This window comes from Zootoca vivipara, chromosome 6 (assembly GCF_965207765.1).
Source record: "Zootoca vivipara chromosome 6, rZooViv2.hap1.1, whole genome shotgun sequence".
In the NCBI taxonomy this organism is placed as follows: Eukaryota; Metazoa; Chordata; class Lepidosauria; order Squamata; family Lacertidae; genus Zootoca; species Zootoca vivipara.
Window position 1 is genome coordinate 47,063,630 of NC_142589.1, and position 144,179 is coordinate 47,207,808.

The window sequence follows — 144,179 nt, forward strand, 5'->3', positions numbered from 1 at the left end:
CCTTAGTCTCTGTGTTGCCTTTGTACTGAGACTCAGAGGGGAGAATTGTATGAGGGAATGGAATTAGTCAGTCCTGCCTGTCATTGGCTCTGCCTCCTGCTTGGTATCTTTGCCTTCCCCCCTACCAGTCTCAGGGGGCGGCAGCCACCACTGAGATGGAGCAAGGGTCTGAGTCAGGATAAGGACGTTTCCAAAGTTCTGTTTTGAGGATGGGAGGAAGCAGTGGTTGTGAGGTATAAGAGGGAGGTTTGTTTGTTTACTGTGGGTGGTATTCAGTGCTAGTCCTACTCAGAGTAAACCTGCTGCAGTTAATGGACATAACAGGTTTAATAATTTCAGTGGGTCTACTCTGCATAGGATTTTGTTGAATACAACCCACTGGACCTTGCAACTAACATGGTTATGAACTGACTATTGATATCAAGTTTGGTCACTCTTCGGCACCACTGCTCCAGGCAAGAGCCACCCACCACCTTTCCCCCTGATGCTGCTCCTATGCCTTTAGCAGAATTTCTTCCAGAAGTCTGCTTTCATGTACAATTCAAAACAAAGATTTAATTGCATCTTTTGGAAGTCTGACTGAGCATCTTTATGTACAGTAGACTGAAAGCCCATCTCTCTCTCTCTCTCTCTCTCTCTCTCTCTCTCTCTCTCACACACACACACACACACACACACACACACACAACCTTCCCCAACCTAGGATCCTCCAGATGTTTTGGATTACAATCTCCATCCCATCTGCAGTTGAAAACATCAGGAGGGCACCCGGTTGGTGAAAGCTGGTGTAAAGCTCTTTTCCTAAAGCTCATTGATTGTCATCTGTTCCGAAGTTGAAGTTGCATATGCTGTTAGTTACATTTGAGACAATCTGGGAAACTCTCTTACTGGGGGAAAGCCCTTCCTTCTTTAGCAGCAGAGAGAAATCCAGTACTGTACTTGCTTACTTTGTCTCAGGGCATTAATAGCTATGGTAACAAAGTGGCAATGATGGCAACCTTATCCCAGTTACTAGAGTAACAGGAGCCAACATGAAGAGAAACATTGTTTTTTGTTCTCCTTTATTATTATCTATTGCTGAATGTATTTGCCATTGAAACCGTCTTGGTTTCCACCCGTAAAATTGATGCCTTTACATTGTGAGTTTGCATCATAGCTGCCAAGTTATCCCTTTTTTAAGGGATTTTCCCTTATGCTGAATAGGCTTCCTCGCAAGAAAAGGGAAAACTTGGCAGCTATGGTTTGCATCTAACAGGATCCTGACCTAATGCATGTAGCTGGGGCCCATCCCCTTACCTGCTTTGATATTCCTTGCTGGTAGCACCACCTGGCTCAGCGGAAAGGATGTCAACAGCAGCCATCTTCATGGAGCAGGCTGATCCAGAATGGAAGAAAGGGCAGAGCAGCACAAGAACACAAGACAAGCCTTCTGGATCAGGCCAGTGGCCCATCTAGTCCAGCATCCTGTTCTCACACTGGTCAACCTGATGCCTGTGGGAAGCCTGTAAACTACGGTAGACATGAGCACAACAGCGCTCTGCTCACCTGCAATTCCCAGCAACTGGTCTTTAAGAGTCATGATGCCTCTGACATTGGCTAGCAGCTCTTTATAGCCGTGTCCTCCATGGATTTGTCTAATCCCCCTTTAAAGCCATTTAGGTTGGTGGCTATCACTGCCTCCTGTGGGAGTGAGTTCCATAGTTTATGTGTCATGAGAAGTTAACCCTGGATCTCTCTATATAATACCAGCATACCTATGTAGATAATCAGTAATACAGCCTTGGTGGACTGGGTGATATCATTCCCATGTGTGGTATTCAACTAAGTTTTACTCAGAGTAGACCCATTAATTTTAGTGGCTCTGCTCTGAACAAAACAAAACATAATTGACTACTGCCCTAAGAAGCCATAAATATCTCATTCACAGTTTTGGGCTCTGGAAGAGCTTTCATCTGTTAGCTATTCTTGGCAGGGCCTGACCATCCACATGTAATCTAATTAATGCCATGTTCCAAATCAGTGGCTGATTCAGCCAGTGAAGCATCAGCTGAGCTTTGCAGCGAAGGCAGGGCTGTCTGTCTCTGCTGTTCAAAGGCAGACGAGCCTCACCGTTTGGTTCTGATCCTTGTGCAATCTCTGCCCCTTGCTTTCTCTTTAATCTGCCTCTTGCTGTGCAATTCTATGCATGTCTACTCATAGGTAACCTACTCAGTTCAATGGGGTAAACAGATATAGAACTGCAGCCTACCGTAGTAATAAACACACTTACTAAGGAATAACTCCCACTGAGTATTTTAGGATATGTGCCATATAATTGGGGCTGAACAAATGCCAGAAGTTTGGTTTCTAGTTTCTGCAGGCAGCAATTATTTGTGACTAAACAAGTCAGTTCTGCTGAAATGCCAACTCTTTTGGGCCTCCTCCCCCTCCACTGGTAGCGGCCACTCCAGCAGGCTGGCTCAGTGGGAAGCAGGGCCCAAGAACTACTATTTAACTTTTAAGAACTGGCACACAAGTTTGCTTTTCTTTTTGCCCTCTTCCCTCCTGGTCCTGTTTTCCTTGTATGTTGTGTCTTTTAGATGGTAAGCCTACAGGCAGGAACTGCCTTGTTTAACTTGACTGGATGTAAGCCTCTTTGGGAGTCTTTTTGGCTGAAGAGCATTGTACAAATCCTCAGAGTAAACAAATTCATCTGGCTATCCTGGAAGGTCCAGAGGCTGTACAGTGGATTTGAGGTTTGATTGCCTTGGCTGTGAAAGAGACAACAATCTTTCTTAAGCAAGGCTGGAAAATTTTCAAAATATTTGGCAGGAATTTCTTGAGCTATTTTAATAATACTGATAGCTTCCTAAGAAAATGACCAATTACTGTTTTCATGTTTCTGCAGTTGAGGCTGCCCTCTCCCTTTTCTCTTTATTCCCGTGTGTTTTTGATATGTGTGTTTCTGCCACATCACTTCTCGTCGTCATCATCATCATCATCATCATCATCATCCAAAATTGCCATTCATTTGGGGGAGGATGAGATGGAGGGCTTAAAGAGAGGGAAGCGAAGGCAGAAAGAGGGTGGATTTCATCGTGGGCTGTGGGTGAAGGGGGAAAAAGTGGCTATTGTGGCTTGCTTCAGAACTTTATTATTTAGAGAATGGTGTGTGCATGCCTTTGCAATCCTGTGTGTTTTTCTATATAGTATAAGCTTATAGTAATATGGCAGCTGTGCCACCTCTGGAATTACAAAAATGGAAGCCCTAAGCTGAAAAAATTTGAATATTAGTAGTTATCAAAGTGTGTGTTCAGCAATCTTCAGCGTCTTAAACTTCAGATCTGGTGTGATGGCTAAACTGATATATTATAGCCTGTGCTTACCTAACAAGCCACGATCAAACGAAGCCTCTGCTAACAATGAGTTTCCCCCACCAGGCCCACTAATCCTGCTCCCAATGTAGCATTGCTCCAGAGTGATACCACAGCATGGAGAAAGTGAAGAGGGAGAGGTCTCCTCCCCACAATACTAGAACTTGGGGCATCCAATGAAGCGGAAGATTCAAGGCACGGCAAATGGCAAAAACTGTGGATCCCGCTAACATAAGATATAGCGATGTCCACCAACTTGCATGGATTTTAAAAGAGAATTAGACGAATTCATGGTGGAATAAACCTAGCAATGGCTACCAGCCATGATATCTTGTGTTCTACCCCCCCCCCCCCGTGTTGAGAGGCGACGCACCCCTGAATACCAGAATGCTGGGAATCACAAGTGCAGAGACCATGCTATACTCTGGCCCTGCTTGTGGACTTCCCATAATGGGCATCTGGTTGGATTCTGTGAGAACAGGATACTGGACTAAATGGACTTTTAACATTATCCAGCAGGACTCTTCCTGTGTTCTTAGCCATTATTTCGGAAGTTAAATTGCTTTTGAAATGAATGGAGCAAAATAGGTGTTGCCTGCCCTCTGGTCTAAAGAACTTTCCTTCCTTCTGACCATCACCACAGCTGCTGGCAAATTGCTATAGAGGAGGAAAATATCCCTTCCCTGATTTTATTTATTTGCTTTTTTTTAGCTGCCCAAGCACTGCATCTCCCAACCCCCTTCCTCCTCTACTTCCAGCCTCCGAAGCCCCAGGAGGGAAGCTGGCTGTTCTCACAATATTCCAGCTGGGATCAGAACAAGATGCTAATGCCAGCAATATCTCACAAACAAGCCTCATTCTCTCAGAAGCCTTCCAGGCTAACGTTTCTCACCCAAGAAACCAGCTCCTTCAGATGAACAGTCAGGCCTCCAAAAGCATCTCTGAATTCAGGCCAGTTCTCATATATCCAACACCAGTTGCAGTTGCACACTAAACTAGGAGCTTTCTGGCTATCATAAAATATTTGAGGCCTGGCTGCTTGTTTGGCTTCATTTCATTTTCACAGGTATGCTGCTGTGGTATGATGCCCTCACCCTCACAAATCTGTAATTTAAATTGCCGTGTGTGTGTGGACACAGTTCTTAAAGGTTCTTTCGAGAGGCATTGTGCTTTTCTTCACTGAAGTTTCAACACATACTTTCCATCTATCCACTGATGTGTATCACAGTTTCCCCTCACCAATACGATCCTTTGATGAGGCTTTTCTCTTTACTGCTCTGGAAAGACGCTCTCAATATTTGCTAAGACACAACAACACATATACACACAAGACCCATCGGCTATCATTTAGGAGTCATCTTTCCTTTGTTCTCTGCAACAAACGCTTTTGTTTGTTTTCTAGTATTGGTGCCTCTTCCAGTTTCAATCAGCCCTCTCATGTTTTCTTTAAAGGGCATCCCAGGAGGACAGCAAACAGTCCCCTTAGCTTCAGTATATACCCTTGAGCAAGCCGCTTGAGGTAACCAAGATGGTTGTTGGCTTCTCTGTAAACTTCAGGTTGCATTTCCTTGCCTAGAGATCTGCAGGTAGGGTTGCCAGACTCAATAGAGGACAGGACTTCTGTGCCTTTAATTGCCCTGCTCTCTTTTGAGTCTGGAAGCCTTAAAGAGAAACCAGCAGACCCTTTGTTTAATTTCCAAGCAAAGGGGCTGCTGGTTTCTCTTTAAGGTTTCCAGACTCACAAGAGAGCAGGGCAATTAAAGGCACAGAAGTCCTGTCCTCTATTGAGTCTGGCAACCCTATCTGCAGGGGAGACTCTGCTGGAATTTGCACCACCCTCTGAAGTCCATGGGGCAGCAGTGCATGGAATAGCCGCCTCTGGGGCAGCTCCCAGGTAGTGCAAAGCCCCCCCCCCTTCTGAGGTGCATCTGTAAATGTCACCTCATCACTATATTTTGATGTGTGGTCAAGATGCACCTTTTCCCCATAAGCCTTTGTTTGTGGAGGACAAAATCAGAATATCCCTCCCACCACAGAGTTGCTGCTGTCTCTGATTGCTGTTTGATCATAGCTGTCAAGTTCTCCCTTTTTTTAAAGGGAAATTCCCTTATGCTGGTTACAGGTAGGTAGCCGTGTTAGTCTGGCGCAGTCAAAATAAAAATAATAAATCATTCCAGTAGCACCTTAGAGACCCTTATGCTGAACAGGCTTCCTCGCGAGAAAAGGGAATACTTGACAGCTATGTATTTGATTCAGTTTAATTCATAATCTGGTGGTGTATTACTGTAGTCTAGTCCATGGTTTACTTGTATTGAGTTGCATGGACCCACCCTAGGACTGCATGATGAAAAGCAGAATATAGATGCCTGGCAATCAATCAATCAATCAATCAATCAATCAGATGCAGCTATGTACAATCTCAGCAGCTATCCATTCTAAGATAGCTAAGATAAAATTGCCTTATTTAAATGAAGGCAAGTGATAATAAAGTGTTCAAAATCAATTTAAAATTTTGCAGCGTTGAAGACCTCCATGAGGAGAGTGTCAAGAACATCATGGAGACATAATGGAGAGGATAATTGATGAGGAAGAGTGGGAGGAGATTGGGGAGCTGGAATACTCTGGCCTGGGGGAAGATCTGAGCTGACTGGGGTATAGGAATCCACTCTATAATTTCTATGATTCTATGAAAGCTCCTTGTACCTTGGAGCCAGATCTGTCTCCTCTTTGCAGACAAAATATTCACCATATATTGGTATGTATCTGATGATCAATAGTGTAAGATGACAAAATGTCTTTTAAAATTTGTTCACAAACCCTGAAAAGAGAACTTGATGGAGAGAGAGAGAGAGAGAGAGAGAGAGAGAGAGAGAGAGAGAGAGAGAGAGAGAGAGAGAATTCCCAGTTTAGCTCTCAGGCACAGGAACCAGCCATATAATTTATTGCTGCCTGTTGCTGTGGTACATTCTGACTTCCTTATAGGTCAGAACAGACTGGCCGTGGTTTGACCCACTTGCATACAGAACGAAGGTGTGCCCCTTCCATTCAGTACTGTGCAGAATGCCAGGCCCATAACATATTTAGCTTGTTATAACCCACTTAATAAAAGATACACATGCAGGCCAGTGTTGGTGACAGCCCTACAACTAGGGTCAGTCATTGCTCAGGCTGCAAGATGTTCTGGCAAGGAGTTAACGTGAAACAGTTCCAGAAATTTGTGCACCTGGCCTGATCTGGGCTGACATTTGGCTTCATGGCTGCTGCTTGGTCAGGAATATCACAACTGAGTAAGCATCAGGTCGGAATGGGGATAAATTCAATTCAGTTTGCATTTAAAGGCAAACCTACCAAATCCACAATTTCCAAAACAATATGTAAGTCATAACGCAGCCATCTGTTGAAAATTCCCCGTCTCTGAAATTTGCAATGCAGTTCTCCACCCAAATAACGTGTACAAAAATGCATATATCCAAATGGATATATTTGTAAAAACAGCATACAAAAATGCATTGTGCTAGGGGAAATTGTTTCTCAAAAATGTGTATATTAGGTAAAACTGAATACAGAAGTGGGATAAATTTTCATGGGGACTTTAAAAAATAATAATACAAACTGATGTGATGTGGCAATGTGGAGAACTGAAATTAAGAGTGAATGACAAACCAAGAGAAATTGAACTGGATAGATTTGCCCATTCTCTCTCTCTCTCTCTCTCTCTCTCTCTGTGTGTGTGTGTGTGTGTGTGTGTGTGTGTGAGAGAGAGAGAGAGAGAGAGAGAGAGAGAGAGAGAGTATAAGAGGAGAGAGCCCTCCAGGGCAGTCTCGAGCAGGTTGGGCGCCCTGGCGCTGAGGCGCAAAGATCGCTCCGGCGCCCCCGCCCTCGCAGCGCATAGCATGGCTTCTGCGCGGCTTCGCCACGCAGCGCCCCGCCTGCCGGCCCGGCACCCTAACACCCCACAACACCTGGACTCTACCTAGAGCTGGCCCTGGAGTCCTCTTCCCTGCTCTACATCCCTTCTCTAATTTTTTGCTTTTCATTTCTTTTTAAAGTAAGCCTCCTTAAAAAAAGAAAGCTACTGTAGTCTCTACAGCATTAGAGACAGCAGAAATTGTGCCGGCAGTTTGTTAACGCATGCAGTCATTAATAGTACAATCCTACTGACCCACTGTTAGGGGTTATTCGCAAGCAAGCATGCATAGGATGGCAGTGTAGGATATAAACACTCCTCTCACACATGCCAGTGCTCTAGCCAATGTGGGCAAAGGCCTCTGGAAGACTGGCAAGCACTTGGCAAGCTAACATTTTAATTACAATGGAAACACTGTTAAAAATTAAAATGTCATGTTGTCCTGTGATTTCACTTTGAGCACAGACTATCTGTACTTAGCTGCTTCTGACATGCACTGATTTGGACATACCGGTAGGAACAGCCTTAGACAGCCTGCCTTGGGAGCCACATTTAAAGTGTGGATGGCGCAGGGTAGGGGGAGAACCCAGCCAAATCATTTCTATCACCACGGAGAGCACAGTCTGCATTTTTGCCTTCAGGCCTCAAAAATGTCTTGGGAAATTTCTGCTTACAAAGGGCTATCTCCTAGCCTAAGCCCCCAAATATATGCACAAAACAATTCTGGCCTAAGGCCTGGCAGGCACTTTCTTGCTCACATTAAATCCCCACAGATGTCTCTGTAATCCAGCACAGGAGTTCCCAAAGCGGGAGGTGGGGTGGAAGTTTGCTCTGGCTCCTGCTAGTAAATGGATTCTGCATTCTTTGGAACCATCTGTGATGTAGTGTGGGGGGCAGCTGAAGGGTGGGTGGTCTTGCCTTGTGTCAGAATAAGCTTGAGGGTCTCTTCCAATCAAAGCTGCATTTATATCATGATTGTACAGAAGTGAATATAGCTGGGCACAGAAGATATTTCTGTTTCCTGAGAATCTGTGTTTTGATATAGTTTGGTTTTTTAAAACAAACAAACAAACAAAAGTCAAAACCGGCAGCACGACCCCCCCCCCCAAAGTTAAGCATTTCTGAATCACCCTGGTTTCAACCGGGGAGATTTGAGGATGTGTACTTAACTATCCCCTTGAAATCAGTCAGATTCAGGCTGGACTTGCATATACCTGTAATAGATGTACAGTCATGTCCGTTTTCATGTCTGTTTCCCCTGATACTTTTTCAAAATAATTATTTCAGTTATGTTCGGAAAATTAAAACATAAAAATATGTAACCACAATTCACTATATATAATTTTTGGTGCGTTTTTTCTTACAAATGGTGGGGGAATTTAGTGTGGCTCTTGAATTATTATTTTTTTGTAAACCTACCTAATTCTCACTTCCCCAAAACAATGAGAAAACAGTAAGCATCTATTCTTTAAAATCCGCAGTTCTTTGAATTTTGCAAACCAAAAGAAATGCATAAAAATGCACATATTAATGAGAATCATACGGAAATGCACAATCATAGAGGAAAGGGCTTGTTAGGCAAAATGGCAGGAAAGTATGAGTATATTAGGAGAAATGCAAACTAAGATGCTGACATATCTTTGTGAAGACTTTGTTTTTTAAAAAAATTACAAACGGATGTGGAAATGTGGCAAACTGAACTTGAGATTGGAAAAAATGAGGCAAACCAAAATCAACAGATCCACCCATCTCTACTCAAAAGTAAGTAATGTGTTTAGCATTGCAGCCATTTCGACATCAATCAATTTCTTAGTCAATAGACCAGAAATAATAAAACGTACAGTACACAAGAATCTTAGAGCAAAACAGATTGTGAAGTACAACATTAAAAACTATCATACTCATACATATCATAAAAAAATATCATACAATACTCTCAAGTTAATCCTTAAAGATGGTCCTTCCAGTTTAAAGTGCTGAGTTGTTCTCTTGGCCTCCCTGCTGCCGACAGAAATTTTGCCACTGTGTGCTTGTACCTTCCATTAGATATTTAACATAAGATTGAACTGACCTTCCCAGTACAGTGGTACCTCGGGTTACAGACACTTCAGGTTACAGACTCCGCTAACCCAGAAACAGTACCCCAAGTTAAGAACTTTGCTTCAGGATGAGAACAGAAATCACACAGCGGCGGCGCAGCAGCAGTGGGAGGCCCCCATTAGCTAAAGTGGTACCTCAGGTTAAGAACAGTTTCAGGTTAAGAACGGACCTCCAGAATGAATAAAGTTCTTAACCTGAGGTACCACTGTAGTTTGGTCAGCAATCGGTCATTCATCTGCTGCCAAACGCCAGCATAGAAACAAAAGAACATGATCTATAGATTCTACTTACTGATTATTACAGGGGTAGAAACTTTAAGGAATGGGAGGAGGCAACATGCTTGAATTTCTACATGGAAAGCTGACGTTAAAAGCACAGTGGCAGAGGTGGTAAGATACAAATCAAAACAAATATGGCAGCCCTCCGTATCCTATTTCAATTATGAGCACTTATTTGGCATGGGAGTCAGAGGCGATGAGCAGCAGGCACATAGGCCTACCTTTGTTATGGAGCTTGAACAGCTTCCCCAATCAGTGCCCCCTCTTCTTCTTTCTTTCTTTTTTTTATGGCTTTTGCCTTTAATCTTCCTCCAACAACTGTGTAAACCTGGTGGATTAGAGTCTGCAGGAGAGCAAGGCAGCTGTTGCTGTCTCCGGCATTTTTTGCCAAGCAGAAGCATGTCAGAGACGAGAACCACTCGATGCCATTGCCTTGGCGGAATTCGTGGGTACATACAGTTCTGCTGGCTTCCTTTTTAGAACAAGCGCTTGCTGCCCTTGACTCACGTCAGCTAAGCAGGATCAAATAGGACGCTTTGATCAAAAGGTACAAAAAAATGAAGAAGGGAAGAGGTTTCCACAGGTACCATGGCCTGGGTGTGATCATAAAAAGGAAGACGGCGGCTGGATCTCAACACACACACACACACACACACACACACACACACACACACACACGGATATAGCTGTATGTGAAGGAGAGAATCAGCTACATACACACATGCCTTTTGAAGAGCGACTACCTGCTTTGGCATTGGGAGGCAAAAATAATTATGCCATAATCATTTTATCCTCACAATAACCCTGTGGGGTAGGTTAGGCTAGAGGCAGCGAAATTCCCTTCTGAGCAACCTTCCAAGGGGCATATGCCAACGCTGGGCAGGGCCAAAGGCAAAAGTGGGTGGAGCAATGATTGTAAATATATCTTTATGTTGTATGCTAGTTTTACACACACACACACACACACACACACTCCTATATTGTCTATCCAGTCAATCAAGGGGCATTAGCAGAGCTCAAGGGCACATGCCAATCAGGCAAAACCATTTGGGGGGTGAAGGAGGACCAGTGACGGATGTTATCTGGGGAGAGTAAGTCACCTATAAATATTTTGTATTGGTCGACTAAATAATACTAATGAATTTATAGGAAGACAGGCTGTGCACAGTACTGATTGGCTAGAAATAGGTGAGATCACTAACCCCACCCCTCTCTGGGGGCTATGTACCCGGTACTCTGTTTCAACATCGTTGTCATCATCATCATAATCTTCTTCTTCTAAGGCGGGGCTAAATGTACTTGGAGTACTCCAAAAATAAAAATAAAATCAGATGTGGACAGCATGCCTCAAGCATGTTGGGATGACCAAGACAGGGCAAACCAAGGTTCAATTTAATGCCCAGTACACTTGTCAAATGTATTGCAAAGGAGAGGGTAAGATAAGCTTCAGATGCAGGAGAAAGTACCCATGGCAAGTCCTGGTCCTTATGTATTTCTATATACACCCAATTGGTGAGATCTAAAATTAGGTTTACTCTGAGTAGTCCCATTGAAATAACAGACTCCATGGATTTTAATGTGTTTACTCTGAGTATGGTTTCATTGGATACCACCCTATGATATCCTCATAACTTAGGCCCTACTTCAGTATAATATCTTTCATTATTGGATCTTAAGCCACTTATCTCTTGTTACTTTATACTTTCTAGATATGACTGAGTTTTGCTTCCTTGTCCCCCCCCCCTTTGACCCTTTCAAGGTCTCCACTGTTTTATCTTCACCTTATGCAAACTTCTCGGCTGGCACCAGAATAAAGAGCTGCAATTGTTAAGATTGCAGAGAACAGTTCAGTTGATGAAAGGCACTGCAATGATCTAATTTTTTTTATCACAGGTAGATATTTTTCATTTAGATATCATTTGATTAAAGGGGGAGCAGGAACTATCTTCATTAATAATTTTCATTTGCCCACTTCTACTTTTAACTATGGCTGGCCACGGGGAGGGGGGGGGATGTGTCCTGGAAAAAGAGGACATATGGCAACCCTATTTTCTATCCCGTTTCGTTTCGTTTCTCCCTTAATTTTTTTTTACCTCAGTTTCTTGGTTGGAACTTTTGTTTGTGAAGTAGCCAAAGGAGATATTAAAATCCGGGCCTCAATCATTAGGCCCCTTGGTTCTCAAATTGACCTGTACACAGAGCCAGACCCTGTATATTTTTGTCTGCCCCTTAATAATCTCAGAAATATAAAACAGCAGAGAACTTTATGAAGTAATGTCTGCTTTGTGCGGTAGACTGCTAACCCAACAATAAAGAAAGGCAGTGTTTGTTTCATATCAGAAATGTACCAAGTTGTGTGTGAGAGAGAGTGGGGGGAGGTAACAGGACTCAAGTAGGCTAATCTTACCCCCACAACTTCTGAGGAGCTGTTAAACTTCCTAGGGAAGGCCATAAAAAGTGCTTATAAGAGACTCCATGGCCTCTCTGAGGTTTATGTGGGATATATTTTCATCCGGGCTCACCTTGTGGGTAGCCATTATTGCTGTAGGACAAATGTCCCATTGATCAGAAATTTAGTATATATATTTTTAAGAAAAGGTGAAGTCAATAGCTGAGACACTCTGGAGAGTCTGCATTTGACAGCATCTTCTCACATCTCATCTGAACTCTTTAAAATAAAAATAAAAATTATGACTATGAAATCCCATTTTTTTAAAAAAACAAATGGTTCAACTAACAGTAAAGATTTTAATTCTTGAGTGGAGCCAGCTGTTGAGGCAAACCTTCAGTGCTGTATACTTTACCCTCTCTCCCTCTCTCCAAGTTAGCATTATTTACTTGTGCCAGGAGTTTCATGTTTCACCGTTGCACTGGCAATTAGCCAAGGGAATTATTAAAACAACCAGATGTCGCGCATTAAATAAAAGTCACTCATGACCTTCTTTGCTGAACTCCCTTGAATGCTGAATTTCACAACTAATTGGGCAGCATATAGAGAGCTGTTAACAGAAATTGATAAGCAATTAAAATCGAAGGAATTTCAAGAAATAAAAGGGAAGATAACAGATTGGTTACAATATTTTCAGTTAAATGAAGTATTTAAAAATGATAAAAAGAAAGGATTCACCTATGAATTTTCAAATTTCCAGAGAGAAATAGAAAATGATAATAAATTATTATAAAAAATGTATATTGTTGGAATGGGAAACTAAGGATGTTCAGGTCAAGTGTGTTATGATAAAGTGGGCAATAGACGTGGGACTTAATATTCAAATGGCAGACTGGGAAAGACTATGATATAAAATTTACGGCCGGTACCTTATTTAAAGAGAATTATATGAAAATGATGTATAGGTGGTATTTAACACCGGTTAAATTGGCAAAAATGTACAAAACAAGGGAAAATAAGTGTTGGAAATGTAAACAAGCAGAAGGTACGTTTTATCATATGTGGTAGCAATATAAGGTTATCAAAAAAATTCTGGGAAATGATATATAACGAATTGAAAAAAATGTTAAAAATAACCTTTGTTTAAAAACCAGAAGCTTACAGGAACTGATCTACCTAAAGAGTACAAGAACCTGATTATGTACGCAACAACGGCCACTCGAATATTGCTAGTCACCACTAAGGACCATTGGCAAATTCAGTTAATGGAATATGCGGAAAAGTAACTGGGAAACTTAGAAATCAAGATGATAACAAATATAAAAAAGAATGGGAAATGTTTCTTGCATATTTACAAAAGCACTGTAAGGAACTGAATACATTGGCAGGATTTTAAAAACACTTGTAATGTTATGGATAATGTTTAAATTTGGAGGTAAGTAGAGATAAAGACTTTATTGACATGCATAAATGAAGATAATATAAAGGAACCAGGGGAGGGAGTGGAGGGAAGTTGGGGGATTCAAGTAATCCCACAATGTAGATTTAATACTAAGTGTATACACAGTTATTTTAAATGTTTCATTTTATTTCTTTTTCTTTAATGTAATGATTTTGCTTATTGTTAAAATTAATAAAAGTGTGTGTGTGTGTGTGTGTGTGTGTGTATGTGAATTTCACCAGCATCTTTTTAAAATGTTGCTTTGATGCTAGAAAAACTCTGAGCCCCCGAAAGCTGCTATCACACGCTTTCTTCAGATGTTCTGTGCACAGCTCTGAAATCAAAAGGACAAATATTGGGTTGACTGACCTTAAGAGACCAAGCAGATTAGTTATACCCATTGGTTACCAGTAAGTTTAGGTATATAACCTTGGATTTATTGATATATTTCTTATATAAGTTATTCATTTGTAACAGTCAATATTTTGAGTGGGAATGCATAATAGATCAGAGAGGCAGGCTGCTGGCCCGGCTTGAATGAGTGCCCTTGTTGAAGTTGTGAGCTTCCTTGAGGAGAGAGCGAGTTGTCTTCTTTGGCTCCTTGACTAACTGTTGCATCAGAAGTCACTGATAACAGCCTGTCTCATCTGAAGAGATGTGCATCAACCCGGATCCTGTCTGGGCCAAGGAAGATGGAGAAAACAAGGTCATCTTCATTTGGGTAAGGGCAGGAGTTATGGGTTATGGCATGTGAGCATAGATGCTGCATAAGGTGGTCAAAATATATAATTGGACTAGTGTATATGTCATCAGGTTATATCAACCTAAACTGTAACACTTTTCAGTTTAGGCTTCCCATAATACCTTGTCACATATGTATTGTGTACCTAACTGAACCCTGGGATCCTCTTCAGAGGCCCTGTTCTGAGTGCCTCCACCAAATGGAGTGATGCTGGCTATCACCAGAGGGTGGGGGGTTGGCTTTCAATGGCAGCACCCATGTTATGCAACAGGAAGGAAGGCCGACTCTCCTAAGCAGGGATGGGGAACCTGCAGCCTTTCAGAGGCATTGCTGAATTCTAGCTCCCATCAACCCGGAGCATTGGCCATGCTGGCTGAGGCTGGCAGGAGTTGGAGTCCAACAGCATCTGAAGGTTCACAGGTTCCCCCTTCCCAAAACTCTAACAGTACAACCCTAGTCATGTCTGCTCAGAAGCAAGCCTTCCCCTCAACTCAGTAGAATTTGCTTCTGGCTGAATATACAGGTATGGGATTGCGCTGTAAGGTTATTATATACTCTTGGAATACTTCTGGGGTGGGAACTGAGGGCCACATGCCAGTGGTGGGCAGGCAGAGTGCGCAGAGAAACAAATGTGATTTTTAAAATCTTTATACAGTATTCTTGCTTCTACACTTACTCAGATACCTCTCTCTCCATCCTCCATCAAGACAAGCAAGAAACATTATGAGAGTTCGAGGGCACATTCCTGCCTGGCAGAAACACTCAGGGAATGAAGCAGCACAGCCTGGGGAGAGGGGACACAGTCTGGGAAGAGTTCTGAGGGCCAGATAGAGAGACCTGGAGGGGCCACATTTGGCCCCTGAGGCAAGAGGCTTGCTTCCCAGTCTTTGCCTACTTAGCCTTTGAGGGCCTAATTCACCAGTAAGTTTCCTGTTCATTTCAATTGGGTTTTCCTGGCTGCTGGATTGTGCCTTTCGTTTGTTTCTTGCTCTACTTTGCCTGCTCTTCAGAAGGAGTTGTCGAAGCTTAATTACCCCAGGCCATGTTTCCCACAAAGAGCCTGCTTTGGCTGGGTTTCCATTGGCAAAGCTGCCATTCTGACATTTCCAGACTGAAACCGGAGGCCTCCTTAGTGCTTCAGGTGAGATTCTATTGTCAAGCAAAGCCACACCTGTGCCAACCAGGCATTTCCTTTGGAGTAAGAGACTGTTGGAAAGAGTAATAATAATTTCTCACACACCTGAGGGGAAAGTAGTGCTAAATGTTGAGCCTAGCTTTCCTGCAGATAATGGAACTCTAATCTGAAGCTGAGGACACACCCAGCATTGCTTTTGAGTAGCTACCAGTCTATGCATCCCAGGTAAACACAACTTCGTTGATATTCACTAAAGAACAGGAGGGATTTTCCTGTACTGACATCAGAGTCCTGGCACTGGGAGAACTGCTGCAGTCTTTACTGCACACCACATATTGCCTCTGGAATGTGTGATAGATCCAATGTGGCAAAGTCTGGATCAAATGGAGAGGGGGGCCAGTTCAGATGTCACGGGGTGGTTGGGAGATTAGCAAGAGCTAAACTCTACTGTACAGTATATCATATCAAAATGGGTGGAAGAAGAGGCAGCATGCCATAAGTCACGGGTAGCCAATGTGGTGCCCTCTATATGTTGCTGAATTACAACTCTCATCATATCTGATCACTAGCCATGCTGCCTGGGACTGATAGGAATTGGAATCCAATGTCATGTTTATATTCACAAGAGCATCTGTTACTTTTGTTTATACCTCATCAAGACAACAACACTTCTTCTTCTTCTTCCTCGGCGATCACTCGTATCCGAGTAAGATTGTCTTCCATAAACCTGGTTGTAACAATGAGTCCATAAGTGACTGTGGAGGCCAATTCTGGATCCACACATCCTTCCACAGTGGGGACATTGGTTTCCAGGAGGGAGTTGATCATGGTGTGGATTTGCCATGCGTGCCTTCCTCTTAGCACGTTTCTCCCTTGTGTCCTGAGTTCGAGTGTCTTCAAAGCCCATGACACCTTTGGTAAAGGCTGTTCTACAACTGGAGCGCTCGCAGGCCAATGTTTCCCAGTTGTCAGTGTTTATACTACCTTTTTAAAGATTTGCCCTGAGACAGTCTTTAAACCTCTTTTGTTGACCACCAGCATTACACTTTCCATTTTTAAGTAGCAACAACACAGGCTGAAAACAGCCACTCTCCAGTTGAAGCAAAAGGGCTTTTTGTCTGAGACATCCACAACCTAGTTGCATTGGCCAATTTAAATTGTTAACTAACAGCACCAATTCTATCAGACTGCAGAGCAGGGGAGATATTCAGCAAGGCTATTTGCTGAATATTTGACACTCAATTGTCACTTAGTGGTACTATTCCATTCAGACCACCTGAACTGTTTCCACTCCAGCTGGTTGGTTTAAGAGCTTTCACTTTCAGACCCCCCCCCAGCTTGCTTTTCCCTCCTTCCTCATTCTCCTTTCCTCTCCTGTCATGTCTTTTCAGTTGTAAGCCTGAGGGCAGGGACTGTCTTACAATCTTTGTAAGCTACTTGGGGAGCACTTTCAGCAAAAGAGTGGGGTAAAAGCCCACTACCTCAATTCAGTGCTTAGGGCTTAGGTTCTCTCCTAAGAGAGAGAGCAATCAAGTGCTTAGGCCAGGCATCCCCAAACTGTGGCCCTCCAGATGTTTTGGCCTACAACTCCTATGATCCCTAGCTAAAAGGACCAGTGGTCAGGGATGATGGGAATTGTAGTCCAAAACATCTGGAGGGCCGAAGTTTGGGGATGCCTGGCTTAGGCTCTCTCATCTCTCATGGCTTAAAACAATGTTGTTAGAGTTCATCACACCAGTATCTCAGGGTCAGCCTTATCATTAGGCAGAGTGAATCAGCTGCCTTAGGCAGCAGGTGCCTGGGGAGTAGGGTGGGGAGATCGAGTGAGGTGTTGGAGAACAGAGCTGCATGAACTACCGTGTTTCTCTGAAAATAAGACACCGTCTTATATTTATTTTTCCTAAAAAACACACACACTATGGCTTATTTTCAGGGGGTGTCTTATTTTTTTCTCCTCCTGCTGCCACGGCCGGCATTGCTGCTGCGCCTATCACTATGTCTTATTTTTGGGGTATGGCTTATATTCCTTGAGTGCTTAAAAATCCTGCTATGGCTTATTTTATGACTACGTCTTAAAATAGGGAAAACAGGATACATGTCTTGTGCTCTGCAGCCCCTAAGCTAGTCTACTACCATCATTGTACACTGAAGTGTAGTGTACCCTCTCATCATTAGTGCTGAAGTAAGATTCAGCTACAGATTCAGTTGGCTTCTGTACAAGGAGTAAGATGAGGGGATGTGGCATCTCTAGTGGCCAAACAACTTGGGCCAGCCCTACAACATATGCAAAATGGGAAATTGTGGGTTTAAGTTCCGACTATAACCCAGGATTACAAACCATGGTTTGCCAATCAGGGATCTAGCTAGTGCTTAAACTGCACTCTCCTAATTTGGACATAGCAGAAAACTGTGGTTTAATGAATCCTGGGCATACTGCATTAAGATGCCAGAGTTGAGGTGAGACTAGGTGGGGCTGTGGAAGCAGAAGGCTTGTTCCTCTTCCAATAAACTCTTGTTAAAACTGAACCAAACTAAAATATTGAGCTGGACATAGATGATCATGAGGAAAAATCACAACTGGCCTGAAACGGGATGTGGAGAGGGGAGGAAGAGGATGGGTTACTCATCCTGTCCTTTCTAAGTGACAGTCAGGCTATAGTAGTTTTAAACTACAGGGTGGGGAGAAAACTAAATTAAGTCAGATTACTGTGAGACTGTTTCTAATAGCATCAACTTCAGCCTAGCTGTAATCACCTCATTGCTGCATATACAGATCATCACATTCAGCAAATTGAAACAGCTATATTTTAATTAATCTGGTTCTTTTGCTGTTAAATGATATGGCAGCTGTTCTTACAGTTCATATCACATTACACAGTTGGGAATCAACAATGTGATATTTACACTTTTGCTTCTCTTTCGAGCCCAATCACTTTCCTGAGCAATAAACCTGTCCCCTTAAAAAAAGAACAAGATCATTCTAACAATAATATGGAATTTATTTAATATTATTTTTCTAAGTGCAGTGAACAGTTTTTAGATTAATATAAAAAGATGGCTATGGCAGTAATTTTCTTATGCTAAAATACTGTGCATGGTTTAGAAAGCCCACCCTGCCCCCGCCCAAGTCCACACAATGAGGACCACAGTACGGTAAATCACAGGGACAGCTGTTCACACTACTAAAGACCATCCTGTATTTCATTTTAGTGCTATTTTCTTACATTTTAAAACATCTCTTAAAATGAAACCAGCCTGACCCTGAATATAAGCATGATTACTCAAGAGTAACTACAGTACTGAAATAAGCGTATCAGGAAATAAATTAGTCAAAGTACTGGGGTATTATCACTCATCTTCTAATACAGATGGACACTGGAGGACTTTTTTGATGTTAACATCTTCCACCCCAATAGCAATGGCAGTGAAAAGAACAAGATAGTGCCTTAGATTATTAAGTGAGCATAAAACTCACCAACAGTCTGTACTGTTTCAGCCAAGAGTTACATCAGAGAACAATAATGAAAAAAACAGAAATGATTGCAACAAAAGAAAATGTTCACTGTAGCAACAAAATCTACTTATTTATCATACTGCTGAGAAGAGAAAATAGGCTCTCACTTTAGAGGCCTGCCATGGTGAATTCAGTCACTGCTAATAGGATCTCTTGATTATAAGAGCCTGGCAGAAAAATCAATTTTCTGCCATTCAGACCAATTAGCTTTCCCAGCTGGATCTGAAAAATTTGTATGAACTGCCGAAAACTGCAATAAAATAATGTGGCATGTCCTCTATAGAACTATGTACTGCTGCAAGGGCAGAGACTAAAATCATGAGAGATTTTTTGAAAAAGATAATCTAAAATTGCAGTTGGCATCAGTTGCACCTTTAGATTAGAGTAGGGTTAGAAATAAATTTCAGGTAGCACTCAAATGAAAATCTCTATGTAATCATGTCACACCAAGGGACTAATGAAACTCACAGCTGCAACCAGGGGTGTGGGAGAAATTTGTTTGCATTTAAAGGCAAACCTACCTAATTTGCACGTTCCAAAACAATACAAAAATTGAAACAAACCCATTGTTCAAAATGTTCCCTTCTCTGAATTTTGCAGTAACACTTCTTTAGTGAAGCACAAAAAGCGCACATAAAGTGTGCATACAATGCATAAAGTATTGAAAATTGCATACAAAAATGCATTACAGTACATAAAAGAAAGCAACTATTATGAAAGAATCTAAAAATGGCTATAATTTCCCCCTTTCCCAGAAATGGATGAAATTTGTAGGCAAAAGAGCCCCTCCAGAGTGGATTAAGGCTGTGAGATGTTTGTGCAGGGAACATTTCTATGGGGTGGGTGTGTTTAGATACTTTTTATCCAGTATTGGATGCTATTTGCAGACATGTTCCCCTTTCTGAAGGGATTAGACCTGCCTGCCTTCAGAATAAAACATGCAGTGGTTTTTCTGTAAGGATAGACTTTGCCATTTTGAGGTGACTACAATAGAAATCACATAACCACTCCTTGTGTTTTATGGGCAATTAGTCTGAAAACTGATGGCATGAGGGAGGTGCCCATGGATAAGTGGATAATAATAGGCTGACAGTGAACAACAAAACAACTAGGGCCTTACTTAAGGGACAAGCAGGCTTAGCTGAGTGGGAAAATGTACCAGGCTTTAATAAAAAATATTAAAATAAATGTAGACAACAAGAATTCAACATAAATAAATCACAAGTCCCCTGACCCTCAGGGTTCTTTCCAACTATGGTATAAAATTCTATGATTCTATGAAAACCAAAAAAAGGAGGATAAAACTTCAAACAAGCAAAATGAAACTAAAGCCTTCTTCCCTGGGAACTTTAGAAATTCCCTTTGTTAAGGGAATAGGAATTTCCTAACAACTCTCAGACCCTTAACAAACTATCATTCCCAGGATTCTTTGGGGGAAAACCATGGCTATTTAAAGTAGTATGACACTGCTTTAAATATATACCATAGTATAGATGTGGCTTAAGAGAAGTTTGCACAAACATAAGCAACAAGGCAATGAAATGAAAAACAAGCAATTAAAGTAGGCATTTATTTGAAAACAGAAATGGGTATGGATAAAGAACAAATAAATTATATGAAAACCCTGGAACTGAACTGTGGGAGAAAGAAAATGGAACGGCACTACAGTATATTGATCTCTCCTACAGGTTTGCAAACCAACAAGAAGCAAATGAACAGAAACCTGGGGTGGGGCAGAAGAGAGAAGAAATAAAATGAAAACAAATGAACTAAAGTATTAATTGTAATTGTTTGTAAGGAAGCAAAAAGCAATCAGGAAGAACACCAATAGTCCACCACTCTTCTAAACACTCTGCTTTCTCATGCAAAGCTTGCAGAAGAATTAACATATGGAAAACAAATGTTTTTATTTACTTCAACCTCACCCATATCACTGTCATTGGAGTTCCCTGAGAAAATTATTCACTGCAATCAAAACCTAGACTTGCTTGTTAAAACAAAATATTCCACACACTCTGTCCACTGCAGCTCAGAATGCTTCTCTAGTCGGCTTGATTTCACCTTTTAAAAAATGCAGCAATTGCTTTACTTGGAATGGCAGAATGCAGAATTTGGGGGCACTAGAATCCACAGAGGGGGACGCAGCTGGTGCTGTGGTCTAAACCACAGAGCCTAGGGCTTGCTGATCAGAAGGTTGGCGGTTCGAATCCCTGCGAAGGGGTGAGCTCCCGTTGTTCGGTCCCAGCTCCTGCCAACCTAGCAGTTTGAAAGTATGTCAAGTGCAAGTAGATAAATAGGTACCACTTCGGCAGGAAGGGAAATGGCGTTTCCGTGCACTGCTCTGGTTTGCCAGAAGCAGCTTAGTCATGCTGGCCACATGACCTGGAAGCTGTCTGAGGACAAACGCAGGCTCCCTCGGCCTATAGAGCGTGATGAGCACACAACCCCAGAGTCGTCCGCTACTGGACCTAAGGGTCAGGGGTACCTTTACCTTTACCTTTAGAATCCACAGCGCAAGCTGAAACTTTAGGGCGTTTCTGTTTCTGACTTGAGATGCCCCTCACCCAAATCAGCCCATTTTGCCTCATAATTCAGGCTGCAAACAGAGTTGATATACACCTCTACTACATGCAGGCTTTGTGGATTCAATATCAAACCAGCTTTTCTCCCCCTCCCTCACTTTGCTTAACATCCAGCCTGCTGAGGTGTTCTGAAGAACTCAAAAACTCACTCATTAAGTATTTTGTGACAGTTTAGGTGGACCTAATAAAGGTATTGCCTGTCCATGGATTTTGGAATCATCCTTTTGAAATTGCTTGTTGGCAGGCAGAGACAGTTGGGGCTCTTATTTCATCTGGCATAACAGTCAAAAGTTGCCTTGAGGATGTCACTGTATTAAGAAATTCCTCAATGAGAAGTGCAAGTCAACTTCAAATAGTAAAAATAGAGAAATAAATGAAAGGTCCCAGCTACAGTAACACAACTGCAATTTCCCCCTCTTACTGGAAGATGTTCAACATTGCAATAATAATTCTAGACTCTGGAGTTAACGATCTTACAAACACACATACCTTTTAAGATTTATTTTTTCCATTCAATTTATGAATCACTTCCTATTAAACCTCCTAAAGTGATTTAACAATAACAATGTCAACAATAAGAACAATTTCAAATAGATACAAGACTGGGAGGGAACTCTCCACATAAAAGCTTGTTGAAAAAGAATGATCCTCAAAAGGCACTGAAAGAGACAATAGGGAGCGTATTCATTTGCTTCTCTTGAGCAGAAGTCTTGTAAAATCTTGGCTTCTTCCTCCCTCCCTCCTTCTTTCACCTGGGCAGAAAGAAAGGCATTGGAACAATGCACTCCCTTCCTCATGGGGTGCTGGTAGAGAGACTGAGAGTTGCTGGTATTTTACAAGCATCCTGCTGTTCAAGAGAAGCCCCTTTCAAAGCAGACAGGCAAAACCAGCCCCCCAATCCAACCCACCTTTTGTGGGGCTTCTTTTGAGTTTAGCTTGTAGAATACTATGTAGCATCTTCCTCCCCACTTCAAAGAGTGCCTCTTCTTAAAGTTTAAAACATGTTAAGCCAGCCTGGCTGCATTTGGGAACCCTTCTGCTCATTTTGCTGAACATCTGTGTCAAAGTCCCTACTCTGATGGCATCACTAAGTAATCTGTGTCTCCCCCCCCACCTCTGAGATCTTAAGAAAAGGATGCTTGATTAAGCTTCTCTTTCAAGCAGTACTCCCCCCCTCCCCCTCCCTGCTGCCATTATCACTTGTGTTTTTGCCTCATTGGCTCAGGCACACTCCTTCTTTCTACAGTAATTTGTTTAGCACTTAAAATAATCCAAGTGCTTCGAAAAAACGTAAAGTCCCCATCTGGTGATCTGCAGCAGGTCCCTTGAGACACAAGAGTGAAAGGGGGGGGCAGGGAGGACAGAAAGAGAGAATAGCTTTATTTGTACAGCTGCAGGTGAGCTAAGGAAGGTGTCTGAGGGCGGATGCCAACTAAAAATAATAATCCAATTTTAGAACAAAAAGGAAGATCTGCAGAATCATACCAATGGTCCATCTAATCAGTCCAGTGAATTAAAAAAAGGGTAAATTCCATGTTAGGGAGCAGTAGGAAAGGTATTGAAAATAAAAGTCAGTGTCATAATGCCTTCACCCTAAATTATGAAGTACTCTACTTCCCTTTGTCTGTCCTGAACTGTCCCACATTCACCTCCACCTGATGGCCTCATTGGGTTCTAATATTACTTTCTCTACACCCTGCACAATGTTTTGCACTTCTGACATGTTTCCCCTTACCTCTTAATCAAAAAGCAACCAGAATTGTACACAAGTACATTCCAAGTGTGGCTGCAACTTATTGACCTGCAGGGTGCTCTGGGCAGTTCATGGTCCAAATACACGTTCTTTGATGGCATGGGGAGGAAGAAGGCGCCAAATGTGTACTGAGGAATTACTTGATGGCAGAGTTCACAGCGGAAAGGACAGACCTTTTAGTTTATAGGAGGTTTTTGGGATGTTTTCAAGTTTTCGGGGGCTGGGGTTGTTTTGTCTTGCTGTGTTTTGTTATGTTTATTTGTGACTTCATATGTTTTTTTAATTTTATTCACACTTTATTTTATTCACTTTCCAACCACCCTGTAATTTTTTATGAAGAGCTATTAGAATACTTTTAAATAAATAATATGATGTGGTGATCCTGATGAGTTGTTCCAGGTATTTTTTTTTTTAAGAGAGAGTAATAACACTAAACTCAGTCGGACTTACTTCTTGGAAAATAGGATTAGGCCAGTGCTGTCAGCAGGAGCTCAGAAAAGGCACTCTCTATATACTCGGAAGCACCTTCATCTTTTCCCATCGAGGCTTGGCTTGCGTCATATGACCTCAGAATCTAACTAAACGGGCATAAACAATCTGGTGTGCCCGGGGACAGCCTCTAGCGCTGCATTCACAAAACAAGCGAGTTCGCTCCCCAAAAGGGCAAAGTCAGAAGGTCTCTTCAAACCAGGCGTTGTTGGACCACACCTCCCGTCAGGCTCAGTGACCGCGGCGCGACCAGTAGGGATGATGGGAACCGTAGTCCACCAAAACAGCTGAACCCACAATTCCTACTGGTTTCTAGTCACGAGGCGAAAATCTTCTGGCTGTTTTTTTACGTCATCGGGCAAACTGCTTTAGCTTGCGTAGGGAAAGCTGGACGAGAGAAGGGCGAGGGAGGTGCCCAGGGGACAAAAGTCTTTCCCGAAGGGCGGAAGGAGAGGCTGTCGGGTGTGGCTAAGCTAAAAAGCAACGGCTGTGAGAGACAGGCTGCGACGAGGGCGTGACGTAAAAAGGAGGCGGGGCCCGCGCGTGCCTGTAAAGCTAGGGCAGCGGACAGAGCTGGCGGGTGGAGTGAACTTCTCTTTAAGGGCCCAGTCCCTGTGGTTGACAAAGACACTTCCGGCTTCTTATTGCGGTTCGAATCGTCTTGATGAGGGACAAGAGCTGTGGAAGTACATAGGAATCAATGTAAAACGGCAGACAAACAGCAACTCTAAAACAAAAAAACAGTTTTCTTAAGAGGTTGCATTGCTTTGCGGTGATCATCATGCCTCTGTTCCTCTCCATTCTGCGCTCAAAGTACAGCATAGCTGCCAAGTTATCCCTTTTTTAAAGGGATTTTCCCTTATGCTGAATAGGCTTCCTCGCGAGAAAAGGGAAAACTTGGCAGCTATGAAGTACAGTAGAGAAGTTATTTATAGCAGGTTTTATGTTAAATTCTATACTGTACAGTAAATTTAAAGCGCATTTCCCGCCTCCCCAAATAGTCCTTTTCATTTACATTTCTATCCCCATGCTTTTTAGATGGTCCCTTCCCGTAAGCGGGCACACAATCTTCTTTTAATTGATTGTATGTCACTGTAAAAAGGTAAAGGGACCCCTGACCATTAGGTCCAGTCTTGACCGACTCTAGGGTCGCGGCGCTCATCTCGCGTTATTGACCGAGGGAGCCGGCATACAGCTTCCAGATCATGTGGCCAGCATGACAAAGCCCAAATGCTTAGAAAAGTTCCAAAACATACAATGGGATGTGACTGTCAAATTGCAATCCTAAATTCACAAAAACCGTTGAATACATCAAGTGTAATTCTGAGTAAACAAAGAAACAATGTGTACAATGGTTAGAGTTTAAGACTGGGGTATGGAAGACCAGGGTTCAAATCCTTACTTAGGCATGTTGCTCAGATTGCCTCAGTCACTCTCTGTCAGCCTAACACACCCTGTCAGGCTGATGTAGAGGTCCGGAGCAGTCCAAAGCTTGCTCATGATAACGTGTCATTTTAGTAAGTCTTAATAAAGGCATTGCCCAATTGTGGAATCTTTTGTTGTTGACCAACATTCGGCCTTGCTGTTTAGTTTTGAGTAGATATGCATAGTGGGATCAGTGGTGCTGCTAATGCAAGGATCTGGGTGAAAAAGAGTTCTGGACCTGTAACTGAAAGATAGTGCTCTGTGCGGGTAATCAAGCTGTTTGTGTGGCTCTGCAATTTCATTTGGGTCTACAAAAGAGAAACAATAGTTTTATTCCCTACTGCGAATGCTTTAGCGCGCATGTTTATTTTGTCGTTCATCAATGCAATTGTAAAGCCTCGTTGCTGTGATTATTTTGCATACATTCTAACTCTAATTGAATTGCCACTATCCATACTTTTGCATTCCATTTCCCCTCTGACCTCACTGTTTACAACTCCACCCCCCCTGCATTCAACTTCCGTAAGTTTTGAAATGAACGAACCTATGATAGTCGTGTCCATCAATTTCAATGGGACTACTTTGAGCATGGCTAAAGTTGGATGCAATCCAATATAACTACAACAGAGCATTACATTTCATACATCTGCTGAAATTTATGTTCATTTAAGATTGTGCAACCTAGATTTAATCCTAAAAAATTAAATGGATTTATTCCCAGGTTGTTGTTGTTATTTAGTCGTTTCCGACTCTTTGTGACCCCATGGACCAGAGAACGCCAGGCACTCCTGTCTTCCACTGCCTCCCGCAGTTTGGTCAGACTCATGTTGGTAGCTTCGAGAACATGTCTGCAATCCTAATTTGGTGAGCCCCATTGTAGCCAAGAGGCTCTACCTCTGTGTTTGCATATACTGTTGTTTTTAAATAAATGTTTCTTAAATTTTGAGAACACAATCCCAAATAACCAATAGGATATACTAATCAATCAAAGGAAGATGTAAAAAGAAAAGAAAAAACCCAATAAGCCCGCACTGTTAGCGCCCCTGAAAACTCTTCTCTTTTTTTCTTTCGCCAACCAATAAGCGAGCGGAGGGCTCGAAATGGGCGTGGCGCGATGGCGGAGGTGCCGCGTGAGGGGAGTGGGCGTGGCCCGGCGCGCGGAGACCCAGGAGGCGTGGCCTCCGCAGCGGCTCCTAGTCGCCTTTCCCCTCCCCTCCCCCCCTCCGGCACTTGTGAGTGACAGGCGGGAGTTCAGGAGCTGCGAGGACGCGGAGTCGCTGTTGCCGCCACCGCTGCCAGACCGTGGAAGGAGAAGCCGCTTTTTCGCCTCCCGGAGCGCTGCTTCTGCCGCCTCCTCCCCTTCTTCTTCCTCCTCCTCCTCTCCTACGCAGTACTATGAGGCGGCCCTGACGGGGGCCACCGCAGCCCACCCGCCCTGTCTCCCTTCCCCCCCTCCTCGTCCCCCCCTCGCCCCCAGCCCCCTGTCCTCGCCTCAGCCCAGCCCAACGAAGCCCGGCGCGGCGGCGGGGTCTGGGCTCCCCACCCGCCCCCCGATGACTGCGGCAAACTGCGGCGGCGCCAACGACGAGTTTGACTTCAGGCTCATCTTTGGGGAGGACGGGCAGCAGCCGGGCCCGGGGCCGCCGTCGACGACGCCACTGCCACAGCCGCTTGGGCCTGCCGCCGCCTCAGCAGGTGCGTCTCGCGGACCAGGCTGGCTCGCCTGCTGCACTCTCGCTCTGCCGGGGGGTGGGAGGGGGGGTGGGAGGCGGCAGCTTTGCAACTCCTTCCAGCCACTTTGGACTCGACGGGGCTTTGGGGAGGTGCGGCGGGGTAGGGGGAGAAGATTGTCACCAAGTCCTACTCGGAGCAGAGCAGTTGTAATTAACGGACCTGAATTAGTCACGCCCTTTTATTTCGTTGGGACTACTCCGAGCAGGTCTTGGTTGGCTGCAGCCCTTGATTTCCCTACCCCAGTCGCGCTGGCCTTAGGGTTGGTGAGGGGTTTGTGTGTGATGGTGGTCCTACGATTCAGTGCACGTTTAATTTGTCAGGGTTAGTCTCTTTAGGCTGCTGTAACAGAAGCCCCCCATAGTATTCTGGCGGAACTTTGAAGCCTGATAACAAACTTCTCCGAGTAGACGAGTGTAAGGTTACTCAGGAGTAAGGCCCAGTGGTCACAGGGTCGGCGTGAGTAGGATCCGGGGTCACAGGGCGTGGCTGATGTGTATATATTGTGGACGCATGGAGGAGCGAGTAAGCCCCTTTTGGTTCCACTGACTTGATTCTGCGCAAGTGTATGTTAAGTTACTTTGAAGAAAGTGACATTGACCCCAGTGACAGGATTGATGTGCGTAGAATTGGACCATGAGGTCGTGAGTGAGGAACTCTTGAAGGAATAAATTTATTCGAGATTATTTGATAGTGAATCCTATTGGAACCCATTGGATTTACTATACAGTATATGTACTAAATAAGTAAATAAACATGGTCAAATCTGCTTCAGGATCAGTATGCGTAGGATCAAGCTGCATGTCTATTTGGTTCAATTCAGTGACTTAAATATATGCTTGGGGCAGTCCAAAATAAGCCTACATGGGAATAGATCTTGTTAGACCTAGTGGGACATGATTCAAGGTAAGCACACATAGGATTCAGCCATATGTCTGCTGTAAATGCTACACACATTTCACTAGTGAGTAATTGTTATTTATTTAGATAACACTAGCAGGACAGGTGCCTGCTTGGAGGAGCTTACAAACTAAAATTGGGCTCACTTCTGAGTGTAAAAAATGCATACAATTGTATGCACTCAGGGGACTAAGTAGCATTGAACTCTGTAACTATACATAGGATTTGACTCTTATGGTGGCTTCAGTCTTTTGTACACTTTCTTCAAAGCAAGTCCCATTGAACTTTATACTCTTGTTATGGAATTCTGGACATTCTCCCACCCCACTCCAACGGTTTTCTTCCCCACAAATGCTCAAGGACAGATAGATCAGAGAATGAAGCTTGCTTCTGAGTAACCATGAATAAGATTGTTAGTTCTCCAGGTCCTGAATGAGGAAAGAATAATGAATGTTTTGTTTGGGCCCGGAGATCCCAGAAAGTGTTGTGAGATATTGAACTCTTGGTAAGGGAGACTGTATATATCCTGTTTGGAAAGTTCTGTGAAGCTGATAGAAAATAACTTGGGTTGAACATAGTGTATTTTGCACATATGAGGCTGCTGTACAGTATACTGAACTGGTTCATGTAGTCCACTATTGATGCCTCTGACCGGCAGTGGCTCAGGCCAGAGGTTTTCCCCAGCTTTGTCATATGAGATCCTCTTAACTGTCAGGGATTGAACTTAGGACCTCAGCACATGAAAAACACATTGTCTACTATTGAGCTATGAACTCCCTTGTTCTTGGAGGTTCCTGTGGTGTTGAGGCAGCAGGCGCATAATGAGAGAGGTCCTTGAAGGTTGTATCTGGAGTTGTTTTTGCATACGAAAAGGGGTGGTTGGTTGGGGTGCCCAGCTGTAATATTTCATTGATAAAGCAAATTTCAAATGGTCATTAAGTGATATCTGAACTGGGGATTCTGCAGCCAGCTTTTACGAACTGATGTTAAATCAAATTGTCAAACTTTAAGCCTCAAACCAAGAAGCCTACTGGGAGAGCTGGCATTCAGACTATTTTTTGTGATGTGGTGAGTTAGTTCCATAACTTTCTGGGAAGTTACTGGTTTATGATTCTGTTTTCTGGAGGTGTTTGGTTTATTTTTGAGCAGTTTCTTTAAGGTAGTTATGGCAGGTGGGATAACGATGCAATTTAGTGTATTTGGTCTGTAAGAATTATGCAAGTAATGAAAAAAGTGTGGAAGTTTCTATCCTCCAAGAAAAAATATAGAAAAATAAACCACTGAAACACAAAAGAAGGCAACTACAAAACGACCCAACATTCCTCTGGGGGAAACCAACCTGAACAGACTAGTCTGCTATGCCAAAGGTTGTGCAGTAGTGTGAAAATGGAGGAATTGGTGGTGAATCTGTCAAGCTGTTGTCTTAGAGTAAACTGCTTGTGGAAGATAAATACTGTATTTACTTGAGTTTAATGTGCCATCAAATCTAATGCACACCTCAGTTTTCAGAACCTTGAAACCAAAAACATATTTGTTGGCGAATGTAAATGTGCCATCAAATGTAATGTGCAGCTTAATTTTTGCAACGTTATTTGGCCAGAAAAAGCATTAGATTTGAGTAAATATGGGATATTCAAATTACCTTGGCTCTCATTGGTCCTGAAAGCTGCATACTGCTACCTAGAATTGAGGAATCCTGAAGTGCCTTAGAGAAAAAAGTGCAACAGGTCTCAATAGCATGTGCATGATGATTATGAACAAGCTGTGAAAAAGAAAATAAAGAGCAAGTGTATGAAGGAACTGAAACTGGCAGTATTTTGATGAAAGCCCCCGTGAAGATTATGGACATTTTGAGGCACGTTACTTCTAAAGAAGAGCACAGTATAAAATATCCTTTTATCTTGTTTGTACAGTACTGTGTTGTTGAAGAATATTTGTATAACGTGCATAGAACTTGATTATGGGCACAGTCATAGAATCATAGAACTGTAGTGTTGAAAGGTACCCCCAAGGGTCATCTAGTCCAACCCCCTGCAATGCAGGAATCACAGCTAAAGAATCACAGACAGATGGCCATCTAACCTCCCTTTAAAAACTTCCAGTAAAGCAGAGCTCGCCATGTTCTGAGGAAGTTGGTTCCAGTACAGGCAGACTATAAGGTAATCCAGTATTAAACTGTTTAGTGACTTAAAAGTTAATTTGAGCATGGAAATGCATTGCTAGCCACTTATTTTTGTGAAATGAATAACTTACAAATCTCTTAAAACATAGCATAACCACATACCCCCAAGAAAAAAAATGAAGGAAGCAAGGAATAAGGCTAACTCTTTAGGATCTTAGTGAAGATGATACGCAAATAGCACATGGCTATTTTGGGAAGTCTAGTTTTGAAAATGCACTTCATGTTTTTAAAAATGTACTAGAAAAAACTGTTTAAAAGAAGATTGGCAAGTATTGTTGATTCAAATGAGCTACTTCAACATGATTTGTTCATCAGGTTCCACCTATATTTCAGTGTTCTTAATTTTTAATTGACTTGTAAATAGCTGTATTTCTCATAAGAATTCCCATCAGGTGAATAGGCATGAAAGTTTTTCTAATTTGGAATAGTTACTGTTATTAGTTTATTGGTTGTTTTTTTCAGAAAAGTTATTTGCAGGGTAAAAATAAACATTAAAACCAAGAACAAGAATAAAATAAGAACCTAAATTAGAAAGATTGAGTAGAAAGATGAGTAGAAGAGGCAATAAACATATTTATGGAACCCCCAAATTGAGGACCGAAAGCCTGGGTGAATAAGAATATTTTTTCCTGGCATTTAAAAGCAGATAATGATGCTGCCAGACTTGCCTCCCTGAGAAGAGCATTTCTCCAAGCTTCTCCCCTTCATTGAAACCCCATGACGACCCTCTGAGGTTATGCTGAGAGGTAGTAACTGGCCCAGCAAGCTTCATGGCCAAGTGGGGATTTAAACTCAGGTGCTAGTCAGACACTCTAGCCACTATATCACACTGACATTAGCAAGTGGCAAGTGCCATAACTGTCCTTTCCTTCACACTTGCAAAATTCTTTCCTTGTGTTCTTTAAAGTCTTCAGTAAAACTGTACATACTGCCTCCCACTGTGCAGCTCCACTCATGAAGCACCATTGCAAGTAGCACAAAGGCAAATCCTCTGCACTAGCGCCTCATCATTTTGTTTTGCTTAATTTTACTTTAATATATTTCAAGTTTTGTGTTTCCTTTCATTTATAAAAGAGTGCACGTTTGCTGCATGTGTGGACAGGATGTTGTGCATCGGAAGGGAACTTGCAGGAATATGATGTAAAGTTGAGCCATGCCTTGTGGTGAAAGGCTGTGTATCTGCATGCAAGTGATAGAATCAGGAAGTCTTTAAAGATAACTCAAGTGGGACGCTATAGGTCCTGTGTAACTAGATGTTCCTTAATAATTGGATATGAATAGAGGGATTTTAGAGTTGAGATGGACTGTTTTTTAAAATATTCCCTTTCAGCCTGGATAGGTTCCCCAAACACTTTATGGCTAAAATCCATACAAATTACAATTTAATTAGGGACAAGGTGGTAGCATGCGTGTTGGGGGAGCAGTCCTTCGCCCTTAGAAATTGATGCCACAGTCCAGGCCCCAGGTTTTTCCCACCAAAGGAAAATGGTTTAAAAAACTAAAGATTGACTCAGGGACTGGATGATCATAAATTTAAACCCACAGAAGTCTTCCCTCTGTTGATCTTCTTTCTTTATTCGGTAGCTGAGTAAGATTGTCTTCCATGAACACAGTCTTAACAGTGAGTCCATAAGTGACTGTGGAGACCAATTCTGGATCCACACGTACTTCCACATTGGGGACATAGGTTTCCAGGTGGCAGTTGATCATGGTGAGGGTTTGCCAAATGTGCCTTCCTCTTAGCACGTTTCTCCATTTCATCCTACAGTCTTCTAGACCCTGTCATACACCAGTATGTACGGTATATACCAAGCCTTTGACGTTACTTTGCTCTTGTTAAATAGAATGTTCTTACTAAATATGATTTTTGGCTGCAAAATGTGTTTAACTGGCTAAAATCAGGTAGCTATGGTAGTTCATCTGTACAGAATTCAGAGTTATAAAACTAGTATGTGCAGAGACCCATTACTGACAGTACTGCTGAAATGAAGCTGCTAATAAAAAGAGGACTAAGGCTAAAATAGCTTGAACTGTTTATGTATTGACATTTTGTAAAAGTTCAAAGTTATTTATTGGAAGTGCAAGGTTGTTTTTTGGCTGCTCTTTGAGGATTGTGGCAGTTTTAATGGAGGAAGGGGATGAAGAGTTTGACAGGGTAGTATTGTATTTATAAGCTCACACTGCAAGCTTCTTCATATTGTAAATGACTTAAGACTTTTTGTGGATGACTACTTAAAATAAGCCTCACATAATTAATTCCAGTGTTAGTCTGTTCGCACTGATTGTTGCTGCCTTTGTTTGTATCTGTCCATTTGCATTTATGAAAAAAGAAGCGCCATACATAACACACACAATATTACCAAACTTTGTGCAAATAAAGATGCAAAATTTCCTTGAATTCTGAAGATAGGGAGGATAATGGTGGTAGTTTGTTTAAATGCAGATAAGAAAAACAAATCTACAGTAATTGCTTTCAGAATAGCTTGTATTAGGAAAAGTATTCTGGATAGTATTTTGCATACTTACCGTATTAATTTTACTTTGTTCAAATTACTATAGCTATTAATGGTATATATCTTAACTGGCCCTGGTGAAATATGATAGCTTAAAATTTGAGCCTCAAAATGTTTCGCCTCCCGGAGCGCTGCTTCTGCCGCCTCCTCCCCTCAAAACACAGCATGGCTTGCAGGACCAGGCATCAGACTTCCCATACCCCAACCCAAATAATAAGAGACCAATGACTGGTTTTGGGTTAAAACAGGCCACAACTTTATTGAATACAGATGAAAGAGGTTTGGCTTGGGCATCAGGCAAACTAAATACTGTACTTCCTGCCCGCCAACCGGAAGTGATGCATGGTCAATCCAGGCGGGGGTTCCTAAGACTTACATCCAATAGGGTGACCCCCACCGGGATACCGTCTGGGGGAGTGCCTTCGGCCCTGGCCCTGCCAGGGCACACGGACATAGCCACTCCCCCTGGATCCCCAAATATCCCAGCGTTTGTAGGGGCAGGCGGAGACTACAACCTCCTCTCCATCCAAAACAAAGGATTGCCCCAATGCCCAACCAGTTGTGATGATTGCTATGAGGTAGGCAAAACCACTGGGTCAGTATCAATTAGCCCGATGGGCAAATTCCTACCTGGCCCCTGAAATGACTGCCACCACTATAGCCGCAGCAAAGTCATTGACTATCAGCTTAAACCGAGGGTAGTTGGGCGGGGAAACCCGGTGTAGGAACAAACAGGCTGAGCCCCAGGTGCTGGCTGCTTAAATGGGCAAGGGGTGGATACAAGGGAAGCCCACCGTCTGCTCCATCGGCTCCGCCCCTGGCACAGCCCAAGCCCCAGCGTGCATCCCCATTTGCTAAAGCAGGGAGTAGCCCAGGATACGGTTCACAGCCAGTTTGAATTCCCTCGCTGAGGCCCCAGTGAAGCCACCTCCGTCCTACAATGCCGCTGCATGAAAAGGGTGAGTGGGCTTCTTCCCTGGCAGCATAGCAGCAGGAGTAGAGGAGAAAGGAAGCACCCATTGTTTTAGCAATGCTTGTTTACATTAAACCATAATTTATTTTAACAATGGTTTAATGTGACGTACAAACCAGGCCAGTCTGTTGAATGAACAGAAGAAATGGGGCAGATGATGTGGATATCACATTTGTTGTAGGAGTTAAAAGTAACATGCCTTTTCAAGTCCATGTTGTAATATTTTATCAAAGTACTAGCTGGCCCTGCCATGTGTTGCTGTGGATTATTTGTGTGATTTCCCCTACTATGTCTGTGATTGCCCCCTCATCCCCCTCCCTCATCCCTGTGAAACCCCCAACTCTGTCCTGATCCATGACCTATTATGCCCCCTCTTCCCCCCCCCCGGCTTACCCCTGTGATTTCCCTCCTCTCCTCCATCCACCCCCCCCGGGTTATCCCTGTGACCCGTTCATTTTGCACACAATCATTCCCCTGATGCGCATGTTCTGTAAAATTTTGCCCTGTCCCAACCCTGACTCCCCTACCCACGTGTGTTATGTGAAATAACATTTATTCTACCCAAAGGCATGGCCCTGTAAAAGGCCCATATTCAGTTGATTCTATGCTGCAGCCTATTCGCCCCCCCCATCCCCCACCCAGGCAGGCCCCTAAATCCACTCAGCTTAGTCTGCAAAGCCAAGGCGAGATACTGTGGAGAGGGCAGGTTTCATCCCTGTGTCTCCCCCTACCCTGTTCTGACCCATTACCTATCCCTGCCCCCTATTCGCCCCCACCACTGCCGCCCCCAGGCAGGCCCCTACCTCCACTTGGCAATGTTGGGCCTTGTTGCTGCAAAAGGCCTGTTTTCATTTGGTTGCTGTGGAATTTTGTGATGTCATCTGGTGACACGGCTTTTGAGGCAGCAGTGTGCAATCTGCCTTTTTATTGGATTCTGCTGGAGTCTTCAGAGCTTCTGGTGGGGACGTCTAATTTGGGCGCCACTTTTTGTGTTTAATCATTATTTTAGGTGTGAAAGGTGTGGTGGTTTTTTTTTTTGGGGGGGGGAATGCCAGATCCCTCACTGATGGGCATGGAATGTTGTGGTCAAATTTGTTACATTACGGTTCAGCAGTTATGAAGAAAGGCTGTGACCTCCGCGCGTGCAATGCCTACATTTATATATAGAGAGATATTGCTTCTTTTAAATAAACTTTCCCAATTTACTTGAAAGTAATATGGATCTTCTTGAGAGATGAGTTGACTGAGTTGCACTTTTGATAACCCTTTAAACACACACATTGTACATGTTTAGAAAATTACAATAACATATTGCCTTCTGTTACCCTTTTTTTTAAAAAAATAAAGCTGTGACTGTTTGCATATTTAAAACATTTATATCCTGCCTTTTGGCCTCGTAAGCTATATGGTGAAGTATAGAGGATATAATTCTGAGAACAAAATAAATATCATAGCTGTTAACCTAAGCACAAATTAGAAACAGCAGCAAAATTCACAATAGGCATATATATTTTTTAAAAAAATCTGGAAGCTGGTGAGGAGGAGCTGGTGGTGGAATTTAGCATGATGAGGTTTTCTAAGTGAGCAACAGAATCTTTTCTCCTAGTTAATTAGGAGGGAAAGCTTCTTTCATGTGTAACTAAAAAAACTGTGGAGATAATGGCCATAAAAATGTTTTATTTAGTGCCATTTATGTACCTGTCAGTTTACAGAGTAATGTAAGCCAAAAGACGGCTCCTTGTCTCTAAGAGCTCACAATTTAAAAAGGGAGAGGAAGATCAAGAAAGAGTAATAGGATGATTGTGCAGCAATGCAGTTGTTGTTGTTGTTTAGTCGTTTAGTTGTGTCCGACTCTTCGTGACCCCATGGACCATAGCACACCAGGCACTCCTGTCTTGCACTGCCTCCTGTCTTGCAATGCAGTTATATATACTATTTTTTGTGTGGAATGAGAGGTTTCGCAGAAGAGTTGGTTGGGAGGGATTTGAAGGATGGATTCATGCAGGAGGGAAGGCCTGTATGGGAGAATGATATTATTTTAAGTGTTCAGGAGGTCTTTAGGTTGAGGTTTTGCTTCAACGTAGTAATTGGGAGGTATGATAATCATGGGCAGGGATATCTTGGAATATGAAGCTTTTGGAGAGCTTTAAAATTAAGAACAAGAAGTTTGTGCTGGTTGTTGAAGAGGACAAGAAGCCAGTGAAGCAAGCTGAGGCATTGCAAGGTCTAAGTAAGGTGAATAATTTGGCTGCCTTATTCTGGTTACAGGTGGCTGAGTTGTAGTAAAAAGTTAGAAAAGATGGTTGCCTTAATCCAGGTGGCCAGAATGTTCTGGATTGGTCTTGCCAAACAAAGGTTTTGACATGTTATAATAGGTACACTCCAGAGGAAACTTGTGGTATTTGAGTCTTATCTGAGAGGCATGTGGCTATATTTTGCTACCCTAAACAAGTTTGAGATGGTCATCATGACACTACCAAACTTCATGGTGGGGAAAACTGAGTGTTTCTTGAGTAAATGATAAAATAAAATAAAATAAAATCCTACTTGAAGTGGTTTTCTGGAGAAAACCAGTGGAACTTGATTGAGAGAGACTGTAAGACTAAAATGTTGAGCAGGTGCCCAAGAGCTTGGTGTATATAGAATTCTAACTATTTTCTTGCACAACTTGCCTGTTTTGTATCACTTTACAAATACTTAGTAATTTAAACAGGTTTTTCAGTTCAGTTTGTTTATAAATCTGCAGCAGTGAGAGTTTATAAATGGAGAGGAAAACACAGCCATGAAGACATTGGACATTTGGTTAGCTCATCATAATTTACGTAACATATGGAGTTATTTATCTCTTACTTTTTAGTGTTCCTTATTTTGTCTATAATGAATACAGTAAGCTTTCATGTCTTCTCTCAAATCATTGCAGAATAAAAGTTATGTTTATATGAGATAAGGATTGTTTGTGTTTAAAAAACTGTTTGAAAATGAAACAGACAGTTGAGGTTATAATTAAGTGAAGTTATGAGCCAGTTAATAGAATGGTTGGATTTTGGAACTGGTTATTGGGATTCATATCCCAGTTCAGCCTTGAATCTTGGAGCAAGTTATTTCTTCCAAGCTTTGGTTTTTCTAGCTAACAGGACCAGTGGTCAGGGATGGTGGGAATTGAAGTTCAAAAACAGCTGGAGGGCCAAGTTTGGCCATGCCTGCACTAAGCCAAAGGTAAACCATAGAGGAGTGATATGCATAACTTGTAAGCCAAACTATGACTTAGCAAGGTCATGTGATCCACTTTGCTCCTTCCAAGTTCTTTTTAGTGTTGCACTGTACTGAACTAAGCTAAGGTTTGGCTTGACATGTTGGCCAAAAAAGGACTTGTGGCTAAACGTTCACCCCACTCAGTGCCATTTTTCTAGAAAAAGAGGTACCAGAACTCACCATGAACGCCTCCCTTGTTCTCTTTTAATGGCATTGCTACTCACCTGAGAGATGCCAGAACCAGTGAGTTCCGGCTGAAAAAAGCCCTGACCTCACTAATCACGAGCTGTTTGTAGGGGAACTTAAGAGAAATTTGGTGGGAGAGTTGTTGGGATACCCTAGGGGTGGGCATCTTAGCTGAGGTGTTTTTCTTGCTTTTAAAACATGTTGACAAGCACTGTATTTTGCAGGCATGACTTCCAAAATGCTAGCAAAAGGCACCTTTTAAACAATTAAAAATTGGGTAATGTAGTGAAAGCCATACATAATGGAGAATATTCACTTGAGCTTTCTGTTTAAATTTTCATGTTTTCTCTGCACCATAGATGTATAATGAAGGTTTGTGTGTGTGTGTGTGTGTGTGTGTGTGTGTGTGTGTGTGTATGTAACTTCAGAGATATTCATAGCTGCCAAGTCTCCCGCTGAAAAATGCGGGATCAGCAGCGGTGCGGCACTGGAAGTTGCTTCTACGCATGTCAAGATACCATAGTCAAGATGCTGGGTTGGGGTTTCATGTAACACCAAACCATGGTTTAATATTATGTGTGAATCAGGCTAATGTGTAGGTGGTTTCTTTGGACTCATGCTTCTCCTTCCACAACAGTATTTTCTGATAATACTATCTCACATGCAGCACATCCAACTAAGGGAGATGCCGATGTACTTTAATAGTTGTTGGCGCTTGTATCTTCTAAGGCAGTGTTTCCCAACTGGTGGTCCGCGGACCCCCAGGGGTCCGCGAGCTATGCGAGAGGGGTCCGCAAGACTGGGACTCTGGTGAAGCAAGATGGCGGCGCAGAGCTCCTAAACTCGACAAACGTGCTAGCGCCGCCAAATCAGCCCCCAAACAAGCAGAAAGCCACCCAAACCGCAGCCGCTGCTGCGTGGGAGCCGAACCCTTCCCCCGCGTTCTAAGGTATCTTCTAAGGCTATAGTATAGCTTACATTATAAAAACCATTACTTGATCATGCAGTTCAATGTGAGTTTGTCATGTCAGGGCTCAAATGTGTGGAGGAGAGGACAATTTGTTTTTATATGGCAGTTTAATTACTGTGTTAGCTTCTGTGATAATGCCAAAACATTAGGCTTCTGGATTCTTGTCTAGAGACTGTATTGGCATTGTCTAAATTTATTTGATAATGTTTTCCTGTTCCATTCACTCTCATTAGTACAAGAATCTAGAACAGGGGTTCCCAACAAAATTTTCTCGAGGACCCCTCATCGAGCCGCTATTGTGACAAGGACCCCCATTAATTCCTAATCCTAAAATTAAAAAGTGAGAGCCAAATTAAGAGTCTTTTTAGTTACAACAGAGTACTCCATCAGTATACAGTTAGTTTTAATTTTCAGTTCTAGACCACATTTTACCAGCTTCTTTACAAGAATATCATGGGGCACCTTGTCAAAGGCCTTGCTGAAATCAAGATAGGCTATATCCACAGCATTCCCTTCATCTACCAGGCTTGTAATTCTGTCAAAAACACAGGATTTAGCCTGCACTGGTCTTGTTTTGAAATGCAAGTATTGAAATAATGTACAGTTCCAATTTAACCACTGGCTTGTTTAGTTCCCAAATCTTTCAATACTGCTCTTGGCTCAAACACCACCAAAAAAATAAATACATCAACAACATGTACTTGAAATGCATACTGTATTTGGACAGCAAATAACATTTAAAATGTGCATTTTGAGAGAAAGGCCCTTAAAAAAAAATCATGTTTAAATGTGAATTTTCCTGCAGACTTTTAGAGAAAAATCTGCAGGCTAATATGGATGGACTCATGACTTGAACATATACAGAACTGATATTAATGAGAAATATACTTATTTACTTGTCCCTGTTATAGGGAGTAAGGCAATATAGGAAAGAGGTGTGAAAGGCCCCCTAATTTCATTAAATTACCAAGTTTTAACTTGTACTGTTCAGATACTAAACTAAAGCAGTAGCTGTAGAATAAAGGACCCTCACAATCAGCTATCCCAATCCAACTCATGCTTAAGGCCCATTGAAATCAATGAGGTATAAATCTGTCGCAACTCACTTGGCCAAGAATGCACGTGGCGGCGGCGGTCTCAGCGGCTCAGGAGCCCTTCGGGCAGCGCGAACACGCTGGCTGCCCTCAGGAGCTCGGTGGCGCTGCGGCGCGCGCCAATAATGCCTCGCCGGAAGTCCAACAAGAAGCTGGAAAGATTCTCCCGCCGCAGCTGGACTCCGCCCCCTGAGCCCTATTGGCTGGCAGAGGGGTATGATGCGGCGACGGGGAGGGGCTGGTGCAGGGGGCTGACTACGCCCCCCTGCAGATGCGGGAGTCCCAGGCAGCGGGCGCCGGCGGGCGGTGGGCGGGTGGACTCGCGGGGGAAGGGTTCGGCTCCCACGCAGCAGCGGCTGCGGTTTGGGTGGCTTTCTGCTTGTTTGGGGGCTGATTTGGCGACGCTAGCACGTTCGTCGAGTTTAGGAGCTCCGCGCCGCCATCTTGCCTCGCCAGAGTCCCAGTCTTGCGGACCCCTCTCGCATAGCTCGCGGACCCCTGGGGGTCCGCGGACCACCAGTTGGGAAACACTGATCTAGAAAATCGCAGTGAATAACTGAAATACTTGGTGTGACTTTATACAGAATGTTTCTGGTGATGACAGCAAAGCTTTTTGTCATCCTTGAGTTAAGTCTATGATATATGCCAGTTAAAGGATAGCTATAACATTAAATGTGGGATTAATTGTTGAGACTTGTTGGTCATACATAAGATAGGCTTCTGGTTAGTACATTTTTACTGCTGTTGTTTATATCAGGTGTGGGGGAGCATCCAAGTGTTGAATTACAACTTTCTGGCCATCGGCCATGCTTGTTATTGGTGATGGGCGTTATAGTTTAGCAGTATCTGAAGGGCTGAAGGTTCCCCACACCTGGTTTATTTGAAGTCTGCATTAACTTTTGTGCTCAGTGATTCAGTTACTTATATGCACAATACAGGCAGCGAGCGATTTATGTGTGTCTGATATGTGCTCAACTTTGCACAATGCGCAGCATACTGAACTTGGAGATGACCTGAAAACCTCTCAAAAACATCACATGGATAGAACACGGTGAGGGCAGGGATGGGACAGGGCAGCCTTACGCAGGCCCCACTCACATATGGGCATCCAGAATGTAACCCCCATGTAAATTGGTTGCCTGTCTTACATATTGTCTAGGTCAGGCTTTGTTGCTTTAAAAGTTGAATAAGCCTAACTTTACATGCTGGTGTGCCATTACCGACAAAAGGTCATTTGACATGTGTATATACAAACAATGGAAAGCTCAACTTGGCACTGCTCTGACATTGGATTAGTGCAGAGATGATTGTCCTAAAAGGCAGTGTCCCTTAGTTGTGCAATTCCTATATGGACAGCACTTCTTTGTAGCCCAGAGATGGAGAAGCTTTAGGCCAGGGGTGGCTTTGGGCCGGAAGCCCACCGTGCCGATTGTGTGGTGGGCCAGAGGGTGGGGGAGCGCATGGCTGTGCGCGCCCATGCCCATGCGCATGCGCAAATGCTATTTCTGGCACACTCCCAACCTGGAAAGCGTCGGAAATAGCAGAAGCCTCCTCCGACCCGGAAGTACACTGGAAATGATGCTTGCGCATGCGCGCAAGCTATTTCCGTCACTTTTCCGGGTCGGAAGTCGGCAGCCACACTGCACCGTGCCAGTAAGAGCGGGCGGCAGGGGTCCCCGGGGGGCGCATAAAAGAGCCTCGGGGGCCATATGTGGCCCCCAGGCCGTAGTCTGGGGACCCCTGCTTTAGGCCTCCAGATATGGTTGGACTCCAACTCGCATAATTGCTGACAATTGATCATGGTGACTGGTGTTGATGGGTGTTGGGAGTCCCACAATATACAGGAAGCTACAGGTTCCTCGTCCCTGGTGTGGGCCATAGTACGTGAGTGGCAATTTTACATGTGTGTGTGTGTCCCAACATGTGTACACACAGTGGGGAAGGCAGGAAGATTCTGACCAAGTACCGTGTTTCTCCAAAAATAAGACACCGTCTTATATTTATTTTTCCTCAGAAAAACACACGGTGGCTTATTTTCAGGGGATGTCTTATTTTTTTAAATTAAGTATGGTACAGTTAAACTGTTTAAATTAAGTATGGTACAAGGTTAAACTGCCTATCACTATGGCTTATTTTCTGGGTATAGCTTATTTTCGGAGAAACACGGTATATCTGACAGAAGTACCCCACATATAAGGGCATTGGCCCATGGTCTGTATACAAAGTTTCATATTCATTCTCATACAGAATAGCATTCTGTTTTAAGAATTCTACAATGTATTAAGTGGCCTTAAATATACTGTGGATCTGCTGCTGCTGTGTAGATTATGTTCTCTAATGAGAAAACATCAGTTTGTTTAAAAATGCATGAGGTTCGGTGCTCATTTTGTTGTAGCCACATTTTAAACATGCATTTGTCGGCCTTTGTGCTTGAAAGGGTAGCTGTACAAACAAGTTAGACCTTTTTTTGGTCAGGATAGACTAGAAGGAGGAATATTGGAAATCTTGGTCTCAAGCAAAGCTACAGGCACATTTAGCATTTACACTGTACAAGTGAGAAATGTGTCAAACAATGTTGAGCAGTTGTATTGTTTGTTTAGCAGCAGCAATGATGACATTCTGCTGGTATTGTAATTCATGAAATCAACACTATCGTTTGAATCATTTGTTCACAAATGTCTGTTTCACTGAACTGTAAAGTTATAGGCCCTGTTTGGATGTGATGCAAAAGCATATTTTAGCAGTACAAGGGCTTCTTCAACAACAGATTCCTATATTCCTGCTGTTTCTGGTTGGGGCTGCAAGAAAGGGATTGAAAGCATCACCTTCCTAGTTTAAACTAATGCTGGCAGTAATTAATCAAATTATGTACTGTATAGACTTCAACAAAAATATGAAGATAATATTCCCAGCTGATGATATACTTCTAAGCAAAGCTTTTTTAAAAAAAGATGCTGCCCAGCTTTAGTATTGAAGTACTTCTGTTGCCATTTGTGTGCTGAGATCCTTTAAAAGTAAAATGTGAAGAAGTACAGTTAGGCTGCTAGGTTTTTTAAACCATTCTTTGAAAGAACACACGGAGAAAATGAATGTGCATGAATCTGGTACATGTGGTCTGGAAAGGATAGGCTGCTTGTTTTTTGTTTTGTTTTTTAATAGTGAGTATTGTCTGCCTTCAAGGATAGGGCAACTTGTCTAAATAAAATAAGCATACTGAAGGAAGAAGTTTTCTTTCTGTAGAATTCAAATTTTGCAGGAAGCTAACAAACTTGGTGCAATCTGATCTTACCTTTTTATTAATGAATCTGCCTTTTTTTAAAAAAAAAGTTGAATGATTTTTTGTAATTATTTAGTTATGTTATATTAATTTTATCTCCTGTGCTTTTCTTTTACATGGCTCTCTCAGTATTTTGAAATGTTAACTGTTTAGGACACTTTGTTGAAGACGGGTAATGGAATTGCTACAAATGTCAGCATAATGAAATGTTTAAATAGTTTACCAAGTTACAATAACTGCACTTCAATGTCTCTCTCTTTCAGATCTTGAACCTGATGACTGTGCTTCTGTGTGCATCTTCAGTGTAGATCATTCATCATCTGTAAATCATCCTATTTGTATCCCTTGTCATGGATTTCAGTCACATCATTCTCCTTTGTCTTCGCCTACTAGACTGCAGGGTCATAAAAGCTATGAAGGAATGTGTGAAGTACCACAATCAAAGTACAGTGCACTAGGTGGTCCTAAGACATTTGAGTGTCCTAGCATTCAAATTACATCTATTTCTCCTAACTGTCATCAAGGAATAGAAGCCAGTGAAAATGAAATGCACACGAATGGCCCTCAAAATGAATATATGGAAAGGCCTTCAAGGGACCATTTGTATCTTCCTCTTGAGCCATCTTACAGGGATTCGTCCCTTAGCCCAAGTCCTGCCAGCAGCATTTCCTCCCGAAGCTGGTTCTCTGATGCCTCCTCTTGTGAGTCGATTTCTCATATTTATGATGATGTGGATTCAGAACTGAATGAAGCTGCTGCTCGATTTACCCTTGGATCACCTTTGGCATCTCCTGGAGGTTCTCCAAGGGGCTGTCCAGTGGATGAACCCTGGCAACAATCTTATGGATTTGGGCATGCCTTGTCACCTAGACAATCTCCTTGTCATTCTCCTAGGACTAGTATCACAGATGAAAATTGGCTTAGCCCTAGGCCAACCTCAAGACCATCATCACGACCTACATCACCGTGTGGGAAACGGCGACATTCTAGTGCTGAGATCTGTTATGTTGGTTCACTTTCTCCTCACCATTCTCCAACTCCCTCTCCCGGACATTCTCCTAGGGGAAGTATAACTGAAGACACATGGCTAAATTCTTCTCTTCATGGTCTGACTCCTGGCCTTTCACCTTTTCAGTGTTGTGCAGAGACTGACATCCCTCTTAAAACACGAAAGACCTCTGAGGATCAAACTGCCATTATATCAGGAAAAATAGAGCTTTGTTCTGAAGAACAGGGTAGTGTATCACCATCACTTGAAACAGCAATAGATGATAGCTCTGGAGCCCAGCATATGTTAAAAAAAGACTTGTCTGGTGACCAATTTCTTTCTGTTCCTTCACACTTCACCTGGAACAAACCAAAGCCTGGCCATACTCCTATCTTTCGGTAAGTGATTGTGGGAGATGGACTACTTGTGCTGTTGTCTTTATATGTACATATGGCTAGAAGTTGATACACTGTAATACAAGATAGTAAATCTCTTTAGGCAGTTGTATTCCTAAGGTATTTTGTTGTAAACAAATCACCTAGTGCCTGAACATTATATTGCCTCACAATTACAACTAAATTTTTTGTAAATCATTGAATATGTGTAGAGGTAATTTGGCCTAGACACAGGCCTCATTCAAGCATAGTGCTAAGCTATTTTACGTTTCACTACCAGTTTTAACTATTCGAACCTGGATAAACTGTGGTCAAACTTAACTATGGTTTAGGGAAACAAATCAAGTCATGGTTAGTTTATTTCCCATGGATTATTTCCCCAGGCTATGGTGAAAATTAGTTAAGATAAATCAGTTTTGGATTTGGATATAACAATAAATTGCAAACACTTAAAAATGAAAGTCAAAGTTCCTGATCTCTTTGCAGCCTTGCTAGAGAATTAGAGACTAATGAAGAGGACGGGAAGAGACTGCCCGTAGTTTAGTGTTTAAAAAAAGGTAAAGGACCCCTGGACGGTTAAGTCCAGTCAAAGGCAACTGTGGGGTTGCAGTGCTCATCTCGCTTTGAGGCCAAGGGAGCCGGTGTTTGTCCACAGACAGCTTTCCAGGTCATGTGGCCAGCATGACTAAACCGCTTCTGGTGCAACAGAACACTGTGTATCCAAAGCAAACCACAGTGACCTGGTTCACATGACATGGTAAGCCAAACTATGGCTTAGCATGACTATGCAAACATGGACTTCCAGAGAGGAGCTTGCAAATGGACATGCTGGTTGGAGCTGATGGTTCTTGGAGTCCAGCAATATCTGGAGGACCACAGGTTGCCGAATCCTGCTCTGTACCCTTCCAAGCTGTAAACAAGAAAGTACATATGCTGCTGTTATGGTACTACACTCTGTTCTTTGCTAGATGTTCTACAGATGTAGTGTAGAAACAGATAGGAATTTCGCCTCTTATCTCTTCCACTCCCCCTTTTCTCCACCAGAATGTAGCATGTTCAGAATCTTACGATCAAAGTAGGGCACATCCACACCATACATTTAAAGCACATTTAACACATATTTCAAGCACATGGCTTTCCCCAAATAACCCCAGGAACTGTAGTTTATTAAGGGTGTTGGGAATTGTTGCTCTGTGAGGGGTAAACTATAGCTTCCTCAGGATTCTTTTTTTGGGGAACGCCCCCTCCCCCCCATGGTTAACACAGCACCCTTTAGCTCTTTTCAATATTCAGCTGGGGCAGCTACACAAATATATCCAATTAGGGACTTGAAATGACAAGCCCCATTGTTGTTTTGAAAAGTGTTTAGCAGGGCCAGTTCCAGAGATTTCAGTAGTTGGTGTCCAGACATTTTAGTAACTTAGCAAAGTCCAAAACTGCAACACTTTTTCATAAGTCCAGCATGTATGCTGGAATGACCCTGGTTCACAGTATCCTCTCCATCATAGTATTGAATTAGATATCTTCATTTGAAACAGTCTCATACGCATCATATACCATTTTTGCGCAATTTTTAATGTTTGCTCCCTCCTACTAGATGATATGGATTTAAATAGGAATGTTAGTCACATAGAATTCCAACAACTGCCTTCAATCAAAATATTACTCTCTCTTACTCTCACATCCATTACAGGCCCTCTGCAGTGCCCATATCAATGTTTAAATGTAGTCATTTACATTACCACACTTTTCCTTGGTTAGTTGCTCTTTTTCAGATATTTCATCTGGTCCATTGAAATTGATGGACAAGGCTAACTTGGGTACATTAATTTCAGTGAGTTTATCCCAAGTAGAATTTAGTTGGATCTACAGCCCACAGAGTTTATGTTGGGTATGTTGAGCCCACTCTTCTCCTTTAGATCTTCCTGATAGAAAAATGAGAGTGCTTTAAATAATGCCTACCCATTTCCCTTCTTTTATCAGTGCAATGGAACAAATTGGGTATTATTACTTAACATTTGTTTACTAGCCAGATGACAGAAATCAGAAGGCTTTTTTAGATTTACTCTGATTTTGAATTAGCAATTGAACAATACTTACGGTAAATCCTTTTAGGGTTATCAGTCATGGGTTATCAGCCATAGCTATTGGTGACTGCCTAAACAGAAACAAAGCATATCTTAACTGTGTATTGCTCAGTAACATAAGAAACTAAGCTATATTAAATAAACAAAGCCGTCAAATATATTTGTTGACCTGGGAATAAGTGTCCCCATAAATCCAGCAGGTACCTTTGAAGTTATTAGGTGTTAGAAGAATAAACAGTTTGATGTTTACGCACCATCTAATGTATCTTTAAAAATGCAGTTATAGAAGTTAACACAGGTGTGTGTGTTTGCGTGTGGTGTTCTGATTTTCAGTATTTTAGCAGTGGCAAACATTCCGACACCAGTTTAAATATACTTTGGTGCCATTAAGCATTGGCGTGGATCCTGAAACCACAATTGCTTTGCATTTTCCTAGGAACTGGAACCAGAATGACAAACTTACTGGCTGTTGGAGCATCCAAACTTCCCCAAATAAAGCGCCATGTTCAATTACCAATGTAATAGTGGAAGATAACCTACACATACTTGATTCTTCAAAATTGTGTGGTGCAAGGGCAGAGGCAAAAGAGAAAAAAACCCTTGAAATGAACAGTGTAGGCTAAGGCAACATTTGCTATATAAAGGTAAAGGACACCTGACAGTTAAGTTCAGTCGTGAACGACTCTGGGGTTGTGGCGCTCATCTCACTTTACTGGCTGAAGGAGCTTATGTTTGTTCGCAGACAGTTTTTCCGGGTCATGTGGCCAGCATGACTAAGCTGCTTCTGGCGAAACCAGAGCAGCACACGGAAACGCCGTTTACCTTCCTGCAGGAGCGGTACCTATTTATCTACTTGCACTTGACGTACTTTCAAACTGCTAGGTTGGCAGGAGCTGGGACCAAACAACGGGAGCTCACCCCGTCATGGGGATTTGAACTGCCAACCTTCCAATTGGCAAGCCCAAGGCTCAGTGGTTTAGACCACAGCGCCACCCGTGTCCCTATATGTAAAGCATATACCAGTTAATCCTTAGCAACAGATTTCCTGTGTGCTTCTTTGGACTAGTTCCCACTGGGGTAGGTCAAACTGTTGTGGTTTTAGTGCTTCACATGCTGCTTTGGAGATTCTCATGACTAAATACACCCCCATACATGGGTGAAATATCTACCCTTGCGCAGACAGGCAGCATATTGGGGGAAAATTAAGAAAATACCCAGCTGGGACCAAGCAACGGGAGCTCACCACGTCACGGGGATTCGAAATTCCAACCGGCAAGCACTAGGCTCTCTGGTTTAGACCACAGCGCCACCACGATTCCCAACATTTGCTATACTTTGTGTAAATAGGTTTGGGGCAATTGGTGCTGTTTGCCTAAGAGCAGCTAGTAGCCTGACATGCAGTTTGACAAAATAACTTAGGTATAACAATATTGCCCCTTGGAACAGGAAGCCTGTTTCTCAAGGTTAGAACTGTAAAATAGAAAGAGTTTTGTGGCTGATCACTCCACTCTTTGCACACTTGCATGTTAAAAGCAGTACACACTTTCTGCATTAGTTTGGCAATGCTTCTCTTGCTTGATAATCCTTATCCAGTTCTGCCATAGATGCTGGGCACTGGTAACTGCTGTGCTGTCAGACAAACAGTTACCGTAATAACCATAAAGAATTCAATTAATCCTGTCATGTTGTTGTTGTTTAGTCGTTTAGTCGTGTCCGACTCTTCGTGACCCCATGGACCATAGCACGCCAGGCACTCCTGTCTTGCACTGCCTCCCGCAGTTTGGTCAAACTCATGTTCGTAGCTTCGAGAACACTGTCCAACCATCTTGTCCTCTGTCGTCCCCTTCTAGTGCCCTCAATCCTTCCCAACATCAGGGTCTTTTCCAAGGATTCTTCTCTTCTCATGAGGTGGCCAAAGTATTGGAGCCTCAGCTTCACGATCTGTCCTTCCAGGGAGCACTCAGGGCTGATTTCCTTCAGAATGGATAGGTTTGATCTCCTTGCAGTCCATGGGACTCTCAAGAGTCTCCTCCAGCACCATAATTCAAAAAATCCTGTCATAGTCTAGTTGAACTACTGTGTAAGTGTCATTAGTGTTCTAACTAGGCAAATGAGATTCTATGTTCAGGTGCTGGATTTAATGAGTGGTTTCCATTTTTATATGTTATACTTGGACTAGTTTTAGTCGCAAATAATTTTTCTGTCCTCCTGTGAAATAAGGTGTCAGAGTAGATATGCAGCCCATTGGCTAGGTGCCTTGGACCAGTCAGCTGGGTAACTTTGAGGTGGTGGTGTATATTTGTTTTGTTTTTCATAAATGCGATCAATTTAGTGTATCATTCTTAATAGTACATTGACCTCTTACTGCAGGCTTGTCTTGATGGTGGGATATGAGAAATACTAATAAGCAAAAAAAAAAGGTTTTTGGATAATGTTCTCCCTAATGAACATTTTAAAAATCTGCATCTTTTTTCTGATAGTTTGTTTACTCAAAAATACATTGCTAGCAGATATGATTTTTACCTTGGTCCCCTCTTCTTATTTAAAGTTTAGTTCTTATTTTGAGTAAAGCTGACATTTCTTCTGGTATTTTTGTAGGAATTTTCAGTGCGTCATTCTCTTTCCTCTAATGTTAGAGGACAAAATAATGGTGAATAAAGTGTATGCATTTAATTATAATACAGCTGCTATTATTGTCTGCTATTGACAGAGCAGTTGCCATAAAGGGGTGATCTTTCTAATAAGAACTCTCATGATTTCTATCAAGGTTGATAATACTATATTTGTATTATTTATTCATATAAGCCCTTGCAGCTTGGGTGAACAAATTCGCCTATGTTTACAAGAAATGCATGCTTTCCTCCTTGGTTAGAAGGGTTCTGCTTCTAACCTGGAAAAGGCTGCATGGATTGCATTAAGTTAGGAGGACAGCACTTAATTATGGAAGGTGATCTTAAGTAATCCAGACATCTATCAAAGAAAGCTGTACTGTTTTGATGTCTACTGGGAAAGAGGCAGTCTTGGCCATATTCAGTAGGCTAGGGTTTGCAGGTGTCTGCTTATGCTCCAGAGGAAAGCTTAGGCAATCACTGTATTACAAGCAGCAGTCTTTCCATGACTTCAGAAATGTGAGTTTACAGCCTGGCTAATGAATATTTTGGAATACAGTGGTACCTCGACATCCGAAGGTTTTGACTTCTGAAGTCGGCAAACCTGGAAGTTTTTTTGCCGCACGCGTGTTCTGCACCTGTGCAGCAGCGGCGTGTGCGGTCTGCGCATGCACAGAAGTGCAAAATCATGCTTCGCGCATGCGCAAAACGGACGCTTCAACAACCGAAGACTTCGACTTACGAAGAGCGCCGCGGAACGGATCGCCTTCATAAGTCGAGGCACCACTGTAATGCAAAAGTTTATTGTGGGAGGAGGGCTCAATTAGTTATTGGCTTTGTAGTATTATACTTCATTGAAGAATGAATTTCAGATTAAGATTAATGTTAGCATTAATAAGAATTATGGTTCTGAATGCAGGTTTAACTACTCATGATGGCCACATTGTATTTAAATAGTTTAAAGTACATAACTTTTAAATTTGATCCTGCTATGTTTGTTTGATCCTGCTTAAACTTCTGTTTTGTTTTGTTAGCCAGCCAATCTTTTATTTATCTATAATGCTACAATAAAGATAAGTAAGAATCCCTCTGTGGCTGCTAATAACATTTTAAAATGGTTTAAACATCTTGAAAACCCAGTAACAATAGAGAGCCCACATATGCATTCCTTAGACTGAATGATCAGGGTTTTTTAAATATATCTTTTAATGTATTTAAATAAGAACCTAAACTTCAATAACGCATAAGAACAAAAAATAAGAAAAAGGAAAACAACAAAACTGAGTGAAAACGAAATTAAACTTGTACACAAATAGTACAAACTTGGGTTGCTTCATTCACATTCCCTGGAAAACGTTTTATTGGTGTTGGGGTAGTAACATTTTTAAAAATACTTGTTTTATTTTTAAATATCAGGATATTTTCTTTGATCACGTAGTTGGGCTCAAACTGTTCCATTCTTCTGAACAACTCAAGAAGTGATATCTGTCTGAAGTAGGCTTCTCTCATAATTCTTAGTGGGTGAAGTGGTTAATATGAGAGGAAGTGCTGGCTATGATATGTTGGACTAAAAGATATATTTTGGATGGGATGGTTGTTCTCTTTTACCAAGCACACAGCTTTGGGTGCACCATACGTGGAATGGTGAGGGAGGGAGGGGACACCCACCTAGCTAGCCAGATCAGCTGAATTAACCCTGGTAATCAGTGCAGTGAAAGATGTCAAAGCCAGATGGCTCTCGCATCCAACCAAAGGATACAGGGCTTCTGTTAAGGGTTGGTTTTTTGAGTTAAATTTTGCAGAGGAGGGTGGGTGGGTGAGGACTTCTGCATGCAGTGAAGGTTTATGAAAATGCAACAAATGTCACTTTTGCACATGGTAGTCTCTCCTCATGCATACTATGTCCGTTCCATGGTGGCAATTGCCTTATAATTGACCACATTACCCTTGTCTAATGGTGGCTGTATTCTGGTCTCTTTTTGCATGAAATATTTTACTGTATTCAATAGATTTTTATTTTGTTTGATTTTTGCATGCTCTGTACTTTTATTACTGTATTTGTAGTGCTTGCTGCCCTTGGCGATCTTTAGGAATTGAAAGTGCAGGGTGTAAATGTATTAAATAATGAAATCTGTTCACTTCTTGTTTTTAGCACATCTTCGTTGCCTCCCCTAGACTGGCCTTTGCCTACTCAATATGGACAGTGTGAATTGAAAATAGAAGTGCAACCAAAAACTCATCATAGAGCACATTATGAAACAGAAGGCAGTAGAGGAGCAGTAAAAGCATCAACTGGTGGCCATCCTGTAGTGAAGGTAAAAGATGCTAATATAATGTTTTATCTGTGGACTACTCTTGAATGTTAATGAAGATTGTAATAGAGGTGTGTGTTGAATGATAAATGTTTGAAGCATTTTTATCTTGCTCTCCAGCCTAAAAAGAGTCACATGGCAGCTTGCTAAGATCAGTTCCTGCTTTCAGCCTTGCAATCTAAAGGCATGGCACTGATGGAATGGCTGGTTTCAGGTGACAGTTGATGGAGGGAGGAGTCTGATGAAGGTGGCTTCTCAGCAGAGCTGATTAGGACACTATTTCTCTTTTATCCTTCTGAGGTAGCCCAATGAAATTATCTACGTACAGCAGGTCTGGAGAACCTGTGCCCCTCCATATACTGTTGGACTCTATCAGTCCTAGCCAAGACGATCACGAATGCCAGGAGTTGTAGTTCAGCAATCACTGGAGGGCTTCAGTCCCTCCATCTCAGAGCTACAAAAATAAGGTTGACAATCCTTTGTACAAGTATTAGAAAAGCTTTAAATTTTGTTCATCTCTGATTGTGGCAAATGACACAGGAATGAGGTGTGTTTTTTCTGCTCTGGTAGTAGCTTCTGTGCCAATAATGAAGAAAAGTGTTGTTGAAGAGCAGCATTACTGAGGTTTCATGTATAGCTCTCATATTCAGGGTTTTTTTTTAGCCTTAAAGATCCTGTCTCAAGATAGAAAAGAAAATCAGATTGCCAAGAAATTAGTTTTCAGAAAATTACAAGTTATGTTTGATAATAAATGAAACATACATTATGTTTATGCTCTGTTATTTGGGACTTTAGCTTGCTTACCTTGTGGATTGTATATTTAGTCTAGAAATGCGCACAACTAGAAATAGCTAGTTTTACTAGATGTGATAATAGTTGAGTTTGTCCTAAAGACTGAGATGGAAAATGTAGTAGGAGGTACTTCTTTTTGTTATAAACTGTCTGTAGGGCAGGGGCATGCAGGATATCAAGTTCTACAGAATATGCTTGTTGACTACCTTTTTGCATGTTACTGGGACTCACAATTGAGGAGAGTGCTGCTCCACTTAGTTCCTTCTTGTAGGCTTACATGGGCATCTGGTTGACCACTGAGAACAGAATGGTGGATAGGTGAGTCTTTGGCCTGATCCAGCAGGATTCCTATTGAAACTACTTAGGCTTGCTGTCCTATGAGCAGTTTCCTAGCTATAGGATCCACACACCAGTCCAGAAGGCAAGTGTGACTTGACTGTATGCAGGAATTTTGGTAGGAGCAATGACTAACACCTGCTCAACATGTCCTTTTTATAATAATAATAATAATAATAATAATAATAATAATAATAATAATAATAATTTATTTATACCCCGCCCTCCCCAGTCAAAAACCGGGCTCAGGGCGGCTGACACCAACAGAATTACAATAAAACATAAAAACAATTAATTAAAATACAGATTAAAATACAGTATTGAAATTTAAAGTGCAGCCTCATTTCAAGTAGGCCATAAATCCAAGCCATGAGGGAGGAAAAACACAGGGGTCAGGCTGAGTTATATACAGGTTACTCACAACTTACACACATTCAACTCTTGTACATTCAACTTTATGTGCTTAGCATGAATGAATGAGACATAAAGGGAGTGGGTGTCTGGGGGAAATAACTTTGGCACTCCTACCCGCCACTGTACCCAATGTGTTTTGATTATACAGAATTTTGGTTTTATGTGCTACATAACTCCAGCGTAAGTTGAGAATTGTCTGTATAACACAAGTGGGCTTTGAGATGTAATACCATCTACATGAAGAAGCACTGGGATTTTTAAAATTATCAATTCAGGTTGGGAGATGGGAAGGAAGAAATCTCCTAAATTATATAATTTATGTAACAGTTAAATGAGTGGAGCCCAAATAGAACCTTGTTTTACTTCCCTGGATAGAAATATTGAATCTGAAACAGAACCCACAGGTCAAGTTCAAATTTAAACAGTATTAGAATACAGCTCTTACTTTAAAAAAAGCAGCTGTTTATCCAAGTAAAACTCCTTCTTTTTAATCAAGAAGGCAAACACTTCTAGTTGTATTATATATTATTCTGCTTGTTTCAAATACCTCTTCTATTTTAGACTTGCCATATGTATGTAAGACTTTAGCACTAATTAGTAGGTATTGGACTGCTTTGAAAGTAATTTAGGATGTATGAAGCATTTCACCCCATTTGTGTTTTTCATGAAGTTTATACACATACATGTGTTCATGCACATAAGTTCAGTAACTGATACTGAAATGTATGTGATCTATAGGAGCTAATGTAAAGGGATGGCAGCTCCCCATGCAGGAGATACACTGCTATTCCTTATCACAACTGAAACTCAGTTGCTGATCTGTGCAGTCATTGTTCAGTCTCATCTTGTGAAGAGGGAAGAAGTTGGGTGGTCTTCAGTCTGTACAGTTTTAGTTAACTGTGCTGTCATGCTTTCTTGCTCACCAGTTGGTACTGGGCACACCAGTCCTTCCATTCTCCCCTTGCCTTTGTGTGAACTTAAGTTTTCCAGAGAACTTTTATAACTGGACAGCCTATAGATAAATAAAAATGCTGCTGTTCTAAGAGATTTACCCATAGCACTATTGTACTGTTTGTCCACTTTCAAGTGTGCATTATGTGTCCAATTTGAGTGATCATCTCTTCTGTTTCAGTAGTGCAGTTGACTTTCTGAGTTGCTCTTACAGTTTTTGATTGAGAGAGATGCAGTCTTCAAAAAACAGCCTCTGTAAACAAAGTATTGAAGCAGCTTGCCAAAAGTGTAGTTTATGTGGAGTTGGGATTATTGAACTAACTTTGGATAAACTGATAGTTTACAAGGATTTTTCTTGTTTTATAATGGTTATTACAACCAGTTAAGTGTTGCAATGTGAGATTGCTAGAAACCTAAGCACCATGCATCGCCTTTTATAGAATAACATCTTAGCAGGTTGTTTACAACTTTGGTTGTTTACAACTTTTGGTTGTTTACAACTTTTATTTTGAAATAAGTTGGCTTATGTGAAAGGAACATTACTAGGAATCACTTCTATAATTAAGCAAAATAAACTGTGCTGAGCTTGGAGTTCATATGAGAGCCTTTCCACAAAGCTTACATTATTCGCTGGGGGTAGTATTGGGGTATGAATTATAAGGTATTGGAAAGTAATAAGAAATATCAGTCAGGTTGCTCACTGGCAGGGTGGATAAAAATCAATGATTTTTTTAAATAAAATCAAAAAAATCGGATTTTTTTATTTAAATCGATTTTTTTGATTTAAATCTGATTTTTTTAAATAAAATGCTTTTTGAGGAAAATATATTACCATCCAAAGGTTATTCCATCATGAAATAAAGATTAGTTTTTTAATTATGTAGAATAAGGTTGTATATGTTTATTTTTTTGGGTAAATAAATGCCATTAATCCATTCACAATGTCATGCTCTTCCAGAGGTTTTTGTAAGATTTTTTTTTTGAAGAACTTTATTGAGAAAAAAGAAAATCAGAGATACATCCAATTTTCGAAACCAAAAAGAAAGATTATATGTATCTGTATAAAGTGTAAAATTTAAAATATAAGTTACATAACACAACAGAAATATCCTGCGATTCATACGCAATTTTACAAATGAATAAACTCAAAATTTCTCTAAAATTACAATGTGCCAAATATGATCTAAAATAGTTTCTTGTTTCTACATTTGTCAACGCTTCCAATCCTTTCCATTATAACCTTTGCACAGAGGTTTTTGTAAGATTATTGGTCAGATTCTCTGCCTACAAGATATTATCACAGATGCTTGGTTTACTTTTGCAGTTCTCAAAACTGAATTTGACTCAACAGAGATCACATGCCTCTTCTTCACAGCAAAAATGTTATAACATGAACAGAGTTGAGAAAAAGACCTTAATCCTATTGTTCTACAAACCTATGAATACAGAAACAACCCCTTCAGTGCTAAGTTTCAAGAAGTTCAGTGAATAGAATAGAAACAATATTTTTCTGATTGTTTGGAGTGGACAGTATTTAAGTTTTTCATGTGATTTCAATCGACTATTATTTAAATCAAGCCTTACTGACTAGTGATTTAAATCGTGATTTAAATCAGTTTGATTTAAATCAAATCCACCCTGCTCACTGGGTGGCCTTGGACAAGTTGCTGTTTCAGCTAATAAACTTCATGGACTGGTGGTGAGGATAAATGAAGATAACCGAGAGTTTCTTGGAAGATTTGTGGGATACAAATGCATTGAAGATGAGATGAAATTGTTTAGCATTGAATCTATAACATTTCTCACCATAATTACTAAAGGAGCTTTCTCTACTCGTTCATCACAACTTGATTGTCATGTTAGTCTGTTGTGCCTCTCTGTTTCTGATGGCTGTTCTTTCTTCTATTTTCTTTTTTAAATAGAGATCTCCAAGGACTCCATCATTTATTATCCGTTTTTAGGTCCAAACTAGTTATAAAAGTGAGAGATCTGTGAACATATCAGTTGCATTTCAAAACCCTCAATTTCACTCTACAGTATTACTACTGCATTGGTAGTAGGTTTGAATCAGGGTTGTGCAGTGGAGAAAGGGAAGATTAACCCTAACCATGTGTCATCTTTATGTTTTTAAATCCCCTACCAGTTGCTGCTTGCCCCATGAAGAAAACATTAAAATGTCTTGCAGTTCCTCCATTAAGCACAAACTGATCTTGTTCTCTTGTGCCACTCTGTTTTCTTTTCACTCCTTGCATGCAGTTGGGATTTTCCTGAAACTGGCACAACTATATGTGTTTAGAAGTTAGCACTTAATTATGAAATCTCTGGCCTGGTAGCTGGAGAGCTTGCAACAGAATTGATAAGGTGATGTTGATGAAAATGTTGTTTAACATTGGAGCATGGAGCATATTGGCTTGCCTTTTCCAGTCCTTCTATTGTATGTTCTCAAGATGCTTACCCCCAGCACCTTTGAGGCTGTTCTGTATGTCGGTGGTTAAATACAGAATAAACTGCCAATCTGCTAAAGGGGATGGGGAGTCAAAACTAGAAGATACAAAAAATGAACTTTGACTAAAATGACTTTTTAAAGTTTCCCTGTTCAGTTTTCTTTGCTATATACATGCTCATTTTATATTTTTGAATTTTTTTTACAAGTACCAGTTCTGTGCTTGTAGCCCCCCTATCTGGATTGTGTGGGTTATTTTATGCAAGGACCTGTATAAGACGGTAACTTCAGATCTGGAAATTTAAAGGTCTAGCCAAAAGAATTCTAATGCTGCTTAATATGGTAAAATTGTTTCATTACAAAATGTCAGTTACTAATTCAAACAATATGGTCAAAAGTTTAACCTTGTTTTTAAATTTTATTTTTATTGCTTTTCTTAAGTTTAAACAACAGTGTGTGCGCACAAATCACAACATATACAACAGAAACAAATTTTAACTTTGTAATAAAAATCTGCATGCATCTTTGGTTGAAAGCATGTGTGTTCTACATATTTTCAAATATTAAAAATGCATACATACTGATTTTCATAAATTCATCTTGCTCTACATATAAGCAGAGTTATCCACCTGTAACACACTAGTACAATTAGTTTTTTCAGAGGGAAACTATTGTAGGTTATCCTTTGGTGACCTTCTCTCTTCAGCCTTTCAGCTTTAGTTTAACTTAGCATCCACTGACCTTTGCTATGGAAACGATACAGAAACACACAAACAACTTGGCAGAGTTTCCTCCATAAAGCAATGGGTTGTGTGTTACAGTATACAGTTACTAGCGGAGGGTTTTTAGAGGTCAGTAGTGACAGTGTGCTGTAACTTTTTCATTATTTACAACATTCTGTTTGATCCCTTGGGTGAAGAGTATATGATTATGTTTACAAAATGAAAGTGTATGATTGTGTTGAACATGAGTGTATTTAGATTTAACTGGAGCAGATGCTGGTAGTAAATATAAATTTATTTTAAATATGCTGTGCTCCCTTTTGTAATATTACACTTCTAGCTCATCTCCTCTCCCTTCAACCACCAGTTTAATTTACTATCTTTGTGTAAAGGACACGTGGTTGCATATTCAACAGGCTAGCATTGGTGTCAGTAATCTAATTAAACTTAATATTTATGGGATGATTTATCACGGCCTAACTTGTATGAGGATTTTGGATTTTACAAAAGGACAACAATGCAGCTGTCATTCCAAGTAGACACACACATTTTCTTTCTGGAAGACTTTTAAAGGGTGAAATCATGCATGGGTGGATTTGTAGTTCAGGAAGACTTCATGGAACAGAACTATTGTGGGGACATAGGTTGGTGCCTTACACCAGACCAGTTTGTCAATCCTAGGACTGTCTACTCTGACTGGCAATGGCTCTTATGGGTCTCAGCAAAAAGGTCTTGTTCTTTACTTGTTACCTGGTTCTTTTAACTGGAAATAACTGGGACCTTCTCTGTATAAAGTATGTGCTCTGCCACTGAATTATGGTCAAATGTCTCCCAGAAACTTTTATGCTAGGAAAAAGAATCTTGAGACAATATTGATGATAGTTATTCTGGATTTTTAACCCCTCAGCTTCCTCTCCAAGAAGATGTACAATAAAATAGTCTGTACACGATATGGTAACACACAATACAGTTGGAACATCCTCTCTGGCACAACTCTTTATTTATTTATTTATTATTTTATCTATATTTGGACTGGGCGATATCTGGTTTTCAACATCATGAAATATCACCTGCTAACTATGATATATCAATATATCACAATATATATCTGTGGTGGTAGAGGGCCTTGCTGGGCCTCTCTGTGGCGGCAGAGAGTCCCTCCATACCTCCCTGCAGTGGCAGAGGGTGCGTTGTGTTTCCCCGTAGCAGCAGAGGGCCTTGACGATGCTCCCTGCGGTGGTGGAGGGCCTTAAAATTTAAGAAAGTAGTAGATTTAATAAAAATATTAAACTTCCATATAAAATATTTAATATATTTTCAACTAACTTAAGAGTAGTTTAAGTGATTTACTAGTCAAGTTGTATCTGCTTCCCCACTCAGAGGTCTAAGTGGAATCTCTGCATATGTAAGCCCCACTGAGTTAAACTAAACTAACTTTTACTTTCCTGGGAGCAAGCCTCATTGAATTCAGTAGGGCTTGCTTGTGAGTAGACACACATTTTCTTGCACTGCTTACTGAAAAACACCCTCCCCATCATTCTCACATTGTACCCAACCTTCCATTTCAGCATAAGGTAGCCAGCTAAATCTTCTCCCCTCCATTCGCCCCCCTCTACAGAAGAGCCCCCCCCCAAGCCCTCATCTCACCAACCTCTTCCTTTATATCAAAGTAAGTTCAAAGCAAAAATATAGTCTCCTTTAAATAAATAAGCCCTTTTTGATATGGAGGAAAGTTATTTAGGGGAAACCAACAACATAAACACCACCAGAAAATAAACAAACTCTTCCTTTTCTTTTTTCACTGGTGGGGTTGTGAGAGAAGAAAGAAGTGCTTTCCAGTTCATTGTTTAGTTCATTGTTTGCCACTGGATCTTGACTGTCTAGCTGTGGGGGGTTCCTCCTGGATTGTTAGCAGGTTCTGCATAATTGTTGTGGTTTAGTGACCCCATGGACCAGAGCACGTCAGGCACTCCTGTCTTCCACTGCCTCCCACAGCTTGGACAAACTCATGTTCGAGAACACTGTCCAACCATCTCATCCTCTGTCGTCCCCTTCTAGTGCCCTCAATCTTTCCCAACATCAGGGTCTTTTCCAGGGAGTCTTCTCTTCTCAGGAGGTGGCCAAAGTATTGGATCGTCAGCTTCAGGATCTGTCCTTCCAGTGAGCACTCAGGGCTGATTTCCTTCAGAATGGATTGCTTTGCTCTTCTTGCAGTCCATGGGGCTCTCAAGAGTCTCCACCAGCACCATAATTCAAAAGCATAAATTACTTGGCGATCAGCGTTCTTTATGGTCCAGCTCTCACTTCCATACATCACTACTGGGAAAACCATAGCTTTAACTATACGGACCTTTGTCTGCAAGGTGATGTCTCTGCTTTTTAAGATGCTGTCTAGGGTTGTCATTGCTTTTCTCCCAAGAAGCAGGCATCTTTTAATTTTGTGACTGCTGTCACCATCTGCAGTGATCATGGAACCCAAGAAAGTAAAATCTCTCACTGCCTCCATTTCTTCCCCTTCTATTTGCCAGGAGGTGATGGGACCAGTGGCCATGATCTTGGTTTTTTTGCATAATTAGCTGAGTTCTAAGTGGAAAGATACTGGTGAAGCTGAAAGAGTTTGCTGGTTTGTGTGAGGGCTTTTCTTATCTGTTAGGAGGGAGAGAGCAAGCAAAGCTGGATGTACTATGCCAGCAAATAATCTGCAAGGTAAAGTATTGTTCAGCTGAGCTACCCCCTGGGAAGCTGTTAGTGTCCACCTTTTGTTCACCAGTATATTTCCTTGGTGAAACACTTATCACAATGTTATTTCAATACCAGTATTCAGTGATATGGCGATTTATCACACATCCCTAATCTATATATCTGTGTTTTGGGGGTTTTCAGAGCTAGTGCTACAGATGGAAGCAACTGTGTAAACAAAATAGATTTTTAGTATTCTCTTGAAATAACTTTTTTCAAGCAAAATATGGAAAGTGCACATGCAAAGTGTTACGTTGCCATATTGTGAATGCGAGCATAAGTATTATTCACAAGAAAGACCCTAAGCAAAGAACAGGCAGGAATCTGGTACTTTACTTTTAGTTTTGTCTAAAAAAAAGTAGAATCTCAGTTCTGACAACATATTCCTGAAGGAGCATGTGTTCAAGTGAAAGCAGTCTTGGACTTAAATGGTGGAATAATTTTCCTTTCATTTGCTGAGGTAGTGCTCATTAAGTACAGTAGTCAATGCTCTTTCTGTGAAGTTCCTGAAGTTCACTAGAAATTTTTTGAGCATCTGTTGTGCATCAACACAACCTGGAATTCAGTAAGTTCAAAGTGTCTGTGGGAGGGAATATTATTCAAGTGTTCAGTGATACACAGTAGTGTATAGCTGCTTATTTTGGCTGTTTTGAAACACTAATATGGCAGCAAACACTGCAGGATACAAAAGTAGTAAATAAGGGAGAAACATTACAAGACCAACATGGAATTTGTAATCCTGTGTTCTTTCTGGAGGTGCTTCTTTTTACCATCTTCATTTTGCTTCAGCACCATCATGTCAAGAGCTCATCTCCACCCAGATGGTTTATGGAACCTTACTAGCTTACCCTCTGGTCTTCAGGTACAAGTGCTATATTTCAGGTTAGAAAGGGTAAAGGGACCCCTGACCATTAGGTCCAGTCATGACCGACTCTGGGGTTGCGCGCTCATCTCGCATTATTGGCCGAGGGAGCTGGCGTATAGCTTCCAGGTCATGTGGCCATATTTCAGGTCAGTCAATAACAATTTTTTCTCATCCATTTGTGATTAATTGTGGATGAGGAAGCTGTCTTGGTGTGCATTACTGAGACTTGGTGAGTTGGGAAGTGTTAGTCTATCTGGGCTGTTCCTTTTTGGGTACTCAGTGCAAGCATCAGTATAGGCTTGTGAGATCTCTAGGAATTCCATCAGTCATCCTGTTCAGTCATGTGCCAGGCTTGAGTGTTTGCGTCTTGTACTGGGGTCTAGGGATTGATTAGGGATTCTGCTGGTGTATCAGCCACTCTGCTTCCCATTGGTTTCCCTGCCTGAGCTGATGTTGATGGCCCTTGAGTTGATGTTGAGGAAGATTGATCTGGGAAAATTTGCTGAGACCATTATATCCAGCTTGATTGGCACTCATATGAAAGCCTGTGGTACGCTGCATATTATTATTGTTTCAATTGTTTCTGTGTTTCTTGCTAGTTTTAACTTGTGTTTTTGGGGGGGGGGGTTGGGCTTATTGCCTTGTTGTAGTGTTTTTATTCTGAATTGTGTTTACACAAACCACCCAGGGGACCTGGTTGGAAGTGCAATATATAAATGTATTCAATAAATACAAAGCAACATTATTGCAAGGCAACATTTGCATGGGGAGAATCGGTGGACAGAGAATACTGTGGTCTAATTGACCCCAGTGCCATGATTAGTAAAACACTTCTCTTTTTTAAGAATAGGATGATCAAGACATGCAGAACCGTTCTTATTTTGTTGTTCCAGGACAAGTTTATAACTTCTTCCAGCCAGTGTAAATGTTTAAAAATAAAATATTGGAGAATAGTTATACTGAGTTTCCCAAGCACATTGCATTATGTGGCAGTTAATTTAAGATTAGTACAGTTGATACAGCACATTGCTGCTTCCTTAAAATATCCTAGTTTATAACATCGTGTCCCCAACAGCTGTTGGAGTTTGTAGAAAACCCTGCAGTAGTAAGGCCATGCTGGTTCATAAATGTCAAAATGCTGTTTTTGCCTTATTGGGGCCAATTAACATGGGCAACTTTCCTGCCAAGTAGTATCTCTCTTTGCCCGCCTTGCCCATCACTTTGGCGTAGAATCCAGGTGAAATTTAAGCTGGTGAAGAGCACCCCCTCTTGTTTAACCCTCATTTGGCACCTGGATATGGCTTTCTGAATGCTTAATAGGTGAGCCAGACTAGCAGCCTTGGCAGGTGATGTCTCATCTCTTATTCCTGGGATACAGTGATTATGTTCCCCACAACACAATGGGGAGTTATTGTGGGGAGTGATTGTGAATTTTGATTATATTTGATACATTTCTTGATGAGCCAGGAAGTCAAGTCACTAGTTTGGTTTAGGTAAGCTGCTATCATATCTGTTTGGCAGTAAAGTGATATTTAAAGTACTGTAATTCCTCCCTGCTCTGATGACTTTCTGTCGGTTCCCTCACTGCGGGATGTGTGGTTACAGGGAACCAGGCAGAGGGCTTTCTCGGTAGTGGTGCCCACCCTGTGGAACACCCTCCCATCAGATGTCAAGGAAATAAACAAGTATCTGACTTTTAGAAGACATCTGAAGGCAGCCCTGTTTAGGGAAGTTTTTAATGTTTGATGTTTTATCGTGTTTCTAATATTCTGTTGGGAGCCACCAGGGTGGCTGGGGAAACCCAGCCAGATGGGCGGGCTATACATAACAAATTATTTTTATTATTCATGAGTTACAAAGATTGCAATGAATGTATGGGAACTATTTTAAGTGGTGGTAGTAGAATTCATATTTAAAGATATATATATATCTTGAGACAAATTCGAAACCAGTGGACTCCATAATCATGCCTTTTAAATTATTTGGGCTCCTGTAAGTAAATGTATTTATGTTTGACTTACATTCCTAATGCATCAATGTCTGTTTTTTAGAATTTGGGCAAAGCCAATTTCTTTTACAAAACTGGGATTGAGAAGTTACCTTTTTTTCTTTTTTCTTAGCTCCTGGGCTATAGTGAAAAGCCAGTAAACCTACAGATGTTCATTGGGACAGCGGATGATCGTTATCTACGGCCACATGCCTTCTACCAAGTGCATAGAATCACGGGTAAAACAGTTGCTACTGCTAGTCAAGAGATAATTATTGCAAGCACAAAGGTCTTGGAAATTCCACTTCTTCCTGAAAACAATATGTCAGCCAGGTACGTCAAAAGATATGTTCAAGCAGGTCAACATATTGCATTCTAGGTTTCTCAGCCATATTTAGGGAGGTGAAGTTACAAACCTCTTAGGAAATGTGTGTTATCTTCTAATGATGGCTTCTCAACAGTTGCTACATTTTAATTCATTCACAACACACACACACACACACACACACACACACACACACTGTTCACAGGTCAATTGTAAAAAAATACCTCAGAGCGATATACAAAAATTAAAATAGATTGGCTCAGATGTAATGTTCTTGATCTCCAAACCCATGTTTTGGCAGGTTAGGCATGTGCATTCCCTCCCCTCATACACTCAGATTTCCTCCTTCCCTTCCTTGTTTGCACAAGTCATAGTTTGTGTGCAACAGTAGACTATGATTTTCTCAAATTAGGAAGAGAGTATGTGGGATAAAGAAGTCCCTGAGCCTTCACCATGTGGTTTGGAGGGATAGGAATGTTGTATTTGAACTGACTTGGTGAATTTGAGCTTAATCTTACCCTCAAGATTTATTAGTTCAGATGGAAGAAACGTGATACATGAAGGTAACAGTTGCTGAATGTGGCTTGTAACAAGTGCACAATAGCCACCAGCTGTAGTCTGGCACGTGCAATTTTCATGAGCATTACTCATGAGAATTTCATTGGCATATGTTAACTATAGGAACAGTCACCCAAGGTTCTTCCAACTCCTACATTTATCAGAGTGGATCTTAGTGTTGGACAGTTTGTCTACTTCTACCATATACATGTGGTAGACTTTGCCTGTTTAGTGTTTTGCAAACTTAAAAAGTATCCAGTTTCTTCCACGTTTTATAAAATGCATAATTTGCCATTTCAAAATGATCATTTCATGGAAAAATAAGAGATTGTTTTGTTTTTTTGTGTGGCATAGCTGTGGTTGCTTCTAAGGGTTACTCCTGCCGTTTTAAATAGCATTCTTAGTTTCTGCATTTGTTAATGGTACTGGGGTAGAGTATTGAGACTGTATTCCAACATAAGCAAGTAAAGAACAATGTACGTACATGGATGTTGGTTTCATGTCTGACAAGTATTCTATCAGCAAGAAGGAAAATAGGAGTAACTTTATAAAATATGCATACTTGAATTATATAAAAAGAAACACCTGACTTGTACTTTTTCATTCAACTCTCTGTCTCCCATAGTATTGACTGTGCAGGTATTTTGAAACTCCGCAATTCAGACATAGAACTTCGTAAAGGGGAGACAGATATTGGAAGGAAGAATACAAGAGTGCGGCTTGTGTTTCGAGTTCACATCCCACAGCCTAATGGAAAAGTATTGTCCCTTCAAGCTGCTTCAATACCTGTTGAATGCTGTAAGTTTTCTCTCTTTGTGTTGTGTTCCTCCTTGACTACACTTAATAAAATGAAAACTGATTTCATGCAGGATTCGTCCCCTTTTAATGCTAATTTGTAAGAACACATTTTTAAGGTATTATTTTGCTGTTGTGTTGAGTTTTTGCCTTTGTTGGATTAATTGGCTAGATCAGGCTTCCTCAACCTCAGCCCTCCAGATGTTTTTGGCCTAGCTAGCAGGACCAGTTGGTCAGGGATGCTGTAGTCTCAAACATCTGGAGGGCTGAGGTTGAGGAAGCATTACCGTCAAATAGATCCAGGGTTTTGTTTTTGTGTTGGGCTCCTTTAAAAGTTAGTATTGGTAGGAGAACTAAATAGGATTTGCTTCTCTCCCTGCAGTTTTGTGGGCAACAACTTTCTTTTAAAAATGGCATGCATCAAATACTCCAGGCAAACTGCACAATTTCAGAAGTTTGGGTGTAGGGGCTATGGAGTTATGATAAATGAGTGTGGCGGGAGATGGGGAAACTTCAGGTTTGTGTTCTGCTGTATTGGCACCAAAAATCAGAAAGCTGATTAACAGGAGTGGGTTGTGGGGAGGTGGTACAGAGGCAGAAGGATTCAAATGTCTTGCATTTCCAAGGAAATACCCCTAACAGAATTAGGAAATACTACATAATAGACAAGAACAAGGTGATAATTACTTTAACATCCTGATTTGAGAGCCCTGATAAAATCATCCCTCTGATTGGAAGCTAAAGAGCTCTTCTTCTCCCTTATATGGCAAGCTTAGGAAGAAGTGTTTCCATTTTTGCAGATCCACTGCACAGTTTTTTTAACAGTGACATTCCCCTCAATCTGTTTAGAGGTCCCCACTTATGTTTGTAGCATTTCTGACGATTCCCCTTCAGCTAATATAAGCTCTGATTCTATCCCACTTCAATTTTTGATTTGGAATTTGTCCAAATCTGATGCATACCCCCACAAAATAACTTGCATTTTGATATAAACAAATTTGAACCACAATTTCTTATGAAAAACATTATTTCAGTCGTGTAGCATTGTTTTCAACATGGGATTTTCCACCCATTTTAATAGCTTAAGTTGTGTCTCATAGCAGATTTATATAAAATTGGTTCTAATTTATCATTTTCCTTTCATAGATGGGGCATAGGTGACTTGGAAACCAGCTTAGTGATAATGATGTAGGGATAAGTTTCCTCTCCTTTAGGAAAATGAACACTGCATGATTACCAGCACCTATCCACAATAATAATTATGTTTAAATGATGCACACTGTTTTAAACAGTAAATATAGGCTTTGGCTACCTTACCCTCTTAGCCAGGGGTCCCCAAACTTACCCAGCTTTGGGCCGGTTCCTCCAGCGCCAATCATGCGGCGAGCCGGGGAACGTGCTCCCATACGCGTGTGCACTCGCTTTTTCTGGCGCGGCACGGTGCTGGAAGTGGCTTCTGTGCATGCGCAGACATCATTTCCAGTGCACTTCCGGGTCAGCGCAGCACCAGAAATAGCTTGTGCGTGTGTGTATGGGAGTGCATTCCCCTGCCCTCCGGCCCGCGTGTGCACGCAAGCTAATTCTGGCGCCATGCCAACCTGGAGATGGGCAATTGCACCGCGATGTGCCGGTAAGAGCGGGCGGCGGGGGCAGCACAATTGGCTCGCGCAGGTCGCATCCGGCCCCCGGGCCTTAGTTTGGGAACCCCTGCTCTTAGCTATAATTCTAGCATGCTTATGTATATTTGTACAACTTTTTCACAAAGCTCAGAGATCGGCTCAAGAACTTCCTCAGATAGAGAAATACAACATCAACAGTTGCTCAGTAAATGGAGGCCATGAAATGGTTGTTACTGGATCAAACTTCCTTCCAGAATCAAAAATAATATTTCTTGAAAAGGGGCAAGGTGAGTATATAGCACGTTGTGTGTGTGTGTGTGTGTGTGTGTGTGTGTGTGCGTGCGCGCGCATGTGTGTAGTATGCAATTTAATATAGAATGTTTTTTAATATATAAATAACAAAGCTAATACAATATATAATATAACTGCAAGTACTTAGCAATCATTTTAATGATTTTAATGCGAATTTACACACATTTTTTCATAATTTGTTTAATAACACAAGTTTAAGATCATTCTACAAAATTCCACAAAAACACAGAAGCCAATATTATGCAGTTATTTTCCAAAAAACCCCTAAATTATATTTAACCAAAATATCTTTTGAATTCTCAAGTCACGTTACAACTTTTCATCAGCTCTCATTTTGGGAATTGAAAAATTTAACATGCCCTACAACATTTCTCATCAGAAGTGACATTAGAAACTAGTGTAGAGCAACAGCCACTATTTCTGCACATTCTAAGCCTTAGCTGCTTAGAATTATTTCAGAGTTTTCCCTTACCAAGGTGCTGCTTCTTACTTTCCCAGTGATTTTTAACCTGGTAGGATTGCTGTTCTTGGCTTCCGATTCGTCGCGCTGGTGAAGTTGGACGCAGGGACTTCGTGCTCCGAAGTCCCTGGCTTCGTGGAGGGGGGGGAAGTCCGCAGAGCGAGCGGACTCCCCGAAAAAACACCGGGTAGAGAGTCCCGGTGACATAGTGCCCAGCTGTTTGCTCCGGACGCGAATCCTCTGCTGCCCGAGAGCTCAGTAGAGCAATCGAGAGCCAGCGGAGTGGAGTCGCGGGAGCCATTTTTGGGTTTCATCTTACCTCCTTGAAGTGAAGCTCCGAGTCCTCAGCCTGCAAGCGGCGGATTCTTCCAAGGAAATAAAAGACTTCTTCAAAGTAAGTCAAATCTCCATTCGGATCTTAAAATTTTTAAATTTGAAGATAGGAAGAGATTCTAAATTAACGGAAGCCGATCTCTTCCAAATGGACAATCGGGAGGCGCATTAAATATTCCCAAGCCGAAAAGGGAAAACTTCTTTCAAGATTGCGGACCCGAGAGAAAGAAAGACTTTTCCAAACCTCCCCAGCCCCCGGTGTCATTGCCCCTTGAGGTTCAGCAGCAACAAGGGGGAGGACGCTTTGACAGCTGTCAAAAGCTGTCAAATTGTTAAAGGATTAAGAAAGACGATTTTATTCCTGTGAATTGGAAAAATTGATTCAAAAGGTTTTAAAAGGATTTAAGTGGACTGTAAATTTGAAATCTGATGAGGTTAAAGACAAAGGATAAGAACAGCCAAGATGGAGCCGACAACGTGGTAGAGAGGAATTTTCCAGTACCCTTCTGCCCTTATCTCTGGTCTGCCTGTGGTCAAGTGAACTATGAAAACAAAATTCTCTCGAGCTTTCCAGGAGGCTGTGCTGGGATATCTACAAACATGGGAAGATATCTACAAGGAAAGGCAATGCTTCAATCCAACAGAAAAGGAGAATGAGGTGCAAGAGCAAGATTTAGAGGACAATTTTGATTATGAGATTGTGTGTGAGGAGCAACAATTTGAGGACAATTTGGAGACTGATTCAGACCATAAAAAATATGTGTTGGAAGATGAAAAACAAAGATCAGAACAAAGAGATGAGGCCGACAAGGAGAAGCAAAGTGAAGAGAAGATTGATGGAAGTGAAAATCCTGGAGAGACTGAAATGTTGAATGGTGTTAGTGAAGGGAGGGAAAGGCAGAAAGAGGGAGGAGCAGAGGTCTGGAAGTGGATGTGGGAAAGAATTGGTGTGGGGTAAAAATTTTAGTTTAAGGTACTTTTTTTGGTTTATGAACAACGGTGTCGGAATCTTGGCCTGCTAAAGGATATGCTGATCCAATTGGGAGGAGGGACATTGGGGGGGGGGAAGGAGAGATTTTTATAGTTTAAGGTTAAGAGCTTTCTGGAGGGAGTAAAAAGAATGGCTGAGGAAATATGCTTAGAGTTTGTTTTTGAATAATTTTGGTGATCAGGAGGTGTTTGGGTGGAAAACTGCCTGTCTCCCCCTTCTTACTCTTGGTACCCAGTGGCAGGGGGTGCCTTGAGGGGAGAGGGAAGGGTGGAGGGAAACCCAGACACAAAAATGGAACCTTTTGACTGCTGGACTCCTCGGGCTACCCCAGTGGCAGGGGGGGGGGGCTCAGAGGGGGACAGCATGAAGAAGGAGGAGGATTGTGTTAATATTATAAGAATAAGATTCTGAATTGGATTAGAAAACCCGCCATAACTATGTAAAGAGGTTGGGAAATCCAGGAGGAGGAGAGTCGTGGAAGCCATTAATATTTTTCCTTTTTCCTTTTTTTTCCTTTCCTTCCCCCCCCCCTTTTTTATATTTTTGCTTTTTTTTTTTCCTTTTTTCCTTGTTTTTCTTTTTTCCAGTATAGTGAAGAAATAGCTGGGGGATAAGCCAATCCCCAGAGATCCTCCGCCTTTGTCCTCTCAGTGGCAGGGGGGGGATGAGGGGGGAGGAAGGAGGGGGGAGGTCAAACCCAGCTTTAAATGGACCCCTTTGTTCCCCAATACCCATGGGTCTCACTGGTGGCAGAGGTGGGCTTGTGGGTGGAGGGAAAATGAAGGGACAGAGTTTATGTTGTATATTTTGTATGTGTTTTCTTTTTCTAAAATTAATAAAAAATATTTAAAAAAAAAAGGATTGCTGTTCTTTCAGCACGTGAAGGAGCCTTAAGTCTCCCCATCTCCAAGTGTACCCTCTCTTTGCACTCCTCTTTCTTTTCTTTTTTCTTTTTGCAAACTGCAATTGCAGCAGCCACTAGTCTATGAATTAATTATGAGTGTGCCAAAACAACAATTTCCTTCGCTCCCCTATTTCATATTCCTCTTCGAAGCCTACCTTTTCTATGCAGTATTCATCTTTCTGGACTCTTTGCTAGCAGTTAAATCAAGGCTATTCCATGTCAGTACTATGCATAACTCAAAGCCCGGGGATCTCTTGCATTGAGATACATTTGGATTTTAAAATGAAAACTAGTATGAAGGATTTTTACAGTCTGTGTTTTGTATATCATTAATTATTAGACTGCTTTTTTCAGTAATTTGATACTTCAACTAAAATCTTTCTTTTGATAGATGGAAGGCCCCAGTGGGAGGTGGAAGGAAAAATAATTAGAGAAAGGAGTCAAGAGGTGAGCTTTCTTTTAAACGTGGGGAATTATTTTTAAATGTACTGTAGCCCTGTAAGCAGCTTGGCAGACACTTGAGCACAATGTGGGTAGCCATAAATTTTCTCATTTTAGCAGAAAGGTTAAATGTTTAAGTATAACTGATCTACTTCATGTGTGTTTACATATCAGTAGGGGTGCAAAATTGTTTGCAGAATGTAGGAGCTAGCTAGTTTTCCTAGGAGTTGGCTTTGAGAATCGGAGTTAGACCAGAATTGGCCAGTAAGATGAAATTTTATGTTCTTTCTGCAAGGACTTTTAGCCACAGAGAGCCCAGCCATGACTAAGCAGTTGAATTTATGTGCCACTGACATGTCCTGTAGTCTAGATGTTTGGTTAGCAAATGAAAATTCTGGAATATACTTTACATAATTAAAACATAAATATGCTAATTTGTTCTGCATCAAGGAACTGCATTGTAAGAAATTTAAAATCATAGTTAGATTTTCTATGACTTTCAAAGGATACAAAAGAAAGGAGGTGGGGAGGTGGCCTATTGAACTTTCCCAGCGATGGCCATTCTGTAAAAAAGATGCCACCACTTAAAAGTCTCTGCTTGGTAGCCTAACTAATACTACAATACTTTAGGAGAGAAAGTATATGCTTTGCCAGCTGATCTTGGAGAGGACGAGGCTTATTTAGGGGAAGATGTTTTCTATTGCTTTTAATATGCACATTTCATTTAATTTTCATTCAGGCTACAATTGTTCTTGAAGTTCCTCCATACCACAACAAAACAGTTACAGCTACTGTCCAGGTGCAGTTCTATGTTTGCAATGGCAAGAGGAAAAAAAGTCAGTCTCAGCGTTTTACTTACACTCCAGGTACATACCTTCTTTCTAGTATTCAAAATGTTCTTTGATTCAAATTGCAATAGCACTTAACCTGGATTTGGGGTACCTGTTTTTTAAAAATTGTTTTTGCAATTATATTTGGCTATGGCTATTAAAGTGCCTAAATTGGATCTTGATGTTTTGTACAACACTGTATTCTTGGCAGCTGATAAAGGTTGAGAAGTGCATCCAGAGGTATTCTGAAAGCATTAATTGTAGCTCTTGACCCAAGATCAGGGGAGAAACTGTTTACCTTTTGAGCTTGAAGGTTAGAAACAGGAAAAACCCTTCAACATGCAGAATAAATGTGAATGCCAATGCCGGGTGGAAAATATAGTATTTTCACTTTATACAGGTGAAACTTGGAAAATTAGAATATCGTCGAAAAGTGCATTTATTTCAGTAGTGCAACTTAAAAGGTGAAACCAATATATGAGCTAGATGCACGACATGCAAAGCAAGATATGTCAAGCCTTTATTTGTTGTAATTATTTGTCGTTAGGCGGGTCAATTATAAATGGAATGTAATTAATGAAATGTAATAGCAATGTTTATTTTTGTTTGTTTTTGTATTATTGTAATTATTTGTTTTATTACTGTGGAATTTCCAAAAGAAAGCATTTCTAAAAATTAAAAGAAAACTATTTTTTAAAAGTTGCATTACTGAAATAATGCACTTTTCGACGATATTCTAATTTTCCGAGTTTCACCTGTATATATCTCTCCCACTCCTGACAATCTGTCTCAAACCAACCATATAGAGCTTACTCAGATGTATATAGTATTACTGTCTTGAGTTAAACATATCAAGATGTCTAAAACAATAGTAATTGTACACACATTTTGTAAAATTATGCCATCTCACTACACACAGAGATTATTAATTTTGAAAGCAAATTTGTTTATCTTACCATGACCGTTTATGTAAAATAAACAAGCTGTGCTATAAAATGACAATAAAATGAAATAAAATAAATTCCTTCCAGCAGCACCTTAGAGACCAACTAAGTTTATCATTGGTATGAGCTTTTGTGTGCATGCACACTTCTTCAGATATAAAATGACAGTCAGACTGATACAAAAATAATGCTTCCTACACAGAATTTTGACTTTGCATACTGAAATGGCTCTCAGCTTTTAAATTTTTGCATAAAGTGCTTGTAAAAAGTTCTTCATTCTTCACAATTTCCAGTGCTTATAATGTGAAAATCTTTAGGTAGTATAAACCTACATGATCAATAGTTGTGTATATTTCATTCACTACTTTCAACAAAGATCAACTTTCAAAGCAGCTTACAATTAAAATCTATACAAAGACAGCAGAGTTAGATATATGTGGGTGATTATAGCCAAGGAGAGGGGGATGCAGTATTTTCTGGTTCTTGCAGTTGGTAGCAGTTCAGGTTCGCGGCTTTTCTTTCTGACTTCTAACAGCCCAATTAATTCTGTTATTGTTAAGTGTGGCATAGATTCCATCTTGAATATGGGACCTATGCATGCAATCTCTAACATGTACCTTAATAAAGATATATATTGCTTACTGTGGCTGGGAATGACATCTGCATGAGACTCACATGACTTCTCTTGGTCAGGATCGATTATACAGTGGTATCTTGGTTTATGAACTTAATCCGTTCCTGAAGTCTGTTCTTAAACCAAATCCGTTCTTAAACCGAGGCGCGCTTTCCCTAATGAGTCCTCCTGCCGCCAGTGCCCTTCCACTGTTCGGCTTAAGTTCGCAAACCAGAACACTACTTCCAGTTTTGCGGAGTTCGTAAACCGAATAGTTTGTAAACAGAACTGTTTGTAAAGCGAGATACCACTGTATGCATGGCCCTGTACTGCATGGCTCTGCATTGACTTGGGATAAGGTTGCATCTTATGTGACCAAGTTCTGATGTCCATCATTTTATCTGTGAATTTAGTAAATAGTTGGTTTTCTTATTTCACAGTTGTACTAAAGCAAGAGAGCAGAGATGAAATGGATTTGTCTTCAGTTCCATCATTGTCCATGACTCGTTGTACAGGTGTTAAAGGACTATCTCCTCTCCAAACTCAGCTGCCTTCACCAGATCCAGGGCTCTCGCATGATAGTTTACTTTCTACTTCACCTAGGAGCCTTGTATGCCCAGTTCAGCAGACGTACACATCCATGGCATCCTCACCAGTATCTCAGTTGCCACACATCCAGAATAGAAGCATTAGTCCAGGTGAAGAGCATCATGTTTTGTCTCCAGCTGTAGTCCACCAATCTTTTCAGGTAACACCAGCACCTTCTGCGAGGCCTTCCTACCAGCCTATGCAATCTAATGTTATGTTTAATGGACAGTCTGGTCTTCCCATGAACTCTGCTTCCTCCAGCCAAGGATATGATGCAATTTCATTTCAACAAGATGCAGCTGTACCTCCATTGATAAACCTTAGCTGCCAATCTCTACCAACAATGCCCTATCTTTCTTCAAGTCCAGTTTCAGTGTCAACTTCAGCTGCAACAGGAGGGCATCCTTTAGTCCACCCAACTCAATCAGGACAATCGTCACCTCATTTGCAGTCAATGGGATACCATTGTCCAAATCATCTGCAAAGTTCTGTCTCTTCCACAATGACTCAGTCCCTGGGACACCCTTCCACACAGTTGCAACAAGTTACTTACCATTCTTCAAATCCAGGTAACACTTCATCGCCATCCCCAAAACCTTCTCATTCATTGGGCCATTCACCACGATCTGGGCCATCTTCTCCACAATTGCAGCCTATGCCTTACCAGACTCCTAGCTCAGGACCCGCTTCATCTCCTCCTCCAACTGCTGTTGGTCACTCTGGACAGCAGTCCCCACAGGCACACAGCCCAGGCTTGGGTGGAATTCCTGCAGCTTCATCTTTGATGCATCATAACATATGTGACTCATCTCCATTTTCACCAGAGGAATCGGCTGTTAATATTAAACCTGAACCTGAAGATCGAGAGTTGAATTTTCAGACAATAGGGTTGCAAGACATCACTTTGGATGATGGTAAGTGATGTTATAAGTGTAAAGTTGAATGGGGTTTTGCTTTTTTTAAAAAGCAGTATATTGAAAAAGAAAAGGGGGAAAACAGTATAATAAAGGATTACATTTGGAGAGCCTTATACATACACATGACCTGGTTGTTGGCTTTCTTGTTTGTTGTAATATTGGTTGCAGTTATGCAACTGGGGAATGAGTTTTTGAGCATTTAATATGTGTGTTGAAGTCTGCTTTCTCGTGAGTTGTATGCATATCAGTGCTTTTCTATGCACAGAGAACCTCTAGGTTAGGTGGACAGTCATCTCTTGTTAAGTCATTTAATGTTTTAGTGTTTGTGATTTGGTATATTCCTATGCGATAGGAAGTTTAATAATGCCTCACTAAATATGACTTTGTGTCATACTTTGGATGCAAATCAGGTAGTTGAAGAAAGCATTGCTTGCTCCATGTGACAGCCTTTTAGATATTTGGAGATGACTATTGTATCTCCTCTCAATCTTTTTACCAGGCTAAACATACCCAATTCCCTCAACCAGGCCTCATAAGGCTTGGTTTCCAGACCCTTGATCATATTGGTCACCCTCCACTGCATACAGTCCAGCTTGTCAATATCCTTCTTAAACAGTTCATAGAAATAATTGATAAAAGACACTCCTAAATATTTGCAAAGCACAAACAATTTTTGACAACTGGCTGAGTGTCCACAGTGCATAACATGCATCTACTGGTCAAGGATGTTCAAGTCTCCTAGAAAATTTACATACATTTCTCTTTTTAAAAAAAATGATATAAAAGAATACAAATAGTAGAATGAGTCGCACAATTACTTAGACTTTGAAAAGATGCTTGAGAAGATGCTTGAGAATTTTTACATGAAATGTTCCTATTTTAGTGTAACAATATGCAATCTTTGTTAACTGTTCTGAGGTTATGTTAACCTTGATTTATGTTCAGTATAAGATTATGATGACCGCTTGCTAATCTTCTTTCACTTCCTTATCCGTTGTATCTCCCATTACATAAAGCTGTGGATTAGAAAAGCAAGGAATAAGGCTGTGTATTTAGGAGTTTGCTTTGGAACTAGACTATGAGCACATAAGGAGGGCTCATTACTTCACTTTCCCTATCAGCAGTATTCTTGATATACCACTTGAAAAGGATGTTGCCTGATTAGTAAAACCTACATGTCCTGAAGAAGTCTTCATCCAAAATGTGTTGGGCTTTGCAGCATTTTATATAATTTGATAAAGTTAGATTTTAAGCACCATTTTGAATGTCTCAATTTTCTTTGTTGCCATTTTGTTTTTGTGCCTTTTGCTTTTGGTGTTGGGTCCCCACCCTCTTTGGTATTTCAGAATAGCTGAGATGACTCGAATACAAGCCCACCTTCAGTAAGAGGGTAACATGAATCATCCCTTTTCAATTACAGTAAGCCTGCTACTTACGCACATTCAACTTGTGCGCATTCAGCTTTATGTGCTTGGCAAAAAAGTAAATTTTTTTAAAGGTGGCTGGTGTCCAGGGAAAAAGACTTTAGCAATCCCACCTGCCTTGAACCCATATTTTTTTACTATACTGTATGTGGTTTTGGCTTTAGGTGCAATCCCTTGAACATAACTGCCACATAAGTTGAGGGCTTAAAGTGTTTTGGATGCTGCCCTGCTGATGGTGGTTAGGTGACTTGAAGACATTTTGAGGTAGCTCAAGTGTGACTCCAGTGGCTCATCTTGTAACTTGAGTTTCTTGGTTTTAAAGGCTCTGGGGTTTCAGGAGCAGCACAGTTCCCTGGAACTCTAAAAATCGGGCAATTCTGTATAAATTGGGTTTAGGGTCTTGAACTTATAAGAAGATAGTTACAACCGTGTTGGTCTGACGTAGTTGAACCAAAAATAAAAAATTAAATTAAAAAATTTCTCCCAGTAGCACCTTAGAAACCAACTAAGTTTGTCATTGGTATGAGCTTTCATGTGCATGCACACTTCGAAGAAGTGGTCTCTAAGGTGCTACTGGAAGGAATTTTTTTATTTAGTTATAAGAAGATAGTAAGTTTTCCCCAAATTTACTTAAATTTCAAGTGAAAAACTTTCTGTTGCACAATACAGTATTAACCTTTCCAAATTAAAATTGTTCTTCAGGAGCTCTGTTCCAACCTATGGGCATAGAAAAATAATTTGAGTATCAGATGGAGATGTCATAAGTTCCTAACAAAAGCATTTAATTTCAGAATAACATGTAATTGGTCTTCAGATACCAATTTATCTTGTTTGTTTGCTTTTAAATATTAAATCATAGAATTATACTTCTTGAAATCCAAAACTTTAGCCATTTCTAAACCAGGATTACTGGCACATTCATGACTCAGTTGTACTGTATTGTGATTCACTTGTGTCTGAGCAGAGGTTCTACAGTTTGAAGATAGGTTAATGCAGCTTGCCAATAGACTCTTACTTTAAAGATCAAAAGGCAAAGCAGAGCATTCCAGCAATTTTATCAAGTGTCACTTGTCACCTGTTCTGCTTACAACTATACAGCCTCAAAATAATTTCCAAATGGTCAGCAGGTAATCAAGTAGTCCAGAATGCCAAGTTCTCAAGCTACATGTAAACAGGATTCCTTTTTTGCTCTCCCCCACTCTGGAGTATATTGTATAAAATACATACTGCCTAGAAGTTTATAAAACTGAGAGTAATTCTATAAACCCAACAGCTCATAAAATACTAAGAAACACATAATTCCTTCTTCCTGGTACTTCTACTACTGACACAATTTTATCAGATGAACTGCCACCACATGCTTTTTCAGGGACTACTAGTCCCTTCCTTGCATAAAACAACTCTTCTAATGGTGCTTTTAGGAATAAATCCAATATATATTAAAGGCATTTATTCCCTGGTAAATATATGAAGGATTCCAGTCAACAGGATGTCAGGGTTATAGATTATTCACTACTGATTTTATCCCACAGCATAAGAAAAGCCATAGTTTTTCCTTAATATTGGTATTGGTGTTGGCATCACTGTTGTAAGCATTTGCTAAAAATAAATGTCACTTAAGCCAAATATTTGAAGACTCAAATGAAGAGAAACACCAGTAACTTGCATAGAACTATAACACGTCCTGTGTTGTTTATCCAGTATTTAGTCTAGGTTGTCTCCTATTAGGCCATACAGAAATCAATGAACATTACTAACTTAAGTCCACTGATTTTGACTTATAGTAGTTGGATACAAACCACATACATCTGAAAAGTCAAAGCCAAATGTGGATCTCTTAGGGGAACTTCTTATGGTCTTAGAGAGGAATAAAGTGTTAAATAACTAAAGATGTGAATCTGTGCAGAAACATATTCCAGTTAGCTCCCCAAACTGAATAAATGTGGCAAACGTGTGTGCGAGGAGGCTGCAGACTTTGAAACTTTTAGCTGCTGGCTGTAAGATATCCCTAGCTGGTTTAGCTGCTGAGATGTTTTGGATGCGTTTTAGCTCATAATTTTAAACTGTTTAGACCAAAAGACCAGATGGAATATTGGTGGAAGGAGATATAAGAAGGAAAAGGTAGCCCTATAACAGTGGTACATAACTGTTAGACTGTGTGATAGAGGATGCAGGGTGGAATGTAGGAAGCTGCCTTATGCAGTGTCAGACCATTGGCCCATCTAGCTCAGTATTGTCTACACTGAATGGCAACAGGGTCAGTCAGGTGACATTTCCAGTGCTATCTGGAGATGCCAGGGATTGAATCCAGGGCTTTCTGCATTCAAAGTAGTTAGTTGCTCTGCCACTGAGCTATGGTCCTTACTTACCCTTGAGAATAGGGAATGAATATTTGCAGATAACCTTTGTTTTTAATCTAATTATAGTTTGAAAAAGATTGTGTTCACTTTTTTGTTTCATAAACATTACCTTGATTCTCACCGCATTCAATTTCAGTACGCTTTTGTCAACAGAAAAATTAACTGAACACTTAGCAGTAAATGTCTGGCTATCACAGAGTTAAGAATGATGCAATGCATAATTCTAGAAGGCAGAAGCAGTCTAATTCCAAATAATGTTTATTTCTCTGATGTTTAACAGAAACATGCAGATGCAGCCATTGATTTGAAGAGCAGTGTGTTCAATAGTTTGCAGTGCATACAAGGACAGTGTTGTCATTTGTAATATGATAGGATTGACAGTGGACTTTACTGTATTTTATTTCTGTACTAAGGCGGCATTTGAATCAGCATCAAAATTGCATATTTACAAGAATAAAAGTGCAATACATGTAGTCCCCTGTCCTCTTACCAGTAGACTGACTTTTTAACTAATCAGCTTCTAACTTTAGAAATGTGGCAGTATGTTCCAAGTCTCTAAGAATAATAGAATTGTAGTTGGAAGTGACCCCAGGGTCATCTGGTCCAACCCCATGCAATGCAGGAATCCTGGCTACATCCCTTCGTGTGCTCAAACCACCAACTTTCTGGTTAACAGCCAAATGCACTGACCCATTGAGCCACCCAAGGACCTTTGACATAGTAAATTACTAGTTTGAGTTATGATGGGAAGATTTTGCCAGCATACATTCAAACCATTCAAAATTTAATTATTTATTGTAAGCTCTGCAGGTGACATTCCTCAGTACTTTTTGTAGGCTGTTAAACATTGTGCTTCTTTAATTCTTTGGCCATACTGACTTTGTGTGTAGTCCCAAAGCAACTTCCTGGCCAGGCTGCAGAGTGTGTGGCTAAGAAAAGTGGCCAACTCAGCCCCGAAATATTGGCCAACTGCCCATATGAATGAAAGAACAGTTGGTGCAGGAGTAAAGGTAATGAAAGAGGGAGAAAAAGAGACTTTGTCATCTTCTTCGTCACCAATCTCAGTCCTGCCTGTGAATTTTTACAAGCACTTACATTACTACTATTATAATTTCTTAAATGTATTTACCACCCTTTATCCAAGGATCACAGGGCAGTTTATAGTATAAAAACACAAAATGCATAACATTATGACAAACAAAACAGTACCCCAATACATAAAACATTGATTTCTTCCTTTAGCGGTGAGCATTAATTGCATTTCCAAATTTTAAAATCAAGCTGTTGCTATGAAATGTTGGGACTTTGAGCGCAGGACTAGCATAACCTTGCAAAATTAATTTTCAGGGTGATTTAACTAACTCAGAAGCAGTATGGAAAATAATTACCTCATGGGCCACTATACTGTATAAAAGGAACTGCAAGGAGAATCAATCTGTATTAAATCACGTTCTTGACAAATTCACACATTACTTTTTAAAAACAAACTCAAGGCTGTTAGCCCTTGGGGCGCTTTGAAGGCATCTTAGCAGAACTGCTAGGTATTGCCAAAATTGCTTGGAAGCAATGACAAGTAGACAGGGAAGAGCTTTTAGGGTAGGGAATGTGATAGCACGTGCTGCAGCTGAGAACAAATCCATTGAGGCTCAAGCATAGCTTAGACTACTGGAGCATTGTCTGTATCTATTTTAAGAGTTCTGTTTTTCAGAGTGCCTCACTGTGTGCTCTTCTGCATCTGATGGCTGATGCCTACTGACACATCTGGCAGTGTAGCTGGAGAGGGGGGTTGCCACCAATTGAGAGTATTGCTGAGTTGTGTATTTGTTTTGCACAATCATTAGATGTAAGGTGAAGCTAAAAGGGAAAGCTAGCAAGTGCAAGACACATTGAAGCAGCCCCCCCCCATATTTTTTTGCACTCCCATCAGTCTCGGTGTCAGGGACTGGCTGGACACTTAGGAGTGGTGGCTGGATACTGAGGAGTGGGCACTGGGAGAAGCGGGGTTGTAGATTGACTTGGAAGAAGGGACCAGTGGAATGGGGGAGCTTGTAACTGTTAAGAGAGGCAGGAGAGCAGCAGGATCGAAGAGTGAAGAACCAGATGCAGAAGGGGGGAAAGATACGTCAGGCTGGTGTAGTCAAGGGCTTCCACACCACCTCCTCCTGCTGCCCCCACCTCTCTTGCTCTACTGTCTCACAGGACCAGAAGTGGATTGAAGTTGGATTGAAGTGTGACTTTTGTATAAGATTGACTCCATGCCTCTTATTTAGAAATTAAGGCATACCACATGATATAAGTTTCTGAATTCATGCATTGTTTAAACCTACACACCCATTGCCAAAAATTAAACAAAAACAAAAAAACTTTTAAGGAAGACAGCTTGCTTCCAGTTGCATGCAGTTCTCCCCTGCCAAAAAAAAAAATCCATTTAACTTTTTATTACCCAGGGCTTCCTGTTTCCAGTGGTGAGAAATGGCTGACTCCCATATGATCGGACCTCAGCCATGCCGATAATTCAGGGTTGATATGGGGGTAATTAGCCCTGGCAGACTCCCCGGGGTGGGGGAGGACTGTCTTGTAGACCCACAGATTGTCTGAGGTTGTCAGCTTGCATCAAGGTGTTTGTTGGAAGCCGCCCAGAGTGGCAGGGGAAGCCCAGGCAGATGGGCGGGGTATAAATAATAAATTATTATTATATTATTTTTATATGAAATTATATAAATATCATCCAGAATGGAGTTTGGAAAATGTACCACTCAGAAAACAATATTTATGAAAACTGAACAAATATATTAATCCTTTCTTTTTCCTTTCAGTGAATGAAATCATAGGAAGAGATATGTCACAGATCTCGGTGTCCCAAGGAGCAGGGGTGGCTATCCATTCTCCGCATGCATCTTCTGCATCTCTGGAGACAGGACTATCGGATGGAGTTCAGTAGCTACTAAGCTTGTGACTTAGTGATCCAGAAAACTTCGCACTTTTCCTTTGAGTAATGCTTCATCCCCCTCCTTAGATTTACTGTGCTTCCGACTTTGTGGCCTTGATGATCTGGAACAGTGGATCCTTTGCATAGCTGTTCTGGGAGGGTGGGGAAATGGTTATACTTCTAGCTTCCTAGGATGCTGTAAAAATTACTTTGTAAAAATGGACACAAAGAAGCAACCCAAGATACTTTAACCATGAAAAAAATACCAATGAGAAATGCTTGTTTTGTGCATTTAATAGAATACTTTTATATTAAGTGCTTAATTGTATGGAGAAATATAGTTTTGCTCTCAATAAGCACAGTACTGAATGTGGGAATTTTTTTTAAAAAATACACATCTTCATATGCTGCTTTTCCTTAGAGATAATAGGACTGTAATATAAATTTGTATACCTGTTTGAAAGAGAACTTTTTTTATAATGAAATCTTCCAGAGGCACAAAAGTACCTGTCATCTTAAGCCAATGCCTTGGAAGTCTTGCGTATAAAAAAATAGCATTTTCTTTGGACTTTTAGGAAGCAAAGCCAAATGTAGGTCTGTGTTCTTTAGACATTGAAAATCCTTGGTAGGCTGCAAAGAGACCATTCCATCATGGAAATATTGGGATAAAAATGACATTCCAAAATCTAACTTTTATAACTTTATACCCCTTGCTAGCACAGGCCCCTCTCTAAGTGAAACAGGTTTTTCTAGTTCAGAACAGTTTATAAAATGCTAATTTTTAAAGGAGAGAACCAAGATTTTTGGATGCTAAAAAGCCATGGTCTATAAGGAAACCTTTTGGTTGGAATAGTTTTAAGTACGGGTTATCCGCACTGTCTTGAAATCCCTCAGGTAGGGTTTTTCACTTAGCCCATGGTGTGTCTCCCCACCCCAGCCCACCCCTGGACAAATCCAATTCATATCTCTTGTTACTCAGACTTGTTTCTTAAAATATTTTCTTTATAACATTTTGATACTTGCGTTCATGGGGATTCCTCCTTCAAGAAATCTGATTAGTCCCAGTATGTAGTAAAGGAAATGTAACAGGTTTTGATAAATAGTGGAAAACTGTTTAGCCGCTCATGCTCTTAACAGTTGTGCTTAACACTGCTGACAGAGGCAGCTTTTTCTAGTAGTTAACAGCATCAGGGCATACCCACCACGAATTTCTCTCCTGCAAGCGCCATTGAAATTAGTGGGGACTGCCCTTCTGCAACTCCTGTTGTACTTCCAGCAACCCACACCATCAAGGAATCATGTTTAAACTACATTTTGAAATTTCAGATCACTCTGAATAAATAAATAAAAATCATGATTGGAGCTGAAACGTCAGAGTGACACAACTTTGTGTTAGTATTTCATACAAGATGGGCAATTATGGATTCATAATCCAAACATATGATCCAGAATCCCCGTTAGATAGTAAATTTATGTTGCTTTTTGTATGAATATTGAGTTCTTAAAATAAATTGAAAATCCAGCTTATTCAGCTTTGACTAGCCAAATAAGAAAGAGGGACTCTAGATTGCTAAGAGTTTTTGAAAGCAATCAAGTAAAGATTAATCTGGCCTGGCCTGTTGTAAAAACATTCTTCAGTAGCACCTTAAAGACCAACTAAGTTTTTATTTTGGTATGAAAATAAAAACTTAGTTGGTCTTTAAGGTGCTACTGAAGGATTTTTTTTTATTTTACTTCGACCCAGACCAACACGGCTACCTACCTGTAAAAACATTGTAAGTCTTAACTGCATCTGAAGTTTTGATTCCTTCGGTCAGCAGTAATAGGGGCTTTGTACACTCATGTCGGACACCACTAAATGACTAAACAACACACATGTCATTGCAGACATGCTTAAAGCTAACAGAGCTGAAATACCCTGCCATGGGAAGACCCCCAGGATATATGTGCAGAAAGAACATAAGAGCCCATCCAAATCAGGCCATCCTTGTCTGGAAATCTGTTCTAACTCTGGCCCACCAGGTAGGAAGCCCAATGTGTTTTAATCAATTTCCCACATCTCCTGTGAAGAGAGCTTTGTCTTCTTTAAGCCTTCTTTTAGCCACCAAGAGGGCACTGACAGCTAGCCCCAACTGGCAATGTTCTGCTGACTGATTTGTCACTTGGTCTGCCAGTGGCCCACCATTCAGTGTAAAATAAAATACAGTACATTCAGATGTTTTTGCTTATCTTCAGTGGAAACATAATGCCTGTCTTCTACAAAATTCCTAAAGTTTAGAATATATATATTTAACCTTGACAGTCAAAGCAAATACGATTTTGGGGGTTAGAATGTACAATTCAAGAGGGAAGGAAGTGGCCTTCATATGAACAGCTATCTTGAATGCTTTAATTAGGTAGATGTCAAATTGGAGTAGCTCTTAAATTCATCCCTTTCCCCCAGTAAATTTGCTTTTAATTAACTTTTTGAGATATGTATTGTTATTAGACTACTGTTACTAGATTGTCGTATATAAATATTAGAAATCAAAAGGAGCGGTACTGTTATTTGGAAAAGGTAGTCTCTCTGTAGTGTTGCTTTCAAGTAAGTCTGTCTTCTGTTCACATAAGTTAAATAACTTTAAAAGAAGCTTAAGTACAGCTAATTACATGTGTAGCACTTCACTCCTTTTTAAATTGCCTTAGCCTTTTCATGTCTAGTTGGCGACAATTCCTGCATTACAGTTTTCACTCCGTAAGTAGTAATGGGTCTCTAGTAACCAGTGGTTGCAGGGAGATTTCAAGTTTTCAGAGCTTTCTGTACACCATGGGGTTTTATGCTCCTTGGTGGTGTGCGGTATAGCCTCTTCCCTCTCTAAGTCCTCCTGAGTAGTTTTGAATTTATAATTTTCCTAAAATATGGGACCCCAAACAATCCCGTGTTGCTATGCACTAAGTGAGCAATCCACCAAAAGCTGTACCATTACAGCCTCTCTCCATTTCAGCAGGGCTTGCACAGGGGAGCCCCTTGCAAGCAAGCTACTGAAACAAATTGAGATTTTTGCAGCTGTGGAATTGGCGGATGGTTCACAAAATATTCTGATGCCTTTAAATACCTTGATGCCTGTAGATGTAGAACTGCTTTCCTATTTAAAACGAAAACATAGACTTCGGGTACTAAAAATGGTTGTATTTGCCTTGTAAACACTTCAGTGCAAGGGTCTTAATTTTATTTTAATGTTTTGCTTGTGTGATGCTATAGATTTAAAGACTGTTAATCTTGTGTAATGTAGTGGATATAAAAGCACATGATCTCTTTTGGACTATGCAACTTACAATTTTCAGCCGCCGCCGCCTGTGACTGGCACTTTGGCATCTACCTTGGTAGCCTCTCCCGCCTCCAAATCTACACAATTGCTTTCTATGCTGATGTCCAATTTTTTTATAAAAAAAAATTATGGAAAGCATTCATAAAACCACTCTCAACAGAAAGAGTGGAGGCTTTTGTTAATCAAATGAGGAGGCAGTGCATGGCCCATTTGATATGGGCTACTAAAAGCAGTTTTGGCTTCACCAAAGTTTGACCACAATCTGGCACTCATTGTAATAAACTCTTCCTCAGAGAAATGGAACTGCCTTCCTTTGTAAACCAAAGATTAAAGAAGAAGAAGGAAAAAAAGACAAATTTTGTTTGTTTGCAAACAAAACTTTGAAAACTCTATTTTTGATACACAGAATGAATGTCATTCCTTGAGAGGTTTGGAGACTATTCAAATTGAAGTTTTATATTTAACCATGTGGGACAATAATGATTTTAAGACTAAAGGTTACATTCTAGATGTTTACAGAGCCTTGTATTGTAATTTCATGTACATTTTGTGTATTAAACCTTTTGTAAGTTATGATTGCAGTGCTACATGCAGAAATACAAAGGGAAAAACTTGTGTTTTAGGCTCTTGAATCATAGTGTTGAAATAAAGAAGAAAATGCACAAAAATGTGTGTCTCCAATGAGGTGTGTGTACTATTTTGGGAGATTTGGCATGATTTGGCATGTTTTGCATGAGATGAGACTTTTCTCATGACCTCCTTGGTCCTTGGAGGATTTTATATTTTCTCCAGATTCCATTGAGATGCCCAAATCCATTCAACAGTCTCTTGACTGTAGTTCCCTTTCCACAGTACCTGTTCCACACAGTTCCTGTTTCACAAACTGCTGCGTTAACATTTAGATAACCCAGGAGCCACATAGGCTTGCCCGTGATTTAGAGTTCTTTCCAAGCAGTGTTCTGTCTGAAATGCATTTTATGAGAGGCAATAGTTCAACAGTAGAGCTTGTTATTCTGCTTGTAGCATAAGGTTACCAGTTCTGTCTCTGGAATCTTAATTGAAAGAGTCTTTGCCTTAGATTTCAGAGAGCCACAGCTTATCAGAGCTGCAGATTTGTTGCAAGATGGGCAGTATGTTTCTAATAACCCAAGCTAAACTACCTAGTGACAGAAGACTTGCATGTACTGCTAAGGTGCTAGCTGTAAATACAGGATCAGTAGCTTTGAGGTTGGTAGCAGTTGCATCTGTCTATGTGGGGATCCAAACCACATGACCAAGCAAGAGCCCTGACCAATTTAGGATTAGCCGCCTTGACGGTGCCTCTACCTATATGGATGCTCCTGCAGTATAAATAGAGAGGGGTAGTTGGAAGTGCCAATGATTTCATATTAAGCCATGGTGGCTGAGGCTTTCTAAAGATAGCTTGGGGAGGCTTGAACCCTGCTCCACGTTCTTACCATGTAATTAAGAGCTGTAACGCTGGAGCTGCAGATCAATTGACAGGAGGATAATTTGCTAGTGGGTTCAGGCTTTCCTCTCTCTGTAATCTGCTAGTGCTTGTGTGAACTGATGAGGCCAAGAGGTGCCGTAAAATTACTTACCCTCTGTGGAATGAAACTGCGACTCAAGCCCCCTCTCATACCTCTGCTGTGTCACATGAGGCAATTAGTCCATAACTCATTCTAGGCATCATCGCCTTACGATGAAGAGTTGTGACAGAAGCAGTTTGCCCTTCAAGAGCTAACTGGGTAGATGCACTTACTTGCCTTCCTGCACTAGAAGAATTCTTTCACTGGAACCCAGGAGCTAAGGGGTTTGTGTGCTAGCTCTGGGTCTGCAGAACTGGGTCTTTTGTTTGCATGTTTGGTTTAAGAGGTGTGAATTTTTATTCTTTTCTCATTAAATTTTAATCTGTTTTCTGCCTCAAATCTACTCCACAGAGTCTGGAGAGACAGATGGTATTGAGCACTTAGGCTCTGCACCTCGATCCTAAAAGGACCACATAAATTACTAAACGACACTCATCCAAGTTCACACCTTTTCTGAATAACCTATTTTATTCTCTCTGTGTTCCTAAAGTTAAAATGTGTTCATGTTCCAGTTTTATCACCAACATGGTGTCAAATGTTTTTGCATTTCCCTGCTGCTGCTGGTTTGTTTGGATCTCAATTTGGAGGCACAGTTTCTGCTGCTTAGAATTTTCTCAGTTGCATCTCGCTTTTCCTCAAAGCCCAGCTGTCAGGTTTTCTTTTGGGTTTGTTTGTGCACAACATGGAACTATGAATTGCTGCTGCCTTTCTCCAAATAATGTTATCCTTTTATACACCAGTGTGTGCACTTTGAGAATTTGCAGTGCTATATTACTGAGACATTAGGCAAGGTCTCATTTCAGTTGCCTCACAGTCCTGCTTACACACAGGTTTTTAAAAAACACACCACCAACTTAGGCTTTCTGCTCACCCACACTGCATTTTTCAGTACTTCATCATTTTCAGCCCTGTTAAGATAGGACCATCCTAGGCTCTTTACTCATCACTGGTTGAATGCTATGTGTTAATAGCTGTGCAGGTATACAGCTCAACGGTTAGGGATTTGCATTCAGCCAGTGTACAGTATGTGTACACAATAGCTGAGCTTGTGTGTGCATGGTTAGTCACATGTAACGTTCAGTAACGGTGTGCTCAGAAGTGCAGCATCAGTGTGTTGATGGGTGAGCTAAGATTTAAAAATGGGGGCCATTCCCTTGATGATGCCAGCACACCAGAACTTAATCTGAGCAGGAGATGAACTTTTAATAAGCGGAAGAAATGAGAAAACAGGATGGAGCATACCTGCACTATTCAACCAAACTGGCCTTTTGCTGCTTTGAATTCAGTCTCATCCGCCTGCGTTACATAACAGCAAAGCTGTTCCTAAGCCCCTGCTGTTGCTGGTGGCTTGAACATCCTGCAAGCAGTTGTTTTGGCGTTCCTCTAAGTTGGTGGAGCCAGTTTCGCTTTTCCAGTTTTGTGCTGTGTTCCACTTGGCATCTTTTCAAGCTCAAGTGAGCTGTGCTAATATTAATTAGCTGATGGAATCACAGTGGAAATCAGGATGCGGCACGTCAATACTGGGCTTCTCACCACCTGCTTTCCTGGACAGGGACATCCACTGTGCACATACCGTGCAGGGAACACCATCGTTCCCATCCACCCCCGTCACCGCTATTAAATCGGAAAGATACTGTGACCTATTTAGCAGGCAAAGAGTAGTATACAGCATGGCAGTAGCCAATATGCTGCCTTCCAGATGAGGTTGGACTTCCATCATCCCCAGCCAGCATGGGCAATGATTAGGGATGATGGTAGTTGTACGGTAGTTCAATAACATCTGGATGACATCTGGCTACTCCAGTAATAAGAAAAACAGTAAGGCTGCTTGGGAGGGGGAATATGAGGGGAAGAGACCAGCTAAGTTTGGCTGAAGGCTTTTGTTGCCTTCCTTCTCCTCCTAGCCACATTTTTCTGCTCAGCCTCACTGTTACTGAGGGGTAGTTATATTGACTGTTCAGAAGTTTAGAATGTAGAAGAAGAAGCTGTTGCACCAGTTAGACCAGTCTCTCTAAGATGCTCTTAACTGGCCATTTACATGTCCAAAAAGATTGCCCTGTTGTTATAGAGACAAATGGGTGGCTCTTTTCCCACCTCACATGGCTGAATACAATGCCATCCCAGGAAGGAGAGCAATAGAACAAGGGAGGCTGTGTGTGAGTGTTTTTTTGGGGAGGGATTCTGGAAGCTGGGGACACAGAAGCTGGTGTGTTGGACCCCAATATGTGACTTGGGGCTTCCCTAGAAACCTAATGGAGAAGCAAAGATCTTCTGGAGTGTTAGTGCTCTGAGTTCCTCTGTCCTGTGTTCAGGTTGTACACGTGCAAATGAAACCACAAATTATAAAGGCACCACAGTCTCTGTTGACCTTCATTCCAAGGAAACTGAACCCTGGAAAAGAGATATGGAGCCTCTCACTGCTCAGAGATTGGGTTGTGTGCAACAATATACTTAATTAGTAGCTAGTGCGCCCCCCCCCCCCAATGCTTTTTAACATCTATATGAAGCCGCTGGGAGAGATCATCAGTTGGTTTTGGCTGGGTGTTCATCAGTATGCGAATGACCCCCAACTATCTCTCTCTTAAATCAGAACCGGTGAAGGCAGTGAATGTCCTGTGTGAGTGCCTGGAGGATGGATGGCGGCTAACAGATTGAGGTTGAATGCTGACAAGACAGAAGTACTGTTTTGGGGGGACAATGGGCGGGCGGGTGTGGGGAACTCCCTGGTCCTGAATGGGATAACTGCCCTTGAAGGACCAGGTGCGCAGCCTGGGAGTCATTTTGGACTCACAGCTGTCCATGGAGGCACAGGTTAATTCTGTGTCCAGGGCGGCTCTCTACCAGCTCCATCTGGTACGCAGGCTGAGACCCTACCTGCCCGCAGACTGTCTCACCAGAGTGGTGCATGCTCTAGTTATCTCTCGCTTGGACTACTGCAATGCGCTCTATGTGGGGCTACCTTTGAAGGTGACCCGGAAACTGCAATTAATCCAGAATGCGACAGCTAGATTGGTGACTGGGAGTGGCCGCCGAGACCACATAACACCGGTCCTAAGATATCTACATCGGCTCCCAGTACGTTTCCGAGCACAATTCAAAGTCTTGGTGCTGACCTTTAAAGCCCTAAACGGCCTCGGTCCAGTATACCTGAAGGAGCGTCTCCACCCCCATTGCTCAGCCCAGACACTGAGATCCAGCGCCGAGGGCCTTCTGGCGGTTCCTTCACTGTGAGAAGCAAAGCTACAGGGAACCAGGCAGAGGACCTTTTCGGTAGTGGCACCCGCCCTGTGGAACGGCCTCCCATCGGAGGTCAAGGAGATAAACAACTACTTGACATTTAGAAAACACCTAAAGGCAGCCCTGTTTAGGGAAGTTTTTAATCTGTGATATTTTAATGTATTTTGGTATTTGTTGGAAGCCGCCCAGAGTGGTATTTGTTGGAAGCCAGATGGGCGGGGTATAAATAATAATTAATAATAATAAAAGATGTTGCTGAACTACAGCTCCCATTGCCCTCTAACCACTAGTCATGCTGACTCATTGAATGTTGCGCATGAATAACTACAAAAGTGTGCAAGTTTTGTAGTGCATACCCATTTTTGTGTACAACAGATACAGAGGTTGTATACTTGCATGTGAATAATACCCTCTATGACGCTGCTTTAAATGTATAGTGCAGATGGGCATTTATATCTGCAGGAGTGATTGGTTGTTTTTATGTTTCATGAGAAAACAGAAAAGGGGGGATTGCAGAGAGATAAAGCACTGCCTTGTTGTTTAGTCATTTAGTCGTGTCTGACTTCGTGACTCCATGGACTCCTGTCTCCCACTGCCTCCCGCAGTTTGGTCAGACTCATGTTGGTGGCTTCAAGAACACTGTCCAACCATCTCGTCCTCTGTCGTCCCCTTCTCCTTGTGCCCTCCATCTTTCCCAACATCAGGGTCTTTTCCAGGGAGTCTTCTCTTCTCATGAGGTGGCCAAAGTATTGGAGCCTCAGCTTCAGGATCTGTCCTTTCAGTGAGCACTCAGGGCTGATTTCCTTCAGAATGGATAGGTGATCATCTTGCAGTCCATGGGACTGCAAGCGCTGCCTTACCCAACAGAGTATCCCGAGTGAAAGATCCCTGCTTTGCAGGAATTCTATGTACTGCAAAATACACAAACACATATAAACATCCCTCCCCCCTTATTACATGGTTTGGGATCAAATGTGGAACAGTTCCCCCCCCCAGGGCAATGCAGAGGTATCAGGCAGGCCCCGCCTCCTCCTACCCACCTGCTGGGCTCGCCTTCAGCTTCATAGAAGAGCTATTAAAAGCTGGCCAAAGCTGTTTTCGTTTGCCACAGTCTCCCTTGACACCTCTCAGACCTGCCTCTCCCCCTGCACTCCTGCCAGCAGCATCCATTAAATTACTATTTCAAGGATGTAACAAGAGGCTTCATTTATATATTTCCAAGCATTCAGCAAGCTGCTTTCTGTATCGTACATTAGGACAAATGGTACCCATAATAATATAAAATGCTTGGGCACTTGCAAAAAGGCAAGAAATATCCCCCCCCAAAAAAAAACTTTACAATGCTGTGAAAAGTACATTGTGTCCATTGACCCGATAGACTCACAGTAATTAGTGTGATGAGGCAGAGCCAGATTTTAAGGGGGATTTATTTACTGGGTGAAATTCTGCAAATCTGCTGAGATATTTGCATGTGGAGTTAAATCAGATATCCTGCAAGAACTTGATTCTGTTCCTTTTGATGGTGGTCACAACTGAAACAGCCCCACAATGTAATTATAGCTTGCTCTTTACAGTGGATAGAATGGATTCTTGCATTGCAAGAAAAACTGATCCAACACAGCACTTAGTAGACACCTAATCAAGTCTGACTCATTTGAAGGCACTTAGATGACCAGGTGTGGCTGAATAAATGCAGTGAAAACATTGCAGTGAAGCTTTTAATGTTTGAGAAGCTTTTAATGTTTGATTTCTGTATTTTAATGTTTTGTTGGAAGCCGCCCAGAGTGGCTGGGGGAACCCAGCCAGATGGGCGGGGTATAAATAATAATAATAATAATAATAATAATAATAATAATAATAATAATAATTAGAGCGCACTCCACTCAGTTGTATGTCTGGCGTGACCAAAGCTGCCATAGCCCAGAATCCTCTGCAATCCACTAAGGATTCCTCAGCAGAGAAGACAATGTGGAAGGAGTTCCCTGGATGAAGAAAGCTTGAGAATTTCTGCACGGCTTAAGGTGCAACAGTTGGCTGACAGTTAAGAATTGCAAGAGTGAGTAATGTGCTATTTTCATGGAAAGTGTTTAAGTCCAAGTTGATTGCCCCCTAGCATCATCTTCTGCAAAACGTTAAAAGAAAACCCCCTCTCTATTTTAAGACAACTAGCTTTTAAAATAGGAACCAATTTCATAATGTCACATGGCCTTCTTAAAAAAGCATGGATAAATCCCAACCTTTTGCATAGAACATGAGGTCGCAGGCAAATTAATGTTTCCAAAGATAAACCTGAGAAAAGTGTGTCTGTGATAGGATGGCCATGTGTCCTTCATTGCAGAAGAGAGTCCTCTAATTTAATTTTATCTGTTCTTGAAGGACTGTCTAGTCCCAGTTCAGGTTCAAGAGGGTGGGAGCAGAGTTGAAGTTGCCCATTAACAGTGAGCTCCTTAACAGCAGACTGAGCAGGCACAGAGCTCAGCTGGCCACAGAGCCTTACACCTTACAACAGTGAGCACTAGTTCAACTGGAATTAATGTACATTACATACATGGAAATTTAGAAGTAAACACAGTTGCCTATGAACATTTTACCCATCCTTTTTGGAGGCAGCATAAGAAGTGGACATCTTGTGTGGAAACACATTTTCCAAATACACTACGAAGAAATTCAAGTTCAAATTTAATGCAACAGCATTTCTCAGAAAGATGGTGCTTTCCTGCACTTATGACTAAAATGAGGACCAGGCAGAGTGAACGACTGAGCATATATTTTTGGAAGGTCATTACTGTGTTATCATTAGTGGAAGTAATTCTTACTATAAGGCAGGCATCCCCAAACTGCGGCCCTCCAGATGTTTTGGCCTACAACTCCCATGATCCCTAGCTAACAGGACCAGTGGTCAGGGATGATGGGAACTGTAGTCCAAAACATCTGGAGGGCCGAAGTTTGGGGGTGCCTGCTAATAGGCCATAGCGTCTGCTTCAGATTTTGATCCTTGCACTGTCAAATTCAGTGTAAAGGGGACACCTACTGGTAAGATGAGTTTGTGGCACATTTCTTAGGGCTGCCTACTGGAGAACCTGCAGCCTTGTTGATGTTGCTGGACCACAACTCCCATCACCCCAGCCCACATAGTCAATGCTAAGGGATGATGGGAGTTGTAGTGCAACAACATCTGGGGTAGTTACTGTAGAACAGCGCCAACAGGAAACCAGCTTTTTCAGTTTTCCAGAGGAGCAGCTATGTTTGCTGAAATAGACAGAGAGCTTCACAGCACTTGAAAGCAGCTTTCCCCAGCATGGTGCCATCCAGATGTTTTGAACTACAGATCCCACCAACCCTGGTTATTGGCCATGAGGCTGGCCCTGATGGGAGCTGGCATCTAGCAACCACTGGAAGGCCACACATTCTCCATTCCTGCTATAGACAGAACTTTCACATCACCATACCCAGAATGCTTTTGAGCAGATCAGATTTGCACTGAAAAGTCAATCAAAGGCTGAGGAATCCAGTGAGGTAGACACATGCATTGTAGGGGGTTCAACTAGATGACACTTTGGACCCCTTCCAACCCTACAGTTCTATGATTCTAACTGCCCAAAGACAAGTTGAGACAAGCAAGCACAGACCCAGGAGAGTGAAGCTGAAAACACCTGCTAAACATTTAATTGCTTCATATCTGTATTCGTCTCTAAGGTGCTACTGGAAGAAATATAAAATAGAGAGCGGAAGGCAAGTTCATAATGGAAAGGTTGTTGGAAATAAGAACCGCCCAATTCACACTAACTTATTTGTGTCTTTTAAAAGCGATATGCAAATTGTTGACTGTATGGTGAAGGCAACTTGCAGCACCTTTTCAGTGTGACGTCTCTGCAGCTTTCCAATCCAGGGTTAACCAAAATCTAGAGAGAGTTCAAGAAAGCCAGGGTTGTTATTTCCCCCCTGCAAGCATCTTTTTATTTGTTTATTATATAAAGAAGCAGACACCATCATTTGACATGGGAGGGAGAGGCCGATTCTTTCCTTTAAGTACTACTCCAAGTCGTATGCTCTTAGCAAAAAAAAAAGTACCGGTAAGAGCCTCTTGCAAAAATGGGCTCCTTCTGGTTTCTTCTGCTGTTATTGCACATTTTGAGAAAAGTCCTGGATCAAGGCACGGTAAAAACAAAATCATTTAGTGCTTCTACAGTAGATGTTTCAGCACACACTACGAAACATAAAACTATATTCTTTGAACACATATATACACATAAAAAAGAGACATGCACTAATTAGGGTGAGATTTCAACTTCTCTGGTTGCTTCATAATATACAAATAAAGAATAATGTTGTAAACAAATGGCATGCACATAAACTAAAGCAAAATATGCTTTATACAGTATCTGAGAGCTATGGTGCTTAAATAAAACAAAATATAATTTACTAGTCCTCAATGTTTATGTGCCATTCTTGTCCTAGTGAAATTCTTTGCAGTTCTGGATTTTTCTTCGTTTGGTTTACAGGTTGGCAGCTTGAATGTTAGGAGACAGATATGGCTTTATTTCATTTACTTATTTGTGTCATACCCAACAAAATGATACATTTAATTTTTTTTAAAAAAAAGAAACTAAAAAGCTTTTCCTGCAATTTCATTTGGATGCAGCTTTCCAAGTTATTCTGTAGTGGAGTAAAGGAAATAATATAAACATTCAAAACAAAGTGGGTTTTTTTTGCCCAGCCACATTTCAGGAAAACAGGCTTCCGCTAGCCAACTTTCAAGGCAAGGGCAACCCCCCCCCCCCTTCTGCCAACAACAACAATTTTTTTTGCAAGTTTGGATTCAAAATGAAATGAAAATTTGAAGAAATCTATAGGCTTCAGTTTCCTCTCCAAATTGAGACTCAGAAATAAAGTTAAATTAAAAATACATCTATTGTGGTTACAACTGGTGAAGTGCTACAGATTTATCTCCAAATTAAGTGGGGGGTGGGGGGGTTGCATGGCAACGCTGTTGAAATCAAACATCCTAGCACTACTTTTTTGGGGGGGGAGGGGAGGTGTATTTCTGTCCCACTCAGTTGAAGACACTTGCGAGGATTGTTTCCCAGGCACATCAGGAGGAGAAGGCACTTTTGAGTGAGGGAAGACGGTGTTCTTAAAGAAAGGGGTGACTTTTGAGCAGGGATTCTCCTCACTCCTGCCCACCCCACAGAAGGTCCAGCCTCAGTTAGATCAGGCAGAGTTCCACACAGTGTCTTCCCAAGCGGCATCCACTTCTCTCGGCCACGGCTTTCTTTGCCGAGTCCAGGCTGGGGAAAGTGACCAGGGCTTCTCCGCTGGGCTGACCACTGAAGTTGTAAAGCAGGAGGATGGAGTCTCCATGGAGCTGCAAGGATGGAGCAGAAGGGTCAGAGTGGGAAGGTTTGGGCCCTGAGAGATCGAGGAGAGGAGGAGGAGGAGAGAAGAACCACCCCTGGAGAGCCAAGCTCCAACACAGCACCTTGCAACCCCAACCCTCACCGAAAGCAGTCGTCACAGCTCTTGGGGATTATAGGCATCTTGGTAATTGTGACTGGATTCCATCGGGGAAGAAGAGAGCAGTCAATGAGAAACGGGTGGCTGTACCGATGCTATTCTCAAGAACAGAACAGAGAAACCTAGGAAGCTGCCTTATACAGAGTCACACCATTTTGTATCGTCTACAATGGCTGGCAGCCATTCCCCAGGATTTCAGGCCAAGGTCTTTCACAGCTCTACCTGGAAATGTTGGGGGTGGAACCTGGGACCTTCTGTATGCAGAGCAGATGCACTGCTGCTGAGTTACAGCCCTTCCCCAATATGACTTACGCTAAGTCAGGCCGCCTTGTCCAGGGATTGTGAGCTTGTGGCTCTCCAGCTGCTGCTGCTGCTGCTGCTGCTCAATCATCCCTGACCATAAGCCATGCTGGTTGCAGCTGAAAAACAACTAGAGACCAACCTGAAGAGCAGTAAATCCTTTCTAGTTTGGGATAATTCAGTCCTCACTGGTAGTAGGCCTCTGCTTTTCAGGGCAGAAAACTTTCCCAAGCCCACATCTGAGAACTTAAGAAGAGTCTGTTGGATCAGGCCAGTGGCTCATCTAGTCCAGTACCCTGTCCTCACAGATGTCCATGGGACAACTGCAAGCTGCACATGAGCTCAACAGCACTCTGGCACACTTGTGATTCCCAGTAACTGATATTCAGAGGCACGATGCCTCCGACAGTGGAGGCAGAACAGTGCCTTATCCTGCATGAATGTGGCTAATCCTCTTTTAAAGCCATCCATGTTGGTGACCATCACTGCATCCAGTGGCAATGAATTCCATATTTTCACTATGTGCAGTGTGGATTAAATGCTTCTGTTTGTCTGCCCTGAATTTTCCATGACTTCTAATGTTATGTGGTAGAAAAACCTTCCTCCACCCACTTTCTCCATGCCACTCATGTATCCTCTTACTCCTTTTCTCTACACTCAAAAGGTCCAAATGCTCACAGAGGAGTTGTTCCATCCCATTGCTACTTCTGGTTGCCCTTTTCTGAATGTTTTCCAACTCTACAATATCCTTGAGGTGAGAAGACCCACCTGAAATGCACAGTGGCCAGAATCTAGGACTTCAATCTGAGATCAAATGCTTATTGTCTTTATCATGAGCGGCTTTCCCCAGAAGATTTCCTGACCTTCCTTGTGTGAAACTAGGATGATCAGTAAAAGATTAAAATGTGCATGGGCAGACACACATGAATGTGCCAGGTGTCTAGAGATAATGCCTCAAGAGAAATAAATATTCACACAAAAACAGAGGGGGAACCTGGGGTGCTAGGAAGGAACCATCCCACCATCTCTCCCGGAGAAAGGATTTCCCTTTGAACCCATTGTCAGTGCTGATAACTCCTGCAAGAGTTCTCATGTACAAAGCACCACACAATCCTTAGCCATGAAACACAGGCCCTTCCTACTCCAGAGAAGGCAGAACCTGAAGCTGGGGAGAGAGAGGGAGAGGGCGAAAGCTCCATGTCTCCTGCCCATTAGTTTGAGTTACATCCATATTCTAATGGGCTACAGTCCCAAATAAGGCAGAGTTAGCAGTCTTTTTCAGTGACCAAGACTGAACTTGGATTGAAATCCCCAGTTGGTATTCGACAGTAGTCATACTCAGAGTAGACTCAATGAAACTAATGAGCATGTCTTACTACAATAGGTTACAGTAATACTCTAATTTGCTCTGTGTTAGGGCTTAATTGAATACAACCCCAGTGTCCTAAAACAAAGGGCTAGAGATTTTTGAGATTTTCAAAGTATGTTCCAGGGAACCTTTGTGTGTGTGTGTGTACGCATATATTGAAGCTTACTAAGAGCTACTTAATGGGAAAGTTGGTTATGGTAAACACATTTCCCTGAAAAGCATCCTGGCCACATTACTGAGCTTTCCCTTGCAGATGTAGGAGAGTTCTAGATGACTTGCTTCAGAACAGGCCTACCTACTGTCTTTGTGGGCTATCTGTGTATTCTAAAACATGCTTCAGGATGCTCTGCAACAGGTGTGGGGGACTTCAGGTGGTGCTGGACAACAGCTCCCATTATCCCCAGCTAGCATGAATCACAGCCAGGGATGATAAGCGCTAGAATCCAGCTACATCTGGAGAGCCACATGCTCCCCACCCTATACCCTAAAATGTGCACAGCTTACATGGCATAATTAGTCAGTTGGAAAGGCACCACTGAAGGTAGACCACCATTAAATTGGAGTGGAGAAAAAGAAAAAAAGATGGCTATAGTCCTACAATGATGGTGCTCAGATATATCCTGATGTTCCGGCTTGGACACCACATCTTTCTTTAGCACATGCACACACACTCACACACTCAACAAGGTCAACTTAAAACAAGCAAACAAGTGCCTACAATTGAGATTTGACACACAGGCTTATACCTACAAATTTGAACAAGACAGTAGCAAAATATGGGTTTGTCCACACAAGTGGTGGCTTGATGTTATTGGGGAATGAAATCTGATACATGTGTGTTATCCAGTCCCAGAACCCACACATTTAGCAGAGGCCACAACCCACACTGGTTGCCATATTATGTCTGCAGGATCTGAACAGGAGGTTTAATGCACATGGTTGGCTGAAGGATGTGCTCCTCAGCAATAAAGTGAAACAATGACATCTGCAGCATTAAAAATCCCCAGGTGTTTCAGGCAACACAGTTGCCTGGAGGAGAGTCTGATGCCAAATGAAACTCAAACTATATGTAAAGTAAAGGTAAAGGTAAAGGACCCCTGACAGTTAAGTCCAGTCGTGAACAACTCTGAGGTTGCGGTGCTCATCTCGCTTTACTGGCCGAGGGAGCCGCCGCTTGTCTGCAGACAGTTTTTCTGGGTCATGTGGCCAGCATGACTAAGCCGCTTCTAGCGAAACCAGAGCAGCACACAGAAACGCCGTTTACCTTCCCGCTGGAGCAGTACCTATTTATCTACTTGAACTTTGACGTGCTTTTAAACTGCTAGGTTGGCAGGAGCTGGGACCGAACAACGGGAGCTCACCCTGTCACGGGGATTCGAACTGCCAATCTTCCAATTGGCAAGCCCAAGGCTCAGTGGTTTAGACCACAGCGCCACCCGTGTCCCTATATGTAAAGTATATACCAGATTTCCTGTGTGCAGTATTTTAGAAGAGGGAAGAGACATCAATGCTGTGCGCTTCGGTCAAGGGGGTGGGGGACTTGTTGCCCTCCATATGTTGCTGGACTTTAACTCCCATCAGCCCCAGCCCACACAGCCAGTGGTCTTGGATGATGGGAGCTGGAGTCTAGCGACATCTGGAGGATCACAGGTGCCCCCTTGTCCTGCTCTACATATAACCATGGTAAAATGGAAGAACTGGTCATGACCATTGAAACTTGTCCTTCAGTGCCCCAAGTGATAACGTTTTGCCTTCGTTGCCTTACGTCCAAAAGCAGAAAGATCCTGTTACATGCATATATGCCAGAAAGCAGTCAATATGATCATGTTAGCTTAAAACAAGAGAACCCTTAGGGAGTGGAGAGAGAATGCCAAGCAGACATAATCGCCAGCATTCCCCTTCTCCTCCAGAAGTCTCCAGCATCGTTGCCACCATTAGGTTAGTTGATTCATGCCAGGCGCCGAAGCAAGGGAATGTTAGTGAGCAGAGTCCCCACCACAAGCTAGGAAGGGAGGATGCAAGGAGGAAAAAAAACATTTCCCACCATTCCCAGCCGATCATTTTGCCCTCTTTCCAATCACCACCAAAAGGCTCCACCTTCCGCCAATCTGAGCTTACCTTCACTGGAGGTTACAAACACTTACAAACAAACCCAGTCTTTCGGTGCTTGTAACACACTCCTTGCTTGGTCGTTGATCTGAATAAGGCCATTGTAGTCGTCAGGTGCATACTACAGTACAAGTGTGATACATAAGGTCAGCAAGAGAAGGGGCAGGTCATCTTGTTACCAGCAAGCCACACAGACCAGCACTTGCAAACATCACTAGAAAAGGGGTGGGGAGGAGTCATGGCTACAATTGTCAAGGGAAGATACAAGTCAGGCACTGGGTCCACCTAACTCAGTTCTGTCCACTCTATTCCAGCTCCAGTATTTTATGTAGAGAAGGGTTTTAACCCTCACCTGCTACCTGGTCCTTTCAACTGGAGAGACAAGGGATCAAACCTGGGACTTTCTGCATGCAAAGCAAGTGCTATTCTACCCAATAAGCTATGCTGGCTCTTAGAAGGATCTCAGAAGCAAGGGTCTGTCCCAGCACAATGTTTTGAATGGGGATACCAAAGAGCAGCATAGATTCTAAGGCCCTTTGTTTCGTTGGAAAGCCCCTTGTCCCCATGCCTTGGAGGCATCCACCTGAGATGCCAGAATCTATGTAAGCAAAAGCATGGCACAACCTACAGGACACCATCAGAAGTCTAGCTAATGCTTGGGTACCTTTAGATCACACTCCAGGTAGCACTTTTGTTTTTAAAGCCAGCCATAAGCCTCTTTACAAAAGCTGCAACTGTCAGAGATCCAATCTATAATGCTGAGTTAAGCAACAGCATGGCATACTGTGTTACAAGGCCAGAGTGTCCTGGCAAAGCTATAAAATGTATTCTTGGATTGTGACAAATAAGAAACAAAAAAGCTGAATTAAGTCAGGTTAAAAACATTTAAAAAATAGTCCATGGAACTACAGAGCAGAGCTAGTTCCTGAGCTGGGCGACTTGACCATTCAGACCAAGCCCTGGAATTAACGCCAGGTGTTTTGTTTTAGCAAACTATGAACCCTCATTAATGGCCCAGTGTTAAAATGCTACCCCGTGTCATCTGTCAAACACTGCCCAGCACCAATTGTTAAATATTATAAGGGTAATGAAAGCAAACACCAAAATAAAATTTAATTGGATGACAAAAGGTTGATTTCAAAATACAACCTGCGAATAGTTCGCAAAAGTGGACATCAAATCTCAGAGCGGCTTTGGAAGCAAATTGGGAAACACCACTCTAGAATCATAAGAACTAGATGCTCCCCCCCCCCCCCGGGTTCATTTTTCCAAGGCTTCAAGTTTCACACCCAAAGAAAGAAGAACATACAGAAGAGGTTCTCCACTCCTCCTCCTCCCTGCCCTCAATCATATAGACAAAACCATAAACTAGGAGATGATTCTGAAATGCATCAAGAACAAGCCTCTGTGGGAGTCATGCAAGATGTCAGGTTTCTAAAGAAACCCAGAGCAGAGGAGACGTCTTTGTTCAAGCATCTATTTGAAAGAAAACCCTTTATGCCAGAGACATCCACCACAATGAGGTATCCTGTCCTGTAAAGTGGGGACCAGAGCTAGAGAGACAGAGAATGCAAATGCCTCTGGAATTTTGCCATCACTTTGTGTCACTGCCCCCCTCAATCTTTCTGCTTGTCAGAGATATCTGGTCATCATGTCCTATTGGAAAAGCTGACGGGTCAGACACAATAACACCCCTTTTACTTCCTGGGAAGGTGAGGCAATACTAAAGCTCAGTATAGGTTGGAAAAATAATTACATGCACATATATGTGGAAGTAGATAGCTCTCTTTAAGCACTTGTTTATTCATGAGATGACATGGGGAAGGCACTTCACCAGGTGTCATTTTGAAACAAGATAGTGGACCAAAATGCGACTCAGCCATGATTTCATCCTTTTTTCTTTCTTTTTTTTGCATGGGTTCAGCTCTTCTCATTATATCATTGCCAAACTTAACATGAGGAGTCCCAAGGTGAGGTGGCAGTCTTTGTTAGCATTTGGATGCCAGCCACCATTTTTTAAAAAATTATTTTTATTAAAGATTTTCTTGGGTTACAAAGGTAGTGCAATGTCTCATGTATTTCCCCCCCCCCATGCATCATTTTTACACATGTGTAAAATGTGTACCAAAATGTGACCTTGGTGTGACTTCACCCAATTTTCTGTGTGGTGGGTCCAAATTTACCACCTGCACTGTCCATTTAAAAATCACATTTTTGTTTTGTTTCTAAAGATACATGGGCAATGCCAGGCACTCTTCACTAGTGAATAAACAGAACAGACACTATACTATTTTGCTGCAAGGGTGTACTATAACCCTTCCACCAGCCTTACAGAATCAAGCTTCAATACTACTGCAGTGGGAAGTCAGAATTTATGTTTCAGCTTTGTGCACCATGCTACAAACTGCCTTATGCTGCACAGTAAGAACTGTGACACTGTAATGGGCCCAGACAGCAAGCACCCTTGAGAAATGCAGAACAGTGTAATCTAGAGTCGTTTAGCTTCTATGCAAGACGTCACACTTTCAAACTGCCAGGGCAACACCCTTTAAATAACCTCCCCTGCATCCCAACTCGATTCAATCAATCATTCTCCCACTGATCCACACTGGCCAATGGCAGCATTGCCTCCAAATACAGCACTAAGTTCTAAGCATGACAAGCAGTGAGAAGATAATTAAATTAGATGTAGCAGCACAGGGCAAGTTCAGAAACAGATTACAGAATAAGATAAGGAGGAATTCATTTTTTGAGAGACCCTTGAATAGGGCAGGGCTGCTTGAGGAGATTTGGGGAAAGATTATAATGTGTAAGAACACCTGTTTGGCAAGAATGAGGAACTAAAGAAGGATGATGAAAGCACACAAGTATTCTGACATAAGAATGGTTGTTTGGAGGAAACAAAACAGAAAATAACGCACACTGAAAAGAATCAGTTATTCCCATTTTTTTTTAAAAAAAATCATTTTTACAGCTGCAACTTTGAATTGATCAAAAGCATCTGGATAGAATAAAACAGGGGTGGGAAATCTCAGGCCTGGGTGGGAAATCCTCCCAGGTTAGAATGTTTCCTTGATCTCTGACAATGCCTCTTGCATACCTGGAGAATAGAGGGCTGTGCTGAGTGTATGGAGAAACTAGCCAACCATAACAAAGGTTAAAAATAAACCACATTCTTTCTCCATCCACTTTTGCCTCTGGCATGCAGTCACCAGAAGACTGCCCAGAAGGGAATATGGCCCTTGGTTTGAAAATGGTTCCCCATCCCTAGACTTAAAAAGAAAAGAGAGCTGTTCCCAATAAATTCAACATAAGGTTGTTGTCCCCCCCCCCCAATTCAGTGCAAATGTTTTGAAAACACTGAATGGCAAATTTTGTCTTATAAGGCGTTCATCTTTCCTCTCTGCAAGATTTATCCATTTGCAAGCCTTGTCTGTATCATCTTTTCCCCTTTAGAAGAATGGCTGCTCATGTATGCAAACTGAATGATAATATAAAGATGGAATTAGCCCTACATAGTTGATGGGACACCATTTCATTTACATGTATGACTGGCAAATGAAACAACTGTTGGCAATTATAAAAGAAGTGGGACCTGAAAGAAAATGTTGAAGTGTATCCTTTCCAGCTAGAAGGAGTACTCCAGATTCCAAACTGGCCGTTTTCTCCAGAACAAGGCATTCCACTCCCAACCCCCCTTTTTAACAGATACTCAACATTCTGTGGTTACCAAGATACTAAGCCCTTGCGCTATTTTTGTTGGTTGGTGGTTTGTTTGTCTTTGCACCCTTAGGGGTCCCTTCTTCATTTAAAACAAATTTTGTAACTTAAATTCTGCAAATGTTGGGATTGTCCCAGGCATGAAGATTCTTCCTTCTCAGTGGCCCTGGTGCAACTTCCTTCCCGTTCGCCCTCACCAGAACTGAACAGGAGCGATCCACACTGCAACATTTTGCCGCAGGATCAGCTTGATTACTGTGTTTCTCCGGAAAATAAGCCATACCCCCAAAATAAGCCATAGTGATAGTCAGTTTTACCTTGTAGGTTAAACTGTACCATACTTAATTTTTTTAAAAAAAGACATCCCCTGAAAATAAGCCACCGTGTTTTTTTTTGAGGAAAAATAAATATAAGAGGGTGTTTTATTTTTGGAGAAACATGGAAACTGCGGAAACTGCATGGTGCAAGAAGTTCCGGCTGCAGTTCTCAACTGAGAGGCTACCTAGCGACACAGAGGGTGAAGCAAAGGTAGAAACACGACTCACCTGATATCCCTGGAAGAAACTGAGGATTTCCTTCATTCCTGCATTATAGGGCAATCCCTGCATCCGGACAAGGGCACCAGGCTGAGGCAGCATTGGAGTGTGCGAGGCTGAGGCAGCGGCTGCGACTGCTGCTTGGGGTGCTGTGATGTACCCTACTGTGGTTGGGGACACCGGTGGGCTGGAAAGAGAGGAAAGTGGTAGGTCCAAGGGCTGTTTCACACATGCAGGTGCAAAAAGTTCACCCTACCTGGAAAAGCTACCAGCCCAAACAGGATAGTACCTGGGGTAGTAAGCTGTGTAGTTCATATAAAGTTGAGCAGCCTGAGTTGGGTAGTAGGTAACAGCTGGACTAGCGGCGGCGGCGGCGGCAGCAGCGGCAACAGCAGCCGAAGCCTGCTGTGACCTGGTTTGAGGCAAGAGCGCTTGCGATTGATATAATGCCGCTTCTGTTGGGATCACGGCGGCAGCTGTCTGGAAGGCATAGGCAGGAGGGGAAAGACCTGTGGATAAAGATCACACAACAAAACCCAAAAAGCAAGTTAGCAAAGACAGATTCCATTGGACAGGCGAGGCCCCGGGCCCTCTGTCCCAGGAGCTGCTGGCGGGAAAACTTCCAAGTGGAGTTCCAGCCTTTTGAGTATGTATCAATTTGAGGGGTAGGTTGCTAGTAGTTACTACCATCATTGCTACTAGTGGCTGCCATTACTTGTTAGTTACTACTGCCATGGCATTAGGGGCTAGAATGGTGGACAAGGAACCTGGAAGACCCTGGTTCAAATCTCCACACAGAGCCCACTAGGTGATCTTGGGCCAGTCACTGCCTCTCAGCCTAACGATACCACACAGAGTTGTTGTGAGGATAAAGTGGGGAGCACTGTGTCTGCCACATGAATGTAATAAATAAGTTTTGGACAACTATGGGAAATTTATTGGTGTGCTGGTAAATTTTATGTTGACTTACATTTCCTTTTTTATTTTAAGCGAACTGTTACTTGTTGAACAGTTAGGGATATCATTATATTATACATTTAATCACGCATTATGTTTATCATGGTGTTGTATTTGACTTTGGGGGGGGCACTTTATGAGTACAAATCTGTGGAAGATGCTATATACAAACAAACCACATGACCAAAGTGCAGATGTGGAGTACAAGTTCACACTTCGAAAGGTGAAACTGGTGAGCAAAAGCTTATGTGATGGGCAGTGCATGGTCATCTGTTCAGAATCCTCATCATCGAGCTTTGGGGTTTTTTGGTCCTTTCTCAGAAAAGTACTTACTGGAGTAGCAAGGCAAGTTTCTGGTGCTCATTGTTTTAAGTCAGTGGTGGGGAACCTCAGTCGCACAGGCTTATTTTGGCCATTTCCCCCAAGCCATGTCCTTGATGTCATACATGATATGTGCCTCCCTCCCAAAATCTGATTTTACTATAGATTAGCAGCACCTGAAAATCCCCATGCCTTTTGACATGCATGGTTTGTTTCAAGCCACCCAGGAAAAGGTAAAGGAAAAGGTGACAGATGACTCCACCCACCAGTTTAAATGGCCCATTGGGCTTTGGGGAGGTCAGAATCTAGCCCACTGACTAAGCCCAGCATCTTGATTTAATTATAAACATGAGTGAACCATTTCTTCTAATATGTGTTAAAAGCCAGCAAATGTATTGCTGGGTTACTTTACTGAAAGTAGTTCACAGATGTGTTCGTTCATTGCAGTATGTTACAATGATATTCGTGCATTTGTAGGCCTTATTGTATGTTGTGCTTATTATAAATGGACCCTCACTGCATATTCTACTTTATTGGAAAGCTTGATGTGCCCTCTTGGGGCTTTTTTTCTGGCTGTTGTTTTTCCTCCTGTCTCTAAAAAGCAACTTAAGCGTGGTAGGCTTGGCAGCATAAGCTCAACAGTCACTGTGGCATCAAAACAGCAATAATTGCTTTCAGCCCTGGAAACAACTGGTCTGTATTTTTTCAGGATCCTTCTCTCAACTACATTTTAAGCCATGAGCTGTCTAGCAAAATGTGGAAGTCACCTACCCACACTTTCAAGTTCTGGCTCTTAAGCCACCCTTTTATTGTCCTCCAACAAAACAAAACCCCAATGCCAAGCTGCAGACAGAGGCGTAGCAAGCCCAGGTGGTACCCGGTGTGGATTTTTTTTGTCACCCCCCCACACACCACTTTGCCAGGGCACTGGCAAAGCTGCATCCTCTTGGGAGCCATGGCTCCCTCCCTCCCTGGCTCGCTGTAAAGCGACAAAGCAGGAGCCGCTTATAGTGAGCCAGGGTGGGAAGGAGGCTGGGAGGAGGGGCCTCAGCTCGCCGCAAGTGGCTCCTGCTTTGCTGCTTTATAGCAAACCAGGGAGGGAGGGAGGGGGAGCCGTGGCTCCCATCCGCCCCTCCCTGGCTCGCTGTAAAGCAGCAAAGCAGGAGCCGCTTACGGCGAGCCAGGGCGCCGCCTTGCCACCCCTGGAGACATGCCACCGGGAGCGCACTGCCCCCACATTGCACCGCCACTGGCTGCAGATATCATTGCTTTGATGTGCAATGAATCCAGCCACACAGTTTATAAAGTGTTTTCAGACCGCAAAAAATGCATCAAGTTTCATCACTCAGTTTTGGTCCATCAGAACCCTTGTCCCAATAGATGCTCTGTCTTCAACAACAAACTGTGTCCCTGAAGACCAGCACCTCCCCACTGCAAAGAGGCAGGAGGAGATTAATCTCATTGGCAGCTGCAGAGCCAATTGCTTCAATTAAAAAAAGAAAAGCACCAAAAAAATGTAATTGCCAAGCGAGCTCTGCTAAAGGTGAAATTTATTGCAGAGTGTTTTTTTGGGTAATGAGGTTAACACAGTCCGCCAACAAAAGCAAAGTACATAATAATTTGGGGAGCATCTCTAGCTACCAATACCCCCAAAATATTTTAAAATACAGGGCTGCAAGCCTAAGAAACCAATGCAACCCATCATCTAACACTATACAATGAAACTAAGCATAGTTACTTAAAAGTATGTTCCACTGGCTGCAATCCTATGAGACTTTCTGGGGAGTAAGTCCAACTGAACTTATCAGGACTTAACTTTTTAATAAATGTACATTGCACTGTTAGCTGGTTAGAACAGTTCAGGTCAGTTTTAATTGGCAAGCGTTAATCTTTATTACATTTCTGTCTTTCCTTTCTTCCATTATTGAACTTCCTACAGACCTTATTTGGTGTTAAGATTGGCTTGGGATGGGGGCTCTCTTCTTAATTCCACCACCATCATCTGAAGTGTGGGGAATGGTGGTAGCCCCAACTTGTGGAACTCACTCACCACAGAGATGCACCTACACACTATCATGACTCAGCTTCCACTGTATTCTACTGGATGGCCATCTGTCAGGGAGTCTTCAGCTGTCATTCCTGCATTGCTGGGGGTGGACTAGATGACCCTTGGAACCCCCGACTCTACAATTCTATGGGCGTATGATTCTGTGCTGAAGCTGCACCTTGTTGCCACAGCTTTTGACAGGTTTATTTTGGGGGGGGCACTTTTGTTTTGTTTAACCTATGTTGTGCTGCTTTTGTTTAGAATTGTTATGCGTTTTATGGTTTATTTTAAAAAATGGCTTTAGATTACTTGTTTTTATTTGTATGATTATATTGTTGTGACCCACCTTAGGACCTTATGGTGAAAGGCAGGTAACAAATCTTATAAACAAGCATACAAAATAAATGAAACTCAGGATAGGGGTTCATGAGGATTAAAAGAGGATAGGACAAATTCATAGAGGATAAGCAAATTTGCTCTTTCATGTGCCCTCAAGACCATGCCCTGGGTATGCTTATATTAGGGCTAATATAAAATAATAAATAAGTTACCATTGACTTCCTCAAAAAAGGCGCCTACATTGAGAGGTTGCTGATACACATACTTAATTCATTAAGATAAATAAATCAAAAGTATAGTTAAAAGGCAGGTGATCAATGAGCTAAAATTATTGAAGCGGTCGACAGCCCTAACAGCCTCAGAATCACATCTGATTTGGGCCCCAGCTTCCAATCCCAGCCTATCCACGGAGGGGTGATTACAGACCGCAACTCAACCCAAGACAGAGAGGGCAAGACCCCCACCGCAGCGCCATCAGCACCTACCAGAGCGTTAGCAGCACAGAAGAGAGCAGAAGAACTTGGGAGACTTACATGGTAACTTACATGGTGGCGGAGACAAGCCACTACGATTTAAAGTGCCACCCATTAAAACAAAATTCATCTCCTCTCCTGAACACTGGAACACTTCCACGTAACGGTCCTTCATCATCTTCTTGTGGCACTTCTGGGCCACCAGGAAAGCCCGGTCAGAAGATTTCATCTGGATAAAAGCATCACCAGAGGGACGGCCCTGGAAGACAGAAGAAACCAGGTAAGGGGATGGAAGAGAAGTCAAGCAGGGCATTCTCCCCACTTTTGTAAGTCAGTGGTCCCACCAGTAATTTTAGCATATTTTTCTTTTTAAGCAGAGCTTTATTTTTAATTTTTAAAGAAATTCTTCCATTGATTGCTGCACAATTTACATGTCTAAAATATTAAAAGCATCAATATTTAAAGAGATGTTAGAAGGCAATACACAGGATTGGTTCTCTGGGATCATGTGATCCCCCCCGGAGGATTCTGTTCTGGGCAGTTCGTATCCCAGCTTGATTGATTGGGCCTTCTCTGGAGATTACATAAATGAAGAACTTGGGAGCTCTTGGGCTGTATCTCCCATGGCCAAATTCAGTATCTGCACCCGTTACTTCTAACTGAAACCATAGAAAAACCACCTTGAATTCCCATACCTGCTGGTTCAGGACCATGTGGACTCCATGTGGCTTGATGTCTGCAGTAGCGTCTCCCATGAACTCCAGGATGTCGTCGATCCCAGCTGTGTAAGGCAGGCCTCTGAGCCGCACACAGTCTCGCACGCTGCCAGCAGCGATGGTGTACGGAGGCGGCATCACGGGGATGATAGGTGTGGGGAGGGTGGGGATGAGAGGGGTTGACATGTACCTGTTGAGGACCTGTTGGCAAAGAATCAGGGGCGGAAACAAAACAGAAGCAAGCAGGGCTGAGTAAAAGGGACATTTTCCAAGATGGGAGGCATAGTCAGAAGGCAGCCGTAGACGAAACTGAATGCTGAATGATACTAACCCTCTATAATGCATGTAACAGATTGGCATGGAAAATTCTTGGAATACACTGCCATGGGCAGAATTGCTCATTCAAGGAGTAAGCAACAACAAATACTTATTTATGAAAAATTGGTTATGGTAAGTTTTATTCAGTATGGTAGATCTACCACAGGCACCCCCAAACTTCAGCCCTCCAGATGTTTTGGACTACAATTCCCATCATCCCTGACCACTGGTCCTGTTAGCTAGGAATCATGGGAGTTGTAGGCCAAAACATCTGGAGGGCCACAGTTTGGGGATGCCTGATCTAGAGGATGCGTGTCTAATATGTGTTACGGTTTTCCCCTCTTGACTTGCCTATACAAGCTGAAGTTTGGATTTTGTTGTCTTTGGGGGGGATTTATTTATTCAAGAAGGTACCAGCTTTCCCTAACAAGGCGTGACAACTTAAGCGATTGGTTTTTGCTTATGCATAGATTGCTGATTTTATTTTTTTGTTATGCATAAAGTTACAATAAAGCTTTTTTTATATAAAACCTAACCCTGATGGCTGTGTTCCACCCTCAACTGCCACAAGCAGTGTGCTTCTGAGTGCAGTTTCCGGAAACCACAGGAGGGGAGAGTGCTGTGGCGCTCAAGTCCTACTTGCAAGACCAGAAAGCTGGATTCGAAAGACCTTTAGCCTTGTCCAGAAGGTCTCCTCTAATTCTTCTCACTCACATGAAATTATCGTTTCCCACCCTGAACCCTTGGCAGGTGATGCGCTACAAAAGTTAAAATAAAACCAAGAACTCAGCAGGGCAAAAGCATCATATAGAGCAGCTCCAGACTGCAAACTAACCCAAAGCACAAGACTAAAAGTTCACATTTTAGGAAACACAGTAGCCACGTTTGGGCAGGAATAGCCGAGTGGGTTTTTGCATAAACAAACACAAAGCTCTTTTGATCCACCATCTCCTTCAATGAGGCAAGCAAATTGAACTAGAAGTAATAGCCAACCAGCTTCCAACTGTGGTTTAATGTCCTGTCTTGTTTCAAGTGTGGTAATTATAGTTTTCCAGTTCAGTTGAAATGGGAAACTATGGTTAATTAGAGACTTCCTGGTTTGACTGTTCGGGCTACAAAGGGAGGATCAAAGGGGATGCATGCACAGGTAAAAGGCTAATTAAAATTGAATATGGTAATCCAAACTGGGCCAGCAGTTGTTCAGCTGTGGTCCAGTGTGTGACTTAAGCAGGACTCAATATGTCATAAATTGAGGAATGGATACTGAACTTTAAAATCCAGCTGCAACTGTTCTGATAAGGCACAGTGAAACAGAAATGTTGCTAGGAAGGCGCTCTTTCACTTGCAACAAATTCTGTTTCACAGAGATTTGTTGATCAAAATATGCCACTTATTATTTATGCAATTTGTTTGTCACGACCCAATACAAAAAGTCTCTTGAAGACTTAAATACGCATTTAAAAACCACCATCAAGTTTAGCAACAAAACAGCAATACTACACAGAAACAGCAATAAAAACCATATTCTCTCAAATGCGCGGGAGAAGAGGGACATCTTTGCCTGGCACCAAAACTCCATGTTAGTGCTAGGCGGGACACACTGGGGAAAGCATTGCATTCTGATGACCATAATCAAGTTAAGGTAACAAAAATTGCAACACACAGACCAATCAACGCTTTAATTTTTTTAAATCCCCCCCCCCTCAATTTTAAAAAGAATTTGGAAATCCAATTTATATATGTAGAATGCAGTTCAGGGAAAAAATGTACTAAAATCTAGAGCAGGGAGGGAAAACCTTTGGCCCTTTAGATGTTGCTAACTCCCATCACCTCTGGCCATTTGCTGTGCTTACTGGGGCTGTTGGGAGTTATAGTTCAGCAACATCTGGGGGGGCCAAAGGTTCCCCACAGCTGAGCTAGAGGACACCATGCTACACTTTGCACTTGGCAGCACAAGATACCGGTTTGCAGCCAGGGGAGGGGGGATCCAGCCAGCATTATGAAACCTCAGCTGGGAGCACTGATGGGAGCAACTAAGTGATATAGGAGTAAAACTAAGCAGGCAGATCTTCTCCTGCTTGGGGAATCACTCCAAGGAAATGCAGAAAGAGTTCTGCAATGGGTTGCTGCAGTTTGACAAGCCAAGATATAGACAAGCCTTGGATTACTTATCCAGCCCCTTCACTCTTCCCATTGCAGCAAGAAAAACAAGCCAGGAACTCTTCAGTTAACTATAATTTCTCATTTCACCCAAACCATGAAACAATTGTTAATTACTCCAGAACAAGCCAGGATATTATGCCATGGTTTGAAGATGGGTTTCTGGCTTGTTCCAAAGCTTGTTCATTTCCTAGCTTGGACAAAATGGGAAACTGTAGAAAACTGAAGACTTTTTGGTTTGCTTGTTCCCTTAATCACAGGGTTGTTTGTATCTTGGTTTATTAAAGCATAGTCCAAGTGCAGCTAGTGCATCATTTCCATGACCCTGTCAAGAGAGAGAGAGAGAGAGAGAGAGAGAGAGAGAGAGAGAGAGAAAGAAAGAAAGAAAGAAAGAAACTTAACTGAGGCTAATGAGCAACAGGCTGTAGGAAGTATTGTGCTACTCTCTCAATTGCTCATTATTGGTACAATCCAGCCCACATTACATCAGCACCTTTACATCATATACATAGAAGGGAAGGGGGGTCAGGGCACGCTGCACCTACAAAGTGAGCAAGGACTCTGAACAAAAGGGTGCACACACAGTAATTCTGTCCAGCTGCCAAAAAGAAACAAGCACTGCAGACTAGCAGCTTCTGGTATCCTTGCTTGCTTTAAACAAGCTCCCCAAAAAGTATGAGCCACAGATTAATTTGGGACATCCTTGGAAAAACCAGCGCAAGCCTCTCCTTGCCACACTGCTTAGCTTGCAATGCTCTTCCCTCTAATCGTGCAGGAAGCGATATTGGTTACCTGCCTCAGCACCTGAACCCTGGTCTTTTTTCTTTGGTATGTTATAATGTTTCATTATATTTAAGTGGTACAGACATAATCTGAAAATATATGAAAAGTAACCAACTGCTAAAGTTGGTTAAATGCTACAATGCTACAAATAGCTGTTATAACTTGAGCCCTGCTCAACCATTTTGTTTTAATGGCAAGGAAAGCCTCCACGAAATGACATTACACGTTCCAAAAAGCACACACACACACACACACACACACACACACACACACAGCGCGCACAAACACAACATCTACTACCAGCTCCCACTTGCAGAAAGATTGCTTATTATCATTTGCCAGATCTGGGCCAGGGGAAATCTCTGCTTCTCACTGGTCCCCTTGCCTCCCAGTTCCCGTGAGCTACTTTCTGAAGCTTCTCCCTCTTGGGTTCCTCCCAACAGACAGAAACCAGACAGAAATAATTGGAGACAAGCTGCCTGTTGAGGCCCATTGTTCAAAAGCTGATTAAAAGAGGACAAGAGGGAGGCAGAGCAGCAAATAAAGTGGCTGCTGTCTGGTGATGCACTTCTGCAGTCATAGCTATTCAGCCACACACAAAAATCTGTGAGGTCAGCCTTGCCCCAACCTGTTGCCATCCTGATGTTCTGGACTGGAACTCCCATCAGTAACTGTGCTGGCTGTAGGGGGGGGGGGTTTGATGGAAGTCAACACTCCCAGCCACCTGGAGGGCAACAGGTTACAGGTGGCTTGGTGAGGCTTTAATGGCTTCTGCTGCAACAGGCCAACAATACAGTAGTGCAATCCTAAACACGCCCACTCAGAAGTCAGTCCCACTGAGTTCAATGGGACTTACTCCCAGGTAAATGTGGTTAGGAGCTTAGATTGCCTTCTTTTCCTGTTCAAGAACTCCTAACGTGTTAAAAATAGGATTCCATGTCAGCAGCGTCTGCTTCTGTTTATCAGTCACTAAAAGGTAAAGGTAAAGGGACCCCTGGCCATTAGGTCCAGTCGTGACTGACTCTGGGGTTGCGGCGCTCATCTCGCGTCATTGGCCAAGGGAGCCGGCGTACAGCTTCCAGGTCATGTGGCCAGCATGATTAAGCCACTTCTGGTGAACCAGAGCAGCACACGGAAACGCCGTTTACCTTCCCGCTGCAGTGGTACCTATTTATCTACTTGCACTTTGACGTGCTTTCAAACTGCTAGGTTGGCAGTCGCGGGGATTCCAACTGCCGACCTTCTGATTGGCAAGCCCTAGGCTCTGTGCTTTAGACCACAGCCCCACCCGCGTCCCACAGTGCCACCCGTGTCCCTATCAGTCACTACTTTTAATAAAAAACAGATTAAATGGAATAACTGCATAGACATGGAAGCTGCATGTGCCAGACCAATGAGACAGAGATGCCCTAGGTCAATACTGATCTAGATGGCCCATTATCAAGGCAGCTTCTTAAGTTCACACGTGATTCAGTATAACACAGTTTTGTGTGAGGTTCAATAAATAATGCGTTACATGGATGCAGCAACCTGACCCCAAGATGATGAGTTTCTGTATAGCAATTCTCCACCTTCCACTACCTAGCAGTTGTTTCTTCACAGTAGTGACTTTTGGGTGCTAAACCCAGGTTGCCTCTCATTCAGGAGGTCCCTGCCCTTGCAGGTGGGAAAAGAACAAGACTGGACTGAATTCCAGTTCTCGCTTGCTCTTTGCTGCTGTGTGACAAGGAAGAGGAAACAAAGGCCTCAGCAAGAAATAGCAGCCCTGCCCCTGCCCCTTGCTTGGGCTGCATGGAAGTCAAAGTTCCTACTGGTAGGATGGAAGAAAGAAGCAGTGGAGGCTGGGTGAATGGGGCCCTGGCCCACCTCTGTCTGCCCTCAGCCACCTCATAGCAGGAATGCAGCTTCTTGCCAAGAAAGGAATGGGGAACCTCTCGCCCTCCAGATGTTGCAGTTCCCTGTGAGACAGTGATGAGCCACTTTTTTCTCCCCACCCCCCATATACACAGAATTGGGCAAGTGCTCCAACCTGCTGGACTTCTGCTGCCGTGCTTCTGAAGAGCTCAATGTATCGCTTCCCCAGAATCTCCTTGTGTTTCTTAAGTGCATTCTGCGCATACTCTTCACAGGCAAACAAGACGAAAGCATCTCCCGTAGGCCGGCCGTCTGGATATTTGACAAAGAGAAGCCCCTCCTTCCCTCCTGTGACGGGGCACTCGGGTCCCAGGAACCCCAGGACATCCTCAGGCGTGGCTGTGAAAGGGAGACCCCGCATCCGGATGATGACTTGGTTCTCCTTGGAGAGGAACTGAGCTACTTCGTTGGAGGTACCTGCAGGTGGGTAGGGGGTGAAGAGTTACAATAATTTGCTATATCTCTTTTACACATACCTGGCATTCAGTTCACTGGTCCTTAGAACCTAGGAAGCTTAGAACCTAAGAAGTCAGACCATTGGTCCATCAAGCTCAGTACTGTCTGCACTGACTGGCAACAACTTTCCAGGGTTTCAGGAAAGGGGCATTCCCAGTCCTACCTGGAGATGCCAGGGATCGATCTTGGAACCTGCATGCAGGATAGATGCTCGATCGTTGAGATACTTCCCTCAACTTCTGAAGCAACTTTTAAGATGATCAAAAGTGTTTCAAAATGAATTCATCTAACCCAGGGATGGGGAACCTAGGACACTCTAGATCAGGCATCCCCAAACTGCGGCCCTCCAGATGTTTTGGCCTACAACTCCCATGATTCCTAGCTAGCAGGACCAGTGGTCGGGGAAGATGGGAATTGTAGTCCAAAACATCTGGAGGGCCGAAGTTTGGGGATGCCTGCTCTAGATGTTGCTGATCAGCTGCCACCATCCCTCACCATTTGCCACACTGACTGGGGCTGATGGGAGCTGGAGTCCAAGAGTGCCTGGAGGGCCGCAGGTCTACCACCTTTGATCTAATGTGACTGGTTAAATGTTGCAACCCTATCAAACGTTACCTGCCATTCAATGGCATCTGTAAAGCACTGTCAAGCACTCAGTTCCCCTGCACTCGCACACTTCAGCACATTCTAGCATTACAATACATTACAGGGGGTAACTCGGGTAACTCTTTGGGGCAGGTCTTTCTTGTTCGCTGCTAATTATTTCACAAGCAGGCCTGGAAATTGAGCCAGTGCAGTTAGCAATATTGTCATAATGCCCAGTCCCAGTAAGCAATCCCACATCATCCTGAGCTAACTGTGGTTTCCAAGTAGCCTTCAAAGGCAGCCCCAGGTGAAGTGCATGACAGTAGTCTAACTAGGAAGCTAATGGAGCATGGATAGTACACTATAAATTTCTTTTGTTTTCATGCATTCATAACTGCAAACTTTCAATGGCAAAGCTAAAAAGGTTTATTCCAAACTTCTTACCTCCAGCAATCTTCAGGAACTCTTCCCCAGTTGCTTTGTAAACCTGAAGTAAAGTAAGGCAAAAATAAAGTACTGTGTTGGTGCGACAGATTATACTACTAAATATGAACAACATTAGCATTGCATAACTTCTGGACTTTTTTTTTTTAACACACGGGTTTTTAACCCTTCTGTGCATGCAAAACACACTTTACTGATCTGATAATGCAGAGGTCAGCAAACCTTCTGGGCCTAGAAGCGCCACACACAGAGCAACCTATTACACTGGTTAACACAAAATGCATCTTCCAAGCCTAATTTCAGCAGAGGGAGGAGCGAGGGGAGGGGACCCTGTGGGCACGTATTGATGATCCCTCAAATTATCATGGCCACACGTCCTATTTTACAGAGGACAGTCCTCCATTTTATTCCCCACTAGGATGAGATGCATCCATTTAAATCATAGCATCTCAATTCTATTTCAATTGTAGTTAATTATTACTGAATTTCCATCTTTACCTGCAAATTAGCACATGGACGTATTGTGGAAATTTGTACTCTCTTTTCTGGTGATGTTAGATCAAACAGCTCCCAAATTAGTATTATTTGACAATGGCTCGGATTTAATGTTGAAATAGGAAACCTAGTAAAGATAAATCTGTTTCTTTTCATTTATTCATCCATTCCCCACTATTTCTTGTACAAACAACAGGGGCTAACAACATCCAAAAACATTCAGACCTGAACCCAAGCAATGTACCTCAATATATCTGCTACCCATGTGGTGCTTGTGCCGCTCTAGGGCCAAATCTCTCTGCTCAGAGTTGACAAATCGCACCAGGGCCTCTCCATTCCTCCTTCCTTGGGCATTCAGGCACAGGGCCACCCCACCTCTAGCAGGGAGACACACAAAAAAAAGATGAACAAGGATGACTTCATCTACATCCTGAAAAAACCAATCACTCTTTTATTCTTCTGGGGCAGAGTGCATGGATGCAAGACATATTTAAGGTAAAGCAGGAACATTTTTCAGCTCAAAGGCCACATTTATTTGTTGGGAACATTCCAGGGGTTACATACGTTGGTGTGGAGGGGGGAGGCAAAATTGGTCAGAACAATGGATCTGACTCTTAGCTTGGTACTTCGAGCTACATTCCCAACCTTGCAAAAGTCAGACCCCCCCCTTTCTGTCCCCCGTCAAAGCAAGCCAGAAGCAACATATCACTATTCAAGAACACATTCCAGCGGGGGAAAGCACTTGTGAAAGGTGCAGAGCTTGGCACAGCTCTGTGGATACGGTGTGGGCAGGGAGTGCCCTGAGGGTCAGCCAGAGCCCCCTGGCCAGAGGTTGTCCATCGCTGCAGTAAAGTTTGGGACTTGAGTAGACAACTTAGGCTGCAACCCTAAGGATCCCCTTATCGGCTGGGGCCTATTTGTATCTTGACTTCTCAAGTCATATGGGCTGAAAGCATAAAAGCCTCTTTCTCTCCCAAGCACTCGGAATCCTTCAGCAGGAATATGTAACACACATACGAATTTGTAGCAATGAAGTCAAATAGCACTGCATCCTGAACAGGGAACTTTAGAGCAGATCTTACTTGGCAATATTAAGGCCTTTGAAAAACCGAGCAATGTCCTGGTCGGAAGACTGCCAAGGGAGCCCTCTGGCACGTATTACTGTTTCGCTGTCCACTGCTTCTGATTTACTACTGTGGAAAAGAAGAGGAGGAGGTTTGAGATCAGCAACTGATCCAAGCACTCCACAATTCTTTTTAAACAATGCTGCAAGCAACCGTGTAATAAGCACACCAGTGTTGAGTTCTTTCTACAAAACAAATTATGCTATTTGGCAATTCCGGTGTGCACAGCTTCAGCCACTGGAGTGGGAGCCTCAACCCCTTTCACAATGGAGGCCAGGAACCAAAGAACTACGCAATGAGTTCTGTGCAACCCAAGCACCTGTGTGCTTGCGTTTCTTGAACAGTAACACATCCTGCTAACTCAGGTGTCCACATAGTTTTTAATGTGAGAGAGCCTGTGATATGGGATGGGAGAATTCGGATATTCAAGGAGGGGGAAGTGCGAACCATTCCCACTGGATGAAAATAGCTCTTTGGATCCCAGCCAGGATGTGAAATGAAACATGAGCTTGAGCTTGCAGGAAGCAAAAGACACTGCTCCAAGATAGTGCATTCAAAGCAAAACATAAGTGCACACTGGGCTGGCAAGGAGATTGCTCTTTCCTGCACAGCCAAAACATTTGGAGGCTACCCCTGGTATGGATAGCACTGAGCTAGAAGAGCGATTTGTTTCAGTATAAGGAGGCAGCCTGTGTTCCTGCTTTGAGCAATGGAAAATGGATGCCATTCAAGACACCTTGTCATTGCCACCTCCCAAATAAAGGACAAATTTCATCATTTCACTATCACATTTTTAATAACAAAAAAGATACTGCTTTTCTGCTTAAAGATTAGACAGCACATACAGTAAAAGAACCCCCTTTGTAACTATGATGCAGCACAGAATATAGAAGATATCTATGAAAAAAGGGAATCCAGATTATCCAATGCAATAAAAGAAAAACAGCACACTATCAGAAATCAAACCACCCAAAAGATTTGACAAGCTGCAGGAAGCCCCCTGTTGTCCATCTGCCTGTGTCCATCTGTAAATTTGCCTGCGGCTTTTTTCTCCCCCTGCTTGCCATATTAGCTTATTTGCGTGTTTTTAATTTAAAGCAATCCAATCACACCCTTCTCCATCTCTTAAGGACCCAGCAAAACAACCACACATCCTGTGACCCAGGAAATGGGACTGAGGAAAGGCTGGGGAAGGGGAAATTCACAAGCAAGTTGTTAGTCAGCTGGCCTGGATGCCAACTGCCCACTCACTAATACAGCAGATTACACACTCCTGATGATTTCATTTCAGTCTGACAAAATGCACACTCATACAGAGACACACTAACAATACGAGTGAAGAGCGAAGTGTGCAAATGCCCACTGAGAAGTTTGGCTCAAGAGAGGTGGCAGCCCTTGATTCAAGGCAGGCTGCATGGCAGGAGACTTCCAAGAAGCTCAGAAAGAGCACCGAGATAAACAGAGTTGTCCCTTCATGTCATGTTCTCTCTCTCTCTCTGGTGGCAGCACAAGTGCAAAGACCAAGCATGCCCCAAACCTTCCCACACAATTTGCGGCAGCCTGCCTTTCATTGCTTACATTACATCCAACTGCAGTTTGCAATACAGTTCTACAGTATAACTGCTCCTTTCCCCCATCCCTTTGGACTGAAAGAAAAGAATATAGGATATTCTGTGAGAAAAACCTTACGAGGGGCTGATTAACCTTTAATGCAACAGGCAAAAATGAGTAAAGGTATCTAAAGGTCTCATTGCAATTGTGTAATGATTGGTGTCTAGGTGCTTTAATTATTTTGGTATTATTGCATCCTAGCTGCTGGAGGGTCAAAGGCCATATCTGCATCAACGTAAATGTTTCTTAGAGGCATGGGAAAAATGGGGAACATGCCCTGGATTCATGCAAAACATTTTACTTTGGCCCACTGGGATTCCATTTCTTATGAGGAATAATTTGTATCAACAACATGGACAAATTCTTCTCATAACAAGTTTGGTGTTTAAAGAAAACACCACGAAAATAATATGTGCTTGTGGAAAAAAGAAATGAACACTTATATGTGGAAGACTTATGAAGGCTCCCCTTCAACCCCACCGCCCCAAATACACACCTGTGATATACTGGAATAAAGAGTGAGGAGGTGTATGTGTGTGTTTTACACATACACACACACAAAGGTTGGAAAAGGCTGTGGGCCCTCCACAGGTAGTTGGGATTCTCAACTATCATAAGCCTCGGCTGATGGGATGATGGTAATTATATAAGAAAGAACTTATAGGTAGCCCACTGATTACGTTCGTATTAGCAAGAATGAGCTTCCTGAAAGATTAGGCTGGCTCTTTTTTAAAAAGCAAGCATTTAATTTATTCAAAATTTATATATTACATTTAGTTATACCCACTGCAATTTTTGATGCAAACACTGGGAACTTTTCTTTTGTTTAAATACAGGAACACTAACCACTTTGGGAAAACTCATATATGAATGCTAAAATGAGGAAAAAACAGAAGTGCCCAGCTTGTTTTAGATTTATGTACATGTTTGCACCACCTTGACCAATTCTCTCCCTGCCCCACCAACAAAGAAACTCTCTCTGGAATCAGAAGGTCTAGAAATCAAAAGAAAACCAGATTCATGGGATGCACCAGGTATGGGGAAGCTTTGGCACTCCAGATGTAGTTGGACTGCAACTCCCATCATCCCTGGCTATGGGCCATGCTTATGGGGGCTGATGGGAGTTTTAGTTCAGCAACATATAGAGGGCCAATGGTTCCTCACACCAGGGTGACAGAATCATCTTGGGGACAGAGATGTTTGCACCCCCCTCCCAATCATGCACCCACTGCTGGACTGTGAAGCTGCTACTTACCAGGGTCCAGTTTCATACTTGTATTTCACAGTTTCTGGGACAGTGAACCTGTGATCTGCAACTGACCAAAACACATTAAAAAAAAACTTTATTTTTTCCAATGGAAATGCACACAGAAGATTGAAGAGAGGAAAATTGGCATTTGTAAGCCATGATGAAAAGGTGCCCACATTCAGCAGAACCAGTTGTTTCCACTTACCACATGTATCCGGCAGCATGCTGAAAATAATGGCCACCATGGCTTTCACTTGCCACACTCCAAAATCCTCCTCCGCTTCGTTAATCCTAAAGCCTATATCTAGAGAGCACGTTCAAGAAAACAGGGCAAAGGGTTTCACGAGCAACAAGGACACACAATTATGGCAGTGAATGCACCATAGGCTGACTAATATTTATTCTGTTTGTCAGACAGCAGGCTGCGATTATGAAGAGTTCTATCAGAAAAATGATGATCCGACCGCAATTGATACATGCACAAGTGCTTAGTAAGAAACACCAGCAGCATATATGGCTATGGTCTCCATGAAGTAAAGGCTACACACAATTACTAGTGCTTTTTTCCAGGGGGTACTCAAGGGCACACAGTACCACCATCTCTTTTTTGGGTTGAAATGTGTGGCACTTACTGTACAACTTCATGGTGAGTACCAACACCTATTTTTCTAGAAAAAAGCACTACCCATGATATCTTCAGCTACATGGGTTGTTGTTATTTCACTACAGTGATAGAGCAGGGATTGAACTACAGCTCCAGATATCACGGCCAATGATCAAAGTTCTTGGACTACAGATCCCATCCATGCTAGGGTGAATGCTATGTTTTCTAGAACAGGGATGGCCCACACCTGCATTCCGCAGGGCGGATTATTCTCGGGACAGTGGTCTAGGGACCTGAAGTGTATTATGCCACATAAACTACCCCAACTCTACAGTACCATTGGTGCAACCTAGCAGGAAAGGGGTAGATGGGTCACATATACTGAGTCACAGCTAGGGCATTACAAGCAAACCCTAAAGAGAGTGTGGCATTGTGGTGTAAAGCTCAGCTCTTTCTTAAAACTAAAAAAGAAAAGAAAAAAGGTTTTCCTTTTCCTTAAAAGTGGGGAGAAGAAATCACCCCATTGGATTAACAGTTGGTAGGGCCACTGGGACCTGTCTCAACACAAGGAGCTAATCCAGCTTTAGAGGGAGCAAGAGAAAGGATACATTCTGCCATAGACTGGATAGTTTGGTCTTTCACGGGGGCCACGTTAGGGTAGCAGTCATGAAACTCTTTGCGCAGATCATAAAATGAGTAAAAGCAGTCAGACAGGAGGAGATTCTGTGATGGAGAAAAACAACAACATATTTGGAGCATTAGAAAGCCTCATTCATATCCTACACAGGTTTAGTTTTCTCCAATGGAAGAAGAGTAACACAAAGGCACTATTATAACTATAATTATTGTTGTTACAAAAACTCATGCAGATCTACATAGATGCAGATCCTTACGTTTCTCCAACTAAGGTCAAATCCACACCATACATTTCATGCACAATGCTTCACCCAAAGAATCCTGAGAACTGTAGTTTGCCCCTCACAGAGCTACCATTCCCAGCACCCGTAAACTACTGGAGGAAGGCATGGCAGTGGAGGAGAGATGAACTTAGGCACTTTCTGTTCATACTTAGTGGCAGCTTTAGGGTGGTATAACAAACTGGTTTATTCTGATGATAATGAGCCTTGCCTCCCTGTAGCATTCTGAACTCCCCACTCCCCCGTTCTTCTTATTGTTTTTCTCCCCTGGCCTCGGTCCAGTACAGAGGGCCTTCTGATGGTTCCCTCGTTGCGAGAAGCCAAGTTGCAGGGAACCAGGCAGAGGGCCTTCTCGGTAGTGGTGCCCGCCCTGTGGAACGCCCTCCCATCAGATGTCAAAGAGAAAAACAGCTACCAGATTTTTAGAAGACATCTGAAGGCAGCCCTGTTTAGGGAGGCTTTTAATGTATAATAGATTGTTTTATTTCATATTATTCCCCAGCAAGGAAGAGATTGGAAGCCTTTGTTTCAAATTTTGTTATCCATACTTTAGGGTTACGCCAAAGCCCTGTACTGTGGTTTATCTTAACCGAAACAAGCCAGCTTCAATAAATCAGTTTGAAATTGACTTGTTTCCAACTAACAGTAGTTGGGATTAACAAGTTTAGGGTTTTGGAAATGTAAATTGTGGTAAATAAAATCTCTTCCTTTCAGCCATGCTAGATAGTGGGGTGGAAGGCAGGTCCCATTCCCATCATGATAACATCCAAACCTAGTCATTGTGAAACTCCTGTGTCTCTTACAAGTTGCAAAAGCATTTTGTCTCAGGCAGCAAGATGATTTGGGTCAATCAGTGCTGTGCATCTTTCATGAGTTCCACTCACATTTGGAGACTATACAATCTGCCATGGCGATGGCGAAGGGGTTGTACTTTTCAGACCTACTCTAACCACCACTGACTGCATTCGTGTTTTTCAGGCTAGTGCTAGGATCCTGCTAGCCACATACCTTTTTTGAGGCCTCTGGATGAAGGACCTGCCGAATGAGGAGCTGGCCATCTGTGCAGAATGTGTAAGTGTTTCTTCCCAGAGCCTTTAGGTCACTGGATACCAGTTGGCTGAACTAGAAAAAGCAAACAGTTGTATTCAGATTTGCAAGCTTCCAACTCAGTCCCTCTTCTCCCAGTTTAAAATACTAGTCACCAAATGTGCGAGTTTGAAACATGACCCAATGGAATGCTTCTGCAAAAATGTCAGAAAGGCCCAGCCCATTCTGGGAAATGCAGTCGGGAGAGGCTTGGGAAATGTGACGGTTCCCAGAGAAGAGATTGTGGCTGCTTTGGTCTTTCCCTGGTCCTCCTCCTCCTGCTGTGCTGCTCTGAGTCAAGCCATGGTTTGGCTTAGCTTATCCTCCCAACTTGGTCCATGGTTTGCCTCCTCCAGACCAGAGGATTAGGGGAGGAACACTGCTCATGTGATCAATTCTCTGGGAAGCTGCATGTTTGTGCTAAGCCATGATTTGGTCCAGTGTGATGTGCAAAGCAGGCACCGAGTGCCTGGACGAAAGGTAACTCAGACTTCTTTTAAAAATAATAATACAATAAATATAAAATGAGGATCAGAGCAGAGCAATCCAGTCAAACTGGGAGCAGGAACATTTTGGTTTCACATATTATTCTATCCCTGATTAAACACATGCACCAATTTGGCAAAAGCGCAGTAATTATGTGTATCTGCCATTCATGGGTGCTAACCACTGCCTTTTAAAAAACAAAAGAGTGTATGCCAGTGCAAGATCAGTGCTGTTTTAGCAAAAGCTACCAAACAGTTAACACTAATTAACAAGTTTCTGTTAACCAATTTGAGAAGGAGAGAAAGTTAAGCAAACAATGTTCAGCAACTCAATAATGGAGAGGATGAGGCAAAGGAGGGCAGAAGACCCAAGTACTTAGTCCAAGACTGATATACAACATACATTTAAAGCACCAGACTCTTCACCCGCCCGCCCCCCCACAAGAATCCTGGGCACTGTAGTTTCAGGGAACTGTAGCTATGTGAGGGGGTAAACTACAATTCCCAGGATTATTTGGCAGAAGTCATGTATGGTGTTTTCACAACCCCATACATCTTTTCACAGCAGGCTGAGGCCACATTGGAATCAGGGGCTTCCTAGTTACTGATCTCTTTAAAACATAGGATCGCCACTCCTTCCTTCAATAATATTTTTTGCAGCTATCAGACAGTGCTAATGAGCACCAGCACAACCAGAAACCCACCAGTCTTGAGAAATCTGCAAAGAAACAAAACAAAACAAACGTCTTTTACTGTCAGAAACAGTATTTTCCACCTGTTCTCCTTCCCCTCAAGGTTCACTCATAGAACCCAATGATGCAAAACAGTATGCAGCAGGAAAAAAGCGTTTCTGGGGCTTGTGCCAGTTTCAAAACTAAATCCCAAGACACACTTCTATTCTTTATTCTCATTAACATGACATTTCAGAAGTCTGCACATTTTGGAGTTCAGAGGCCTCCCTTGTTACAGAGCGTGGAGTTCAGCAGCCTAAGAGAAACTGTCTTCATGCCAACATTTTAACAAATGCAGTTGGAGTTTTGACACCCCCCAGTCTGTTTTGTAGGAGTGTAGCTGTGCGCAAGGTGTGTTTGGTTACAGGAATTACAGCAAAAGCAAGGCTTTGACTCAGTCAGATCCATTGTCCAAAGCACCAGTCTCTTGCAGGTGACTCAGGTTAGAGGAAATCCAAATACAGTATGTATCTGAAAATATTTGGTAAACAGTAACAGTTAGTTCATTAGCAACTCAATAATAGGGGATTGAGGTCAATACATGAATATATTTGTTCAAAATAGAGTGATCCAGAGCAAAGATTTTTCTATGGGGAGACAGAATCTTCCCTACAATGTCTGTTGAAAACTGGTACCCCACCAATCCACTCAAGCAGCCCTCAAGGTAAAATGTCAGGTTGTTTCATTGTTGTTTAATATATGGTTGCTTTGGGCTGCAACCAGAGAATTGCCCTGATTACTGATGCCCTGGGAAGATTAACATGCAGTTTAGTTCCTTCTCCACTGGCCTCTGCTGTTGGTGGAGTGTCCAGAGGGCTGAAAACCACCCAGGCAGGTTGGGGAGCTATCACCAGTGGTGGAAACAAAGCTCTGAAACAGGGCGTTTTGGAGTGGGATGTCAGACATTGTGGATCAGTGGGATCCAAAGTCTTATAGGGTAGTACATGTGACTAATCCGTCCTATTTCTATTCTCACAACAACCCTTTGAGGGAGGTTAGGCTGAGAGATACTGATTGGCCCACCATCACCCAGCAGGCTTGACAGCAGAGTGAAGATTTGAACCTGTAAAACACATGGGCACTTGGCATCAAGTATGATTGATGGTTCCTTTAGCTCAGTGGTTTAGTGTGTGGTGCTGATAACACCAAGGTTGCAGGTTTGATCCCCATATGGGAAAACAGCATATTCCTGCATTGCAGTGGGTTGGACTAGATCAGGCATCCCCAAACTTCGGCTCTCCAGATGTTTTGGACCACAATTCCCATATTCCCCAACCACTGGTCCTGTTAGCTAGGGATCATGGGAGTTGTAGGCCAAAACATCTGGAGGGCCACAGTTTGGGGATGCCTGGACTAGATGATCCTCAGTGTGTCTTCCAACTTTACAATTCTATGATTCAAGGGTCATATTCTACTAAGCCCGGTCCTTGTAGGATTGCCTGTCGGCAACACTCGGGGGTCTCAGAAGTCTTTCCCAGTCTCTCCTCTCTCTCTCTCTCTCTCTCTCTCTCTCTCTCTCTCTCTCTCTCTCTCTCTCTCTCTCTCTCTCTCTCGTGTGTGTGTGTGTATGTGTGTGTGTGTATGCATGCCAGAGACTGAACCTGGGCTTTCTGCATCATAATCGACAATGATTACTGGCTCATAAACAGAACCAATAATAAAGTTGCAGTGCTAAGCACGAATCATGAAGTAACAAGAGAAAAATTATTGTAAAGGGCTTTGTTTAAAAAGTTTAGCTGCCCCCCCCCGCCAGCTCCTATAATGCATTTAGCCTACAGTGAATATTTGGGCCAAGAAGGGGAAAAACTGATTGAGCAGCAGATTTAGAAACTGGTTGGACAGGATTCTGGCTATTTATCTGGTAGCAGAGAGAAAAGTGGCTCAGCAAGTTTAGTCAGTTGCATGTTGGCCAAATGCCAGCATCTGTCTGCTCTCTTTTCCTCAAGACAACTCCAAGCTTGACAGCGTATAACCCCTACTCCCTTTGTGCGACCATAACCTGCTTTACGTTTAAGTGAGATGGTTGGTTGATTTGGCTCAGTATTGTCTGCCCTGATTAGCAGTGGCTCTCCTGAGTTTTACAGGCAGGGGACATTCTCAGCTAGTCCAGCACTCTAACCACTAGGCTACACTGGTTTCTCAACACTCTGTTGGCTCAACACTCCTACCGTGTTTCTCATATTATAAGACATGTCTTATATTTATTTTTTCCTCAAAAAAACACACTATGGCTTATTTTCAAGGGATGTCTTATTTTTTTCCTCCTCCTCCTGCTGCGGCCGGCATTGCTGCTGCGCCTATCACTATGTCTTATTTTCGGGGTATGGCTTATATTCCTTGAATGCTTAAAAATCCTGCTATGGCTTATTTTATGGGTATGTCTTAAAATATGAGAAACAGGGTATTTCTAGGTGTTGTAGTAACCTCCAGGGGCAGCGCAACACAGCCATAACTCTGGCTTGACAATGCAGACACTGCATCAATGTTTTAGCACAAACCATGGTTTCAAACCTGCTTCAAAACTATGGCCCTCAGCTAGCTGGGCATAATTCATAGATTATCAATTCAGGCTTCATGGTTTAGCATCCCTTATCAAATGGAGAGCACAGTATCTTTAAGGAGTCTTTGATCACATCCATACCAGGTCTTTAAAGCACATGGTTTCTTCCAAAGAATCCTGGAAACAGTAGTTTGTTAAGGCCGCAGAGAATTGTAGCTCTGTAAAGAGTTAATTACAGCCCCCAGGTTTCAGAATAAAGGCCGGGGAGCCAAGAGCTTTGAATGTATGGCATGGATGTTGTTTCATGGCACTCTGCCTGCTGCCCGCGGCCTTAACTCTGCCACCACGGAGGCGACTGGGCTGAGGCCTTCGCCTCTGGGCCTCTGCTGAGCTCTGCTGTGAATGTGCACCCATGCTCTGCCACCCCACCCCCGCCGCGGCACCACAGAAGCGGTGCTAAGAGAGCAGCGGCAGTGTGCATGCTCAAAACATGATGTCATGGTGTCACGCCACACGCAGCTGGGCACACACAGGCTGGGGCCCAAATCATCGCCTCTGTTTCATGGCCATACCTCTTAAAAATCTAACAGCTTGTTCTCTGCTAAATCTGGTGTTGCTGTAATCTCCAGTTTGGCCTCACCAAGAGCAAGCTCGTGCCCACGAAATACTGGTGAAGGGAGATGAGTTTTTGGGATTACAAACGCACCTGCAGGCATAATAAAAGCAAAGAAACTTTCTGAAACAGAAAGCCCCCCCCCCCCGGTCAGTGGGGTTTTGCTTTTCATTCGTCTGTTAACTGTTATTCCACATGACTGAAAATGGGATCACTGTGACCTTGTGCTAAAAAGCTGCCACACGCAACAAATGCAATCCATCAAGCTGTAGCTAATTTCTTTCTGCTTCTGGCAACACACACACACACACACACACACACACACACACACACACACACACAAGCTATGGTGGCTGGATGCTCGATGGGCCAAAGTAAAACATTCATGATCTCAAAGCCCCAAGTTTGCACCTTCCAAAGCTGGGCTGGAGAAAAACCCACATGCAAATCCAGTGGCGGCTGGTACCCATTGAGCCCGATAGGGCAGGGAGGCAAATGATGGGCAAAGCCAAAGAAATCCTAGATCTGATGAGTCCTACAAAGGCAGCACTGTAAAGAGGAGAATAAAGCTGACGCCTGCTACCCCTTTGACGGATTGTAAGTAAGAAGGCAGGCAGGCAGCTGGCTGAGAGTGGTGGGGCAGTGCCCCATTTGCCCTAATGGAGCAGACTCGTCTGTGCAAATCCCTCTTGGTCATCCTACACACACTGAGAGCAAACACATTATCCAAGCATGGATCCTTATGCAACCAAAACAGTGCCAACCAAACATGACAGAAAATAGGCTTCAGTTTTCATAAGTAAGAAGACAATAAACAACTCTTAGGGGGGAGGGAATGGAAGCCCCTAAGACTTTGAGCAAGGCACCTTCCAAAGATGAGAATACAAACAAAATAAGTACAGAGACATAGTAAGGAGAGGAACTATAGCATATTTATCTTATTAATATGTATATGCTGCTCTTCCTCGCAAAGGAGCCCAGGGCGGCAAACTTGCCAACAATAGAATACAATAAAAACTTGTAAATGCAGTTTTTAAAAAACCTTCCAAAAACAGATTAAAAAGTTAAAACATGCACTCACAGATAATAATTTCAGGGTTGTACTTAACAGTAATATGTTCTTGGACCACAACACTCATCATCCCTGGCCAGCTGGCCATCCTAGGTGGAGCTGATGGGAGTTGGAGTCCAACAACCACTGGAGGGCCTCAGGATCCCCCACCCGTGATCCAGCATGGCCTTTTCCAACCTGGTGCCCTCCAGGTGTTTTGGACTATAATTCCCATCAGCCCCAGCAACTACAGCTACTTAGAATCAGAGTTGGAAGAGACCACAAGGGCCATCCAGTCCAACCCCCTGTAGCCCCCAAACACCTGCAGGGCTCCAGGTTACAACAGTGGAGCAAATGATCACTTGTTGCCATTTGCAGCCCCGCACACCACACACCTGGAGGAACTAGTGCAGCAGAAGTCTTGAGATCTGCTCCATTCTTAAAAAATTCTCCATCCAACGTGGCTCTCTCGCTTCCCCGCCCTGCCAGCTTCCACTTCCATGGCCATCTTTCAACCTGCAAACACCTCACTAAACACTGCCTGCTGGTCTGATGACTCCTAACCAGTGGTGGCTGGCAGTACAATCATTGTGTACACACACACACACACACACACACACACACACACACACACACACACACGGTAAAGCTGCACTACTGAGAGAACCAGGAAGAAGAAAAGAATACAGGTTTTGTTGGAGCTCACACTCAGACCACTTCCACAAACTCTGCTTCATTCATAGTTCAGGAATCAGAACTGCAAACAAATCCTCCAGCACACACCAGATGACCTGGTTATTAAGCATCCATCCGGATTTTTCTTTTTCTTTTTGCAGGGAGGTTAGACAATGTTGCAGCAAGTCAAGTGTCATCTCACACTTTCCAGGATATTTTCCTGCTACTTTTCTTACTAGAAAAAGTTTGTTCTGCAACACACACACACACACACACACACACACACACACACACACACACCAATCATCTCTAATTGCACAACCCAAATTTACTGGGTGTGTGGATGAATCCCATCCAAAGAGCAACGGCAGCCTGGAAGTGCTGTAACAGAGCCTTCCCCAACTGAAGTCAACTAGCAATTCCCAGCAGCCCCAAATGCCCAGGAACAATTAAGGGTTGTGGATAAACAGCATATGCCATGGGGAGGGGGGGGGAACACACACAAGGTAGTCCCCTTTGCATTAAGGGAAAGTGTAAAAATATTTTTTTGGTGAAAATCTTTAAATGCATTGTGTTACGAAAAGTAACAGACACAAATTTAGGAGAAACACACACCAAAATGCTGACAAAAAAACTAATAATCACCAACTGGTGTGGAAAATTTCAGGGTGGGCATAGTGTTTCACTTGCAATAAGTTTGTGCCCTGTGGTTTTCTGAAAAAAATCCTGCAACTTTTCACACCATAAATGCTCTGGATTTGGTTTTCTGTCCCGCTTTTGTGGTTCCTCAGATGGCAATAATGATGTTTGGACCATTCAGCATAAATCCACTACTATTTCATTAACAACATGTTGGGGTTTTTTGGGGGGTGTTTTTTTTTGTTTCTCTTTATTTAATATTAAAAATATGGAACAAATTTGCGTAGGGGCCATGCTCATCTTCTCTGTATCATTCCAATTTTAGTACAGTGGTACCTCGACTTACGAAGGCGATCCGTTCTGCGGCGCTCTTCATAAGTCGAATTCTTCGGTTGTCGAAGCGTCTGTTTTGCGCATGCGCAGAACGCGCGCACGGCGAAAAGACTTCCGGGTTTGCCGACTTCGGAAGTCGAAACATTCAGATGTCGAGGTACCACTGTATTTGTGCTGCTGTAGTGAGCATTTCATTATTGACATGTTGCAGAAGGCAGCTGCAAAAACTCCCAACACACCTCCCTATTGGGAGGGGCCCTAAGGCACCCTCCTCTTTGCATTACGGATCCCATCATATTCAGAGCCCTCTCCGTGGTTGCATTAAAGGGGGTGGGAAGAGAGAAGAGACGCCTTAGGTATCTCTTCTATGACAACAAGTGTAGCCTCAACTCTTACCCAAACTTGGTTGTAGACAGTGAACTACAATAACTAGGTAATTCCAAAGCTATTTCTAAAAAGCAACACTTGTTAAGAAGAATTCACACATGCACACAGATAAGACTGAGTCAGTAAAAAACCAACCACCCATGGTGGGTGTTGCAGTGTGTTGTTAGTGTTTAGTTTTCCTCTTGCCTTCTCTCTCTCTTTCTCTCCCCCCACTCCAAGGACAAGCTTTCCTAAGCAACGTGATCTTTAGCACTGGCTCTATTGATTGCAAAGCATGGTCCCGTTGTATTTACCCAACACTCTTTCACTGTTTGTACTGCACAGCTGGACCAATCAGGAGGAAGTCTAAACAATAGCTGCAGAGGTGGGGGAAACCGTGCACAGCAGCCTTCCTGGTGCTTTGGGCTACAACTCCCACCAGCAGGAGGAAGGCTGGTGTACACATTTTTTTTTAAAAAAAAATCCATATCAGATATCAAGTATGCCCCCCCCACCCCACATGGCATGCATGGTGCTAACTTTAGAATAAAGAGTACTTTTTCGGCAGACTCATCTCAACATATCTGAAACCTTCACTGGGTTTGCAGTTTCTGCACATTTATTATGCACATGGGTGCATGCATGCTGTCACCTAGGCCTTGGCACAAGTAAATGCAAAATGAAGAAAGCAGGGGAGGGGAAAACAATGTTACTTTTAAGGCAAAGAACAGGGTAATCCTTTTCCTGGCGAAAGTAGAGGAAGCCAGTGATGGCACAACAGACCTCAGATGCGATCCTAGGTAACTATTGCATTAGAGGAGTGCATGTGCTTTTGTATTCTCTGACACTTTAGAAGTTATAAACAAAGAGAGGTGCTTGTTTTATAGGACGTTACAGAGAAGTTGCTTGTGGTGGGATGGACAGCAAGTGGAGACCCATTTCAGGCATAAAACAGTACAGCAGACTCTGGGATTCTATTTTAATGATCACTGAGAATTCAAGTACAAAAGTACTTTTTCATGCTTAGCAATAGGGCACTGCCACTGAAGAAGTGAGATTAGTCCCTCTAGCTCAGTATCTACCTGCACTAACTGGCAACACCTCTCTCTAGGGCAGGGGTCAGCAACCTTTTTCAGCCGTGGGCCGGTCCACCGTCCCTCAGACCATGTGGTGGGCCAGCCTATATTTTGAAAGAAAGAAAAAAGAACGAATTCCTATGCCCCACAAATAACCCAGAGATGCATTTTAAATAAAAGGGCACAGTCTACTCATGTAAAAACATGCTGATTCCCGGACTGTCCGCGGGCCGGATTGAGAAGGCGATTGAGCCGCATTCGGCCCACGGGCCTTAGGTTGCCAACGCTGCTCTAGAGCATGGATGAGAACCCTTCGACCCTCTACCTGTGTTGCTGAATTACAGTTCCCACCAGGGATGATGGAGGTTGTAGTTCAGCAGTATATGGAGAGCCAAAGGTTCCCCAAAGGCTCTAGTGTTTCAGAATGAAGTCTTTCCCAACCCCAACTAGAGATGTTGGGGATTGAACCTGGAATCTTTTGCCTACAAAGCAGATGGTCTTCCACTGAGCTACAGCTTTTGCTCCCTTGACACACACACACACACACACACACACACACACACACACACACACCTTGTCAGGTGAATCAACATGATTCAGTAGTCCACCAAATTAAAAATGGTGCACTAGGCATTTTATTTTATGCACTCCTTCAGATGGCTTTCCCATGAACAGGGTTATCATTATGGAGAAGTTGCATTGTATATTTGTTCCATACAGTACCTAGCACACAGCTAAATAATTATTGTAGTAATAATTTTGAAATGCATTTGACCCATTAAATCATGTTACATTGCTATGTTGAAGGCCAGATAACTGATTAAAGGCATCTTTGTTCTCCAACTACCAATTTTAATGGGCATCCATTTGAATTCTTTGCAAAGCTTAACTTCAGCATTTGCCAACCTGTTGCCTTCCAGATGTTTTGACTACAATTCCCATCAAATTCAGCCTACACAGTGACAGGACTCTGGTCTTCTTTTTTTTTTTCAGCAACGAAAATTAAGAAAGTGCCATTTCTGGAAATTTGAATATTTTTATGCAATTTTTCAAGAGCGCACACCATTTATTTATTTTTTGCAACACTTCAGAAGAAAACTGACTGGAATGAAGAGGAACTAAATAGGATGCAGACTGCCCCTAGGAAAGGTAAAGGGGTAGGTAATCTTGATGCAAAAGAGAAATGGATGCTATCAAGAAAGAGGTGCAAAAAATAAATTGCTACTAATATATCTGAAAACCTAACTTCTGCAGAAGAATCATAAGCACCCAAGAAAAGCTCCACTGCATCAAGGCAGTAGCTCACCCAGCCCAGCCCCCTGCTCTCAAAGTGACAAACCAGATGCCATAATATGAAACCTGCAAGCAGGACCCAAGCATAGCAGCATTCCTCCTACCTGTGGTTCTTATCAGCTACTGAGAGAACTATTGGGGTTGCCTATCCCTGTCCCCATCTGAGGGTATTAAGACCTGCAGGCCATGGGGGAATGCAGAAGACATAAAGCCCAGACCACGGAGCTTGTGCCAGCAGCTCCTGAAGTTGCCCTGAGAATATTTTGTATGATTTGTTTATCCTAATATTGTAAATAGCCTCGAGTGCCTTGGCAGAACTCTGGCATATAAGTGCAACCAAGCATATCCGTCAGTCAAAATCCAGCACACCCATATAATTAATGCAACCTGTCTGATCTGCTATTATGAGGTGGGAGACCCTACAGACCTTGAGCTAATTCTATGGAGCCTTTGGACTTAGTTCATGCAGATTGTTGGGGGCAGCGGAGGGAGGGAGAGCCTGGGGCAGGACCGGCCTAGGACGTTTTGCCACTACCAGTCTCAGTGGGCATCAGCCACCACGGATGAGCACGGACAAGTGTTGACTGACACCCAGTTAAATCAGAGAAGGAAATAGAACCAAGCTCCATCAAACCGCAAGTCCAATGGCATTTCAGTTCCACATGCCCTGTGGAAGAAACGCTGGCTGGCTCCAAAGAAAAGGTAAACACCTGACCGGCATGTTGGTGAGGGAATGTTAATACCTCCCACCCACCACCAGAATTGCATCCACTTCTGCAACAAAACCAAAGTTTACCCTACCAACTCGCAGGCTTGGTTTGCATTTTAAAGGCATGCAATGTATTACCGTAAATATGCAGCTGGTGGGCAAATCCCTGTGCTTTCTGTCACTGCTTCTAAAGGGCTGGGGAACATTTCAGGCAAAAGAAAAAGGGGGTGGGGAGAGCAGGAGTAGAGAATCTTTCCCAGCCCATGTTGTCAGCATTTCCTTCTGAGCAAACCTTTCAAGGAACACATGCAAGTGGTGGGCGGGGCCAGAGGCAAAAGTGGGTGGGGCAACAAATGCACACACAACTTTTGTATAGTACTTTTACACACACAAACACACAGGCAGGTCTCAGTCCTCCATACACTGCAGAGGAGTGGCTAAGCAGCATTTTGGCCCTCACCAAATTAATTCTTCAAATTGAAAGGAATCCTGCTGAATCAGCTTTCCTGGTCACTTTTTCAGATGGGGCCAAAGGTGCATATCAAAGAAAGGAAAACTCCTGCAATGAGACAGAAATTCTCCCATCCCAACCCTGATGCATTATTGCAATAATTCCTTCTGCACTCCCTCCCCACCCGGAATAAAATCAAGATGGTTTGCAAGGCCATATAAAGAGACAGAAAAGGGAGACGCCCCTTCCCATCAAATGGGGAAGGTGCGGTGGGGGGTGGTAGAGGAAGGAGGAAAAGGCTGCAGAACAGGTTTCCCTTGAAACAAAATTACAACCTGTTAATCAGGCTGAAGGAATCTTATGGCTGTACCATCTTCCCTTGTGTCCTTTTCTCCCCCTTTTATTTTTTTAAGTTGAAAACATGCAGCCCATTTCTGCTGACTTCACTCTACTGATGCTGAGAAAGGTGATGCCTCTGTTCTTCGGATACCAAGAGCCAACACCTCCCACTAATCTGCAGGACCAGACATGAATGCACCAAAGTCAACATAGGCCCTGCTCTTAAGAGCTTTCCTGAACTGTCAGTTCGTGCATGGCACTGCGCTGCATTTACCCAGAGTGCTTTACCACCACGAGATCTCTTACAGGGCCAAATGCAAGGTGTTACTTTTCGTATATAAAGCTTGGGACCAGTTTACTTGACGGATCACCTCATCAGACATTTGCCCATTTGATCTGTGGAACCAACATAATGATCATTCTGCACTTGCAAGGAATCGATCCTTCTGTGTAGCAGCAGCACCTACTCTCTGGAATACCCTTCCCACTGATATTAGGCAGGCACTTTCATCAGCGCTTGCTAAAAACATATTTGTTTAGGCAAACCTACTTACACATGTGATTTGCTTATGAATATTTGTTTTGAAACTGGTGATTTCACCCGTCTTTTCATAAATTTTAAGTCTACTTGCTTTTAAAGTTTTATTTTATCATCAGTGTTTTCTTATGAATATTTTCTACCTTTTTATGTAAACCTCTTAGAAGTTATGGCTGATTACATGGTATATCAGTCTTGTTAAATAAAAAAATAAGGTACCCCCAAAATCACATTCTCCAGATATTTTAAGGGGTTATAGCCTTCCTAGACTGCATTTTGCCCCCAGCTCCTTTCAACTGATTTTAATGTTGGATTTTTATATTGTGGCAACACACCCTGGGACCTTGTGGAAAAAGGCAGGTAAGAAGCCCAATTGAAAAAAAGCGAAGTAATAACTAGCCTGTCAACCAGGTGAATAATTTTAGTTTGTTAAATGACCTGTCTTCCAGCATGTTAAATTTACGTATTACCTTTTCAGAATATCAAAGGAAACATGATGTTCCTTGCAATTTAAATGAAGAAGAGTTCCCACCAGGCATCAGAAGAAGAGACTATATTTTGTAATTTGTTTCCCCCCTACTAAGAGCAAATACACCAGGAACCAAACTAGTTTGAAAGAATAAAGACAGATTCCATCTGCTGATGGAATCAGTAGAAGCATCATGGCTGCCAAAAAATCACAAATGGAAAAAGGTCATTGTATTCTGACGCAAACCAAGGAACAGGACCTGAGCACCTTACTAAAATAGATACAACAGTTTCTTCTTGTAAAAACAATTCTGGAAGTGCTCTAGAACATGTGCAGCACCAAACGAACCAGCAAGATTTCCTATCTGAATTGGTGCTGAGTGTTGTTAGAAGCCTCCTGTTCCCCTTAGGGAGATACATTTCCAAGTTCCCTGAGAAGAAAGATTGACTCTTAAGCTAGTCTAAGAACTATAGCTCTGAGAGGGGAATAGAGGTCTCCTAACACCTCCCAGCACCCTTAAATTACAGTTCCCAAGATTCTTTGGCAGAAACCATGACTGCTTATAGTGGTATGATGCTACTTTAAATGTATAATGCTGACAGGGCCTTATATTAGTGGTTTTCAACCAGTGTGCCATGTGGGGTGCCTTGAATGATGTTCAGGGGTGCTGCGGGTCTCTGTATCTCTTTTTTTTCTTTCCCTCCCTCCTCTGATGCCCTCTTGTGTCTCTGCTGCCCAAAGGCTTGCCCAGCTGTTTGTTGCAGCAGCCCTGGCTACAAGCTCTGCAAGCAAATGGTGCCTCTGGGGCTGGCCAGGGGGTGCTGGTTGCCAGGAGCTGAGGTGGCCTCAGACTAAGTAAGCAAGCAGGCAAGATAGCCCAGCCAGCCAGTCCACCAACCCTTGCTGCTGGGAATGGACAGACTGGGCAGGCAGGCAGGCGCTGCGTTGGCCTTTCTTGTGCAAGGCCTGTCTGGGAGCTGAGTGCCTGGTGATGAAGGGAAACCTTTCCACCATGCAGACCTGGCAGCGCCCACTGCTGCCTCCTAAGGTAAGGTGCTGGCCTTACATTCACCTTTGGCCAGTCTCCATCTCTGCCTTATATGAATGAGCAGTACTGAGTCCATAACTGTTGTGTGGAGGTGCCCTGGGGTCAGAGTGCATTAGAATCTCCATTAGAATTCCAAGCTCAAAGAAGTGTAGTTGTCAGGGGAAATTAGACATCAATTCAAGGCTATCATGCAGGGGATGCGGGCAGAATGCATTGTCAAATACAGCAACTAAGAGACAAGAGTTAGTGCTCCTCCAATTTGTTTGCAGGTATATTACATGTCATTGATGCAATAAGAATACATTAGTGAGGGGTTTATATTGGACTGTCTGCACATCATGCTTCCTGAATACTACTGCATTATTGCTGTCCAGAGAGGCATTATAGCACAACAAAAGTGAGAAGAAAACCCACCAGCACAGCACATTCAAGGGAAAGAAATGCAGGATTTCAGCAGGAATCTACAAGGTATGGATTGACTGAAAACCAAACTATCTCAAACATATAGTATTGAAAGCGAGATCACATGTAATGGCCCCAATACCAAAATTAGCACAAAACATCACAAACACACAATAAAAAAGATGTCTGAACGGCCTTTGATTGGCACACAGACATTGATTATGACACACCTCTGGCTGTGAAGCAGGGAAATAATGACCCAACGAACATCACAAAATGTTGCACACATTATCCTGCACTCTCTTGAGCCAAGAGTCATCTTTCACATACTCAAGGATAGCAGTAGTTCAGGACACACAGCATGGAAAGCCATAGTACAAGAACAGATAACCAAATGGCAATACATCCAACCTCATAACAGATGGAAAGAAAACATTTTAGTTCCTTGTAGGCATGACCTATATACGTTTGCTTATGAAACTGTGGAACTGCCATACACATGCATGGTGCACACTATTAAGTAAATTGGGACCTGGATCCCCTACAACAAATGAGGGACAAAGGCCAAAAGAAAAACTGATGATGCCATTCATGTTTCACACACTTCTTCTTGCAATCTATGGATAGAGTGAGTGAGCGAGAGGAGATAAGAGAGGTGTAAAATAGCAGGAGATCAGCCTATTCATCCAGCTTGCTTCCAAGTCAGACAAAAAGAAGCAAAGGGCCCGCAGACAGAGCTATCAGTGTCTACACATGTCAAAGACCTTACCTTGTGTTTGCTGCGGCAGCTATAAGCAATTGTCCCTGTGGACTTAACCAAATACTTAGATCCATACTGAACAAGCTATGCACATGGCTATTCAGCTATGTGAAGGTTCCCTTTGATCTTCAAGGACTCAGATTTTTTTTTAACAAAACAAGATAACGCAAACTTAGCCCTGCAATCCGAGAGTTTAAATCAGGACTAAGCAAAGAGAACTATCAATAAAAGTTTGAGCTAGAATAAAGACTTCTAAGGCTCACAACCCATCATACTGTGAACATGTTATATTTGTGTACCAGCAATGGGCTGTCTCCAACTAAGTAGACCTGTTAGAATTGATGGGCAGGGCTAAGGTTAATGAATTTCAATGGGTAAACTCTGAGTAGAGCATAATTGGATACAACTTAATGTGCATGGGGAAAGAGTGGACTCAAGCACACCCAAACTGTTGCTGGACAACTTGTTCATTGGCTATGCTGGCTGGGGTTGATGGGAGTTTAAGTACTGCTCAATAAGCAGGTTGTCTGGAATTGACCTAAGAAAGATGGACTAATGGACCAACTCAGGATCAAGGCAGCTTCCCATGCTTCAAACAGGTTGCTGATCTTCTGACTCTGAAACAGTGCTATTTTCTATCAGAAGGTCAAGGCAAAGAGGAAGGAAACAATGCTGTCTAGATGTCATTGGGCAAACTCCCATCAACCTCAGACAGTCAATGGTCTGAATTCATGGGCTTTGTAGGTCAACAACATCTGGGTTGAGGTTAGTCAACTGCTGCTCCATATGTGCATATTTTCCAGGCATGTGTCAACTCCTCATTGTGGCCTTCCTGGATATTGGGTAACGATTTCTGCAGCAAACACCAGCAACTTGCCAGTTGCAACTAGCTCCATCGCTACTATCAGCATTGTTTTAGCATTGTCTGATGGCTCAAGTTCAAATGACACTGAACCGTGGGTTGCAACGTGACACAAGCATCCCTTTGCATTTTCAAAAGAAGCAGAGGGCGATTTTCCTGAGCAGATGACTTTCGTGTAATTATGACAGCTTTTCTCAACCTGGTGTCCCTCCCAATGGGAGTCATAATCCAAAACATCTAGAGAGCACCAGGTTGAGGGAGGCTGAATTACAGGGCAGGAATTACCTGTTGCACTTTATTGGAGGCAGCCGGTAGCTTAGATGTATTTAAAAGGGTGTTCTCTTTATCCTCCAGGAATGTGCTTACCAGTGGCTGTTAGTCATGATAGCCAAACAAAACCTCCAAGTTCAAGAGCACTGTGCTTCCAAATACAATACTAGTTGCTGGAAAGCAACAACAAGAGAGGGCTCTTGCCTTCTTCATGTCCTGCTAGTGGGTATCCCAGAGGCATCAGATTGGACACTGAAGTGTGGGAAGGAGGCGAGTGCTAGACTAGATGAGCCTTTGGTGTGAGCCAACAGCTCTGCCTGTGAAAAGTGGCCACAACAAATGCTCCAGAACTGTGCTGCTTTTTGCAATTTTAACTTGACTAGAGTTTGAAGGACAAGACTTTCGAGTCTTGCTGGGATTCTCACCCCCATCTACTGAAATCTTTCTTGCTTCCATGCTCAAATCTGGGAAGAGCCACAGCTCAGTGGCAGAGCATCTGCTATGCACGGTCCCAGGTTCAATCCCTAGCAACTCCAGGGAGATCTGGGGGAAATCCCTGTCCGAAATCCCAGAGTACTGCAGCCACTACCAGATGGATCTGTGTTCTGATAAGGCAGCTTTGTAAGTTCTGCTAAGCAAGACAGAACTTCTGAACCTCAATTGCACTGGATACTTAACAATGTTTTAAATCACTGGGCGTGAAAATATTTATATACAGTAACAATCTCCCTGCCATTCAAACTTATTTCTGCAATTTTAAAGGGTGTGGGCTCAGTGGCAACTCCCAGCTCCCCAGGTTCAACACTGTAGCCCCCACTTTCCCCCAAGCACACAAACAGCGAACTGCCCCACTTTAGCAGGGACAATCCCTGCGTTTGGGGGCGGGAAATCACTCTGCCAATTTTTGACTTCTGGTGTGTGTGTGTGTGTGTGTGTGTGTGAGAGAGAGAGAGAGAGAGAGAGAGAGAGAGAGAGAGAGAGAGAGAGAGAGAGAGTTTAGGAAATGGCACCAATTTAGTTATCCTTGATTTGCCGTTTTTTCAGAATTCAACTTTCTCTTCAGAGCCTTTATAAGTTAAGTGGGGTGTGGGTGCAACTTATGTGTAATACACCTGCAAATGTATGTTAATGACTGCAAGGCCATTTCACACACCACAGCTGCCAAGGTACATTTCGTAATTGATAAGGCAAGTTGTCCTACAAGATGCCTTTTCTAGTATTTCTCTTAACAAGAACACACCCTTCTGGCTTTTAAAGTTGGTGGAAGACCAGTGACCACAGAGTAAACAAAAGGCATTAAGGAGGAGGAACAGAACTTTCAGCAAGGTGTGACAGCGAGAGAGGGGGTTGGTAGTGATGGGACAGTGAGGATTGGAATATTACAAGTTTTCTTCTGTAAATAATTGGAGGATAAGTCACTATGGGGAACCATACGGGCAGACGTTAGAAACTGTCCTGGTTCCATCAACTGCATGGGCCAGCAGGAACTAGCATGGGCTGAAATGCACCACACATCTGAATTGTAGTATTGATGGAACACTGAAACCATGCTTTGGGTTCTTGAGGACTAGAAGATTCCTTAGTTCAAATAAATGTTCAAATTCCTGTGTCTTAAAACAGGACAGGATATACTGTAGAGCCGAGATTTCTAAGAACCAGCAAGACTTTCGGGTGGATCCTTTAGCTCAAAATTCTCTGCCTCACCCAAGGCATCCTCCTTCATTTGACCAAGAAGCATCAACCACACCTAGACAGAGGCAATAGCATGTCTTCTGTGCATGTGCTGCAGTAGCTACATCTAACTTGCAATTTGTGATGATAGGATACAATCACATAGAAGTATTGAGCATAATTATAGTGTGTCACTTTTTTTAAAAAGATGAACAACAAAGTGTACTTAGCTAAGCTGTTCCAGATGTCTTTGGTTGCAAGACGAAGGACAAGATTGAACATGCAGTATGTAACGTTTGTCTCAGAGCTATTTCCAAACTACTGAAAAGTCACTTTACAGTCTTAACTGGTCTTGCATGAAATCTACCCAGGGAGAGCGAGAAGAGGAGAAGGGGGGGGGGAGAGAATACACCACTCCTAATGATTTCTTTTGCAAAAAAATACTTCATTCCCCCTGCCCTACCCAGAGTCTCCTGTACTCATAATTAAAACCGAGGATGATTCAATGTAGGGCAAAATCACAGCAACACCAAAATACATTGCTCATTACTTACTGGGCCGATCCCTGTCACCAGAAGTGGCAACACACTAACCTGTTCCACTGCCTAAGCAAGTTTTCCCCACACTCAACCAGCAATTCTAATGAGATATGAAGAACTAGTTCCAGACATTCCAAAAAAGCTATGGCGTTGTATTTTTCCATTTGACTCCAGGTTGCTCAAAAGCATAACACACACATACATACACATAAATGAAAAAGGCAAAACACCTTTACATGTTTTGAAAACTGAACCAACACACTCTCTCCCCACATTAACAGCAACATACAGAAAGGGCAGCACTGTATGTGAAGCTGCAGTTTGGCTGAGTGCTGGGGAGGGAGTGGGGAGAGAATGTGCAGAACTGTATCACTCATGAACTCCATATACAACTAATTTCAGGACGGAAAAAAGTCTTAATGCCCCAAGCCTTTCCCCCTAGATGGAAAACTTTCCCTGGGTGGAGAACTGGGCCTTCCAACATATATAAGTTTGGCCACCACCTTGCTGAAGTTAAGCAGGTCTGGATCTGGCCAGGGCATGGATGGGAGACTACTCAGGACCTCCATGTATACTGCATTGGGCCTCGAGGTTGGAGAAAGATGGGATGAAAATGTAAGAAAACAAAGCTAAATACAGTAGTTACATCCATGTTCAAATCCCACAGAGCTCATTGAGTAAATCTGAATGTGTGGCGAACTCCCTGCCCTTCAGTCTAACTTTCCTTTACAGAACTGCTTAAAAGAATAAAGTATTATATATCAGCCTTCCTCAACCTGGTGTCCTCAACCTGGTGTCCTACACATGTTTGGTAGTCCACAACATATGGAGGGCAGCCAATTCTGCATTCAGGGACAGAGTATCCCCCCAAAAAGGATAAAAATAAAAAAATACAGTTTTATCCAAAGTTTCATCCTAGGAGTTTAGGGTAGCATGCAAAGCTTTCCCAACCACTTTTACCTCCATATCAGCCCTGTAATAACTAGCTCCCAGGTCAGCCTGAGTGTGGCCCAAGGTCACCCAGTGAACTTTGTGGTGGTGGGAGTCATCTCCCCAGACAGAGAGCCATACTCTGGCCCCCTGCACCTCACTGGCTTTGCAGAAGCTGTGAAGAGCACATTCAAATATTTCTTAAGGCAACTACAGTATCCCCTTAAAACACCCCTTCCTTTCCCTCATGTGAAGCCTTTTTTCATGGCAATGGGCTACTGGTGGGACTGCTTAAAAGACAACATACTCTGCCGCCGCCCCTAGCCTCAGGGTTACCAGTTGTTTCCCCCTAACCTATTACATTAAGACAAACCAGTTTGGCTTGCTGTCCAAGTTGTGTACAGGCATGGCCCTTTTGGTGACCAATTTCTGTCCTTTTACCATATTCAGAATAATTCCCCCCCCAATCATCCTCAGTTTCACCTGAACCCCATTAGGGATCCTATTTAAATATTTCTGTATTCAATTTCTCTTTGGTATTTGGGAAAAAGAGGCTCTTGAGGCTCCATCATTTATTTTTCTTTATTTTATTTACTGGACAAGTAGATCAGCATTTAAAAGTGTCATGTCCAGACTACATCACTGCCCAAATCCCATAGGAACAGCCTTACCACATTGCATTAAGAGTGCTAACCTGGCTGTACAAGCAATCTGTGACTGTTTTTAGACCTCTGAACTACCAATATGTGCTACTGGACTTTTGTCAAGAGGCTTTCAAAACCAAAGCTGCCTGAATATGTCACCCATACACAAATTCCCATGGAGAGTTCACATTTGTCCCTGGATGAGTGGCATGTCTGAATGAGCCACTGCAGACCAAATAACTGCAGGTTATAGTCAACATTATACTTTGCATTTAGACACCACATTTGAGATTTCAGAGTGTGTAACACATAAGCTTAGTAATCATTTTTTTTGGGGGGTGGGGGTACAGATAGTCTAAGGCCATTTAGGGAGTTAAAGGCAAAGGTGAAATTACAACCTGGGACTTCCTGGCTCTCATGGCGAACACTCTGGTTATTAACAGCACCAGATTCAATACTTGTCATCGTTCAGCTAGAAGTCACTGGAGACGATAATCAGAAATGTGCAAGCATGTGGTGAATAAACAGCGCAGGCCTTACTGGCAGGAGAAACCATGCTTGCAATATTGCTGCTGTGAATAACTGGTCCGCGGAGCGGATTTCAAAGCGAAAGTCAAAAGCAAGTCTATTTGCCTTGTTGCATCAGTCAAAATCCTGCTCTCTGCATTAACATTAACCCTCAGCTGCCCTCACCTGCTGGAGAACTCGATCAAGTGGTTCAGCTTTGCTCAGGCCTTCAGGGGTTAAGCCCGTCACCTCTCCACATTCATCGCTCAGCTCCAAATTGTCGGCCTTCACCAAGCATTTGTGCAGCGTCCCTACCTGAAAATATTTAACAAAGTGGGAATGGGGGGGGGAGGGTTGGAGGGAGAAGAAAAAGTATGAAAATGCAACAGGGTGGTGTGCACACATGCATGTGTGTTAAAAGAAAAGCACAATGGTTTAAGGGAATCTGCCTTATAAGTTTTTTTTAAAGGTTAGATTTTGCCAATTTCACAAAATCCAATATTCTGTTAACTCCTGGTTGCTCTCTTCCTCTGGAGACTTGCTCCCTTCCCCTGAAAAAGGGACTTGGCTGCAATTCTTATATAATCCTGATGAGAAGAGTTATGTTTATCCCATCAGAACTGGCTGGTTTTCATTGTCAATCAGATCACCCTGAAACTCTCTCATTAAGGGTCTCAACCATATTGACAATTGGGCAGCTTTTTTTTTTTGCTTTTAAAATAGCTATTAATATATGACATAGGGTGCAAGAATGAAGGCAGGGAGGGAATGAGATTTGACCAAGTTGCTCTTAATGCACACAGAAAGTCCCCCTCCCTGGGTTCGATTCCCATATAAAGCGATAGGTCCCAGAAGCAACATGCAGGCCTGATTTAAAAAAAATAAAAAATACACAACACACACCAAATACCCCAAATGAGGAAAAGACTCAACTTCTAGAAGAAGCAAAAGCTTTTGACATTTAAAGCCTAACAGATAAAAAGTAGCTGGAGTGGGGGAGATAACACTTTTGTAGTCTAGATTTCCCCCTCCATCAATCAATTTTAAGGACAATTTTGAAACGAGTGAGTTCCCCACTCTAAGTGTGTGTGTGTGTGTGTGTGTGTGTGTGGTCAAACTATTTAAGTTGCTCCCCCCCCCCCCGGCTCTGGAGATTTTTGGAAAAGGGGGATACTTAGCCCTTCTCAGCTTTGGAGTGCGGGGGGGGGGGGGGGAGGAAATGTTACTCTCAGGCAAGTTTGGGTAGGTCTGCATTTGCTGTTTTCTCTTTTCCTTTTTGCACGTCACCCAACTTTGTATCAAGAGTTTGGGAAGCCATACCTTCTTGCTGTGTAGATCCACAACTTGCCACACCAAGAGAATTAGTTCCCTTTCATCGGAACCCAGCTTAGCCCCATATGCACCAGCTGTTGCCCCAAACAAGACCACCAGAGAGTCACTGTGCGGAGAAGCAGCCGTCATGACCACAGGGGGGGAAACAGCTACAATCAAAAGCAGAGGTAAAAAACAAAAGAACAACAAAACAAAGAAAAAAAAGGGAGAGAAAGAGAAAGAGAGAGAGATCGAGTATAAAACAAACCCAACACAAACCCCCACAAATAAAGGGTTGCCCCCTTTCTCCAAGTGATCAAAGTGGAGATTAAAAAGGACAATATTAGAAGAGCCAGAACTATGGGGGAAGGGGCGAGGGGGGGGGAGAGGTAGCTAAGACCAAAATTAATTATTTAAAGAGATATTCTGTTTTGCAGTTGTACCTGCCTTGATGAGGTGCTTCTCTTATTTCCTAGGTCAGACTGGGGGATGAAATTAACGAGCGGTAGGCTTCTCTCCTTCTGACATCATGGCAGGAAACCCAGCTTTGGTTAATCAAGGAGGGGAAAAAATCTTTTTCTTCTCCTCTTCTTCCTAAGTTACCTGCCCATGAGTGAGACCATGTGACCCTAGTCAATCTCCCAAAGGGGCAAGGCCATTGGGCCTTTGGAAAAGGTATAGGGGAGGGACCTAGGGAGAAATCAACGCCTGGCTGAGCTTACCTGATTGGTGTGGGTGGGTGTTTGCTCCTGACTGGGAGAGAAAGAGAGATCAGAAGGGAAACTCCCTTTTCTCCTCCTTCCTCAGTTTTAATTCTGACTCCAGGAAGTGTCTTAACCTGCTTTCAGGGAGTTTTTTTTCCCAAGGAGTCTTTTATCAGCAAGTGGAATGCAACATTCCTGCTACAATTCGTTTCTAAAGGCACAGTGGAACCCCCCCCCCCCAGGATACGTTCGCTCGCAAGATTTCCGTCCTCAATATCTTGTGGTCAGCCCTTCCCTCTCTCGCCATTTACCTGCCGGTTTTTGTCACCTGGGCACAGATCCCATTATTTTGAAATCTTTAACTGTTTAAAGCTGCAACCGTGTTTTTTTTTTTTTAAAAAAAAATCTGTTACATTTATATCCTGCCTTTTGCACCAAGGAACTCAAGGTGATGCAAGTGGTTCGTTCTCCCTCTCATTTCATCCTCACAACAACCCTGTGAGGTGGGTTAGGCTAACCCAGCTTTTACCTGTGGTTTTAATAGGTTTAATAGGTTTTATTGGTAGTGTTTGTCCTTTTGATGCTATGGCCTGTCGGCTACGCAAATAAAGTTTGATTTGATCTGGTGGGTTAGGCTACCACTACCCAATACTGGCTCTCAATTCTATGCAGAAGTAAAAACCTCATTGCTGCTGTGAGCTAAAAAGCCTCCAAATGAAGCTATAAGGCTGGGATCTTGTACCTGCTTGCAGACAGATCCTCTAAGGCAGAACTATGAGCCTTACTTCAGAGTAAACATGCTTAGGATGGCATTTCACAAATGGACAGAAACACAGCCTTTGCATAGTTTATAGCAGGGGTGGGGCAGCTCCAGATTTGCCCTCCAGGTGTTGGGTTCCAACTCTCATCAGCCCCAGACAGCCTGGCCCAATGGTCAGGGGTGCAAGGGGTGGGGGTAGAAACTGAAATCTAACAGCATGGGGAGGGCAGATGCAAAAGAGTAATAATTGCTTAGCAAAGGGGATTTCAGCAGGCAATCTGAAATTGTGCTATGCAACTATTAAAGGTGCAGAAACCGCCCCAATTTTGCACCTGGCCACAAGGGGACTTGTTGCGGGTTGGGCCTCCTATCCGTCACCCAAAAACTTTGCTTGTGGGGGCAGCTGAGTGTAGTGTGAAATGAACAGTGGTTTTGATTATTTTAAAATGTTTTTATTGCACATCTGAGAAGGCATTTTAAGCTTTGTTTTTAGTTGCTGTATTAATTTTATGATGCATTATTGTGTCTTATTTCTTGGTTGGTGGTTTTTATTCTGTGTTCCTATACTTTGAAATGCGTTTCATACAGAAGTATCTTAAATAAGCAAGCAAAGAATGCATATGCATCACACTGAAACACTTTTTTGAGTAGGGTGGGGGGGAGAAACAAGGGACAAGGTTTCCTCTTCTCATTGAATTTAGTGGAACTTCTGAATAAAATGTTTGGGAGCCCTTTGGACAACTTTTAGTGGCTGGAATTGTCTCCCTCTATTTGTTCAACTTTTGAATGCCTCATAGCCTCTCTACCTGGCCCTAGGCCCCTTCCTGCTCACCAGCCCCTGGTGTCCTCAGAGGCTTTTGCCTGGCTGGAATGTGTCCTTGAACTGTGATGGTACCTCTTGTCTGCCTGCCTGCACAATGGAGAGGGGGGTGTATGGAAACCTTTGGTTTTTGCATGGCTAGAATGTACCATGCTGTACAAATGTAAGAGTTGCATCCATTGCTCACTCACATTTGTCTCTGGACCTTCCCATCACTGGTATGGAATGCCTCAGAAGGTTCCCCATAAAGGGAATGTGGCTACTAGGCAGGACTGGATTACCCAAGAGGCAGACTAGGCACATGCTTAGGGCACCAGCAAAACCTACACAAAATGAGCGTTTTCTTTTGAAATTATTTGATATTTTTTAAAAAGCATTGAAATAGCCATTGTGAGAAAGCCATTTGCTAGCCTTCCACAACACCCCCCCCCCTTTAATGGTTTCCATTTTGAATTACAAAAAGAAGAGCACTGTAATCTTTTCAGTGATTAGGGCCTCTAAAGGTCTTAATCCAGGCCATGTCCCTCAGCCACAAGTTTCTCTCTCTTTATGCCCTTCCTGTCCATTCACACTGTTAATAAATATCAAGCTTTTGTCTGCAAATTCCTTCAACACCTTCCTCTGGCCCTTTTCCCCTCAGAGGAGAGAGGCCTTGCCTCTTTCCTGTCCTGGAACTTCTGGTCACCTTCACTCAGCAGGCAAGGAGTGTCCAGCTCAAAGGCTATGGCATGGCTGGAAGGCTGTGGCACTGAGGCCCTGCCAAAAGTTGCCCAAAGGTGGGTCCTCCTGTCCCACCATTTGCTTTACAGAAACAGCTGAAGGTTGCTTCCTTTAAATAATAATCATAATAATAAACTGACAGGGCTCCTATGATTTAACAACAGCACAGCTGGCAGGAATTTATGTGGTGAAGTTTTATTTCCCTAAGCCTGAGGAGGAAGTGATCGGCAAGCTTTGAGGCCTAACTTTGTTCAAGGCAAATTTATAGGCCCCTCCCTTTAAGATTTGGTAGCCTACATTGCAAGTTATCACCTCCTCACCCATCCTTCAAGCACAGCCTTTACAGGAGGCTATAGAAGGTCTCTGCTGTCAAGTTAATAGTCTTAAAATGCTGCCCAGAGACTGCTGGTGAAAGGAAGGTATAAAAATCTGGTTAAGAAACAGCACCATTTGCATCTGGAGGTGTTTCCCGGGCACTATAATGGCAGCTGTTTGGACATGGCTTCAGAGAAA

General features: G+C 42.5%; 2 protein-coding genes and 1 pseudogene across 6 annotated transcripts; 1 reads left to right on the forward strand and 2 right to left on the reverse strand.

Moving 5' to 3' along the window:
• Nucleotides 1-26,333: 26,333 nt before the first annotated feature.
• On the forward strand, nucleotides 26,334-83,145 carry NFATC3 (nuclear factor of activated T cells 3). The gene is made up of 10 exons (XM_035117883.3): nucleotides 26,334-26,803; nucleotides 42,450-43,572; nucleotides 50,418-50,580; nucleotides 61,960-62,159; nucleotides 63,335-63,507; nucleotides 65,270-65,410; nucleotides 68,515-68,570; nucleotides 69,304-69,430; nucleotides 71,392-72,453; nucleotides 79,057-83,145. The coding sequence occupies exons 1-10, from the start codon at nucleotides 26,662-26,664 to the stop codon at nucleotides 79,179-79,181; spliced, it is 3,312 nt and encodes a 1,103-aa protein (XP_034973774.2). The 5' UTR covers nucleotides 26,334-26,661; the 3' UTR covers nucleotides 79,182-83,145.
• Nucleotides 83,146-91,231: 8,086 nt separating this feature from the next.
• ESRP2 (epithelial splicing regulatory protein 2) lies at nucleotides 91,232-141,284 on the reverse strand. 5 transcript variants are annotated; one of them, XM_035117067.3, is made up of 17 exons: nucleotides 141,106-141,259; nucleotides 140,672-140,832; nucleotides 139,538-139,666; nucleotides 119,373-119,486; nucleotides 118,056-118,170; nucleotides 117,049-117,147; nucleotides 116,850-116,910; nucleotides 113,942-114,052; nucleotides 113,104-113,236; nucleotides 112,365-112,407; nucleotides 110,995-111,296; nucleotides 105,684-105,905; nucleotides 105,049-105,247; nucleotides 101,141-101,360; nucleotides 100,861-101,038; nucleotides 96,605-96,716; nucleotides 91,232-92,668 (listed from the first exon to the last, which is right to left on the reverse strand). In XM_035117067.3, the coding sequence occupies exons 2-16, from the start codon at nucleotides 140,810-140,812 to the stop codon at nucleotides 96,627-96,629; spliced, it is 2,157 nt and encodes a 718-aa protein (XP_034972958.1). In that variant the 5' UTR covers nucleotides 140,813-140,832; nucleotides 141,106-141,259; the 3' UTR covers nucleotides 91,232-92,668; nucleotides 96,605-96,626. The 5 variants fall into 5 exon arrangements, with proteins under 5 accessions (XP_034972958.1, XP_034972960.1, XP_034972963.1 ...); XM_035117069.3 differs by having other exon boundaries at nucleotides 105,061-105,247; nucleotides 141,106-141,244; XM_035117072.3 differs by lacking the exon at nucleotides 96,605-96,716 and having other exon boundaries at nucleotides 141,106-141,284.
• On the reverse strand, nucleotides 126,407-126,492 carry LOC118088048 (U6 spliceosomal RNA; annotated as a pseudogene).
• Nucleotides 141,285-144,179: the final 2,895 nt, after the last annotated feature.

Coding starts and splice junctions, on each gene's coding strand:
- NFATC3 (XM_035117883.3), top strand. CDS start 26,662: ATGACTGCGGCAAACTGCGGCGGCGCCAACGACGAGTTTGACTTCAGG. Junction 50,581..61,959: donor GTGGCCATCCTGTAGTGAAG/GTAAAAGATGCT, acceptor CTTTTTTCTTAG/CTCCTGGGCTATAGTGAAAA. Junction 63,508..65,269: donor TTCAATACCTGTTGAATGCT/GTAAGTTTTCTC, acceptor TTTTTCACAAAG/CTCAGAGATCGGCTCAAGAA.
- ESRP2 (XM_035117072.3), bottom strand. CDS start 140,812: ATGACGGCTGCTTCTCCGCACAGTGACTCTCTGGTGGTCTTGTTTGGG. Junction 139,667..140,671: donor TGGATCTACACAGCAAGAAG/GTATGGCTTCCC, acceptor AAATATTTTCAG/GTAGGGACGCTGCACAAATG. Junction 113,237..113,941: donor AAAGGCCTTAATATTGCCAA/GTAAGATCTGCT, acceptor TCTCCCTGCTAG/AGGTGGGGTGGCCCTGTGCC.